At 36.6% G+C, this 136,066-nt stretch overlaps 5 protein-coding genes, 1 long non-coding RNA gene and 1 pseudogene across 6 annotated transcripts; 5 read left to right on the forward strand and 2 right to left on the reverse strand.

The window, feature by feature from the left end:
• Positions 1 to 3,258: 3,258 nt before the first annotated feature.
• Positions 3,259 to 5,496, reverse strand: LOC132609559 (uncharacterized). Its single transcript, XR_009570879.1, has 2 exons — positions 4,672 to 5,496; positions 3,259 to 4,518 (listed from the first exon to the last, which is right to left on the reverse strand). It is a non-coding gene; the product is annotated as an uncharacterized LOC132609559 (long non-coding RNA).
• Positions 5,497 to 31,861: 26,365 nt separating this feature from the next.
• On the forward strand, positions 31,862 to 43,216 carry LOC132609560 (extra-large guanine nucleotide-binding protein 3-like). Its single transcript, XM_060323607.1, has 9 exons — positions 31,862 to 32,135; positions 32,493 to 32,630; positions 33,630 to 33,734; positions 33,825 to 34,004; positions 34,601 to 34,727; positions 35,776 to 36,023; positions 37,467 to 37,639; positions 41,704 to 41,774; positions 41,874 to 43,216. The coding sequence occupies exons 1-9, from the start codon at positions 31,962 to 31,964 to the stop codon at positions 42,587 to 42,589; spliced, it is 1,932 nt and encodes a 643-aa protein (XP_060179590.1). The 5' UTR covers positions 31,862 to 31,961; the 3' UTR covers positions 42,590 to 43,216.
• Positions 43,217 to 58,404: 15,188 nt separating this feature from the next.
• LOC132612219 (uncharacterized) lies at positions 58,405 to 60,811 on the forward strand (annotated as a pseudogene).
• Positions 60,812 to 82,664: 21,853 nt separating this feature from the next.
• On the reverse strand, positions 82,665 to 83,845 carry LOC132612220 (vacuolar-processing enzyme-like). Its single transcript, XM_060326537.1, has 6 exons — positions 83,813 to 83,845; positions 83,522 to 83,693; positions 83,184 to 83,266; positions 82,929 to 83,065; positions 82,820 to 82,868; positions 82,665 to 82,730 (listed from the first exon to the last, which is right to left on the reverse strand). The coding sequence occupies exons 1-6, from the start codon at positions 83,843 to 83,845 to the stop codon at positions 82,665 to 82,667; spliced, it is 540 nt and encodes a 179-aa protein (XP_060182520.1).
• Positions 83,846 to 83,990: 145 nt separating this feature from the next.
• LOC132612221 (vacuolar-processing enzyme-like) lies at positions 83,991 to 86,042 on the forward strand. Its single transcript, XM_060326538.1, has 8 exons — positions 83,991 to 84,027; positions 84,399 to 84,559; positions 84,678 to 84,849; positions 85,104 to 85,186; positions 85,305 to 85,441; positions 85,486 to 85,534; positions 85,807 to 85,937; positions 85,982 to 86,042. Exons 1-8 carry the CDS (start codon positions 83,991 to 83,993, stop codon positions 86,040 to 86,042), a joined length of 831 nt encoding a protein of 276 aa, XP_060182521.1.
• A 6-nt stretch (positions 86,043 to 86,048) lies between these two features.
• On the forward strand, positions 86,049 to 105,905 carry LOC132609562 (protein JOKA2-like). Its single transcript, XM_060323609.1, has 4 exons — positions 86,049 to 86,290; positions 104,981 to 105,276; positions 105,357 to 105,507; positions 105,590 to 105,905. The coding sequence occupies exons 2-4, from the start codon at positions 105,047 to 105,049 to the stop codon at positions 105,626 to 105,628; spliced, it is 420 nt and encodes a 139-aa protein (XP_060179592.1). The 5' UTR covers positions 86,049 to 86,290; positions 104,981 to 105,046; the 3' UTR covers positions 105,629 to 105,905.
• Positions 105,746 to 120,421, forward strand: LOC132612222 (asparaginyl endopeptidase Rep2-like). Its single transcript, XM_060326539.1, has 5 exons — positions 105,746 to 105,842; positions 119,502 to 119,581; positions 119,700 to 119,871; positions 120,148 to 120,230; positions 120,311 to 120,421. The coding sequence occupies exons 1-5, from the start codon at positions 105,746 to 105,748 to the stop codon at positions 120,419 to 120,421; spliced, it is 543 nt and encodes a 180-aa protein (XP_060182522.1).
• The last annotated feature ends 15,645 nt before the right edge of the window (positions 120,422 to 136,066 follow it).

The following is a 136,066-nucleotide window of genomic DNA, read 5'->3' on the forward strand; positions in this document are numbered from 1 at the left end:
TATGTATTTCTTCATAGAATTTTCCATTCCATGGATTATGAAATGGTCAGTTGAGGTGGGTTATACCCCGCAAAATATGCCTTGCTTAAACAGGATTTTTTATACAAAATTCTGGAAAAAACTACTTCAAAAATCAAAGGATGGTACTATCCCAGGACAAGATTTAATAAATCAAATTAAAACTACTATTGCACATTATAAGGACTCCATTAATTCCATACAAAAGGAATTTCCCAGTCCTTTCGAGCATATTGCTCGAAAAATCCAAATGAAGAAAGGAGTAATTCCCCCAGAACAGCTTATAGCCACTTATATGGAGGAATTTAAATCAAATTTAATGCAGCATCTTAATATGGAAGCTATGTCAGACACATCAATGGCATCCGTTGGTCATACCACCGACAATGAAAATGAAGAAGAAGAAGAAGACTATAATACACAGGTCTTAGCAGGGGAATCCCAAAGTCCAGATAATACACAAGACTTCGAGAAATTTGCGTCTCAATTCCTTAGCCGATCGGAAGAATCTTCCAGCACCACAAAAGATAAGGGCAAGTCACCAATGAAGTGAATGGTGGGACCCGCCACTAGGCGGCTACTTTTATAAAGTGGGAATCTGCTTTTATAAAACAACTTTAATTATTGTAATAATTATGTTTTTGCACTTTGGCCACTTTCGGCCACTTTTTCCTTTACTTTCCGTTTTTCTTTTATTTGGTCCATTATGTTGTCGGCCATTTACTTTTTGTTGTTTTGCATCCATGATGGGCAGGCCTTGGAACCTCCAAGCATAAGCTCTCTCCCGTTCTCCCTCTTGTAAAAACCCTTGTCAAATAAATAAAAGTTTATTTGTATACATCTTCTTCTGCTGAGCACAACTTACATCCTTAAGGTAAAATTTTTATTTTTCTTTTGTTTATTTTATTAGACTACTAAGATCATGGTAATCATGCTTTAATGCATCATGATCAACGCCAAAACATGATGTTCAAGGTTAGGTAGAGACTGACGCAGGCGGACTGTTCAGACCAGGCGGTGGTCCTGTTGTTGGCCCGTTTTTATCCGAGGATGGCGTTTTAGGGCGTTTGGAAAATTAATTTGTTGATGTTTATTTATCAACTTATTTTTGATTTCATTTAAAATCATTGAAAAAGGTTCAGTTATAAACTGAAATTTGACTGGTTTTTCTTCATAGGTTCCTATAAAACCTTTATCATCCATCCATTGAATAGGAAATAATTTATGGATGAATGGAGTTCCTAAAATCATTTGGTTTGAAATATCTTTTACCAATACAAAGCTTTCAGGAATACAAATTTATCTTGGCAAATATAAGCTTTGGGTAATTTATAAGTAATACCCATCTTTTGGCCACTAGCAGACCGTAGACTATGAGTAGTTTTTTGAAAATATTTTGAAGGAATTAATCCTTCTTGAATGCAGCTTAAATCTGCCCCCCTATCAACTAGAGCAGTAAATTCTTTTTTGAAATTATAATCTATTAAAAGAGTAACTTTTATAAAAAACTTGAAAGAAGTGACAGCTTCTAATTTTATTAAGAAATTAGAACTGGGATTACTACTTTCCCCTTCTTCCGTAGTGACTGTTTCTACAGTGTTATCAACTGGTAAATCTTCCACCGTATTATAAACTGGTGTTTCTATAATTTGTTTTCCTTTCCCTTCTAGTTGAGAGACCCGATAATCAAGGGTGGTTTGGTGTCTCCTAAGGGTGGAAATTTCCTCTTTAAGGTTATGAACTTCTCTTTCTAAGTCTTGAGTAGTTGCCGGTGTGCTTATAATATTCCGGCGTTCTTGGAGTTTTTTTACTCCAGCCATGGTATAAGGTCCCGTAGGTTCTCTAATTTCTACAGCAGTTGGTTCTTCTTGGGACTGCTGTTTTGAACCTATCTGGTCTATAATTTGGAACCTAATATTTGGATCCTTAATATATTTAAGGAGATCAACTAGGTTATTACCATCTAAAACATGAATACTATTTTCAGTAAACTGGGAAACAAGTTTATAAAACTCATCATCATCTTTGTTTTTAACACATGGTTGCCCTATTTGGCATGGTTGACACTCATTTTCTGAGCTGGTTGTAGTATAATTTTCGCCATCTAATACCCTAATTTCTTCATCTGAAGAATGATTAGAGGAACTTTCATCTTCTTTACCAGAATCATCCTCTGGCTCTGGGTCTGAATTTAATAGGATCTTATATAAAGACTCTCTAAGGTCATCATCTATGTTAAGGGCTTTAATTTTGTCCTTAACCTTACAATTTTTATAAAAATGACCTACTCTCCCACACTTATAACAGGCTTTAGGATTTTTGGATTTGATAAAATCCTTTTTTTCTTTAAAAGACTTTTTACGCCTAGCTCTTTTTTGTAAGCGTTTTTCTTTCCATTGTTGAAAGTCTTTAAATTTTTTCTTATGCCTATGAGGCTTTTTTGAAGACTGTGGTATATCTAATCCAAACTGCCCACAAAATTCTCCTAATTGTTGTCTTTCATTAAGACCATGGCGCTTGATTTGCTGGTTAAGCTGTATTTCATTACATAAAGCTAACCCTTCTGTGAGGACCGCTCCCCCCGCAAAGGTATTTCATTACATAAAGCTAACCCTTCTGTGAGGGCAGCTCAATTGGTATGAGGCGCTTCCCTCTGTGGAAGACAAAAAGGTATGCGTCGCGGGTTCGATCCCTGCAGGATGCGTCCTGGGGGCATGCTGCTAGCATGGTGTGAGGGGAATGTCCCGTTGAAGCACGTTGAGCTAGATTTGCGTGCATACGTAGACAATACCTTTGCGGGGGGAGCGGTCCTCACACCTTCCTGCAGGCAAGTACCAATTAAATTTCCATAAGTATAAGAATCATAATTAATACTTCTATCCCCTTTCCTAAGGGCTTTTCTGACCCTTTCTGCAAAAAGAGGGGAAAGTCCATCTATAAATTTAGACTTCCAGTGGGAGTCAGCCATTACTCTCTGGTAATTCCATGACCCTGCAAAGAAAAACATCTTTATACCACCTAAATGAGGTTAGGGTCTTACATCTAAGGTTTTGAAGCATGGTACGAATAGATTCACTATTATCAGACCATCTTCCTGAAAAATGTTCAACAATATTAATGACCAGTGTATAAACTGCATTTGTGTCACGACCCGACTAGGGGGCCGCGACGAGCACCCGGTACTACTCCACCCGGGCACCCCCTTATCATGCATAACATAACATCTAGGTGAACCATAAATCATTTCATACATTTTAGCCATTAAACCAGCTAGTCCCATTGGACGATCGTCATTGATTAACATATCATAGGCATCTATGCCACGTCAAATATACAAGGCCGACGAGGCCAACAAAAGATATACAAAACATAGGCCGACATGGCCAAACATCTCTACCCACATACGCATGACTACGAGCCTCTAAGAGTATGACATGTCATGAGCGGGATAGGACCCCGCTATGCCCATAGTTATATACACAAAAGGATTAGTACCCAAAAACTATCGCTCCGAATGAAATGGAGCTCTACTATGCAAACTCAGAATAAGCAGCTACTAGTCACGTCTGTCTCCTGGTGCACCTGCGGGCATGACGCAGCGTCCACAAACAAAAGGACGTCAGTACGAAGAATGTACTGAGTATGTAAAGCATGATCATCATCAATATTGAAGCATAATAAATATCATATGGAAATAGCATAAGAGGGGAGACAGTAATATCATCGTCATCATGTCGCTTACTTGCATACATCGTCGTTCGTATTTCATAGTAATACTCATACCATACTTGTGCTCATGTTCGTATACCTGTTCTTATTCATATCCTTATACATAGTCTTATCACATTTGTATTCATTATATATATATATATATATATATATATATATATATATATATATATATATATATATATATATATATATATATTCATATTTATATTCATATACATAACATTTACATAGCATGCCCAACCTCATAGGATCGGTGTTTCATACATACTTGGCCAACCAAGGCTCAAGATCATACATACCTGGCCAACCAAAGCTCAAGGTTACATCTACCTGTCCCTACCAAGGCATCAGGGTTATCCGTACCATCTACAGAGGTGAGCGCGCGTTTCGTAATAATATATATACTTTATACATATTTATATACATATATCCTTACCCGGCATCATAAGCTCGGGGGTTCATTATAGCCCTTCATAGGCACACATACATACAATAGCCCGTAGGCACCTTTTACATCATTAACATTTTCATTAACTCTATATCATAGTCTTACTCGTCGCTTGAGGTGCGTAGTTCATTCGTAGTGCATATTAAGGATACTGAGCTTATGAGCTCGGAATGTGAAACAATTCTAGTCAACATACTCATATAGAGGGATTAGGAGTTTGGCCAAAGAACCATGCCTTATGAAAGAAGGGTTAGCCTCACATACCTTGTCGTCGAACTATCCTACACTTGTGCGTACTCCTTCAATGCTCAAGTTTCCACCTTCATTAACATTATAGCATTAGCCATTAGTCATGCACATTATCCACATTCTTCATTTTTACCTCCATTAACCATTTTTAGTATATTCTTCCATAACCCAAAGGTTTCAACTCTCCAATATGATAACAACCATGTAATTATCATGAATCTTACCTTAGATGATGTAGGAACAAGCCTTGGTTAATAATACTTCACTTTGAGCAAAACCCTAGTTTTTCTCCATTTGCATTTCTTGACTTGGATGGTATTTAATGGCTTGCTTACACTTGATTCACTTATTTATGTTGTTGGTGGCTTGTAATCCTTGAAAACTTATGGAATAAATGTAGAGAGATGATTCTAGAGAGAAGTGGTGCACTGTAGAAATGAAATAAAACAAGTCTTGGTCTTCATATTTAATGACTTGGAAAATCTGTCATCAGTGAACAGTGGTCGTCCATGGTGGTTTACGGTCCGTATCTCACTTTACGGACCGTCCCATGTGGTCGTCTTTAAGCTTAAGCAAGGCCAGAGACTTTGGCCTGCATGCATGGTGTGGTCGTCCATGGTGGTTTACGGGCCGTAAATCACTTTACGGACCGTCCCATGTGGTCGTCTTTAAGCTTAAGCAAGGCTAGAGACTTTGGCCTGCATGCATGGTGTGGTCGTCCATGGTGGTTTACGGGTCGTAAATCACTTTACGGTCCGTCCACCAGGTCGTATTATACCTCTTCCTCAGTTGGCAGAAAGTTGAAGCCTTTGCATGGCAATTTACGACTGCAGTTTACGGACCGTATTTCACTTTACGGTCCGTCCACCAGGTCGTGTTTTACCATTTCCCACTGACAGAAAGTTGAAGCCTTTGTATGCCATTTTACAACCTGGCTATTTACGGACCGTATTTCACTTTACGGTCTGTATTTGGACTTTACGCCCACTGGGCAGTTTGCCAACTTTCCATTTCCTTCATTTCTCAACTTTTCCTTCTAATCACCCACATCCCTTTGCTTACATTCCCCATGAAACATTATACACTCACACTCCTTGCACCCATCATTAGTTAATTTTCTTGCGTACCAACGGGAAATTTTCCGAGGTGTAACAATTTGCTACTGGTGCTTCACAACCAGGCTCATGCTTAACAACTCCTAAAATTGAATTGCGCTGTGTAGCAGTTAGATAATTGTCCCACCAACCTTTTAATTGGCCAGTGAAATCAGCTATGATCATATCTGCAATAACTCTTTCAGTATTTTTATGAACTTTGCAGATAGTGCTTTACATTAACATTCTATGAATAGTACAATAAATTTGACGTTCTGTATAACCATCAATATTCCATTCATATATTTCTTTACCACTATAACTGTTGGAAATAACATGTTCATGCTCCTCTAATAAAACATCTTGAGGAGTTGGTCGAGGATAATAATACATCCTCTGGGTGGGCTTAACAGCATAATATTCATCAATTTTATTAATATCTGATGCTATGCGAGCCTTATAATTGACATCAGACAAATATTTATCTTCCTCTGCTATTAGAGGAGTAAGCTTTAAATTTTTAAACTTTTCATCTAAAAGTTTTTCTAATTCTGATATAGGTTTTAATTTAAAATCATGAATTTCAGGAGGAGGCTGTATACTTGGAGTAGCAACAACTTCCTTCTGTTTCTCCTTATCAGAAGTAGATGGCTTATGAACACTAGCTAAAAGTTTATCAACTTTTTCATGTAATGAAAATATTTGTTCACCCAAAATATTCATGTAAATATTAGAATAATTTTGTTGCCTTATTACCATATTAATGTGTCTGGTAAATATAGGCAAGCCTTCATTTTCAAGTAATTTTGAAAATGCTGAAAAATGCAAAGTTTTATCATCTTTGCCTATTTGAAAAGATGGTTGCGGAGGAAATACTGTATGAATTATTTCTCCATTTGACAATTTATATTCTCTTTCTAAGACAGAGAGATAATTAGCAAAATATTTTGCCATAAACCAAGGTACAAAAGATATAATCTGGTTTGCCTTGGAAAGATCCTTATAAAACTCATTTTGGAAAACCATTGTCTCCCCTGGTTTAAAATTATCAAAAAACCATTTTCTAAATGATTCCCATTTGGGAGTATTAAATTCTTTATTAATCTGTAATCTTGCGGGTGATCCCCGACTAAAATCAATCTTGTTTCCTTGATCCATTAAAGATAGGAAAATCCATTTCTGACGCAGTCAATTCTGGGTCCTGGGTACCAGTAACAATATTATCCTGGTTAATTTTCAAATTACTAATTCTATTACTAATTCAAATTACAATAATTAAAGTTGCTTTATAAAAGCAGATTCCCACTTTATAAAAGTAGCCGCCTAGTGGCGGGTCCCACCATTCACTTCATTGGTGACTTGCCCTTGTCTTTTGTGGTGCTGGAAGATTCTTCCGATCGGCTAAGGAATTGAGCCGCAAATTTCTCGAAGTCTTGTGTATTATCTGGACTTTGGGATTCCCCTGCTAAGACCTGTGTATTATAGTCTTCTTTTTCTTCATTTTCATTGTCGGTGGTATGACCAACGGATGCCATTGATGTGTCGGACATAGCTTCCATATTAAGATGCTGCATTAAATTTGATTTAAATTCCTCCAAGGCTGTATACTTGGAGTAGCAACAACTTCCTTCTGTTTCTCCTTATCAGAAGTAGATGGCTTATGAAGACTAGCTAAAAGTTTATCAACTTTTTCATGTAATGAAAATATTTGTTCACACAAAATATTCATGTAAATATTAGAATAATTTTGTTGCCTTATGACCATATTAATGTGTCTGGTAAATATAGGCAAGCCTTCATTTTCAAGTAATTTTGAAAATGCTGAAAAATGCAAAGCTTTATCATCTTTGCCTATTTGAAAAGATGGTTGCGGAGGAAATACTGTATGAATGATTTCTACATTTGACAATTTATATTCTCTTTCTAAGACAGAGAGATAATTAGCAAAATATTTTGCCATAAACCAAGGTACAAAAGATATAATCTGGTTTTCCTTGGAAAGATCCTTATAAAACTCATTTTGGAAAACCATTGTCTCCTCTGGTTTAAAATTATCAAAAAACCATTTTCTAAATGATTCCCATTTGGGAGTATTAAATTCTTTATTAATCTGTAATCTTGCGGGTGAACCCCGACTAAAATCAATCTTGTTTCCTTGATCCATTAAAGATAGGAAAATCCATTTCTGACGCAGTCAATTCTGGGTCCTGGGTACCAGTAACAATATTATCCTGGTTAATTTTCAAATTACTAATTCTATTAGAATCAGTATCTCTTATTTGAGAAGTAGAAGCTCTTGATGGGGTCTGCACCATATAATCAACAGGAGATATATAAGATCTATTAGAAGACAGAGATCTAGGTATACTAGATCGAACACTATTATGTGCATCATCTTCTAAGGTTGCTGGTTCATGGAACCTTAGTCTAATTGTCCCATCTGGGGCTTGCTCAATTTATGATATTTCAGTAGAAATATTTTCTGGAGGTGCCGCTCCTTCAATGACCCACTCTTTTGGGAATTCTATTTCTTCCCACTTGATAGGTCTTCTAGTCATAATATTAGACTTACCAAAATTAGTTTCTATTAAAACAGTTTCATTTTTGAAATCCATAATTTTACACATAGGATTCATAGTATATAATGATTTATAATATATTCTATAACAGATGCATATTACCTCTGTACCTGACATATAATCATAGCCATGTAGTTTGATACTTAATATTAAAGCATCTAAAGAATTGTCATCTTGCAAGGATACCTGCAGGTTAGGATAAGCATTAAAATAAACTGGACCGTAGGCCAAACTTGTTTGGACTGTCCCTATGAGGGATTTTTTCCAGTTCCGATTTCTTCCATCTCTTAAAGCTGCTATAAAGCTTTCTGGTAAACCTCTTAAGGTTAAAGGTTTAAATGCGACCTGTACTAACCCAATATGCATAAATCTATGGGTTACCCTATAAGGGGCAAGATCACTGTCAGATAATAATCTAAAAGTGGCATGATCATTATCTACAGTCATAGTTTCTTCAGTAGTTTTAACTACTTGTTTGAGACCTAATTTCTCGAAAGTACCCATCTGATATATTAATCTGGGTTCTATTTTACGAATCGTCCATTTATTAAGGAGATCCAATTCTTGAGGTGTATCATATTCCTCTTTTTTACTGTTTTTAACAGTTCGTTTTCGATTTATAAAATTCATGGTATGAAATCATTGAATCATATCACCTATTACTACTGAAACACCATGGCTCTGATACCATAATGACAGCAGGACCGCGCCGCCACATGATGCCATCTAGGTAACATTAGTTTTACAAGGTTACCGACCCTGGCGATGGGGTTGTTCTTACCATAACAAGTCCAACAAACGCCCTAAAACGCCATCCTCGGCTAAACGGGCCAACAACAAGACCACCGCCTGGTCTGAACAATCCGCCTGGGTCAGTCTCTTCCTAACCTTGAACATCATGTATATATATTAAGTTATACATATATTTAATATATATATTAAGTTATACATATATATAGTATATATAATAAGTTATACATATATATATATAAGTATATATAGTATATAGTACATATATATAAGTATGTATAGTATATATATATATATATATTAAGTTATACATATATATAAGTATATGTAAGTTATACATATATATGTATACGAAAAACACTATTCTGTATTGCTGACTTGCTGTTAGGCTGTTAGTCAGTAAATATTTAAACTTTAATTATAAAGTTGTATAACATAAGAAAATATAGCTACAATAAACAAATAAATACTATAATATATATATATATAATACAAAAAACAAAAAAAAAAGATTTTAACCACTCCAAACCGGACCGGTTCCGGTTTGAGGTTTAAAACCGGTAAACTGGAACCGGCCGGTTCCTTAACCGGTTCCATAACCGGTTCCGGTTGGAACCGGTTTCCAGGCCTAGCTATATATAGTTTTGACACAAAAAGTTATCAATTGAAGCTGTGCGCTTCAAATTATTTATGAAAATGCATATATGAATATCTCTTGTCCATCATTTTCAGTTTTTCATAATGAGCTAAAGTTCAACGTGTCCCCTAAAAAGTGATAAACTTTGCGGTTTTTACATGAATTAAAGTGATGAGTGAATGAAACTAATATAAGAAAAAGCTCAATCACCACATCTTTCACTTGCTTTGACAATTTAAATTAGCATCCCTTTTTTAATAATGAGTTAAAAAGATCCAATCCATTCTAATTTAGGGTGTGTTTCTTCTGGAATCAAAGTGTGATATGCATTGTCTTGTGACTTTGTTGCATAATGTAATTTTTTATTTATTTAACTGGATACTATAAACATGTTTTCTACTTTTGCGCTATCAGGGAATTCGTTATCGAATCAATTGATATAATCCAGAAAAAAGCCAGATGTTGTGCCTCAATCAGCACTCATGATCAAGAATTCAGGTAAATTCACTCTGCGACAACTCCTTCAAAAATCTACGCCAAATGATGAAGAAAGTGATTTTGCCATTTCAAAATTGCAAGAGATTGTGATTCTCAATCAGGTTCTGAAAAGAATCCTGCTTTTACGTGTTGGGTCTTGTCTATCTTTGTTGTTTTATCATGACTTCTTTGTTCTTGTTATTTTTCATTTTCACATTGCTTTGATTTGCGTGTCTGTATCTGACTTTTTTCCCTTGTTTTCTTTTGATCCGATGGTCTTTCGGAAACAACCTCCCTACCTTCCAAGGTTGGGGTAAGGTCTGCGTATACTTTACCCTCCCCAGACCCCACACTGTGAGATCAAACTGGGTATGTTGTTGTTGTTGTTGTAATCAGGTTCTGAAAAATCATATACAAAATATAGGAGCTTTTTGGTTGAAAGACACTCCACATGTTTGTCTCATGCCTTGTGTTAGTACTTAGTATTAGTTCCAAATTGAGGTTACCCCTTAATCCCTTGGAATTCAATCACCTCGCTCTATGGCAGGTCTTGCAAAGCTTATGTTACAAGGGGAGCAATGAAAAAGACCAATAAATCACGAACCCTGCTCTCACTTCTCTCTCATTTTCTAGGTTTACACTGAGGTTTATTCTAAGGTACTATGTTTTTCCCCTTTGATTTTCTTGGTTTACTTGATATGATTTTTTTTTTTTAGGATTTTAATTTGATTTGCTCATGCATATTTGGAAAATAGACATCTTGGTGTATGATTTTTAATATGGCTAAAATCTTTTTCCCTCATCGATATCGAAGATATGCATTGCTGCTATGACAAAATGTTCGATGATATGCTTGACCCGAAAAAGAATTAGAGATAATATGGCTAATTAGATTTAGTGGGGGAGAGAATGTACCGAAGGAAACACACACCCCAACAAGGGTTATATGTCTTAAGGTACGAATTGATCATCTCATGACCCCTAAATTTGAAGGGTTTTCTATTAGCTACTTCGTTAAACTTCACTTTTGCACTCAAGTAACTATTTGCTTAAAGTAAATTTGGTTGTGAATTTTGGCCAATCCTTTTGATAACAAACATGGCTCTAGCACCTCCAAGGAAACAAATGGAGATGGGTTCACAAATGTTGTTAGGGACACAATGTTTGAGAAAGGATAGCGTAAACAAATAGGGACGAGCTTTAAAAGTCAAAGGATCTTTTGATGTTGTTCAGGTTTGTTTCATGTTATTTATGATATGATGGATTGTTCGTTGTTAATATTCTTTCTACTAAAAGCTCTTCTCGTGAAAATTGCAAATTTTCACTTGTAGCCAAGTGTAAAACCAACCATATAATACTTGACCAAAGATAAAAAGGGTTAAATAGAAGTACGAGACACAATTTTGTTTGTCGTGAGTTGCCTGCTGCCTATGAAATGTGCAATGTGTTGTTTATAATTTTCTCTGTTGACACCCAATTTTGTCCTGCCTTTCCTCCAAAATATCTATTTACGCTTCTAATATTTTTGGTAACTTAAGAAATAAGTATTTATATTTTTACTATAATTATTAGCTTTTATTAATACCGGCATTTCATTATTCTATTGTAGTCACTAGCTATTGTTATTTTTATTATTACTATTATTATTATTATTATTTTTATTTTGCTATTATTATTATTACCAGTATTATTATAATTCGCATTTCAGTATTTTTACCATCCTATGCACACGCATTGCGTTTATTTTCGCGCAATCAAATAATAGCGCTTATTTACTATTGAATTTCAAATATTATTGCACAGATATTACAACATCATTTTTTATCCGAGCGCCAATAGTTATATATTTTTATGTTAGGTAATATTTTAGCACACGTTAGAATGTAGTTAATTAAACTAGGTCTTTTATTTAAATTCAAAAGCCCAATTTATTTCTTTCATTCAGCCCATATTAATTCTGTCCATTTACAATCAGCCCATATTAATTCTGTCCATTTACAATCAGCCCATTCTTTTAATTCACCAAATCAATTAACCCACTATTTTCATCCGACCAGCCCACATTTTAATCCATTACCCGTTTCCATTCAGCCCACTACCGGCCTATCACCCGCTTACCCGACCCGGTCCATTCCAAAAAGAATGAAAACATAGGGTTCTATTCTTTTCCCTTCACAGCCGCACATCACCCCCTAAAACAAGAGTTCTCTTTCCTCTTTGAACAATAATCCATATCGCCATAGCAATGGCAGACTTCGAGCCACCCATTTTCGTGCAATGCTCATCTCTCTCACTCTTTCCATTTCGTCTCTTTCATCGACCAAAATAGCGAAATCACAGTCGCCTTTCGATCACCCCAGGCCGTGCATGGCCATATCGGAAAGGGAAATTAATGCCCTGTACCCTCCCCCCCCCCCCCCCGTCCGGATTCAACCATGAAAGAGGTTAAAGTTTTGTCTTCTTCTTCCTTTTCTGTTTGCATCCAAAAAACCTTAATGGGTTTTGTGTGTTCATGAACCCAAAATCTTTTATCAGTCCCTTTTCTTATTTTTCGGGTACGGGAATTTTAATTATATTTGTCCACTTCTTTCTTTTCTGACCAAGGATTTGAAATACGAAACGTTGATTTGGAGTGGAGCGTTTTTGACCTAAAGATCCCGCCCAAATCTTTGAACTCCGAAAACCTTAATCTAAACCCTATAAATATGGGCTTCTTAACTAGTGGAAAGAGGTTCAGCCGCACAAAATCCCCCTAAGAAAAAAAAAAGAGTCCTTTTTAGCGTCCTTGAATCTTCTGAAATATAAGTCTTTTTAGCCGCAGAAATCCCCTAGAAATTAAAGTTTGAAACCCCCTAAAACAAGAGTTCTCTAGCTGCTCAAATTTCCCTTTAAAAATATTAGTTGTTAATTTTCTGGATATCGTCTTAAAACACTAAATCCCTTTCTGTTTTTGTTCTTGGTATTTGTTCGAATCCGAGCACACGCGAATTCGGATTTGGTGTTGTTCGAGTGTAGATCGAAGACTTAAAATCCAGTTTGCTGCACCCGAAGAAGGTAGTTCTCTATTTTTTTATTTTTTTTATTTTAAACTTCGCATTCGCTGTTGCTCTGTGTTATTTTGGTTGTCATTCTGGGATCAGAATATGTTAGTTTAGTTAAGCTAATTTCGTTTGATAGATAAGTCGGTTTGCAGGTTTTCTGTGTTGATCTGTTGTATGGTTAAGTATGTTTACGTATGATAATTTGGTTTAGTTTGCTTAAGCATATGAACAACTTTTCTTTAGTCAATTAATTTCAGTCTGATAGCTCAGTAAGTGTTTATGTATTCATTCATGATTGTTGGCTTATGTTCAGTTTAGCTTAGCTTAGTAGCCTTACGCATATTCCTGTTTTAGTTAGCTTAGTTTCTTTTTAGTAGTTAAAATGCTTAGACATTCATGTGTAATGTGGTTTAGTTTCCAGGCTGGTAGTTAGCAGAATCTGTCTATTCATGCCTTAATTCAGTTCAGATGATTTTAGTCTTATTAGCATGTTTGTGTTCATATGTAGTTCATGTGAATATACTGAATGTTCATGCCTCTGTATGACTGAAATGCGCATACTATTTTCAGTTCCCTTTCCCTTAGTTTTAATGCTAATTTATGTTTTTCGAAGGATGATTAGTGTGTTCAGTACTTGTTTGCGCTGTTGTTTGATTAGTGTGAAGTATCGAAACTGCTTTGTTGTATGATGAAGGTTATGTGTGTGTTGGTTTGGTGGCTAACTGTTAAAATGATTTAGCTTCGGTTCTGATATGATTGGGTAAATATGGATGTGAGAACCTAGTTATAAATTAGGTGTTTAAGTTCAAAGTATTCGCTGTTTAAATATAGCTGCGCAAGTAGTCATTTTTCAGTTTCCTTGTTCTACACATAAGGGATTAATTTAGGGATTAATAATGGCTTACCTTAACTTAAAGTATTGTCGAGTTAGCTTTTTAATCTTGTTGTGATTTAATTCGAGTTAACAGTTATGTAGAGAGTTTATGTGTTGGTTAGTACAATTCTTTGGGTCATTGTTTGTTAGGATACATGAGGAATATATATAATTTCTACTTTTTTTATTAAGATGAAAAATGTGAAAAAAATAACTGTTTCAAGTACTAAAATCTGTTCTGGGAAAAGCAAAGGGAATGGCTATAAATCCAGTTTATTTTTCTTTAAAGAAGAAATAAGGGAAAGGATTTTTAATTTTGGAATTAGTATGATCACAACCTTTCAACTTCGCGATTCTGTATAAGCTATGTTTATCTTCTTCTCCCCTATTTGGTTTACTTAATATGTCATAAAGGAAAGATTCTATAGTTGTAGTAATTACAGTTCAAAAGTCAGCCACCATTTCATATGCTTAAAAAATGAAAAAGAAAAATGTCACTCCTACTTTCTTGTTCCCCTCTCTGTCATCAGCTTATCCCTGTGTTGAATTACCAGGTTTGGTATGAAGTCTTTATTTGTTTGGCATATTATTGTCAAATGCTTGAACGAATTCCCTCTTGACCCTCGAGTTTAGAAATCTTTGCCTAATGTGAAATTTGAATAAATGATGTTTTATTGAGTGCCTGAAGTTTGAAACAAGAAAGGAGGATTAGAAAATGTAGTTGAATTTAAAATTTGTTTGTGTGCGCGAAATCTGCAAGGCCTTTACTTGAATCAATAGCGTGAAGCTCATTCTTTAGAAACCTGTGTTAGATATTTTGAATGCCAGATATTTTGAATGCCTCTGTTTAGAAAATTGTTTCCATATCCTAACATATTATAAATAATTAAATACAGCATGTTGCTTGTTCTGTTTTGAGTGCGTTTTGCTAAGCCTTTGTTCCAACAGTGGATGTGACACTTTCACACTTGATGTTTGGTCTAAACATCTGATTATTTGTTGATTTTACAACCTGATTTCTGAATCTCTGAGGGTGGCATCTTATGTCTCCGGTTATTTCATAGAATTTGACCAAATGAATACAATTTACATTTTTATGTTTAAACCTTATTCATTTATCATTTACTAATCCTTTTCTTTTCATTTTTTTGCATGACTACTGCATACGAGTCCGAGGGACTCGTTCCTCTCCCGCATTCGGTGCTGGGTTAAAAGCCCAACATAATATTCTCGAGTCATTTTCTTATCAGGCCTATTCGCAGCAAAGAAAAGAAAAAATATTTGGGCCTTGGCCCATGCAAAAGCAGCAGATCGTGGCAGTCCCTGAAAATGGGCTGAGTCCATTTAATTACACTTGTTCCTTATTTTGTGCACTTAATTTTGTATTGCACAATTAATACTTTACTTTGTTTGTTTGTCTCCTTAGGTAAAATGAACCTTAGTAAATTAATGGGTAGTTAATTAGAAGGGGAAACTAGTAGTTAGCTCTGTAGGCTTCATTTTTTTTATGTATAATATCTATCCTAAATTATTTACGTTATCTTTAATATTTATCTTAAAAATTATTTGCATCATTTATAATATATACAATTACTAGAATCACTAATTTCCAATAATGAGAACATGTGCCTTGAACTAGAGAATTACTTTCCGTTTCTTTATCGCCTTTCCGTTTCTTTATCGCCTTAGAGATTTAACGTACCATGGATATGGAATATATGAATTTTGGTTTTGCAAGATGATTTAATTACATGTCATCCTAATCAAGCATAGTTAATAAAAGGGATAAAGAAAACTCATTAGCTATTTTGTTTATACTCCTAAAATATAAAATCAATTAATATCTCGTCACTTGAGTTATCTTAAATATTTATTAAAAAATTTTCAGGGGTTAGCTCGGTGGTAGTTGGCTTGAGCCTTGGGATTTGCTTCCTTTCAAGGTTTTAAGTTCGAAATCCATTGGGTGCAAACAATTTCTGAGGGCCATCAGACTGGGGTAAAATTCTGAATTACTCGTGGTGCACTTGCAGGAAATTCCTTGTCGAGGCATGTGCATCCCCGGGATTAGTCGGGGCTCAAAAGACTCGGACACCCGGTGTTTAATCAAAAAAAAAAAAATTATTAAAACACTGCATAAACACACATTTTCTTCTACTTATTTGCAACTTAGTATATTTTATGCAAATCTTACTTTAAATAGCATTATTATTTAAAGCATAGCAATATTTATAGTTTATTTTAAATAACATTTGAAGTCTCTTTTTTTGCAAATTATTCTACAAGTTCTATTTAAATAATATTATTATATTCTTTCTTCAAAACCTTAGCAACCTTTATAAATCTTATTTTAAAATAGCCTTTAAAGTTCTTCTTTTATACAAATTATTATATTTTCTGTAAATTTTATTTTAACTAACATTATTTTCTCTTAAAACTTTAGCGATAGTTGTAAGCCATTTTTCTAAAATTTAAACACTATATTTAGCCTTAATTAATTAATCTAAGTTTGGCCGGTAAACCGTAGTTAGCGGATTCTAAAGGATATCTAACCCCTTCCCTTTAGTATAATTAGAACCCTTACTTAGAATCATACTGATTAAGCAGATCATTAACGGAGATTTAGATAGCTTTACCTTAGTTAATAATTAGGTGTCCTAATTCACCTTTAAAATTAATTAGGTGGCGAGTTATTAAAATAAATAAAAATAGGAATCTCCAATATGTTTTACTCAATTTGGACCCGGTTTAAATGGAGTATAAAACTAAGGAGAATTTAGGCTATTTTAGACGAAGGAATAATGTTGGCACTCTTGGCTTACGGCGGTTAATTTTGCAGGTTCAGGATGATGAAGAGCCACAAGGTACAAGATATTACTATTTAGAGAAACATTTGAAAGAAAACTGCTTGCATAAACATATGGTTCTTTTACTGTTTGTGTTATTATCGTTATATATATCATATAGAATAGTTTATAATCTGCTTTATTGGATATCAATATTTACTTTACAAATTAGAAGATAGATTGGAATATTCTTAATGGAACATCCAACTCTGACATTTCATACAAGTGGTGCTAAGTCCTTTGGAAAGGTATGCTCGCAGTATCTCCTGGGCTTGCCCCTCCTCTTAATACAAACGCACACAAACACCATACCTGATGTGTAAAATAATGCATTCTCTTGTGTTCCTCTCCACATTCCTACATACATGAATAATTTTGTGTGCACGTGCACAGTTTTTTCCCCCCCTTTTTTCCCCTAGAAAATTTCAAGGTTTCCAACTGTAATGGTGTAATTGTATTCTTCTAAACAGCGTTCTATGTGTCTGCGAAACGTCGGTCGTGCACGAAGACAGATCTTATTTTTTAAGTGCTCAAAAAGATATCAAAGGCGATTTTCTAACTGAACTCTACAACAGCTATAGCAATTATACTTTATCTAGAGTATTTATATGAAATCTTATGGCTGGACATGTTGCTTATGTTCTCGGAGAATACACAAGGAACTATTGTTAAAATTATTTATCAAAATTATTTAGTTAGTAGCTACTGAAGTACATGGACTCAATATGCTTAGGAAAGGCAGAATATAAAGAGTTATGCCAGACTCTATTTGAGCTAAAATCCACCGCCGACACTCTCTGGTTATTCTTTCATTCTATTTGGCACAATAGTCTTTGGTGCTATGTTGAGTTTCCTGGGAGCCAAAACTTCTTTAGGATTAATAAAATATTATATTAGAGGAAACATTTATTCCTCTATTTTGTTGGAGCGCTTCCATCTTTAGCTTGTTTGGCTTTAATAACTCTTAGATGACCAACTTTTAACTCTTAGATGACCAACTTTTCTGAAAGGTGAACAAAATGGGAGCTCTCATATGGTATGTCTTATTAAATTGGAAAGCTCAATAGAGATGCTTAAGATAATCAACATACCAATGGGAAGCACTTTGGTTGGTCTGTTGTAGCAAATATGCTAATACCATTATGTGTGATAACTTAACTCATGAAGCGCTTCGCAGAATCTATATCCTGAACTTTGACGTATCTTCTAAACAGTCAAGTTGCCTTCGCACAATTGATGGATCCTTGAAAATGCCTCTCCTTTATTTCCATTCTAGGACAACTGACTCACTTTGTTATTTTTGTATTAGGTGATTTTTAGGAGTTTATCTTTACTTTGTGTCAATTGTTAAATGATACCTTTAAACAAAATTTAAATGTAAATGTTTCTTCCAAAAAGTAATCCACTTACAGCTTATGTAACTCAGTGTCCCCGCCTCCTGCTTATGTATTTATATATCGCTGGTACTTCAGGTTGATGAATAACTCTTTTTTCCCGCATGTCAATATCTAGTGGCCTAATTCATTGTCTTGTTTGTATAAAAATAATTACAGGAAGCAAGTCACTTCTTAATTCATTTTTGGCTGTCAAGGCATGCATTCTCAGAATAAATTACGTGAAAGTTTGAGTCATCCTATGATCCTGTACTTATAAATACTGATCACCTTTCCACCCGACAAGCAAGACTATGTAAAAGTTATTCGGATTGTGTCTAAACTACATTTCTTATTAGATTTATGAAGGCAACACTCTTGATCATTCTTCACCAAATTTTTAGGAAGTCAGTAAGGAGCAAAAGAGAGCTATTGCGTGGTTGATTATCAAAAATTGATGGTGACAGCTACGGTGACTTTAATTATTGAAAATGTTGATCTAATTGCAAGTCTTAGTTTACTTGTTCTGTAATGAATATCTTCTTGGTTTAAACTTTTTCTTGGTAACTATGTAGTTGCGCTTTTTGGAATATGAAGCCAACATGATAGGTAAAAAATGTAAAAAGATGGACAATAAATGCATTGTTGTATCATATGAGACTATACCTCAAGCTAAAGCATATAGTGACTTTTCGGCTTTCCTTATGAACAATATGCCTTTGTTCAAGAATTTGAGATGTCTCTAAGAATCCCAGAGTCTTTGCCTTCACTACGGAGATACAAGATTTTTATTGAGTCACCATTGACAGTTTCTTTGTCATTTATGGAAAGCTACAATCGATCTCACATATTATGTTGAAGAACCTTTTCGAAGGTCTGATTAACAAAAACAAGTCGGCCGTATGCCTGTGCCCGTATATATATATATACTTCTTCAACTATTACTATCATATAGAAGCACCGTGCACTTTTTCGTCGTCCGTTTGTGGGCCTCAAAAAAAATTGTGAGCCCACTTATTAAACACAAACCAATAAATATTAAAAAAAAAGTGTGGTCCCATATTAAATATACAAACCAACCAATATTAAAAAAAAGTAGAACCCACCATCTCCAAACTCACAGAAAAAAAAAGTGGACCTCATATTAACAAAATCAAGCAATATAAAAAAAAGTGCATCCCATATTAAAAAAACAAACAATGTAAAAAAAACGTGCAAACTTTGTATTCGTAGAAAACACTAATATAATAAATTTTTAGAAGCGGAGCACAAACTACAATGTTATATTAATCGTCAGCGGACCCCATATTAACAAAATCAAGCAATATAAAAAAAAGTGAATTTCATATTAAAAAACAAATAATGTCAAAAAAAACGTGCAGACTTTGTATTTGTAGCAAACACTAATATAATAAAGTTTTAAATACGGAGCACAAACTACAACGTTATATTAATCATGTTTTGAACATTAAAAAAAGTGAAACCCGCCATCTCCAAACTCATGAGGAAAAAAAGTGGACCCCATATTAACAAAATCAAGCAATATAAAAAAAAGTTAATCCCATATTAAAAAAACAGACAATGTAAAAAAAAAACGTGCAGACTTTGTATTCGTAGCAAACACTAATATAATATAGTTTTAAATATGGAGCACAAACGACAATGTTAATTGTGGGCCCATATATTAAACACAAACCAATCAATATAAAAAAAGTGTGGTCCCCATATTAAACACAAACCAATCAATATTAAAAAAAAGTAAAAAAAGTGTAACCACCATCTCCAAACTCATGAGAAAAAAAAGTAGACCCATATTAACAAAATCAAGCAATATAAAAAAAAGTAAATCTCATATTAAAAAAAAACAATGTCAAAAAAAATGTGCATACTTTGTATTCGTAGCAAACACTAATATAATAAAGTTTTAGATACGGAGCACAAACTACAATGTTATATTAATCGTGTTTTGAACATTAAAAAAAAGTAAAAAAAGTGGAACCCACTATCTCTAAACTCACGGGAAAAAAAGTGGACCCCATATTAACAAAATTAAGCAATATAAAAAAAAATGTGAATCCCGTATTAAAAAACAAACAATGTCAAAAAAAAAAGTGCACACTTTGTATTCATAGCAAACACTAATATAATAAAGTTTTAGATACGGAGCACAAACTATAAAAAAAGTGCGCTCCCCATAATAAACACAAACCAACCAATATTAAAGAAAAAAAAAGGTAAAAAAAGTGAAACCCACCATCTTCAAACTTACGGGGAAAAAAATGGACCACATATTAACAAAATTAAGCAATATAAAAAAAAAAGTGAATCCCAAATTAAAAAAAACAAACAATGTAAAAAAAACGTGCAGAATTTGTATTCGTCATAAACTACAATGTTATATTAATCGTGTTTTGAACATTAAAAAAAAGTAAAAAAAGTGGAACGCACTATCTCTAAACTCGCAGGAAAAAAAAAGTGGACCTCATATTAATAAAATCAAGCAATATAAAAAAAAATGAATCCCATATTTAAAAAACAAACAATGTCAAAAAAAAAACTGCAGACTTTGTATTCGTAGCAAACACTAATATAATAGAGTTTTAGATACGGAGCACAAACTACAATGATATATTTATCGTATTTTGAACATATTATATATATATATATATATGCATAAAAATAGTGCAAACTAATAATGTCCAAACGAATGGGGCCCATACTAAACAACACCACGCAATATAAAAAATGGATCCCATATTAACAAAATCAAGCTATATAAAAAAAAAGTGAACCCATATTAAAAAAAAAATGTCAATAAAAAAAGCAGACTTTGTATTCGTAGTAAACACTAATTTCCAAAGTATCTCATTAAGTCAATAATGATGGATTCATTGTCACGTGCGTATCAATAAATTAGTGGGAGCAAATGAAACTGTTTTTTTTTTCAAAAAGTTAAGTAGTTAAACTATACAGTTTTTTTTATATTAGCCTGAGATCTAATCTAGATATTAAACTGTTGTATTTGCTATTCCGCCATGTCATTTATTTGTTATGTTCACTAAAATAAATATATTTAAAATATTTAATAAGATAGAATAATGTGAAAAGAGATTAATGTCGTAAAAAAATATATCAAATAGAGATCAAATAATGAATAAGGTAAATTAATCAAATTATAATTCTAATCGACGTTTTCTTAAAAAAACATGCAAAAGACAACATGACAAGTACAATGAGCTAAACAGAGAATATTTACTAAAAATTAAAAAATAGTATTTCATCGTTTAAATAGAAAATTAATTTCTACTTTGTTTCATTTTAAACATGTAAAATTAATTTAATAATTTGAATTAGAATTATCTAAATCAAAATTTGATAAAAAATAATAAATATTTTATACCTTTAAATTAATCGAATTAAAATTGAAAGTATCAACTGATACTTAAATATTGCTATTATTTTATTTCAAAGAGCGAAAAATAGTTTCCTTTTAAACAAGTCTTCTCTTTTAAAAAATATTAATAAATTTACCAATTTTGTATTCGTAGCAAATATTAATATAATAAAATTTTAAGATACGAAACACAAACTATAATGTTATATTAATCGTGTTTTGAACATAATATATAGTATATATATATATATATATATATATATATATAGATACATTATAATCTAAAATATTGGGCATGTACGTAGCACGCGCGTAAGCCGTGTAGTATAATAAATGAGAGTTAAAGGGACGAACAGGGTACGAAGAAGGGCATTATGGAAATTTTAAATCTTTTCCAAGGGTAATCCTATAGACACGTGCACTACACATTTGCAAACACGTGTACTGCCCCTTTAATGCGCGTAGCCGCAAACAATGTCCAATTCTGGCTGCTCCAATTCTCTCTCCTTCAGTGCTCTCTACAGTTGTTCATAAATTTCTCCATTCTTCTGCTTTTCCATTTCTTCTTTGTTTTTATGTACAGAATTCATTTCGCTTTTTGATTTTACATTCCGATTGCTACTACTAATCTTCTAGCCTCTCTATTGAGTAAGTTTTCTCCCGGTTTCTTGCTTCGTGTTCTGTCTTTCCTCAGTCGTAGATTTCGCTTATTCTTGGTTCAATGTTGGGTCTACAGGATGTTCTTTTTATTATGGATATAGAAAAAGGGTGTTTTTAAATGCTGAAAGATTGTGATTTTAAATTGTGTTTGAAGGAAGATAATCCTCCTCATGGTGAATGATAAGTAGTAGATTTGCATTTCTGGGTCTCCATGAATATTTTCTATTGAAATTGTAGAAATATCATTCTAGCATGCAATGTGTTTGATTTAATTCACAAGAGAAAACCTTACATAGTGTGATAACCCATTATGTCATACCAGGATCCTCTAGCAAAAAGAGTAGAATTAGTGCAGGTAGCAAGTAAACCAACTATAGGTTCCAAAACAAGCAATGAAGTGAACGAAAAATATACTGGTGAAATGAAAAAAAATAGCCAACCAATATAGTCTTACTCACGAGGAAAAAACAAAGCTCCGTTTTTTTTTTCCTTCTAGAGACTTTAAACACTTGCATAAGTACCTCAAACTCTACAGTCCATACTTAGCTAAATTCCAGATTGATACCCATAATGTCATAGCAAAGATTCCTTTCATTGATGTGTGTGTATGTTTATTTAAAATTGAAAAGGAATAAAACATAGATTCTTTTTAATGAGTGATTTGATTAACAAAATAAAAGTTAGCTTCTTTTTAATGACTGATTGGATTAAAGCATAAAGCCAGTGTCAAATGCATATGATTAATTTCCCCTAGCTAAGTAGCCGCAACACCTATATTTTCTAATGGAATACACATCAACTCTAGCTGTTTTTAGGATGGGGGGTACATGTTATTTTCCAAAGTTAATTACTACTTAGCATTTATCTTGAAATAGCTTTGGAACATGTGATTCTGTTGTCCGTAGCTCTACTTTCTAATGTAAGGATTGAATCTCCAACTAATGTCAACATTTTCTACTTTAGGCAAAGCATATCTTACTGAAATTTGGAAGAGAATCATGATATCCAATTTGTGGTAACATGAATTTAGTAGCGTCTGCCTACACTTTTATTTGGTTTCTTCTATTATTGCTTCTAATTGTCCATATTAACTGATAAATGTATGATGTTCATTTGAAAGATATTTGTGCCCTCGGCTAGCTAAGAAGTGGAGTTTGGACCAAAATTATTATCACTACTCAAGACAGTTCATTAGGAATCTCCTATTCTGATGCAAAGTACTTTAGATTCATTTACCAATGGAGTATATCATTGTGCTTACATATATATGTATTAATGTAATTCTGGTTTTACAGTTCCGGGATGGCAGTATAAGAATTCTTGCAGCTAAAAAGCAAAAGTAACTTTGCTGCTGTACAGCTTCCTCAAGAGAAATGTCTTTGTGATGTGTATGACATCATAGCAAGGAAAGTTATTGAAGAGTACTATGTCGTTCTTTTCATGGTATTCACCCGTCTATAGATTTAAAGATAAAATTATGTTACTTATATCTCAGTGTACTTTTTCTGTTCAAAATACCGTATGTTGACAGAAAAATGGCAAATGAAAAAGCAGATTATACTTTATTTACAATATTTTGCTTTAGTTCCAAGAGTAAATCGGTCGGCATGGCCTGAGGAGTTACTTATTGAATGGTCATTCTAAGTTTGGAGTTGAAGATGGAGTTGTGTTTAAAAGTGAAAAAACATGAAAACTAAAATAGATTGGGGCATGTCTTGAAAGATATTTGTGAGCTAATTGTGCCTTTTGGTCTTTGCACAGGTATTGATCTTTCTTCAACCGCAAGCAGAAAGACATATTTTGGCATGCTTCTCTCATTTAAAATTGAATTGCTATCAGTTGATTAATTTTACTAAGCTTCCTTTTGTTTTGTGCTTGCTGCCATCCTATTCTTAGAGGATCATATTTTAAACTTATTGTAGTTTCATAATTATTATCTCTTTCTAAATTATCGAATTGTGAAGTATATTTAAGCAGGAATGTCGGGAGCGCGGGCATCACTATCTAGAAATATTATACATATTACGTTCCAAAGTTGCCGTAAGATGAAAGAATTAAAATTACAATTTTGCCCCTTGTTCGTCCATGTTCGTACCCCAACTGCCGTTTCTATAATAGTAGAGATATCACCAGTCTTTTTCTCTCTCTGCAACTTCAGTTTGTTTCTCTCTCTCTATATATAGCTTTCTATATCTTTCTTTTTTTGCACCTTCTTTCTTTTTCTTGTTCAGAAGAGTTAATTTTCCCAAAATATTTAGGCTTTACAATTAGCCCCTTTTAGAATATTTTCAGTCTTTTTGAGCTCAGTAAAAAAAAAGTGAAAGCAATTTTTAATAAGTTTCATATTCTGAACTTGCTAGTCACTTTCACAGGTAAAGTTACTCAACCCCTTTTCATTTTTCTTCTTCTTTTTAACTTAAAAGGTATAAACTTTCTTTATTTCACTTCTTTTCTTTACATTTTTGCATACCCCATTTTTCTTATATTATTTTTTTTAAATGTTTTTTATTACTTAGGGGGTAGGGGAAGGGGATTACAATGTGAGGATTCGAACTCTCACCAACAAGGTGAGATGAGAATTCAGGTAGCCAACCAACTGAGCTACTAGATCCCTACTATTAATTTGTTTACATGTACTTAGGTATGGTGTTTTTTTTTTTTGGAACTGTTGCAAAGTAGTTTAGGTTTGGTAACTAGAAACTAGTTTTGGTTAAGTTTGACTCTGTTTCAACACCTCATTTTTCAAAGTTGTTGATTCCCATTTGAAGATACCAAAGTTTTATTTTTATTTTTGGAGCCTAATAAGATGTGAAAATTTTAACCCCTTTTTATTTTTTCATCAAGATTCATATTCTGAGCTTGCTTGTCACTTTCACTGCTAAAGTTACTCAACCCCTTTTAGTTTTTTTTTTTAAAACTTAAAAGGTAAAAACTTTCTTCATTTCACTATTTTCTTGACATTTTTAGCATACGCCATTTTTGTTTATTAATTTGTGTATATGTTGCAAAGTAGTTTAGGGTTGGAACTGGTGATTAGTTTAAACACTTTAATGTTCAAAGTTGTTGAATCCCATCTTGAAGATACCAACTTTTTAATTTTAATTTTCATGAAAAGCTTTGATTTTTTTTTTCTTTAATATGTTTTTGTGGGTCTTGCCTAGTTGTTTGGCTAGTAAAACCTTGAAGTACTAAGTAGGCGTTTGGCCATAGAAACCAAAAACTTTTTCACTTTTTTTGGAATTTTGGAGTTGCAGTTGTGTTTGGCCATAGAAACCAAATAACCCGTTTTTGAAATTTTATGAAGTTGTATTTGGAATTTTCATGGCCAAACACTAATTTTTGAAAAAAGTGAAAAAAAATCCGGAAAAAAGTGAATAATTCTTATGGCCAAACGGGTAATTTTCAGTCTTTTGGAGCTTAATAAAAAAGTGAAAGCAATTTTTGACTCCTTTTTATTTTCTCATCAAGATTCATATTCTGAACTTGCTAGTCACTTTCACAGGTAAAGTTACTCAACCCCTTTTCATTTTTCTGCTTCTTTTTTAACTTAAATTAAATGTAAAAACTTTCTTCATTTCACCTCTCTTTTTGACATATTTTGCATACCCCATTTTTGTTTATTAATTTGTGTACATGTTGCAAATAGTTTAGGGTCGGAAGCTGGTGATTAGCTTTGGTTAAGTTTGATTATGAAACTTTAGATTTTTTCAGTCTTTTTGATCTTAAAAACAAGTGACAGCAATTTTCAAGATCCATTTTTTTTTTGGATAAATAATTTTCAAGATTCATATTCTCACTTGCTAGTCACTTTCACAGGTAAAGTTAATCAACCCCTTTTCATTTTTCTTCCTCTTTTTTAACTTAAAGGTATAAACTTTCTTCATTTTACACTTTTTTTGACATTTTTGCATACCCCATTTTCTTAATATTAATATGTGTACATGTTTTCTGTATGCTTGAGTTGAAACTATTGCAAAGTAGTTTATGGTTGGAACTGAGGACTTAGCTTTAGTTAAATTTTACACTTCAATGTTCAAAGTTGTTGAATCCCATTTGAAGTTACCAACTTTGGTTTTAATTTTCATGGAAAGATTTTATTTTTATTTTTGTTGAAGTAAGTTTATGTGAGCCTTGTCTGGTTGTTTGGCTAGTAAAACTTTGTGCTTGGATTGTTGAATTGTAAGATTTCAATGTCTTTAACTTTTGATCAATTGGTGTGATTGAACTTACCGAATTGAAGGTGTTTGGGGGGAGTGTGCCTATGTGAAAAGTTGGTTTTAAACTCTGTTTTTATTGATTTAACTCATTGGAGAGTAATTGTAATATTGTTATATTGTTGCGTTTGACTTAGATGTTTTTGTTTACTAGATGATGGTCGAATTGGCGGCGTTAAGAAGTGATAGATGTGTGAGAAATTGAGGCTGCAATTGAGAACAAAGCAGTAAAAAGATTGGACTCTTATTTTTATGTTTGAATAAAAGATGGAAGAGAATGGTGAAGAGAATTGGAGGAAAATGGTGAGGACGATGCTTCCTCCTGGAGTTCCAGTCCCTGAGGAGAATGCCATGGATTACTCAATAGCGTCAGAGTACACTGGTCCACCAATATCGTATGAGGTTCCTAGAGTAGAACCCGTTGATATGATTTCTGGTGCAATTCCCGAAGCATCTATTGCAGTACCTCTTTCAGAATCAAGAAGATCCGTCGGCCGGGACGTTACGCCAAGTCAAAGTCCAAGGATTTCAGGTAGTTCAGAATCCCAGGTGTCTGTACTGCAGAGCCCTGATTCTTCTTCAGGTTGCCCCTCAGCATCTCCTGGGTCAGAGCATAATCCCTCTGAGAATACTGCAAAGCACAATGAAGGGAGAAGAGCTCATATGGTCACCTTCAATACTATTAATAGATCCGAAAGAAAAGTGGTCGACATTGACTTGAGATTCCCTAAGTCCCTCTGTTTCTCCCAGGCACATTTTTCGAGGAAATGTCTTAAAGACACTTTTAGACTCCTCCCTCCATCTCCGGTGATCCCTCTGATCACCGGAAACCTCTTCTCTCTCATCTCTCTCATCTTTTCTCTCTTTCTTCTCTTTCCTTTTCTTTTTATTCTCTTTTGATTGCTAACAATGGATGATACCATTTACTTTGCAATAGGTTACAAGTCTTATGATATCACAAAAACCACTGGTATGACAGGAGAATGGTACGACTGGACTGAAAGAAGCAGAAATGCTATAACAAGAACAACTTTCAACAAGAAGACTATGGAATGGATCACTATGACTCTACGGGAAGCATCCAAGATGAAAGGGAATAGGGTGAGAAGATGGAAGAAAAAGGAAAACTTCTCAGAAGTCTTTTGTGCTAGGAACTTCAACAAGTATGGGAGATATATCAGTCTGATTAATGTAAGGGGTAGAAGGAGGTCGGTCATAATTATTCCTGAATTGACATTTAATTCAGGTTGGGTATTCATTGCGGAGAAAGTTGATAGATTCATCTGCAGTCACACAGACGGGAGAAAGATGGAAGAAAGCAGACTGGCTGATAGAAACATTCCTTATGCAGAAGTGATAAAGAGCAGTAAATGGACTAACAGGCAGGACAATGTCACAAAAGCAGATTCTACATTGAAGAAGGGAGAAAGAATTTGCATTAATGACAGCCCAACAAACCACAGTGTAACATTAAAGAGGAGCTTAGTAGGCCTGTTCGAATTTAAAGCAGGTGAGCCACCAACTTCATCAGAGATTAGAAGATGGGCTAGCAGCTTATGGAAGCAAAGCCACGGTTTGAATATATATGAAATGGGTAATGGGTCTTTTCTCTTCGAGTTTGCTTCAAGAGAGATTGCAGAGCAAGTTATTGTAGGAGAATGGGCTTGGAGAAATTTTAAGGTCAAGCTACAATGGTGGAACCCAAGAATAGGTGCAGTGGAGGAAAATAATAGGCCAAGCTCAATTTGGATCAGAATAGTAGGTTTACCCCTACATTTCTGGTCTCAGAAAATATTTAGAACTATTGGCGATCACTGTGGAGGCTGGATGGAGACAGAAGAAGAAACACAGCTAAGGAATCACCTTAAATGGGCTCGGATAAAAGTCAAGGGTGATGGGTCTGACATTCCCTAGGAGATGAGTATTGAAGATGATGAATTTTGCTATACCATGTAGATTTGGACTGAAGCACCAGTAATGGTGGCTACCGGAGCTGGAGATTCAAATCATTTTGCACATCAGTTAAAAAATAAATATCCAGTGGATAAAGAGGTGGGTAACTGCACCTTTGAACAGTTGACAGATGGAAGTGATGGGAGCCCATGTGAGAGCACAGGGGCAAGTGGACAGAGAGAGAAAGCTGGCAAAAAGCAGGTGGGCCTGGGGTTTTTGGGTGCAGTCCCTTAACAAAAATCAAGCCCAAACTTTCTCGTGGGCCAATCATCCAAAGCCCAAGACAATGTTTCATTTAAACCAACAGGAAAGACATGTGAGAGGCATGAGGAAGCTGTTAAAGGATTAAAAGAGATTCAAACACTGGCCTCAAAATTTCTACTGGCTTTCAATGAATGGGAAAGCACTGCTGCTCCCAACTCTTTAACTGAAACTCAGTTGAGAGAGGAGAATAAGTCACATTCCATGGAAATGGAGCAAAGAAGAGAGGAGAGAACTGATCCTGCTCCCTTACAAGAGAGTGAAGATGCCTCAGACAAAGGTGAGTGCCAAACAGAGGATTTCAACTTACAACTCCAACAAATTCATGATGCTGTACCTGTAGCAATGCATGTTCCAAATGATCAGGAAAGTAATGAAATCAAAACTACAAATTGGGTGAGAGGGGAAATTCTGGATATAAGCAGCAACTATGGAGTAACCATAGAAGGGCTAAGGGAGAAAACACAAGCCTTGCTCATGAAACTTGATGCAAGGAAGGCTGCAAGTGAAAAAGATCAAGAAAGGAGGAAGAAAATAATTGTCTCCCCAAAAAGCAGAGGAATAGGGAAAAATGAACTGACGAACCTACAATCCAGCCTAAATGAAGAGGTAGAGGGAGTTAGAAGTAGAGGGAGAGTACTTGCCTTGTCTTTCAGATGAATGTCAAAATAATCACTTGGAATGTGAGGGGACTTAACAAGATATCCAACAGAAATCTTGTTAAGACTGCTATGCAAAAATGGAAGGCAGATGTTTATTGCTTTCAAGAAACAAAGGTGAACAAGGAAGTGGAGGCTATTGCTAAACAAGTGTGGCCTTGCAGGTGGATGAAGTGTGGTTTCATTGAAGCTATTGGTAGTAGTGGTGGGATCCTGATTATGTGGGATAGCAGGGTTTGGAGCGGGAAACATATAGAATCTGGGCAATACTCTATTTCCTATAAATTTGAATCAGTCCAGAGTGCCTTCAGTTGGCACCTAACAGGGGTTTATGCTCCACATGCAAGAATGGAAAAGCTGGAATACTGGGAAGAAATTGCAGCTGTCAGAGAGTTTTGTGAAGGGCCTTGGGTAACCTGTGGAGACTTCAACACTGTCCGATTCATGGTGGAAAGAAGTGGCTGTAGCAGGATCACAAATGTGATGAATGATTTCTCCACCTGGATAGAAGAACTGGAACTGCATGATCCCCACTTAAATGGTGGGAGCTTTACTTGGTTTAGGGGAATTAATCACCGCAGTGCAGCGAGAATAGACAGATTCCTATATTCTATGGAATGGGAGGAAAGCTTCAAGAACATCAGACAGAGAATTCTGCCTAGAATTGTATCTGATCACAGTCCCATTGTCCTTGAATGCGGGAATTGGGAACAGAAGAAAGCAAGTTTCAAGTTTGAAAACTGGCGGCTAAAGGTGGAGGGATTTAATGAGTTGATCCAGAACTGGTGGAATGATTTCCTGGTAGAAGGGTGGTGCCCTGATTATATTTTTTGTTCAAAGTTAAAGATGCTCAAACAGAAACTCATGGACTGGAGCAAAACAACCTTTGGGGAACTCACAAACAGGAAGAACAGTCTTCTCAATGAACTAACTGAGATTGACTTGGCTCATGACCAAAGAGAGTTGTCTGAAGATGAGATGATGATAAGGGCAACAGTACTTGCTGAATTGGAAGAATTGGCTAAGAATGAGGAAAGCAGTTGGAGGCAGAAGTCTAGAATACAATGGCTAAAGCAGGGGGATAACAATACAAAGTTTTTTCCGAGAATGGCAACTGCTCACAGGAGATATAATAACATAGACAGATTGGTTGTAAGGGGGGAGGAAATAACAGAACCAGCAGAAATCAAAATGGAAATGATAGAGTTCTGCAAGAAACTTTACTCAGAAACTGAAGAATGGAGGTCATCTTTTGAACTTGTAGATTGCCCAAAGATTTCTACTGAAGAGAAAAACTGGCTTCAAAGGCCATTTACAGAAGCAGAAGTTTTGCAAATTGTAGACCACTGTGATGGTGACAAAGCACCTGGGCCTGATGGTTTCACTATGAGTTTTTTCAAAGCATGCTGGACAACAATAAAAGATGAACTGATGTTGACTATCCAAAACTTCCATCAGAATGAGTTTTTTGAGAAATCCCTTAATGCTACATTTATAGCTCTTATCCCTAAGAAGCATGGAGCAGAGGAACTAAAAGATTTTAGACCTATAAGTCTGATTGGGGGGGGGGGGGTGTACAAAATAATCTCCAAGTTGCTTACTGAGAGGCTGAAAACAGTGATGGATAAATTGGTGGATGTCCACCAAATGGCTTTCTTGAAAGGAAGACAAATTTTGGATGCAGCTTTGCTAGCAAATGAGCTGATGGACTCTAGGGTGAGGCAGAATACTCCAGGAATTCTATGTAAACTGGATATAGAGAAGGCTTATGACCATGTAAACTGGAGATATCTCTTGAAGATTCTCAATGATATGGGATTTGGCAACAAGTGATTGAATTGGATTAAATTCTGCATATCCAATGTTAAATTTTCACTTATCATCAATGGAAATACTGAAGGATTTTTTAATTCTCAAAGAGGACTGAGACAGGGAGATCCTCTCTCCCCCTTCCTCTTCATTTTAGCCATGGAGGGGCTCAATCACATGATCAAGAAAGCTAAGGCAAATGGTTGGATGAAGGGTTTCAAGGCTCTAACAAATAGGGGTCATGCCATGGAAGTAACTCATCTGCTGTATGCAGAGCATAGATGATGCTCTGGTCTTTTGTGAAGCTGAGGTATTACAAGTTAGGCATCTGAGGGTTATTCTTACCATTTTTGAAGGTATTTCTGGGTTGCATGTAAACTGGCACAAAAGCCATCTTTTTCCAGTGAATCAAGTTGAGAACCTACAGGAGATAGCTGAGAACTTAGGCTGCCAAGTGGGATCTCTGCCCACAAAATACCTGGGCCTGCCCTTGGGTGCTAAAAACAAAGAATTGGAAATTTAGTGTGAGGTGCTGGAAAAATGTGAAAGGAAGCTGGCTAGATGGAAGAGCTAGTATCTATCTTTGGGGGGCAGAATGACACTGATAAAATCTGTGATGGATGGTCTTCCTTCTTACATGATGAGCCTATTTCCAGTCCCAAAAAGCATTGAAAAGAAGTTTAACCAACTGAGAAGAAATTTCCTCTGGCATGGTAACAAAGAAAAGAAAGGTCATAATCTGGTGAATTGGGATGATGTGACTCTTAGTAAAACTCGAGGGGCGCAAATGTGTAAGTTGCATTGACGAGCCAATTGATGAGTCGAAGAGGTTCAAACTTGGCAATCATTCAAGAGTGTTATCACGTTTGCTTAGTCCCTTGGAAGTCAAGCTAATAATGAAAGCAGAAAAAGAATGTGCGGCTAATCAGCTCCGACCGGAGCAGTTGATTGTTAATGGATTTCCGTTGAAGCCTGATGAGATGGAAGAACTCTTCGGGTGCCCTTTACTGCCTCAAAAGTTGAAGCCTCGAAGTTATTGGTATGACAAGGAATCTGGACTTTGGGGAAAGGTAATTTTGTCTATTGAAATTTAGCTAATCATTCATGATACTCCCTCCGGTCCAAAATAATTGATGCTTTAGCCTTTAAGGTTGGTCCAAAATAATTGATGTTTGACAAAACTAAGAAGTATGTAATTCGTTTTTCAAATTTTCCCATGACACATTCCTAATTCCCATGATAATTATGTTAAGCTAAAAAGAAATGAAACTCATAATTGAGGGTATTTTAGTCAAAACCTCTCTTAACTTTTATGAGTAATTGAATTCCTTAATCCATATGAACAAGTTAATTATTATGGACTGGAAGGAGTAATTCCTATCGGGAAGTAAGAAAATTAATGCAACTTTGGCTTCTTAATTTAACAGGAAGGAGAAAAACCTGACAGAATTGTGAGCTCAAACCTGAATTTTACTGGGAAACTTAATTCGCATGCAAGCAATGGAACGACACAGGTCTATATTAATGGCCGAGAGATAACTAAACTGGAACCCAAAGTGTTGAAGGTATGTCGTTTGTACTCCAACTAAGTTTCCGCTCATTTCGGGGCAATAACTTGTCGTAGAACAATTACTGCGCGCTATTTATATGCCAAACTAATGGTTACCTTCTATTTACTAGCCACAGTTTGTCTTTTCACTTAAAAGATATCTCCTCTTTTTTGGTCAATTTTACCGCTTATTGTCATGCTGTTTCTTTTAGGGAAATGTTGACTGCACCAATGATTTTTTCTGACCCTATTACTGCTGCAATAATTTGTTTATGGTTTGTCCTTAAAAAATGTTGGGTAGCTTTACTGATATACTATGAAGTTAATAAAATCTACATCCAAGTAATCATTTATAGCTCTGAGATTACTGTTGAATTGTCATCTTCTTAAACTGTCGAACTATAAAGTGGTTTCCCTATTGTGATTGATCAGGAATCGGATACTTGTTTAAGTAGGCAGCAGTTATTCCTTTCTAGATTGCATTTATTGACGAGGAAATCTCTTATTACCTTGAAATTTTTGAAGGATGTATGATGATTGAGATTTTACCTAATTTAGCTGAAAACAAAAGCTCAATATGGAAATAAACTATGAAGAATAAACTGCATACATGGAATAGCAGAGTCCAATTATGCTGATATGAGATTTTTATTTGCGAAACTATGCACGTGTCTATGTCACGTTCAACTACTCCCTCCATTTCAATTTGTTTGTCTTACTTTCCTTTTACGGAATAGTTTGTCTAAAAAGAAGACTCTTTCCTAATTTGGTAACTCTTTAATTCCAACATCCCACATGACATGTTGAAGACCAAAAGATTAAATTACATTTTGGTACGTTAAACATATCTTTAGTTTAAGACCCCATGATTCAAGAGTCTTCAATACTTTCTTAAATTCCGTACCCAGTCAAACTAAGACTCATAAATTGAAGCGGATGTAGTATTAAAAATGGGACTTGCTTACATGTCTTCAATAGCTTCTCAGCAGTGAATTATTTTATCTTTAATTTTCAGCTTGCAAATGTGCAATGTCCTCGTGACACTCACTTTTGGGTATATGACGATGGACGCTATGAGGAAGAAGGACAAAGCAATATTCGGGGTAACATATGGGAAAAGGTAGCAAAAAGAAGTTGATTACGATGCACTTTTGACTCTATTTGTAGGGCTAGTCGGTTATCAAATATATCATATTTGTTTGTTATACAGGCATTAACGCGGTTTATCTGCTCCCTGTTGTCCCTGCCAGTGCCTACTGGTCAGTCCCATGGACAGAGGGATGAACCTAGCAATTATACTACTGTTACAAATTATATAGAGCAAAAAAGGGTTCAGAAGCTACTTTTACTTGGACTTGAAAGTTCCAGAACAAGCACTATTTTCAAACAGGTAGCCATATTGGATCTGTCTAAGTTATTTATTGCATAACGCTTGTTAGAGGAAATGCTTTTTCTTTATTAACTTTTTTTTTAATCTGAAGTCTGACGTGTCTCTACATATGTAAAAACTTTCTAAAATGTTTGTTCTTTAATCATTTGTGTAACGGAATACAGACAACTATGATCGACACATTTCATTTGCTGCAAGTAATTTTTTTGGCATCATATTGAAGATGGGCTTTTTCTGCTAGGGAATATTTTTTCTTACAAAAACATATGACAGAGTGTAAGAATAGAAAATTTTATCCAATTTATGCGGGTGAAATGAAACGCATGGGTTAGGATTGACTTTCCTTAAGTGGAGAAGGGTAGAGGGGGCAAATTCATTATCCACTACCTTTCAAGGTGGGGGTTAGGTCTGCGTACACTCTACCCTCCCCAGACCCCACATAGTGGGATTATACTGGGTTTGTTGTTGTTGTTGTTGTTTCAAACCGTGCGCCACTTGCCCTAGTGATTGATTGTACTTCCTTTCTTTCTTATTATTAATATACTACTCATTTTCAACAACCTTCTGAGCCGGCGAAATTTTTGTATGGGAACAAGTTCACTGTTGAAGAAGTTCAAGATATCAAGCTGATGATTCAAAGCAATATGTACAAGTGTCTGAGCATTCTTCTTGATGGAAGGGAGCGCTTTGAAGAGGAGGCTTTGTCAAGAATAGAGGCGGAAGGTTCTTTCAAATATATCTCTAAAATTTGTGATAAAGACTGCTCTGTTAATTTACAAAGTACTTACCCCACTAGTGATAGTTTGTATCCATAGTGGAATGCCTATCCTACTTAACAAATTTTGGAGGAAGAAGAAACAAAAGAACTGCAGAAATATTTTACTTCTCTAAAGTTCCACCCATAAACAAATAGTCGAAGTCTCTAAACAAATCTATTGGATTTTTATTTTTTTGATAAGGTAAACAAATCTATTGGATTTTTATTCAATTAGATTTGCGAGAAACGCAATTCATTGAAATAATAGATTCATCTCAGATGGCAAACCTTTTCGAAATTAAGAATTTTTTAGTTCAATATTTGTTGGAATTGACACTTTAGATCTAGATAGATCGTATCTTGTAAGTTGGAAATTCTTTCTTTTGTATTCTTTAATGACCAACAATCATTCCTAATTAAATAACGAGAATTAGTCAATTTATCTTTTGCCAGTCATTTTTTTCCACTGTAATATCTTTCCCTCAATTATTCTATTCCTGACTATGGGTAATCGGTAATAGCTAAGGTATTTTCATGTTGTCAAAGATTTGAACAATGAAAATAGATGGTGAATGCCTGCTCAAATTGATCAGGTGATGTAGGAACAAGGTTCAAGTCGTGAAATTGAGTTACATTGATGTGTGTGTTGTATATGTTAGGATTTTATTTCTAAGATTCAGAGTATGGTCATTTAGGTTCAAATTTTTGTGGTAATATAAAGTCTTGGAGAGGAATCTTTGCGGGAGTTATTTAATTGTTAATTTTCAGTTATTTTACTTGTCACCTTTGACCAATTTTAAAGACGTGAAGTCTCCTACGGTCTTATTAGATGGAGTTTAAATGCTGCATGCCACTTACTAAAAACATACTGCAGTTTTACTAATGTCAAAGATATCTTCGTTGGTACATTGATTAGAACCTTCATTATTTGGAATTGTATTAACCATATAGTTTCCATTTCCATTGATGATCCACAATGTCGCGGTCAAAGGAATTAATGACTGCAATTTATAGGCGGTGACGTGGAATCTGCTGAAAGTAACCAATGCATCTATTCCTTGAACCCGAGGTTGAAGCATTTCTCTGATTGGCTACTGGACATCGTTGCTACCGGAGATTTAGATGCATTTTTCCCTGCAGCAACACGTGAATATGCTCCTCTGGTTGAAGAGGTGTGGAAGGATCCTGCTATACAGGAAACATACAAGAGAAGAAATGAGCTTCATTTCCTTTCAGATGTAGCAGATTACTTCTTGAGCAAGGTACTTTTTGGGGCATACGAGTAGTCTTATTGAATCAAATTGTCAAAAGTCTCTCGAGCAATGTAGCTTTCTTAGATGCATAGGGGTATTGAGTTGATTTGGTTATCTAGTTGATTTGAGTTGTTGACCGTATGTTGTCAATATGCATTTGGCTCTCCTCTCCTGGTAACATATCTCTCGAAAAATCTATAGTGTTCTCATGGTTCATCTATATACTGTTACAAGGATTGAGATTGACTGCTATAAAGTTTTCTACTTGTTCACTTGGGGCCGTTTAGTTGCTGGTTAGGAACTGAATTATTCATATATTAAAACCAACATGCACCATGTTTGGTAGCATTTTAGTTGCTATGTATAAAATTCAGCCTACCAAGTACGGTGTTCGGTTACCAGCTTACAATCCCGTGTAACTAATACATGTATAAGCTATGAGGGAGTCGAGTATTATTTATGCATGATAGAAAATGGAATAACAACAACCCTCAGGGGTTGGCCTGGTGGTAATTGGCTTGAGCCTTGGGGTGCTCCCTTTCAAGGTCTCAAGTTCGAAACCCACTAGGTGCAAACAATTTCTGAGGGCCATCGGACTGGGGTAAAACCCTGAATTAACCGTGGTGCACTTGCGGGAAACTCCTTGCCGAGGGCCTGTGCACCCCCGGGATTAGTCGGGGCTCAAAGAGACCCGGACACCCGGTGCTTAATCAAAAAAAAAAGAAAATGGAATAACAACAACAACAACATATCCAGTGTAATCTCACAAGTGGGATCTGGGAAGGGTAGGATGTACGTAGACCTTACCTCTACCTTTGCGGGGTAGAGAGCCTGTTTCAGGTAGATCCTCAGCTCAAAAGAAATGTAACCAGTGCAGGAAAGTAGGAAAGGAAAAGAGACAGCACAATAGCAAATACGACAACACTCTGCTACCTACTAACCTTCTACCTCAATCATCGACCTTCAGGTCATGTCCTCCTCAGTCAACTGATGTTGTGCCATAACTTGTCTAATCACCTCCCCAGTTCTTCTTTGGCCTAGCTCTAGCGTTCCTAACAGAAAATGGAATAACTAATACATGAACAACTGAACCCTGCATAATTGAACCCATAACTAATTCTTGTATAACTGATCCCTACATTATTAATACATGCATAACTCTAATCAGCAACCAAACGACCCCTTATTTCCTTGTAAGTATGCTATGTCAAGAACATATTTGACTTTGTCCTGTTACTATCATAGGCAACTGCTGCCCAAGGGTTATCTCTCATAGTGAGTAATATAGAATCTATATCCTTTCTTGAGACAAGTTATTACAACTTAATTTTAGACCTATTTACTTGTTTTCTTGAGTACACTTGCTAATGAATCGATTTTTAATTTGATCAACGGTAACTACCACAGAAGATAGATAACAGATAGTAAATTGGTTTTTTTGTGGCCTTGTAGGCTGTTGAGCTATCAAGCAATGAGTATGAACCTTCAGAGCGAGATATACTGTATGCTGAAGGAGTTACACAACGTAATGGATTGGCTTTTATGGAGTTCTCCTTGGATGATCGTAGCCCAATGTCTGAAATCTATGGAGACAATCTGGAATCTTCTGCACCACCTCTGACTAGGTAACCATTCTCCTCCTACTAGGACAATTACATTTCGTGGTGTTAGCTGATAATTATCGTTTTAGTTTTAGATGTTGAGAATTCTCTAGATGTACTCTAGGTTGACACATATTTCTGATGGGCAATGCAACTGTTTTATTATGCATGCATGACACCCCATGACGATAAAAATGCATCTGAAAAAGGCTTTTTGGTGTAAACTGAAAGATGTTAACGAAGCTATTGCTGTGATAGATTTTATCTTCAGGCTTGAGGAGTAGCCTGAGTTGTAAATAGTTTTTGCACTCAGCAGCAATCTTGGTGAACAGTTGGAAACTAGACTTCAAGGGCTACAATTTGCAGTGCAAATTCTTTATACACAGGAAGTAGGGATCGTTTAATGTTAAGACCGTGTCTGACTCTGAGAGACTTTTTCCATGTTTTATTACAGTTAACCTTTCTACCACTCCAAACCCCTTCCCACACACCATACTATTGTTCACATATTTCAAAGACACTAGTACCCTCGTGTAGGTGTCGCATACCTTGCGGCTACCTAAGGCACTTCTTTAAAGTTTTTAATTGGCCCGAATGAACATCCAAAACGTACGGGGCTCTAAAAGAATGATAGCAGATGAAAAAGTTTCTGGAGTTACGCTTTTATAATATATAAGGGAGAAAAGTTACTTGAATGATTCCTGTATTCCTAGACCTTTGTTTTCCTGACATTCTGGTGTCTCATCGATATGAGCAATTTTGTGGATTGTTCAAACATGCTGGGAACTTGCCACACATGAACGTATGTGCTCATCCAAATAATCTACTTGATTCTAGCCTAGGTGACAGACTAATTTCATTTCCTGAGAGGTACCAGCTAATCAGAGTAAATGCCAATGGAATGAATGAAGGATGCAAGTGGGTGGAGATGTTTGAAGTTGTTCGTGTTGTAGTATTTTGTGTGGCCCTGAGTGACTATGATCAGATGTGGCTTGCTCCTGATATTAGAGGACTCATTTTACAGTACAACTGATATTAGCTCTTCTCCGTTTTTCCGGCAAGAGTAAAATAGTGTAGACATAACTTGATATCTGTAGATAGTGAAAAAAAAAAAGGGAGATGAGATTAAATTAGTTTAATAAAAAGATTTCACCATTTTCTTGTCATGGTCTCTTTTGATGATGGTGTTTAAAGTTATCCATCTGCAGTCTATAAGCTGTGCCATTTCATTGTATATTAATAGTAAAAACATTTTGGTATCAACTTCTGTCATTCTGTTGGAAGTCTCTAAGCTGTGTTTTTGCAACAATGAGAATTAGAAACACCTAAAATATAAAGCAAGTGAAGTAACAATGACTTCAAATTTGTCCAGCGACTTAGCTAAGAAGGAACTTGAATACTTCTCTGCCTAATGGAAGGGATTCTTTCATGTATTCCATATCAATTGAGAAAAGATACGATTATAAGGAATGATTAAAACAGAAAACCACATAGAATTGTTAGGATTACAAACAAAAACATTACTTCTGACAAAATTGCATTTTAATAAACTCCACTAAACTTATAGCTTTTATTTAAACAAATTCATAATTTTGACAAGCATACTTCAATTTTTATAAGAAATGGCTACTTAATTATGGTTAGTGACTATGGATATCAAACGAGGCAGAGGGGTTAGCAAAAAATTGCAGAAATATGACACTTTTTGGGGTGGTTTTAACAGTGTTCAGGAAAGCGGGCGCTTCACCGCTTCGCTTCGCTTAAAGCGGTGAAGCGAAGCTTTGTCGCTTCAGGTAAGTGGAGCGGAGGCTACCCAATAAAGCGGACGCTTCTGCGGCTGAAGCGGTGAAGCGTACGCTTTATGTTGTGGGCTGTTTTTTGAAAGGACAACTTTAATAAAATAATAAGTCCAGGTCAATTTCTTTCCTTTTTCTTCTTTCTTCTTCTTCTTTCAAGCTCTCTTCTTTGCTCTGTTTGTTTCTCCACATTTTCTCTGTTTTTTTCTCGAATTCTAGGGTTCTGCTCGGCTTTTCTTCTTTCTTTCTTTCTTCTTCTGTTTCTTCTTCTTCTTCTTTCAAGGTCTCTTTTTTGCTCTGTTTTTTCTTTCTCGAATTTTAGGGTTCTGCTCTGCTTTTCTTCTTCTTTGTTATTCTGCTCTGTTTTGCTGATTTTTTTTTTGCTCTGGTTTGCTGCTATATATGCTCTGTTTTCAGTTCTGCCTTTTTCTTTCTTTTCCAGTTCTGCTTTTTTCTTTCTATTCCAGTACTTTTTCTGCTTTGTTTTGCTGTGTTCTCTGCTGATTTTGTATCAATCGGACTGCAGTTATGTGTTTGTTTTGTGATAAGATAACTAAAGGAGGAATCTTTCGCCACAAACATCTTGTTGGTACTTATAGCGATGTTGCACGCTGTCTAAGATGTCCGGAGAATGTGAGGGAAGAAATAAAAACATATGTCGAAGGAAAAAAGGAACTAAAAGAAGTAGCTACAAGTCATTCCCTAATTGATGAAGTTGAAGAAGATGATAATGAAATTGAAGAAGATGATGAGCAATATGATGATGATGTGGAGTACAAGATTTTGACAATCTAGTAGAAGAATAAGAACTAGATGTCGAACTATTAGTAGCTTTGATTTTGTTTGTCCTATGGTCTGGAGGATTTTGTGATATCCACTTTAGTTTTTTATATCAATCGGACTGCAGTTATGTATTTGTTTTGTGATAAGATAACTAAAGGAGGAATCTTTCGCCACAAACAACATCTTGTTGGTACTTATAGCGATGTTGCACGATGTCTAAGATGTCCGGAGAATGTGAGGGAAGAAATAAAAACATATGTCGAAGGAAAAAAGGAACTAAAAGAAGTAGCTACAAGTCATTCCCTAATTGATGAAGTTGAAGAAGATGATAATGAAATTGAAGAAGATGATGAGCAATATGATGATGATGTGGAGTACAAGATTTTGACAATCTAGTAGAAGAATAAGAACTAGATGTCGAACTATTAGTAGCTTTGATTTTGTTTGTCCTATGGTCTGGAGGATTTTGTGATATCCACTTTAGTTTTTTATTTGAACTTTTAGTCTATGGATATCTACTTTAGTTTTGAATTTGAACTTTTGCTTATATATATATATTCTCTATTTATTTTGCTCTTTTTAAAAAAAAAATTGCGCTTCACCTTAATGAAGCGGGCGCTTCGCTTCACGCTTCGCTTAAAGCGTGAAGCGGGACCTTGTCGCTTTTTTCCGCTTCACGCTTTCCTGAACACTGGGTTTTAACTTTTTTGACCAGCGTAGGAAAGAGAGATTAGATTGACTTCCTAGATCATGGAACCAGCTAGGACCGGAATGACTATCAACCAAGCTTAAGTTAGCTCTAACCCCCGCTTGTTCTCTGAGAAGAATTTCAAGGTCAAGAGTAAAAGTGTTTCCCATGAAATAAGTGAGGGCCAACATTTAAATTTTGAAGTTCTGGCCATGGAGCAAGTCGTGACAAAAATTCAAGACCATCCACTTTGAAAGTTATTTGTATACTTCACCTAAGGATTAGAATTAAGTTTGAGCCTCAAATTGGATTGAGTTATAAGCATGAAATTACGTCTGTTGTCCCTAAAAAGGTTGGTCTTGAACTTTAACCTTGCGAAACTAGATCTTTTTTTACCTCAACTTAAGAAATCCACCAACATAAGTTCTACTTGTAATGTGCACATAATTTAGTTTTGCCTATGAGATAGGAGTTTAGACGTTTCAATATGTTCTAGGCAGTGTTGAGGAAAGTGGGCGCTTCACCGCTACGCTTCGCTTAAAGCGGTGAAGCGAAGCTTTGTCGCTTTAGGTAAGTGGAGCGGAGGCTACCCAATTAAGCGGATGCTTCTGAGAATGAAGCGGTGAAGCGCCTGAAGCGGTGAAGCAGATGAAGCGTACGCTTTATTTTGTGGGCTATTTTTTGAAAGGTCAACTTTAATAAAATAATAAGTCCAGGTCAAAATTTTAATAAAATAATACGTCCAGGTCAAAATTTTAATAAAATAATACGTCCAGGTCAATTTTAATAAAATAATTAGTCCAGTTATTTGAAATCCTCAGCGCCACTTTGAGAAATTTTATTTCGCACAATCAGCTAGGGTTTTGCAGCAGCTCTTCTTCTCCACTTTCAGGTAATTTCTTTCCTTCTTCTGCTTCTTCTTCTTCTTTCAAGCTCTCTTCTTTGCTCTTTTTTCTCTTCACATTTGCTCTGTTTTTTTCTTGAATTCTAGGGTTCTGCTCTGCTGTTCTTAGTCCGTTTTTATTTGCCTTAGTGATGGATGGATTGACACGGCAAATTCAAGGTGAGGTGCCATGGTGTATGCTTTTCGCGAACGACATAGTCCTGATTGACGAGACTCGTAGCGGAGTTAACGCTAAGCTGGAGTGTTGGAGACATACTCTGGAGTCAAAAGGGTTTACGCTGAGTAGGACCAAGACAGAGTACTTGGAGTGTAAGTTCAGTGAAGCAACTCAGGAGGCTGACTTGGAAGTAAGGCTTGGTACCCAGGCCATCCAGAAGAAAAGTAGTTTCAAGTACCTTGGGTCTATTGTGCAAGGCAGCGGGGAGATTGACGATGATGTCACACATCGTATTGGGGCAGGGTGGATGAAATGGAGGCTTGCTTCCGGAGTGCTATGTGACAAAAAGGTGCCACCAAAACTTAAGGGCAAGTTCTACAAAGTGGTGGTTAGACCGACTATGCTGTATGGGGTGGAGTGTTGGCCAGTTAAGATCTCTCACGTTCAAAAGATGAAATTTGCCGAGATGAGAATGTTGAGATGGATGTGTGGCCACACCAGGAGTGACAGGATTAGGAATGAGGATATTCGGGATAAGGTGGGGGTGGCCTCGGTGGAAGACAAGATGCGAGAAGCGAGAAGCGAGATTGAGATGGTTTGGGCATGTGAAGAGGAGAGATACATATGCCCCAGTGCGGAGGTGTGAGAGGTTGGCCATGGATGGTTTCAGACAAGGTAGGGGTAGGCCGAAGAAGTATTGGGGAGAGGTAATTAGACACGACATGGCGCAAGTTACAGCTTACCGAGGACATGACCTTAGATAGGAGGGTTTGGAGGACCCAAATTAGGGTAGAAGGCTAGTAGATAGTCTCGTTATATGTTCTTATTAGTAGTTGCATTATTGCAATATAATTTCTTATGCTTCGATTTCTGCTATTATCTGATATTTCCTGTGCTTTGGTTATCCTGTGTCATCTGCTCCGATTTCTGCTATTATCGGTTATTTTCTGTGCTCTGATTATCCTATATTATCTGTGTCGCTTGCATTATTTCATTTCCATATCGCTTTAAATCTCTTATCCGAATCTCTTAACCTTATCTAACCTTATCTGACTTCTTTTTATGCTTTTATTGAGCCGGGGGTCTTTCGGAAACAGCCGTCCTACCTTGGTAGGAGTCAGGTTTGCGTACACTCTACCCTCCCCAGACCCTACGATGTGGGATTTCACTGGGTTGTTGTTGTTGTTGCTCTGCTTTTCTTCTTTCTTTCTTTCTTCTTCTGTTTCTTCTACTTCTTTCAAGCTCTGTTTTTTTCTTCACATTTGTTCTGTTTTTTCTTTCTCGAATTCTAGGGTTGAAGAAGATGATGAACAATATGATGATGATGTGGGAGTACAAGATTTTGACAATCTTGTAGAAGAATAAGAACTAGATGTCGAACTATTAGTAGCTTTGATTTTGTTTGTCCTATGGTCTGGAGGATTTTGTGATATCCACTTTAGTTTTTTATTTGAACTTTTAGTCTATGGATATCTACTTTAGTTTTGAATTTGAACTTTTGCTTATATATATATATATATATTCTCTATTTATTTTGCTCTTTTTAAAAAAAATTGCGCTTCACCTCAATGAAGCGGGCGCTTCACTTCACGCTTCGCTTAAAGCGTGAAGCAGGACCTTGTCGCTTTTTTTTGCTTTACGCTTTCCTGAACACTGGTTCTAGGGGTTGAAGATAGTGCCATGTGTTGCCTACTGAGCATTTTTTTAAGTTGGATTGACTGATTATTTTTATTTTTAAAATAAAATAAAATTAATCATGATCAAGTTTAATTGTATTTTCCAACAATAATTTAACAACAAATATTTTTAGTTTAAAAAGTGTAGAATGTTATTTTGTGGATTATAAGAATGACTCTTTATAAAGTGGAGGAAAAAATTGTGAATAATTAAACAGTGCATACAATTTTTGCCTATACAAAAGAACTCATGTATGACCATTGTAAGTTGAATGAATACTATTAAGTCTTTCCTGTCTGTTATAAGTCATAACTTGTGATAATTGACCAACTCGTGCAATTTTTGCCTATGAGGCATAACTTGTGGTCAATTGAGCATGCTTGCTTGTTAAAAATTCATAAACAAAACTATTTTATGTCCACAAAGTGCAGGCCATTTTAAAAAAAAAAATTATTTAACCACAACAACATAGTTAGTGTAATCCAATAAATGGTATCTAGGGAGGATGGTGCGTACGCAACCTTACCCATACCTTGTGAAGGTAGAAAGACTGTTTCTGATAGACCCTCGGTTCAAGCAAAACATATCAAAATCAGTAAACAAGAAAAAACAATAGTAAAATATTTATTTAACGGCGCCAAAGATTAAAACCAACTGTTAATGTGTCTACTTTTATACATCACCCTAAACTTTTTCCATTTCTCAGCTGGACTAAGAGGGTGTTTGGCATAAGTCAAATGTTTATAAATCAAAGTGAGTATATGCCATAAGATGATCTCCCCAACTTATTATTTTTCAGCTTATAAACATTTTGGGCTCGTTTGGTATGAGGGATAAGAGATAATTAATTTCGGAATTAGATTTGAAATGAGTTTATCCCACGTTTGAATCCCGAGATTAGTTATTCCGGGATGATATTGTTATTTTTTGGGATATTTTAAAAAATATACATCTTTTTAAAAATATTTACAACACGTAGCCCAATATACAATATTATACAACATGTATTTACCTTATATAAAGTGTATAAAAGGTCTTTATACCCAAATATGAGCTAAATCGAGTGTTTATACACAAAGTACGAGCTACATTGTGTAATTTTTTTTAAAATAGACAGATAGCATAATTTTCCCTTAGTTTATCCCTGTGAAAGAATGAAATAACAATCTCGAAATAACTTATTCCCCAACAAAATGACCCCTTTTAGGGAAAATGAATAGGACAGCCGGACTAATTATTATAGTAGATTTTTTTTTCTTTTTCAAAACATGCACTTTTTGCTCAGTTAATTCCAATTGTGCCGTTTTTCTGTGGAATTATCAGAAATGTATAAATCGCATTCGGCCATTTAGTTACCACAAAGAGAAGCCGTCAAGCTAGGAAGATCTCTTTGTTAGTTTTTTTTTTCTTCAAATAATCGTAATTGCTGGGACGTTCAACTACAAAAGCCATCCATCTTATGAGAAGGTTGGTGGAGCAGTATAGGGAGAGGAAGAGGGACTTACACATGGTATTCATCGACCTAGAAAAGGATTATGACAAAGTTCCAAGACAGATCCTATGGAAATGCTTGGAGGCTAAAAGTGTACCTGTGGCGTACATTAGGGTGATCAAGGACATGCATAAGGGAGCCAAAACCAGGGTGAGGACAGTAGGAAGAGACTCAGAGCACTTTCCAGTTGTGATGGGGTTGCATCAAGGATCAGCTCTTAGTCCGTTTTTATTTGCCTTGGTGATGGATGGATTGACACGACAAATTCAAGGTGAGGTGCCATGGTGTATGCTTTTCGCGGACGACATAGCCCTGATTGACGAGACTCGTAGCGGAGTTAACGCTAAGCTAGAGTGTTGGAGACATACTCTGGAGTCTAAAGGGTTTACGCTGAGTAGGACCAAGACAGAGTACTTGGAGTGTAAGTTCAGTGAAGCACCTCAGGAGGCTATTGTGCTCAGGCCATCCAGAAGAAAAGTAGTTTCAAGTACCTTGGGTCTATTGTGCAAGGCAGCGGGGAGATTGATGATGATGTCACACATCGTATTGGGGCAGGGTGGATGAAATGGAGGCTTGCTTCCGGAGTGCTATGTGACAAGAAGGTGCCACCAAAACTTAAGGGCAAGTTCTACAAAGTGGTGGTTAGACCGACTATGCTGTATGGGGCGGAGTGTTGGCCAGTTAAGATCTCTCACGTTCAAAAGATGAAAGTTGCCGAGATGAGAATGTTGAGATGGATGTGTGGCCACACCAGGAGTGACGGATTAGGAATGAGGATATTTGGGATAAGGTGGGGGTGGCCTCGGTGGAAGACAAGATGCGAGAAGCGAGATTGAGATGGTTTGGGCATGTGAAGAGGAGAGATACAGATGCCCCAGTGCGGAGGTGTGAGAGGTTGGCCATGGATGGTTTCAGACGAGGTAGGGGTAGGCCGAAGAAGTATTAGGGAGAGGTAATTAGACACGACATGGTGCAATTACAGCTTACCGAGGACATGACCTTAGATAGAAGGGTTTGGAGGACCCAAATTAGGGTAGAAGGCTAGTAGATAGTCTCGTTATCCGTTCTTATTAGTAGTCGCATTATTGTAATATAATTTCTTATGCTCCGATTTCTGCTACTATCTGTTATTATATGTTATTTCCTGTGCTTTGGTTATCCTGTGTCATCTGCTCCGATTTATGCTATTATCTGTTATTTCCTGTGCTCTGATTATTTTGTGTTATCTGTGTCGCTTGCATTATTTCATTTCCATATCGCTTTAAATCTCTTATCCGAATCTCTTAACCTTATCTGACTTCTTTTTATGCTTTTATTGAGCCGAGGGTCTTTTGGAAACAGCCGTCCTACCTTGGTAGGAGTCAGGTCTGCGTACACTCTACCCTCCCCAGACCTCACGATGTGGGATTTCACTGGGTTGTTGTTGTTAATCGTGGTGTTCAGGTTAGCTTGTGTGCACGTCGACTAATTTTTGACAAACTCTTTTACTACCCTATCCTTAATATTATTTGTAATCCCTAAAATACCCTTACTGAAATAAACTGCTAACCTTCTCCCTAACGTCATTCTTTCATACACGCTTCTCTGAAATCCATCAACATCCGCATAGCCATTTTTTTTTGCAACAGTATTTATAAACACGATATACAACAGTATACACTTACTTTAGATAATGTATAAACTTGTATAAAAGGGCCATTTCGAGTCTCCAAATAGATATGGAGTGCTATTTTCCCATTATTAAATAAGTGAACACTTATTTTGTACTAGGGAGTATTTTTCAGCTTTATAACACTTTTAGTTTGACAACTTTTTTTTACTGTTCTATCCCTAATGTTATTTTATGATACCTAAAATACCCTTTCTGAAATAAAACCGCTAACCATAATCAAGAATCAACCAATTTCCAAGCTTTTTTTACGTCAAAAGCAGGTGAGAAAGCTTTCTAATTTCATCTTAATTATAAATCACTCTTCCTTATCATCTTTTTTTGTTCTGTTACACTGTTAGAAAGATCATCTTAATGTTTGTTTAATACTCTTTCTTTTAATATATTAGCTTGAGGTTTGGTTTATAAGGAGTTTGAGGCAATTCTTGAATAAACCTGAGAGTTCTTGTGGAAATCACCTTAAACCTTTATGTTAATTAAGACATACATTTTAATTTGTTTATCTTACTTTCCTTTTTAGTTTCTTTTAAAAAAGAATGACTCTTTTCTTTTTGGCAATTAGGACATATGTACTACAAAATGATGCATACGTTTCAATTTATTTATGGTACTTTCCTGTTAGTCCTTTTTTAAAAAGAATGACTTTCCTTTTTTTGACAATTTTTTAATTCTAACTTTTCACATGTCATGTATAAAATCACAAGATTAAAGGACATTTTGATACAGTCTTCTTGATCATCGGTTTTGTTCTGTTACACTGTGAGAAAGAACATCTTAGTGGGCGTTTGGACATAAGAATTGGGAACTTTGAATAAAAGTAGTATTTGCCTTCAAGTTGAAAATGGTATTTGGAAATTGGAGTTGTGTTGGGGCATGAATACAAATTGGATTTGTTTTAGATATTTGTGTGTGATTTGGAGTGTAAATTGTGAAAACAACTTTTTGGATTTCGAATTCCGAAAACTGTAACAATTCTATGTCCAAACAGTTTTCTGGAATATTCATTCCGGAATAATATTTCGGAAAAAAGTGAAAACTATCCATGGCCAAACGGGGCTTAATGTTTGTTTTCTTCTTTCGTTTTTTTTTTTTTGAAATATCTTAGCTTGGGGGTTTAGTTTATAAGGAGTTTGAGGCAACTTGAATTAATCTGAGATATTATGAGGAAATCACCTTAATCCTTTTTTGACATATGTACTATAGAATACTCCATGTGTTTCAATTTGTTTGTTTTTTTACTTGACACGGAAGTTTAAAAAGTAAAGAAGACTTTTGAATCTTTCTTGCTTTATCTTCTTTATAGATCACTCTTCTTTATCATCTTTTTTGTTCTGTTACACTGTTAGATCATCTTAATGTTTGTTTTCATCTTTTTTTTTTTTTGATTTTTAATATGTTAGCTTGGGGTTTAGTTCATAAGGAGTTTGAGGCAATTCTTGAATGAACCTGAGATATTATGAGGAAATCACCTTAATCCTTTATGTTAATTAAGACATATGTACTACACAATACTCCCTCTGTTTCAATTTCAATTTGTTTGTCTTACTTTCCTTTATAATCTGTTACATTGTGATTTCTACTGTTGGAATAAGTATCATTATATATGTATGTGTATAGCTTAATCAGACATTCTCTTCAGATTGTTTGTATTCTATCATGTCGGAAAATACTTCTGGACGGACTAATCAGGATTGAGTACTCCCCAATTGGCAAGTTGCACTCCATGGAAATACAGAGGAATATCACGGCCAAAGGAGATGGAGACCGACTCACTAATCTGCCGGAGCCGATTCTACTCCATATCCTCTCTATGTTGCCGGATGGAAAACAAGTTGTACGAACCAGCACATTATCTAAACAATGTAGATTTCTTTGGAAATTCATTCCACTATCACTCGATTTCCCCTTCCTTGAGTATCCCTATGATGATAACATAAACAGCAAGAAAATTCTTGCTTTTGTAGCTTCCACCAATAGAGAGCTTCACTATTGGAGGTCTTGTGAGAAAATCAAAGCATTTAGGGTTTTCCCCTATAAATACAGGGAGTATCTTGCTAAAGACGTGGATTTTTGGGTACATGTTGGCACTAAGATTGCTAATGTTGAAGAGTTTACACTTAAATTTTGCTGCATGTGTTATCCGGATTACGCGTATAAGTTTCCTCATTTTGTGTATAGGAATATATGTCGTTGAGGAAATTGGTTCTAGTTAATTGGCAGTTAACCCCTACTGGTAGTGTTAATTGGAGTAGTCTTGTTAATCTTTCAATAGGTGATGTGGCATTGCCGGAGGGCGTTATGGAAAAGGTATTATTAGGTTGCCCTAACTTGGAGTGCTTGGAACTAGATAAAGTTGGTGGCATTCGTCGTTTGGAAATTAACTCTGTGAAGCTGAAAAAATTGATTATAACAAACTACCAAACAGAAGTTGCTGAAGAAGTTGTCTATTGTCTCGAAATATTTTCCCCGTATGTTCAACATTTGAAACTTTTGGGGTTGTGCTGCGATGAGATACACTTTCAGCTGAGAAATATGGCTTCACTTGTTACTGCGGTCCTTTCTTTAAGTGTTGATTTTTATGAACTTGAAGGTGAAAAAGACAGATTGGAAAAGGAGTGTAGATATTTCCAGGAACTTCTTCACAGCGTTGCCCATGTCGAGAACCTTGAATTGGGTCCCTGGTGCATTGAGGTTGATTCATACTCTTGGCTATCCAAAATTTAGATTTTTTTTTCTTTTCTTTTCATTTTGCGACTTATTATTTGTTATCGAATCCATCAGTTTAGTAACATTAGCAATACCACTACTACCTGGGATAATATGATAACTGTGTTTTTAAGTACTGAAGAATAACTTTCTCATGGCCAATTTGGTTGGACAGTGGCAGTTCATTGAAGCAAGGCCTATTGAACAAAATATTTTATGATGAAAATTGTCACATGTGGAAAAACACAGTGCTATAGTTGAAGTTGTTTTTACGAATTATTCAACAATTTTCATGTCATTTATTAAGTATTTTCATTTCCTTGTTTTTGACATATTCTGGTTTATCTATTTGGTTTATAAGTGCCTGTCCATACTGGAGTTGAAAGGGTGGCTGTTTCCAACATCAAGCTGGAAATTCTTAAAACTTAACGCAGCCTTAGAACAGTTGGACTACCCTGGAATTTGCAGTTTTTTTACAGAGTTCATCACATCTTGAGACATTGGTCTTTGACTGGAACAATCACAAACGAAGAGTAAGTTTTCTTTAAACCTTTATACTCAAATGTTATCAATATCAAACAACTATTAGTGGTAGCCGAAGACGATATATATCAAAACAGTTCTGATTGTAAGTACTTTGGGAAAATAAAATTATAAAACATTCTTTTGAGGATTAAACCGGTTCATCAAAACATTCTTCTTGAGAACAATGTCTTTCGAGAGCATTGTAGCGATTGTGAACTCAGAGCAATGGGTTTAATGCCGGATGGGCGCAAATGTGTAAGTTTCAAAGGTGAGCCAATTGATGAGTCAAAGAGGCTCAAACTTGGCAAACGTTGCTTATTAAGTCCCTTGGCAGTCAAGCAAATAATGAAACAGAGAAAGAAAGTGCTGCTAATCATCTCCAACCAGAGCAGCTAATTGTTAATGGATTTTCTTTGAAGCATAGAAGTTACTGGTATGACAAGGAATCTGAACTTTGGGGAAAGGTAACTTTGTTTATTGGAGCTTAACTTATTCGTTGCAATCCCTATTGGGAAGTAAGAATGTTAATGCAGCATTGACTTCTTAATTTAACAGGAAGGAGAGAAACCTAACAGAATTTTGTGTTCAAATCTGAAGTTTACCAGGAACTTTGTCCTCATGCAAGCGATGGAAGCAGACAGATCTATGTTGATGGGCGAGAGATAACTCAAAGTGCTGAAGGTGTGTCCTTTGTACTACAACTAAGTTGCTATTCATAATACCAATATTTTAGGACAATAAAACCTTTACTAGATTATTGAAGTTTTCCTGTTTGTTAGCAATGAACGATATTTCCTTTTTTTTTAATCTGTCTCTTATTGTCATGCTGTATCTCTTATGGATTTCTACCACAACTGTTACTGAAGCATTGATTTTTTCCTGACCCTATTACCGCTGCACCCATTTGTAGCTGGCTTGTCCTCCATAAGTGTTGGGTAGGCTTACTGATATGCTATGAAGTTATTAAATAAGTAATTTGAGGAATTTGGATGTGCTTAAAGAGATCCTTTTCACATTAAAAACTTTGAGCGCTAACATGAATCTGCTGAAATACAAGGCATATTTTGTTGAACCTTCGCAGACCCCATTTTGTGGGATTTCACTGGGTATTATGTTGTTGTATTTTGTTGAAACTTCCAAAGTTACATGAGCTGCACACGCACCTCGGTGGTTACTGCAATTACACTTGGACCTGACTCAAGAATCTGTGCCAAGTGCCCAAAACAATATTTGTCAACAAACAAAGGGATGAACCTGGCAGACATACCACTGTTCCAAATTATTTAGAGCAAAAAAAGGTTTAGAAGCTACTTTTACTTGGACTTGATAGTTCTGGAAAAAGTATTATTTTCAAACAGGTAGTTGCGTTTGTTGGATCTGTCTAAGGTTTTTGCATCATATTGGTTGTTCTTTCTGATGCACAATGTTCCTTTTAACGAAAACATATGACAAAGTGTTATGAATAAAAAATGTAATCCGATCATACTCTGGTAACCTTTGATATAAACCATGCACGTATAAAATAATTTTATAGCTATTTTTATACGACTTTTTCTTTTTTGATAAGTGAGGATAAAATTTCATTGATGTAATCCAAGTAGGTACTATCAAGAACATTACAAATTATGTTCCAACATGTCAGCATTTGGTCTTATACGCCTATCTCAATTCTCAACACTATGTTCCTTTCGGCTTTAATAGAAACAACAGTTTTCCGAAAAACCTATCTTTGGACAGCTCGAAGGAATTGCCTCCACAGGAAAGCCATATTGAATTGCAATCCAGGAACCTTATTGGTATATTATGAATCAGAACCCAACAGTTTTTAACTCTCTGTGGACATTAATCTATCGGATAGAACAAGGAAGAAATCTGAAGATCCAAGTTTGAGACGAAATGAGTTCTTTGTCGCATGGTAATGTATCTAGGTGAATGACTGGCTGTGCACTTGTTTGTCTGACTTCAGTTCCTCTTCTCCTTCCTGTCTCTGCCTATGCTTCCTTCTCTGCCTTGTCGCATATTGCATTTTGCTGGTGACTTGAAAACAATGTAGAGGAAGTATAAAAGAAAAGAATTGTAGATATATTATATTTTACTGCTACAGAGTTTCATCCATGCTCAACTAATCAAAGTTGCTTAACAAAACTTATTGAATTTTTCTTCAATTAGATTTTCGAGAATTGAAGTGGAGTTACATTGATGTGTGTCTTGTATGTATTAGGATTTTATTTCTCAGGTTCAGAGTATAGTCATTTAGGTTCATGTTTTTGCACATAGACAATATGTCATCCTAAGGATGAAGCGTCTCTTTATGCATTTTTCGCTGCAGCAATACATTAATATATTCTCCAGGACGAAGAGGTCAGGAAGGAAACATACAAGAGAAGAGATGTATCAGGTCACATCAGGAGCACAGGAGTAGTCTTGAATCTGATTAAGACTAACCACTTCGGAATTAGACAATGGATACTGATTTGGCTTCTCTCCCGGCCTTGTACACTGTAGAGGTATCAAGCAATGAGTATGAACCGGTTGCCCAAGGGAATGCTTTTGGCTTTTATGGAGTTCCCCTTAGATGATGGTAGTTCATTTGAGACCTTTGGAGACAATCTGGAAACTCCTGCACCACCTTTTACTAGGTAACCAGTCTCCTCCTACTAGGCAGTTGCATTTTTATGCGCTAAGTGGTAATTAAGTTTTTTTTTTTTTTTAGTTTAGATTTTGAGAATTCTCTGGAGGTACTCTAGTTTGACACATAATTCCAATGGGCAGCATAAATTTTTCATTTTGCATGCATGTCACCTCATGATGATTAAAATATATCTGCAAAATCTTGTGAAGTCATTAAATAGACTGTTACAGTATTTCACTGGTGCGTTAGCCTAGAGTCGCAGTTAAAATTTCACAGGCATACATTGGGGGCTCTGTTGAGATGGCCCTAGAGTCGCAGTTAAAACTTAACAGGCATACATTGGGGGCTCTGTTGAGATGGCCTGGGATATAGATCCAGAAGATGAGGTGCGCCTTTTTGTTTCTGTAGGTAATCGTGGTAGTTATAAATTGCTATTAATATTCCTTAAAAAAATAAAGTGCTATTAATATTTTTGGAGCAATTTGGTCTATATCTGCTTCTGTGAATGAATATTTACAGTGGAAGTCCTTAGGAGGAAGTGGAACACAGTCCCAACATGTGTGCTGTGGTATTACTGAAGGAAGGGAACAGAAGGGTGCTTGAAGGAAAAGCAGAAGCAACTCCCGACTCAAAAATTAAGTGCTTGAATTTACTTGTTTTGGAGGGTAAACTGAAAGATTTTAATGAAGCTATTGTTGTGATAGATTTTACCTTCGGGAGTATCCTGAGATTTATATAGTTTTTGTACTCACCAGCAGAGTCTCGGTGCTTGACCAATTGTATTACTAAAATCATGTTATTGAAAATAAGAAAACATCATGCTAGTTAGGTACTTAAGTGGTCCAGAAAAGAACCATTGATCCCAGGAAAGAGGTCCACCCCTAATCCCCGCTGTAAAGAAATATGAAAATAGAATGATCTTGGGTGGGAAAGCTTCTGGAGTTGAACTTCTATAACTTATAAGTGAGAAAAGTCACTTGAAAGATTCCTCTATTCCTATAGCCTTCAATTTGTCCATGACATTCTGGTAGGAGAGCTTATCGGGCGGTTCGGTTTTGAACAGCCCTACGTTTTGCTTTCCCATTTTACTTAGTCTAGGTGACTTAGACTAATCAAATTCTAATAGGTTAGGACCGATAATTGTGACTATTTTGATGGTTCTTGAAAAGGATATGTGCTATGAGTTATCATTTCTTCACGCTTCCAACACCTAGGTACATGGTTTTTGTTCTTCCCGATAGGTACCGATTAATCAGAGTAAATGCCAATGGAATCAACGAAGGATACAAGTGGGTGGGGATGTTTGTGCTGAGTGACTATCTGATCAGACGTGGCTTGTTTCAAAGGACAACGGCAGTGGTACATATCAAAGAACTCTGAGAAACAATGGTCAGACATCCCTGTTTCAAAGAGACCCCATTTGTTTTAATCTTGAACAAGTATGATCTGTTTGAGAAGGTCGCTCGTGTACCATTGGACTCTTGCGAGTCGTTCACTGACTTCAGTCCAGTGCAGACTCACTATAGTAACCTGTCGCTGGCAAACCAAGCTTATTATTATGTTCCAATGATTCATTTTACAGTACAGCTCAGTTGTTAGCTCTTCTCCATTTATCCGGCAGGAGTAAAATAGTATAGACATATCTTGATATTTGTAGATATGCAAAGAAAAGGGAAAGTGAGTGCACATAAATTTTACTAATCAATTTTTTTTTCAAAATTTCCTTGTCATGGTCTTTTTGATGATGGTCATCTGGCACCCCAGTGTATGTTAATTGCATTTAAATCTGAAAAAAGAATATTTTTTATTACTCTTAGCTATAACTTTAACTAGCCAGCTGACAAGAAGGGAAATTGTCGTTGGGTGATTAATTCTCCAATACTTAATTGAGGTATTCCAAGCCAAAAGTAGCAAATCTCTTCATGTTCCAATCAAAGATGCCATAGGACAGTCTAGCTTATCTAGTAAAATAAACTCTGTTTTACAAGTTATTTTGATTTCTTAATGAAAAATTGTTAAATTATTGTGCATAAATAATTCTCAGAGTTTAAGGCTATCAGATTACTTAACAGGCTTAAAAGTTAAATTCATGTGATTTTAATTGCTGACCATGAAACAAGAACTTCTAAAATATTGTAAAACATACAAAATATGTGATATTCCACATACCCTGTGGCCTGTACTCTTCAAGTTCATTTGTACTCCATCTCAATACATACAAAATATGTGAGTGTCCACATAACCTTGGCCTTTGTTCTTCAAATCAAACAAGAGTTCCCTTTAACTGAAAGTTGTATTCCATGGAAATGCAGAAGAAAATCATGGCGACGGAAGACCGACTTAGCGATTTGCCCGAACCAATTCTAATTCTCATTCTCTCTAAGTTGTGGGATGACAATAAAGCAATTGTGAGAACCAGTGTGTTGTTGACACGATGGAGGTTTCTTTGGAAGTCTGTTCCAGTATCACTCCATTTCATGTTCCCCGAGAACCCCAACAACGATGAAGAAAGTCTTAATTTCGTGGATTCCATCAATAGGGAGCATCACTATTGGGGGTCTTGCGAGAAAATCCAAACATTCAAGGTAAGGAACTGTTGATTTGGTATTAATGATTAAGATTGAGATGTTGATTTGATATTGATGATTAAGATTGATAGCTTAATTTTAGGAATATATTGTATTGATGTAAATGATTAGGAATTGATTGTGTAATATTGTCTTTCCTTATTTAGTCTTAGAACTCATGTATAAGTGCCCATTCTTATGGATTGTATATTCATTCAGAAATACAAGAAGCCCTTTCTTCTTGCTAAAAATCTTCATGGTATCAGAGCCATTGCTGCCTTTTGAGGTGAGTTTTCTCCCTCGCAGCACTAGGGTTCCGTGCTTTATCAAAGAGGTCGAGTTTTTCTCTCTTTGTGGCTGTCCGCGCAAAAAACTCCTCCCGTTCAGTTCGTTTCTGGATTATTTTTCTCTGTTGGGGTTGCTGGAACATTCTGAGCCTATCCCTATCAGTTTTGTTTTTTTCCGATCACCGAAATTAGGATTCCGGCGTGGCAGCCAACTTTCCGGTGATTTTTTTTTTTTGAAATTTTTTTTTCCAGTTCTCGGGTCGTATGCCTATTCTAACCCTTCTCATCCAGATAATATGGATGACACTACTTCTGGAGAGACTTTATCTCAAGATGAAGTTCAACATCTTCGCCGTCTTCTGAACAAATTTGACTCTTCTAGTGTTGCTAGCCCCAATTCTGTGCAGTCAGGTATTGCTTTTAATGCTCAGCTTAATTGTTGGATTATTGATTATGGTGCGAATAGACACATGACAGGCTCTTCTAAAGGCCTTCAAAATTACTCTCCTAGTCCCAAAGGGGATTATGTCAGAATAGCCAATGGCTCCCTAGCCCCTGTCTCTGGAACAGGTTCAATGTTTTGTACTCTTGATATTACCTTATCATCCATTCTTCATGTGCCTGATTTTTCTATTAACCTATTATCTGTTAGCGCTATCACCAAAGAACTAAACTGTAGTGTCAAATTCTTCCCTGATTATTGTGTTTTTGAAGACCTTTATACAGGGAAAAAGATTGGCAGTGGTAGATTGCATGATGACTTATATTTGATCGATGGAACTCGAGACTCTGGTCAGGCCTTTTTTATAGGAAATAAGGATGTCAACCGAGAAATAATACAGTAGCATAAACGGTTGGGACACCCATCTTTTTTTGCTTTAAAAAAATTATACCCTGGTTTATTTTCTAGAATTGAGTTTGAATCTTTGTCTTGTGATGTATGTGAATATGCCAAGCACACTAAAAACTCTTATTCTATGAGTGACAATAAAAGCACAATTCCCTTTTCGCCTATTCATTCTGATGTCTGGGGTCCTACTCAAACACTTTCTTTATCTGGTAGTCGATGGTTTGTTACTTTTATCGATTGTTGCACTAGAATGACATGGGTATATCTGATAAAAGCCAAAAGTGAAGTTTTTTCCTGTTTTAAGTCATTTCATAAGATGATTTGTACTCAGTTTGAGGCTAAGATAAAAATATTTCGAACTGACAATGGCACAGAATAAATGGATAAAACTTTTGGAGCTTACTTGGAGTTTTTTGGGATAATCCATCAAACTAGTTGTCCTTATACTAGTGCACAAAATGGGGTTCCTGAAAGAAAAAATAGGCATTTGTTAGAAGTAGCAAGATCCCTTTTGTTTACCATGAATCTGCCAAAGCCTTATTGGGGGGATGCTATTCTAGTAGCTGTCTACCTCATCAATAGAATGCCACTTAAAACTCTTAATTTTCGGAGTCCTTTAGAAGCTTTAAAGGGTAAAAATGACTATACTGTTCCTCCAAAGATATTTGGGTGTGTTTGCTTTGTTTACACTAGGAACTCTGGGAAACTTGAACCTAGAGCTCTTAAATGTGTCTTTATTGGGTATTCTCCAACACAGAAAGGGTACAAATGTTATCACCCTCCTTCTAGGATATTCTTTGTCAGTATGGATGCTACCTTTCGGGAGTCTGAGCCCTATTTCAGTATTACACCATCACCTCTTCAGGGGGAGAATTATAAGGAAGAAGAGATGGTTTTTCCTAGTTCTATTGTTGAAACTATTGCCACAAGGGAAAGTGAAATTGGAGAAAGAATTCAGGGGGAGACTATTGAAACTACTGCCATAAGAGAAAGTGAAATTGGAGAAAGAATTCAGGGGGAGACTGTTGGGAGTTTGGATAGGCCTGATTTGATAACTTACTCAAGGAGAAATAGAGCAGAAGAAGTCATCATGCAACCTGCCGAAGCCGAACCTTCTTCTTCTGGTGAGTTATCTATACTTCCTAATGAGTTAGATTTGCCTATTGCTCATAGAAAAGGAGTCAGATATTGCACTAAACACCCTTTATCCAATTTCGTTTCCTATAATTCTTTATCTCCCTCCTATAGAGCCTTTGCCTTGTCTATTTCTTCTGTGTCTATTCCCCAGAATTGGAGGGAAGCTTTTACAGATTCTAAGTGGAAGCAAGCTATGATGGAAGAAATGAAGGCTTTATCAAAGAATGAGACTCGGGAACTTGTCGCATCACCACCAGACAAGAAGTTGGTTGGTTGCAAATGGGTCTTCACTGTAAAACATAAAGCTGATGGTTCCATTGAAAGGTTCAAAGCAAGATTGGTGGCTAAAGGTTTCACTCAGACTTTTGGAGTGGATTATCAAGAGACATTTGCTCCTGTTGCAAAAATGAATACTATTAGAATTCTTCTATCTTGTGCAGCTAATCTTGACTGGGACTTGCAACAGTTTGATGTGAAGAATGCATTTCTTCATGGAGACTTAGAAGAAGAGGTGTACATGGAGATTCCTCCTGGTTTTGGTACTAAACAAAGTCAAGGAAATGTATGCAGACTGAAGAAAGCCTTGTACGGATTAAAGCAATCTCCTAGAGATTGGCTTGACAAATTCTATAAAGCAATGATCTCCTTTGGTTACCAACAAAGCAATGCGGATCACACCCTCTTTATACGACATTTAAAGGGTAAACTCACTCTTCTCATAGTTTATGTTGATGACATAGTAATGACAGGAGATGACAAAAAGGAGATGACTCGATTGAAGAAGTTGTTGGCACAGGAATTTGAGATCAAGGATCTAGGAAAATTGCAGTACTTCTTGGGAATTGAAGTTGCTAGATCAAAAAGTGGAATCTTTATTTCTCAAAGAAAGTAAATTCTGGATCTCTTGAAAGAAACAGGTATGACAGGTTGCAAACCAGCAGAATCACCCATTGAAAGCAATCACAAACTACAAAGCGGAGTTGGAAAGTCAGTTGATAAAGAGAGATATCAGAGGCTGGTTGGAAGACTTATTTATCTCTCTCACACTGGATCAGACATAGCCTATTCAGTCAGCCTAGTGAGTCAGTTTATGCATGATCCTCGAGATCCTCATATGCAAGCTGTCTTTCACATTTTGCGGTATCTGAAGTCTGCTCCAAGAAAAGGTCTACTTTACTCCAGACATGATTGCCTCCAAATAGAAGCCTTTACCGATGCAGATTGGGCTGGATCTTTAGATGGCAGAAGGTCTACATCCGGTTACTGTGCACTCGTAGGTGGAAACTTGGTCACTTGGAGAAGCCAGAAACAAAGTGTAGTTGCTAGATCAAGTGCGGAGGCAGAATATAGAGCTATGGCCCAGGGTGTTTGCGAACTTTTGTGGTTACAAAAGTTACTAGAAGAATTGAGATTGTCTGAAAAAAGGAAACTTTCCTTGTATTGTGACAACAAGGCTGCAATCAGTATAGCTCGAAATCCAGTCCAGCACGTCGACACTTCATCAAAGAAAAAGTCACGGGTGGTGTCTTGAGTTTATTCCATGTGTCATCAGAAAAATAACTAGCTGATGTGTTTACTAAAGGCCTCAACAAACGGACTTTTCATACACTGGTTTGCAAGTTGGGCATGTGCGACATCTTTGCACCAACTTGAGGGGGAGTGTTGATTTCGTATTAATGATTAAGATTGAGATGTTGATTTGATATTGATGATTAAGATTGATAGCTTAATTTTAGGAATATATTGTATTGATGTAAATGATTAGGAATTGATTGTGTAATATCGTCTTTCCTTATTTAGTCTTAGAACTCATGTATAAGTACACATTCTTATGGATTGTATATTCATTCAGAAATACAAGAAGCCCTTTCTTCTTGCTAAAAATCTTCAGGAACTTTAGGTACAGCGAGCAGTATGTTAAAGATGTTGATTCATGGGTACATTTTGCAACTAAAATTGCTAATGTTGAAAGTTTTACACTTGATTTTTATTGTATATCAAGTTATGAGTTTCCTCAGTTTGCATATAAGAATACATAGTTGAGAAATTTGGTTTTAGGCGGCTGCAAACTGAACCTTTCTGGTAGTGTTAATTGGAGAAATCTCGTTTCTCTTTCAGTTGGATCCCTGATTTTGAATGAAAGTGTCATACACAGCGTATTATCTGGTTGCCCTAACTTAGAGTGCTTGGAATTAGATGAATTTTCGCGCATCCATCATTTGGAAATCAGCAATGTCAAGCTGAGAAAATTGACCATAAAAAACTACTACAATGAGAATCATGACCTTTGGCTTGAAATATTAGCCCCCTTTATTCAAACTTTGCAGCTTTTGGGACAATGCGGTGAGATACACCTGCCGCGTGGAAATATGCCTGCACTTGTCACTGCAGTCCTTTGTTTAGATATTGTTTTCAACGAGGAAGACAATAGTGAAGATGACGATGAAGGAGACTACAGCTTGGAGAAGCAGTATAGCAATATGAAGGAACTTCTCCACAGTGTTGCCCATGTCGAGAATCTTGAATTGAGTACCTGGTGCATTGAGGTTTATTCATACTCTTCACTATCCAAAATTCCTTTTTTTTTTTCTTTTTTGGAATTTTTTATTTGCTATTGAATCATCAGTTTAGGAACACTAGCATCCACTACTTAAGATAATCTGATAATAAAGAATTACATTATCATGAGTCATGGCCAACATGGTTGAACATGAGACTGAAACAAGACCTTTTGAACAGAACTGTCAATTATGAACTGTGAGAATAAAGAGTTTGCTATTGACAGAACAACATATAAAATTTGGATTGATTTACATTGATCATACTCTTTAAGTCATGTGAATGGGTTTCCCCATTCTTAAAGTCCATCTTTAAGGAGCTCTTTGTTATATACTGCATTTTGCATCCTCTGGATGATGTTGACTGAATTTCTACTTTTTCCTGGTTAAAAGAAAACTCCATCTTTGGATTTCCATACCAATCTTGAACACTTTTATGTGCAAAACACAGTCATAGTCCAAGCTGTTCATTTGTTAAGTATGTTGCATTTCCTTGTTATGACATATTTTGGTTTTATCTATTTGGTTTATAAGTGCATGTCCATACTGGAATCAGAAGGGTGGCAGCCTCCACCATCAAGCCAGAAATTTTTAAAACTTAATGCAGCCATAGTACCATTGGACTTCCCTTGATTTTGCAGCTTTCTACAGAGTTCATCAGATCTTGAGACATTGGTCATTGATAGGAAATCAAGAGTAAGTTTCCTTTATGCCTTAGTTGTTGTTACTTCATGTTATCAATATCAAATAACTACGAGTGGGAGATGAATACAATATATATCAACAGATTTCTGATCTTGAGTAATACATGAAAATAAGCATAATTTTTTTTTGGTTTTCTTTTTCAATTTAAACAATTTTTTGGTATATTTCGTAGATTATGATAAAAGGTTACAAAGAGGGGACTTGACTTGTTACCTCTTCAAGAAAAGGTAACAATTGAACTGGAAGATAAGATTGAGAAAGGTTAATCTTTGACAAAAGTATAGGAGATAAGCCTCTAATGTGCGAGTAAAATGAATGTTTCTATATAAGAGGAGGGATCTTATTTACAATGTGAAACCTAGGTAGCCTCAGTACTTAATGAGCTTACAACAATAGGTTCTAACTTGTGGAGATTTTCTCCCCTGTTCGGTGTTCCCATAAGAACTAAAAAGGAGAAAAAAGTGAGAAGAGTATTCTCAAGTAACATGTGAGCTCGCGGAAGGATCTAACTAGGAAGTTCATTTTGTTGCATGATTGGGGGTAAACTTTGGGCTTTCTTTCTAATTCTCAAGTAACTTGTCAAGCCGAAAATTTTCTTCTGTTCATCATAGCTATCCTTCTTCTGACACAAAAACACAATTTGAATTAGTATCAAAAGGAACTATTAAATAATTTCTTTTTTCCTTTACTTGTTGATGTAAAATCATCTTCCATTCAATAGAAAATTCTTTCAATTCAACGAAAGAAATTCTCATACATAGGTGACTTTATCCAGCTAAAGGATCAGCCACACCATTGGCTTCTCTTTAATAGTGTGTCACCTTTTTTCACTTTGAATCAATTCTCTAATCTCTTCAATGATAAGTTCACAGTGCTAAGACGGTTTTGCAACATACTTGACATTATTCAAAATAAGTAAAAAGTCGGCTTCCTCCCAAATGTTTATAATACCAATATACCATGTTCAATGTTTCTCTATTGGTTGTTCCATGGCCTTGTGGGACTGCATATGCCATTATAATATCACCGGAAGAGTTCCTCGCTATACCACCTGCTTCACATTGTCCTGGCCTGCAATGTAGCTGCATCGCCAAGTGGGACTGCAGATCAGGTTTGCACCATTTTACCGTAGTGCTTGTTGATTGAGGTGAGAATTTCTCGATATGCTCACAGAAATTGCTCCAGGGAATGCGTTGTTCAAATTCGTGAAATTTCATTTCATTGTTGCTTTGCAAGGATTTCTGACTCTACTTTTTAGTCTTGAAAGTTGATTGTTTTCTTTTTGCTAAATCTGCTGCAGCAATGTGCTTATTTTTTTATTTATTTGCAAAACGATGAGGAACTCTTTTGGCCCCTCACTTTATTTTCATCAAAGATAGTTCAACTTGAGTTGCTTTGGCAGTAATTTCATGTTGTCACTATCAAAATTGATTTTATGAGTAAGCCACTTCAACAATGAACTTTTTGTAATTGTATGGAAAAGAAGTTTATCAAGAGATAAAGGATAAGCTTCAATGAAGCGTTGGAACATATTTCTTTTCGTCGTTGTTTGTACCACTTGTAACATATGCTAAACACTTGACATATTCTGTGAATTTTAAAATTGATCACCTTTCTATTTTATCCGACTATCAACTCCTTGGATTTTTACGTCCATATGAGGAGAATAACTGGTTAATGTTTGTGGATCCTTTCGTGCAGTACCTGCTGCCATGTTATGTTAAGGAAGGACAAAGCACGATGTCTGAGACACATACAGTTAACTGTCCATTGCTACATCTGAAGACTATCAAGTTCATTAACTGATGCATTCCTCAACATTTGATGAGAATTCTCTGTAAAGGATATTAACTTTTTCTTTATAATCAGAATAAGAAACTGATGCGAAAAGTAAATTTACATAAGTATTATATAAAACGGAGGTTATCTATACCATACTTGTAAGATAGAGCAGGCACACCACTCCAGAGTCCCTAAGTTTCTATCCACTTCAAGTAAAGAGGAATTACAAGTTACAACAAGCCAACAGCTCGATGTTCAGCATATATAGCTATAAAGATGCAGCATGAAAAAATATAACTGCTTGGAACAAATCATATAATTCTTCATACATATAAGAAACTGCATTATCTAAGAAAAAGAAATAAGCAGCATTAGTCTAACAGCTAGCATCCTACCTCTGTATCGCAATTAGAAAGATACTATTAGCTTGATCATCATTTGTTTTCTATAAGGATAAAGTAACCAACTTTACACTAACATGAACTCAGATTTAGAAAATTCATTAAAGAGAAAATGGCCTCCAAAAATAAGATTACAACAATTGATTTAATTTGGAGATTCTTCTCCATTTTTTTTGTCACTTTCTCATGGATTTGTATGTGGATGTTACTGCTCATACAATTCCCAGTGAGTAAGCAGTTAGCCTTTCCTTTACAGGGAATGGAAGTGTGGATGAATCGACATCAAATATAGGATTGTCGTTGTACACAATTTGCCTCTCCCATGACTTTCCGAACCAACCAACCCGAATATGCCTTTGCAAGTCTCTATGCATTTTAGGAGCAGAGCATGTAGTAAAATCGAGCAACGAATCTTGGAAGAATTTCACATTTTCGGCATATTCGTATAATAAGAACAAAAATCCTCCGGCACAGTATCCTATCAAATGTACCTGTGACGGTTTCAACATGTCAAATATTACCTCATATTTTCTATTATTATATATGAGGAAATATAATTCATCATCTGCTAAATCTCAAGTATACCAGAACTAAATCACCATTCCTGACTCAGAAGGAAAAGTATCACATTAGGTAACTAAATGGCTCATATCACTGAATGGATTGGCATACTGAGTATGAAAAATCTGGAAAGGAGGTTTATCAATTGAAAAATGAGAATGTTTGCGAATTTTTTTGAAATTGCATTACAAAAAGACTGTTGGCATCTGTAAGTTTAACCATCCATGATGGATATTTCTTATCACATACTCAGGGCAGGTGCCAAAAGAGGTTATAATCAAGGAAGATGTAATATCACTAATGAGCAATGAATTTACTAAGTTGAAGATGAACAATTGAAAAATGGGAAAGTCTGCGAATTTTTTGAAATTGCATTACAAAAAGATTGCCGGCGTCTGTAAGTTTAACCATCCGTGATGGATATTTCTTTTCACATACTCAGAGCAGGTGCCAAAAGAGGTTATAATCAAGGAAGATGTTATATCACTATGAGCAATGAATATATCACTATGAGCAATGAATTTACTAAGTTCAAGATGAACATGTGTCAAAACCTTCAACTTAGCAAGGAACCTTTTTGTTGCTTGCGTATGCATCTTCTTCATCACAACTTTCTGCATATTATTGAGATATAAAGTAGATTATCAGCATGGAATAGAACCAGATAACTAATTCTGAACTTCCAGGGATTCTTTAAATGAATTACACAACCTTTTAACCTAAACAATAAGATGCAAATATGACATGCATTTAGAACTATTTGCTAATTGTTGAATAGTTTGTTCTGCATGCTCATCTTAAAATTTCAACCAGGAAAAATAAGAGATACCTACACAGTCAAAAGTAAGCACAACCTTTACTTTTGATCTGAACAATTATGTGACTTACAGGATAGTGGCACAACAAAGCAGATAGATAAACAAAGTTCATATTTTACATAAGATTCCAACAATTTATTTAGATAAAGCATCTGGCTATCGTAAGGCATATTTTTCAGTGAGCATTTGAATTTGAGTCACATTAGACAGGACAAACTGCTTATTGTACTACATAAATCAAATATCACTGGAAAGAAGAGTTAAATCAAATTGAAAGATTAAGTTACCACATTAAATAAAGTTTGTAGTCCCAAATATTCCACAGTTTTCTATTTACATTTGATCTTCATTTTTGTGATCATATTTGCAGACATTGGGAAAGGCTAGGTAATATCTACAACGTCTCAAGGTTGATTTAATGCCCTCTGATGAGGAGTAAGGAGGTAGAAGCTAGTACATCTATGCTTTCATACAATAGACAATAAAGCATGTCAAATCAGGTAAAATACCTCATATTTTGCTAGTCTATAGCGTAGACATCTGTAGATATGGATCTACTTATGCAAATAGAATTTGTTACACATACTCTGCTCTAACTGTACGGAATGACGCTAGATTAATGAGCCACATAGAAGTAATTATTAAACATAATTTCCAACTAAACAAAGAAGTGAAAAAAAATAGCAGAAGTATCAAAGTAATTTTGGACCCGTGCTGATCTAGTTTAGGTAGAAGCCAAATACACTACGAACGAACAACTCTCTATTAACGTATGCCTCTTCTAATTAAATACATCATGACTTCATTCCTCTTGTTGACTTCTTCCAAAATCTCATTTCTATTGGGTTGAGTTCTTGTGGTAGAAAAAATCAAAGAGTGTGACTTTGATTTTCAGAGTAGGCAATGTATCCTGGGGATGGATTTTTCTGTTAACGACTTGCACATTGTGGAGAAAATTACTAGCCTAAAGATAGTTTGTTGGAAGCCTCTTGCCTATTCGTTATGTGTTCTTTATTGAATTTTCTTTCATGGTTTCTCTCTTTAAATTGTTTATTAAATTTATCTAGCACAAATTACTCCATTGTATTTATTTTGAATATTCTTCAACAAATAGTAATTATTCCTTTTTAATGGAGTTTTCTTTATTGTGCAAGAAAAAAAATCTTCAAAAAGGATTACTAACCCATGATCCAACAAAGAAGGAGATGTCAAAATGCAGAAACAAAAATACATTCCAGAAAAAATACTGCATGTTCATAGATGAGAGTTCAATGGATCCCTTGAATTTTGACCTTTTGGATGTGCTCTTTCCTTTTGGATGTGCTCTTTGAAGAGAGAAATATTGATGTTTTGATTAGTCACCCAATCGAAGAAAAATTCCAACAAAGTGGGGGTTGCTACTGCTATGAAGAATTCAAAAGAGTTATTCACCAGAGAGAGAAAAATTGCTTTTCAAAGGAAAAAAAAAAACATATTTATACTTGAAAGTGTTTATCATGAATTTGATGTCTCTTGAGAAAAGCGTAATATATCTTTACATTGTGTATTGTGTGTGCTTAACAAAAGAAAATGTACATTAATTGTGTTTGGTGATTTCGCTAAACTTGAGACTATACATTCATAGTTCAATACAATTGAGAATACTTACATTATTACGAGGATACATTTGTTTCCTATGTCAATGTGCTTTAGCAGTACCATAAAGTATTTCTTTCTCGTTCAAGAAGATTGGAGAATGTGATATAGTCAACTTTAAAAGTTGCTTGGAAGAACTCAAAACAAACAAGCTAAAGTGTTTGATGAGTATTTAGAGAATGGTGAGAAATGTGGTAAAATATTAGAGTCAATTATTTATACTTGAGAAGAACTATATTTCGAGATTTATTTTAAATGATTCTTGCCTGAATTTTACTTTGATATAAGGTACTCTTTTTTGGTTTTTTTCCATATCTGAATTGACTTCACACGGAATACACAAAGATTATCCCTCTAATTTTGTAGTCAACTTAATACATAGTGGCCAGTTTCAATGCGCACTTCTCCACTTGTATTATTAACATATGTGTGTCTATAGATATAAAATTAAAAATGAGATAATTACGTTGTATATTAATTAAGGTAACACTGCTATCAAAATTGACCTACCTTTTTAAATCTTACAAAAAATGATGCCCCACATCGGTGGACATAGCGTGTTTATGTAGATTTAAAATAGCCTTGGGCTATCCCACCTTATAGCTAACTTTTGGGGTATGAGCAATGTCCAAGGCTGTTACAAATGTTATCGGAGCCACCCATCACCTTTTTTGTCAGTTGTGTCTTGGATGGTGATGCCGATACGACAGTGTTCGCTCGGGGCTAGTAATGTCTAGTGCACAGCTGTCGGGGACGACGAATGCAGAGCGCAGTGGTTTGTTATGTCCCACATCGGTGGACATGGTGTGCTTATATGGATTTGAAATACCCTTGGACTATCCTACCTTAATAGCTATCCTATCTTTTGGGGGTGTCAGTTACGTCCAAGGTTGTTATAGGGTCCTCTCTCTCGCTCTCTCTCCCGTGTCGTCTCTGCTACTACACATTGATCGCCGCCGGAGAAATCCTCCTCCTCTCTCCCGTTCTCTCTCCTTCGCGAACCCTAGATCTAGTTCGCCTCTCTCTCTCCTCCGCATCCTATTGCTACCGAAACCCTAGATCTATTCCGTCGAAGGTAGCTAGACCATATTAGCAGCCTCTATTTATCTTTTCCACTACTCTGTGAATAGGAGCAATCTCCGACCACCACTACGTCGCTGACAGACAATCATTGACGGTGAACGAGAACTATTGGTGGAGTTGGGTTTGGTCCAGATTATTTTGGTCGGAGATGGAGTAGCGGCGACGGCATTGTGGTTGCTGCACGACGAAGCTCTGATGATGAATTCCGGTAAGAAATCTCATGTCGCGCTATCGGTGGGAAAGTCACCGGAGGTGGTTGAGTCAGTGGTGGAGAGGTCGGCGCGGGGGTAGTGGATGTATAATAGTGTATAATATTGTATATGAGTGTATACACATCTCTTATACACTATTATACATGCTTATACGTCCATATACACAATGTAATTAGTCCAGATCTATGTTTTATACCTACTTATAAAATATTGTATAAATGTGTGTAAGTGCATATTTTCGTGTATAATACTGTATAAGTATATTTTTTAGTATATGTACCTAAAAATTATACACCTTCAAACACTTATATGCATAATGTATCTGTCTTTTGTATATAAGTGCATAACATTGTATAAAAGTATTTTTGGACTAAAGCTTCAATGTAAGTTTTGGGCTACTTTTTTGAAATATAAGTGAGTAACTTGTATGTTTCTGAAATTTCCCCATTAAAAATCCCCTTCACCATCAGGTTTTAGAACATCGAAGGTTAGTGAAATGTTTTTCAACTGTGGCCTCGCTTATTGTAGAAGCTCTTGCAAGTTTTAGCTGCCAGCTGAAGGAAGATGATGAAGATCCGTAAATTTTCAAAATTTAGTGGGTCGGGTGGGCGGGTTAAATTCTTTTAAATGGGTGATCAAATTTAATTGGAAGAAAAAATGCTACTTAGAAATATTTAGGTGCCATGTTGAAATATTTAGGTGGGGACATGGGATTTTGTGAGGACCCCACAGTATGGATGAGACCAGGCGACTGTGAGACCCCCCATGACATGCATGCTTGACATACTTGGGCATTGTATGACTTGGGTCGCAGACGGATCGCACAACTATGCCATCTTCACTCTGCAGAGCTACGGGTATCGAACCCGCGACCTCAAGCCTTTTGTTTCCACAAAGGGAACGCCTCTTACCAATTGAAAGTGGTATCAGAGCGGTTTGTCCTCGGAATGTCTACAGGCCGTGTCTAGTAGAGTCTTGTTTATCGGTGTGTTGTGCACCACATCTATAAACAGGAGGCTACAGGGCATTTAGGATGTTACTTTTCTTCGCTCCTAGATCGTGCGATAGAGCTGTGTTTATTAGGATGGGTTCCTTCCAACGAATTGCTGTGTTTACAGCGAGGCTCCAAAAGAGCGATAGCGTTAGTATTTTGGGAAATTTTTTCTGATCCTCTTCCTGCAGGTGATTGTAGACTGACGAAAGATGAAGAGGACATCTTCTGATAGTGGGGGTGCTAAGAAGGTCTCCAGGATATCTCCAGGACCGAGTAAGAGGAGCCTCAGCTATTCGATTGAGACTGATCCTTCGGAGGACCCAGCAACAGTTCCTCCAGAGTTTTTGGCCCCCCAGAGCAGAGGATCCCAAGGAGGGCAGTTACGATACAGATCCCTCGGAGGACCCGGCGACGATACCTCCAGAGTTTCTTACCTCTAGGGGGGAGGATAGTTATGATACAGACCCATCCGAGTATTCTTCTGGGACACCGGAGGAGGAGATTTCTGGGGCCGTGCCAGCTGCTCCTGTGGTGGAGCACTATGTTAGACAGGCCTCCCCGGTGAGTGTTACGGACTACTCCAGTCCCTTGTCCTAGTCGTCAGTAAACCAGGAATTGCCTGGTTACCTATACTCCTCTGATTCGGATGCGAGCAATGACGTAAGTCAGACGAGCGGATGGCAGATGGACGATGAGGAGGAGCGTACTTCACATGGAAGCTCCCCAGCTCAGACCCGAGACCGATTGGCTACAGGTATATGAGTTCTCCTTGGAATACAAAACATATATATGGAAGATACGTGGAGAGAATGCTTTATGCTAACACGGGCCTCAATATTCCTTAATCATAGTTTCGATTCCCCGTGATGAACAGAACTTGCATAGTACCTAGATATGTAAAGCTATGCCCAATTATGGTTATAAGAAGCCCACGCCGGAGAGCTAACAAGGAATAATGATTGATGGAACGATCACTAATCCAAGAAAGCTACAGACAAGTATACTGACATTAAGAAATGTGAGGGAAGGAAATAAGGAAAAAGTTGCGAGTTAAGAGATTAACTGAACCCGAAAAACAAGTTGTCATAAGTATAGTTGGACTTCGAAGGACGATAGATGGCAAAGCAATATCACGTATATACGTATTGGGATATTGATGAACTGGCCTTGGAAAGGAACATAACCATTATGCTCATTAGCAACAAAGTTATGTTTGGATAAACACTTAGAAGAGATGAACGCAAATTTACAAGCAGCTTGACCGACATACAGCCAGAAAAGAAAGAATTAGTTCGTGAAATTCATCAGCTAACTAGTCTTGGAGTCCGTTTGGCCGACTCTGGGGAACATTGGGGTTTCTGTCCGAGAAATTGCAGAACCATCTATTATGGAAGAAATAAAACGACGTCAGTACGAGGATCCTGTTCTGGTACAGTACAGAGATGCAGCCCGTGATAAACAGAAGACTCAGTTCGAGATTACACCCAACGGGATATTATTATTATATGGAGGTCGGATATATGTGCCTGACGTTGTAGGGCTGCGGCGACAGATTATGGGAGAGACACATTATGCTAGGTATTCTGTTCATCCTGGATCCACTAAAATGTACCATGATCTCAGATGTTTACATTGGTGAGATGGTATGAAAAGAGACATTTCAGAGTTCGTTGCTCAGTGCCCAAATTGCCAGCACGTTAAGATCAAGCATTAAAAGCCCGGTGGATTGCTACAGGAAATGGAAATTCCAACTTGGAAATGGGAAATAATTAATATGGATTTCATTACAGGTTTACCGCACACTCCACGCAGGTATGATTCTATATGGGTTATTATTGATAGGCTGACAAAATCAACCCATTTTCTTCCGGTCAAGACTACTTATTCGGTTGAGGATTATGCCAGATTGTATATCAAAGAGGTGCACAGTTTACAGCTAACTTCTGGAGATCGTTTCAGGACGGATTAGGGACCCAGGTAAGTCTTAGCACCGCATTTCATCCTCAGTCTGATGGACAGGCCGAGCGTACTATTCAAACGCTGGAAGATATGCTACGGGCCTGTGTTATTGATTTCAGAGGTAGCTGGGATGCTCATTTGCCGCTTATTGAATTTGCTTATAATAATAGTTATCATTACAGCATCCAGATGGCACCGTATGAAGCCTTATATGGTAGAAAATGCAGATCTCTGATTGGTTGGTTCGATGTGGGTGAAACTAACTTGATTGGGCCAGATATGATTCAGCAAGCAGTCGATAAGGTGAAACTCATTCGGGAGCGGTTATTAGCAGCCCAGAGTCGATAGAAATCATATGTAGATAAACGACGTTGACCTGTAGAGTTCCAAATTGGTGACTGGGTATTTCTGAAAGTGTCGCCTATGAAAGGTGTAATGAGATTCGGCAGAAAAGGAAAGCTCAGTCCGCGATATATTGGGCCTTATCAGATTATTCGAAAGATAGGCGAGGTCGCCTACGAGCTAGACTTACCATCTGATCTAGAGGCAGTACATACGGTATTTCATGTGTCAATGCTCCGTAAATGTATTGGTGATCCTTCCAGAATATTTCCCATAGAAGATATCCAGGTAACTGAGGAGCTGTCCTATGAAGAACAACCTGTAGCTATTTTGGATCGACAGGTGAGAAGATTGCGCACCAAAGATGTACCTTCTGTTAAGGTCTTGTGGCGAAACAATAACAGAGAAGAAATGACCTGGGAAGCGGAGGACGAGATGAAGAAAAAGTATCCTCACTTGTTTCCTATGCCTACAGGTAATCTAAATTCCGAAATTGATTACATTGATTGGTGAATGATTTTATATATGCTACCTATAGAAATAAACTCCCCCGAAATGCGTGCAAGACCCTATAAGGCTAATTTAACATTTGAGGACGAATGTTCTAAAGGGGGGGAGGATGTTATATCCCGTAATTTTGCACATTCGGATAAATTGAAATAATTGTGACTAGTAAGAGATAAAACAATATTTTGGTTTTAGCAAATATATATATTGTTCATGAGAAATATTGATGCGAAAATATCGAGGGAGGCTAAGGGCAAAATTGAAATTTTGAAAATTTATTTCATGAATTACAATATTAACCAACTAATTGGGCTCAAAAAAGGAGAAAAAGAGGCCCAAAATTAAGGGGTGGCCGGCCATGGGCCCAAGCCCATGTGCCCATTTAATTCAAGACTATTAAATAAGGAAAAGGGCCACAATTTCTTCATTTTCAAAGAAGCTTCAAGAAGAACAAAACTTGAGAGAAAAAGAAGGGGCCATTCGGCCATAAGAAGAGAGAAAGAAAAAATTTTAGCCCATCAAACTTTGATCCAAAAATCTTAATTTTCTAGTATTCCTACTAAGCTCAAGACCCTCTTCAACGTGGTACAATTATTTTAGCAAGAAAATCACTTTAGTGGCAAGTGAAGAATTTGAAGAAAAGGTAAAAATTCCATCTTTTCTTTTATGGAAGACTTATATATATATATATATATATATATTGTAGTATATGGAAATGAATGTAAAGTATGAAATTTGTGTGTTGTGGGTGTGTGGGTGTGTGGCCGTGTGTGTGGGTGTAGTGAAGGAAGAGAAATTAAATTCATTTAGTATGTTAATTTTGTTGTGGTGGCCTTGTGATGTAAATGGAAGAATAATGGTTCAAGATTGGCATGAAAATTTGGTTGTAAGTTGTTGTAGGAAATTTTATGATTTTATTATAGTTTTTATGTAATTATGGGAATGGAGTTGTTAAGGTGCAAATTGTTGTTGTTGTTGATGAAATTGGAAGATAAAAATGTGTTGTGAATGTTCGTGTCGAAGATTGGTTTTTGATGGGATTGTCGGAATATTGTGTAGATTGTTTGAAATGTCTTTGAATTATGTTTGAATAATCTTGAGCTAGTGAATGAATATGTAAGTGGCGATATTGGCTTGAAAATACGTAGTTGAATTGAATAATGATGAACTATGTAGAAAGGAAGGTTACTAGTGTTGGAATGTGTTTTAAATTGGGTTTTTGATGTTATTGGTATGGTTGTTGGTATTGTTCGTATGGTTGTTGATGAATTTGGCCGAGTTAAATTCTCGGGGATGTTGAATTTACAGGAGAGATGCTGCCGAAATTTCTGTAGACAAGTACTAGTTAGAATTGGATTTCTAAGTACTTGTAGCTAATATTTGGTAATTGATAATATTATTGTAGATATTGGAGAGCCCGAGACTTGATTCGGGATTTGATTAGCGAGCGATCGAGGTATGTAAAGCCTACCTTTCTTTCTTTTGGCATGACCTTTTTGGAATGAATAAATAACGTATAAGTATGCTCCTAAAGAAAATCCTATTCTTAGAGCCACTAGGATGGCTAACATCTTTGACCTCCATAAGCTATTCCATATGGCTGGATACATATTTTATGATGTTCAAAGATTCTATTTGTTATGTTCCGAATGTTGTTCGAAAGAAAAACGAGAAGACTAAAGCCTTTGATGAATACTTCGATATGAAAATATGGTCTTAAAGTCCCCATTTGATTTGATCCATAATGTTATCCGCAATTTTTCTAATATGAATATGTGATCCATAATGATGTTCGAAAGTCTTCTAATATGAATGATACTTGAATTTCCAAGTATGACTTATGAAATATTTTCAGAAGGTTCCGTGAAAGTTCGTAATTCTCTCATACTAATTCTGATTGACCCGAATCTTATTTTTGAGCCTTTAGATGTTTGTAAATATATTTGTCTATTGATTTTGAAATTTATTTATGTACTTATATGCATATGGTTTCCGCACTACTCCGCTCGTGCATACTACTATTACATCGTTCGCCGGATCCCGGGCCGGTTTTGTGATCGTGCGCACTATGTTACATTCGGCAGTATGATGTGTTACGGTTCCCGAGACCTCGCCATAGGGCCGGGTACCGCTTATATACAGCGTTATGATGTGATATGGCATATGATGTGTTCTGATGATATGATATGTTCTGATGATATGATATGTTCGGAGATTTGAAACCTTCTGGAGTATGATGTGTTGTGGCGCCAGCGTCGGAGGGGCGACCACGTTCCTGAGCCCTATGCATGATTTTTATTTGCATTATATATATTTTCGGCACAGGTTTTGATATATTAATTCTGTATCCATATTCTGTACTTTTCACTTCAGTTATGATTTGGATTACTGTACTTCATGCTTTGCATACTCAGTGCATATTTCGTACTGACCCCCTTTCTTCGGGGGCTGCGTTTCATGCCCGCAGGTACAGACGTTCGTTCAGGTGACCCGCCAGTGTAGGGTACTTATTCTGCTATTTGGAATACTCCTTTGATCCGAAGCTCATATTTTTGGTACATGTCATTTGTCATGCATATTTCTGTATATATGACAATTTGAGGGTACGGCGGGGCCCTGTCCCGTCATATGCTTCTGTTATGGTTTGTAGAGGCCTGTAGACATATATGTGGGTCATGGGTCATGTTTGTTCGATTATGTTTGTGATTTGTGCCTTAAGCGGTCCCGTTTGCTATTATGGCCAAAACGGCCCATATGTTTGTATATGTATGTATATCGGGGCGATGTGTATTCTGCCAGCCTACCGGTTTTGGTATGATATGTCTGTACAAGTGACCGCTTAAGATGATGTTTGTTTTCAGTATCTGTTCATAATAACGTATGCTAAATTTGAATAAGTCTTTGATATGTCGATCTGGTGAGTAAGTCTGTATGGGTGTCCAGTTAGGGCACTAGTCATGGCCCACGGGTCTGGGTCGTGACAAAAGCAGCTCAATTGGTAAGAGGCGTTCCCTTTGTGGAAACAAAAGGCTTGAGGTCGCGGGTTCGATACCCGTAGCTCTGCAGAGTGAAGATGGCATAGTTGTGCGATCCGTCTGCGACCCAAGTCATACAATGCCCAAGTATGTCAAGCATGCATGTCATGGGGGGTCTCACAGTCGCTTGGTCTCATCCATACTGTGGGGTCCTCACAAATGGTTTTCAAAAAATCGACTTAACCGATCGAACCGTACAGTAGCGAACCGATTTTTAGTGTTTTTTAATAAAACCAGCGGTTTTTACATAAATTTATAACTGTACCGAATAATTAGGTTGATTTTTAATTTTATAAAAATAAATTGAAAAAATACCGAACCGTATTGAATAAGTTTATATGTGCAAAATATATTCCATATATTAAATTTAAATATAATAAAATATTTAAAAAAAAATCCTTGGGTTCGGGATGATGAAAACGATTACAAGCTGGTAACATAATTAACCCCTAAAGTTCCAACACTGAAACTAATTATACTATTTCTATTGAAATTAAATTAGTTCATCTTGAGTAGCAACTAACTTGTAAGCTACAAGTTATTCTAACGATTTTGGATAGAAAGCTACAAAGTATTAGATATCTTTCTTCTCATATGATTTTAAGTTTATCTTATTGGATACTTAATCTTAGCAGAATCCGTTCTTGAGTCCCAGTTGATTGATTTTGCCCTCTCGTGCGGTCCAAATTATAATTTTGTCTTTGCTTAGCATTGTTTTACACTATCATAAAACAGTGAAATCAATCTTTACTCTTGTCATCTTTCATGTTTTCTTAATTCATCACCCTTTAAATAGTAAAAATGTCTAAAGAGTTTTTGCCAAAGTCCTATAGAAGTATGCATGATGTCGTGTCTTTGACTTTTACTAGTGATTATAACATGATGTTCTTTTTCTTAAAAAAAATACTCAATAATTAACCGAACCGTACCGATGCTGAAGAGAAACCGAGATGATGGGACGGTTTTGATAAGTCTAATTTTGATTCTACTAAATTAAATAATCGAAAAATTGATATGGTATAAATTTTATAAAATAATTGCCCGAACCGTTTAATATATGGAATATATTTTATACATATAAACTTATTCGGTACGGTTCGGTATTTTGTTAATTTATTTTTATAAAATTAAAAACCAACCTAATTATTCGGTACGGTTATAAATTTAAATATAATAAAATATTTAAAAAAAAAAAAAAAGATACCCCCGTAACAGTTCGATTCTGGTTTTGGATGCAATCTTGAAAAAGAGTTTTGGAAGATGCCGATCAATCCTCGTGGCTAATAATGAGGTCCAGAATCTTATCAGGTCTAGTACACAACGGCCCAAACGAAATAAAGGGCCTACTTTTATATCCGTAGGCCCAGTCTCTAACAAGTTTATAGCTAGGGTTAGGGTATCATTTTTTCTTTTTTCCATCGGCAACTTTGTAACCCCTTTTTCTCTGTTTTCTTCTCTCTAGAAATTTCTGCAAATGGAGTATGTTGTTTCTTTCTTTAGCAAGGTGAAATGCATGTTTTTTTATTTGATGTTGTAATTATTCTGAAATTTAGTAGCTGGATTCGTACCTCAGGATATAGCTTCTTATCAATTGTATCTTTATAAACCCGAATCCTCTAATTAAACATGGAGGAATATTATTCATCCTATCACGCCTCCCCGTATTGTATTCATCTGATAGTGGTAACTCATTGGTCGAACTAATTTTGTAGCTAGCGGCTCAGTTATTTGTGATTTTGCACTTCAGTAAATATTGGCCGGATTAATTCAAATTTGTGTCGTATAGAGTCTATTAACTCTTATTATCAGGAGTTTTCTTCATAAACCTGAAACCCCTAAATTTCATTCTTCATCTCATCACGCTTTTTATTCTGTAGGTCAGGGAAAGAAGTTTCAGCTTCCACAACTATAATGTTGGATAAAGAAATTAAGACAGAGAAGGATTGATGATTTTGCCCCCTTGATGGGGGTCAACCAGAGGGATCTGGTATCCTCATATGAAAGTGTAAGTTTGAGCTACATTTCATTAACATAATTAATTTTTCTAGTGTATCTTTATATAATAATTAATTAATTTCTTTACACATGAGTAAGAGAGGGATAGAAGATTTCATTAAGTAACTTGTATAAGTTTTGTCTAGTGACTTCAGTTTGCATTTATCTTGTGTACAAGTATTTTAGTAGCTTGTTTTCCTAGTGAAAATAATTTTCAAAAATTTTGATCAACCGAACATAATTTTCAAAAGTTTTGATCAACCGAACTTGAGAATTTTATACTCACAGACAAATGATGCAATCTTAAAAATCATCAATCCTTCTTTGGCTTAAAAATCATCGAACTTGGGGATTGTTGCATTCAAGGATTTCAACAATCCTTCATGATACCATCTGAGTATATGTTGTACATCATGATGGTATCACGAAGGGTTGTTGAAGAGTGTATCATTAAAGGATTATATTCCGATGGTATCATGTAGTAGTATATGTCATAAAGGATTGAGTGTCTTGAAGGAATTAACTGTCGATCCTTTATGATACCGTAGTATTTTTTTAAAAGAATGAATCAACCCTCTATGATACCCCTGTCAGTATATGATATATACTTTCTAGACAAAATCTGTCACTCTTTGGGCAGGTATGGGCATCACTGCAGCAGTCCTTCATGATACCATATCAGTATATTATTATACCATGATGGTATCATGGGGGACTGTTAAATAGTGTTTTCGTTGAAGGATTGCAACATTCCTGCATGATACCGTCTCAGTATGTTTTTATACCATTGTAGTATCATGTAGGATTGGAGACTGTTTTGCCCAAGGACTTCAGCAGTCCTTTAAGATACCATCATGGTAATACAACTTCACTATATGCTAGAATAATTATTTTTTGAGATATAAAAAAAATAGAATAAATTTAAAAGATAATAATATATCAGCTATCCTTTTTATTGATATTAATAAACGAAATAAAATGAGTCAAAAGGTGTGTAGAATTAGATTATGAAAAAGAACAAGAATTAAAGAAACAAATAATTTTAGAAAATTGAAATTAAAAAAGGAGAAAAAAGTAAATGAAAATCACAAGAAATAAAAAAAAAGCATAAATAAAAATAGCAAAAAAGATTAATGAAATTAGATTATGAAAATAATAATCAAAAAGAATAAATGAAATTAAAAAAGAAACAAGAAATAAAGAAATATATAAAAAATTGCTATAATTAATATGGAATCTTATTAAGGTGAAAAGAAAATAAAGAATAGTATGATTTGGTTTTAAAAAAATGAAAAAAAGAATAAAAAAATGAGAAATTAAAAGAAAAGTAAGAAAAGGAATAAAGAATAAAAAAGAAAGGCTTAATGCATATGCAGCCACCTAAAGTTGCTCCTTTTTTAAATTTTGGCACCTCAATTAAGTGTTGTTCTTATTGAACCCCTGAATTTGGCCTCAAGTGTGCCTATCAAAAACAATCCAACTTATATATTAATATATATATGGTGAGTTTCATTTTCTTTAGCCCTGCGTGTGAATGTCAATCGTATTCTAAGTGGAAAATTCAACCAATTAAAACTCCTCACGCATTTTAATAATATGTCAGACATTATGTTTTGGTTTTGGCATTTTAGTTTTCAGTTTTGATTCCTTATTTTTCAGTTTTAGTTTTTAATTTTTATTTTCCAGTTTTGGTTTTTTATTTTTTAGTTTCAGTTCTCAGTTTTTATTTCAGTTTTTTCCAATTATGATATTTTATTCTCCAGTTTTGTTATTTAATTGTGTAACACAGTCGCACACTTATTCCTATTTGATGTGTATAATAAAAATGGGTTGGGTGTTTTAACTGGTTGAATTTTTCACGTAGGATGCCATTGACAGGGCTAAAGAAAATGAAACTCACCATATATGTTATTATGTAAGTTGGATTGTGTTTGACAAATACACTTGAGGTCAAGTTCAAGGGTTTAATAGACTTAACACTTAGTTGAGGTGCCAAAATGAAAAAAGAAACAAGTTTAGGAGGCCGCATATGCATTAAGGCAAAAAGAAAAAACAAAAAAAGAGACAATTACCTAAAAAAACTATAAGGGGTATAAAGGATAAATAGTTTTGGGGGTATGAAAGTAAAGGGGCATGAAAGAGTAATTACAACATACCTACACACAAAATAATTACTCTTTCATAATGAGTTAGTTACATAGTATAAAATATTTGGCATTTAGTCCCTAGGACAACTGTATATAATCCCATATACACTGTACATATTGGATCATCAATTTTACAAGGAAATTTCCAAATCAGTCTCTCAATATTCTAACAAAAGGTAAAGACAAATCAAACAATAAACACAATTAGGATTACTCCATACCTGAAAATCACTCCATCTTCTAATGACGGTAACATTCACATACTGGACTGCAATAAAATGGTGGACAGTTATGGAAGCACTGAAGGTTCTGTACTGGGTTTCGTTGAATGTGGATGATAAGAGGCGGCGGAGATTAGAAATGAAGCTTCTCGTGTCTGCCATTGAACTGCTTTCTCCTAGAACGAACAAAACGAGACAAACCTTAGAAGAGAGAGAGAAACAACGTAGAGTGAGAGAGAGAAAGAGCGTAGAGTGAGAGAGCAATAAAGATAAAAGGGATAATAAACAAGAACTAGTTAGTAATATCTGAGAAGGGTAAAATGCACGCAGACCTTACTTTATGGGGGTAGAGAGGCTGTTTCCGATAGACCCTCAACTTAAAAGAAACATAATTATCCAAAACTACTCTTCCTTGCCCTTTTACTTTCATACCCTCAAAACTAATTAACATACCTAGTGTAATTCCACAAGCATAAATAGTTCTTATTTATATCTCTTTTGTATGAAAGTTTAGGGGGCGCATAAACGAAAAAAGAGACAATTACCTAAAAAAACTATAAGGGGTATAAAGGATAAATAGTTTTGAGGGTATGAAAGTAAAGGGGCATGGAAGAGTAATTATTTTGTGTGTAGGCTGTTTCCGATAGGCCCTTTACTTTCATACGCCCAAAACTACTCAACATACCTAGTGTAATTCCACAAACATAAATAGTTCTTATTTATTATCCCTTTTATCTTTAGCGATCTCTCACTCTACGCGCTCTCTCACTCTCTCTCTCTCTCACTCTCACTCTACGTTCTTTTTCACTCTTAGTTGTTTCTCTCTCTTACTCGACGCTCTTTCTCTCTCTCTCTTCTAGGGTTTGTCTCCTTTTGCTCCTTCTAGGAGAAAGCAGTTCAATGGCAGGCACGAGAATCTTCATTTCTAATCTCCGTCGCGTCTTATCATCCACATTTAAAGAAACCTAGTACAGAACCTTCCGTGCTTCCATAACTGTCCACCATTTTGTTCCGGTCCAGTATGTGGATGTTACCGTCATTAGAAGATGGAGTGGTTTTCAACTATGGAGCAATCCTGATTGTGTTTATTGTTTGATTGGTCTTTACCTTTTGTTAGAATATTGAAGAGACTGATAAGGAAATTTCCTTGTAAAATTGATGATCCAATATGTAGTGTATATAAGATTTTATACAATTGTCCTAGGGACTAAATGCTAAATATTTTGTACTATGTCTAACTCATTATGGATTATGTACAGCTCATAGAGAATCAAAAGTGTCACTTACTCTGTGACTACAGTGGTTGTGTTTGATGGGGTAGGATTAGACCGTGTTAGATGGAGAAATGAATGAGGGTTTGGATCAATGGATATACCAAGTTCTGGGAAGTGAGTGTGAGAGGTGGATGTTGTAGCTTCATCTGTCATGAAAGGGAATATTTCTTCATGGAAATGCACATCTCTGGAAACTAGAATTTGTTTTGTCTCTAGATCCAGAACTTTGTAACCTTTCTAGTTAGTAGGATGACCCAAGAAAACACATTTTCTTGCCCTTTCATCAAACTTTCCCCTTCCTTGGGACAAAGTAGATGCAAAACAGAGGCATCCAAATGATTTTTGAAAGTATAACATGGTTTTCTCCCAAAGAGGACCTGATAAGGACTGTTCCCTTTGAGAACTTTAGAAGGCATTCTATGGATCAAATGTGTAGCAGTCAAAATACATTCACCCCAATAGGATATGGGTACTTTAGATTGAAAAAATAATCCTCTAGCAAGTTCCAAGAGATGTCTATGTTTTCTCTCCACCCGCCCCATTTTGTTGTGGGGTGGCAGTGCAACTTCTTTGATGAAAAATTCCCTTTTCTTTTAAGAAAATTGCCTCAAGTGAACCTCTTCCTAACTCAAGAACATTATCAGATTCGATGCTTTTAACATGAACCTCAAACTGTCTTTCTACCATAGACAAAAATGTTTTGAAAATAGGAAAAGCATTACTCTTATTTGTTAATAAAAAGGTCCAAGTTCCTCTACTGTAGTCATCAGCTATAGTAAGAAAGTAATTATATCCATCATGAGTGGGTTGCTTATATGGCCCCCATGTGTCTGTGAATTAGCTCAAAAATTCTAATAGACTTTATATGACTGGTAGGAAAAGATGACCTGGTTTACTTAGCCTTTGTGCATATGTCACACACATATTCAAAGTTAACAGGAAAATGAATGAAATGGAACTCTTTCATTACTTAGAAGGGCAAATGCCCAAGCCTAACATGCCAAAGTTTTACATCTGAGACAGCATTGGCACAAATTGGTTTCAAAGAAAGGCTACATAAACTATTGGAATCACTTCCTTTTTGAATTGAAAATACAGTCTCATTGGTTAAACTCTTAATACTTGACACTCTTGGATGTAAGAGATATAGTCCCTCCTTCACTTCACGAAAATCTCGGACTCTCCTCAAGGAATAATCCTGCAATATAAACTCAGTGGATGTAAAAAATACTGGGCAAGTAAGTTGATTACATAACCTATTGACAGAGAGGAGATTGTACTTAAAATCTGGGACATAGAGTACATTCTTAAGAGTAAGATTGTGTAGAATGGGTACACTTTCTGTATGTGTGACAGTTATCCTAAAGGAATTAGGCAGATTGATCTTAACTGGAATGGGAAGTGCAATTAATGATGAAAAAGAAGATTTGGAATATTGAGAGACTGATTTGGACATTTTCTTGTAAAATTGATGATCCAATATGTACAGTGTATATGGGATTTTATACAATTGTCCTAGGGACTAAATGCTAAATATTCTGTACTATGTAACTAACTCATTATGGATTATGTACAGCTCATAGAGAATCAAAAGTGTCACTTACTCTATGTGACTATGTATACAATAACTATCCTATGCCTCATTAATATTTTGGGCTGCTGTGTGTGCAAGAGTTGGGCCTTCTTCCTTGTTGTTTTGCCAATTCGTTCAGCCCAGTAAGATGAGGAATATGATGGCCCAAAGTAAGATGTGATAGAATATAAGAGCAATAACAGGGGACGAGGAAGGCAGTTGCTGCTTAATGTTCTCTTGGTAAAGCTGGACATGATCCTGGTTATGAAGACAGACAAAGGTGAAACAAATCAGTCAGGAAAATTAGGAGGAGATGAACCTATCCATGGTAGCTCAACTGCAGAAAGTTTTAAGAGTGAAAATGAAGTAAAGGAGGCGGGAAATTTAAGAGCTAGGACAAAGGACAAGGGGGTATTATATGATGCAAAGTGGCTGAATATGATTTTTGATAACGTCTATAGATTCAGGGAAGCTGTAACCAGATATGCAATTGAAAGATGTAAAGGTATAGAGAAGGTTGTTAATCATAAAACAAGGGTTAGAGTGAAATGCAAGGCAAGCAACATCTGTCCATGGATATTGCAGGTTGCCACGGATCCAAGAATGACAATTTCATTATAAGGACCTAAAGCTCTATTTTCACCTTTCTGTTGGGCTAAATTGATTGCGAATATGCGAGCAGAGAAATTGTCTATTAATGAATTTTTTTTTATATGTATATATTTACTAGACTTGACAGAATATTAGCTTTCAGTTCATCATTTATGTGTGTGCTTGGATATAGTTTTTTACTTTTGGATTTCTATATTTATAGTTCTCAGTTATAGATTAATTATTCCTATGATTTGAGTTATACAACTTGTCCTAAATATGTGTCCCTGAGTGTACTTACAGATTTTTCTTAAAAAAAAAAAAAGAGAAAAAAGTTTATCAATTTTTCTTGCTTATATACCACAGTGACAATAAACACTAATTTTCATCCAAAAAAAAGTATAGGTCTTAAAAGAACCTCAAATGAGATCAAGAAATTGTCTTCCAGAGGCAATTTTTTCAAAATGTGGGCTTAGATGCAAACTGAAGTCACTAGACAAAACTTGTACATAAGAAAAATGCAGACGGAAGTCATGAAACAAAACTTGCACAAGGCTACTTAATGAAATCTTCTATCCCTCTCCTACTCATGTGTAATGAAATACTTAATTATCATATAAAGAAACACAAGAAAAATGAATTATGTTAATGAAATCTAGCTCAAACTTACACTTCCCATAAGTACTTAAGATTTGGCCCGTCCGGGTCATATCCTAGGAACAAATAAAGCTTCCGTTCCCGGATCCTTTTGTCTCTAAACTCCCTGACAGTGGTTATAAAAAACTGTTACGGGGATAATTTGATGGCATGAGCGGTAGCATCTTTGCAGGGGTTGCCAACTCTTTCCTTCACCTACATCGCCAAAATAACATTCAATGATGATAATTAACACATAAGAATATATATTAGAGGCTTCAGATAAAAGTATTTTAACTAATCACCTCCTCAAATTGTCTTCCCACTGTTATCGCCTTACGATCATGAGACTCGCTGGAAAACAAATTAATCATTATAAACTAACTAATCAAATAACTTTTATCTAGTCATTACCTGTGCTCCATCCAAGATATATTGAACAGATCCACCACGCATACGTCATAATCCGGTGGAGATGGACTCTCTGATGACCGTGGACAGTACCAGGGAAAGCTACCTTCATCTATGTCTGATGCTGTAACAACATAAATCTTCAGGTAAATCCATAAATAAATTAGCGCTATCACAGTAGATAAGCTGCAAAAGATGTGTGTTATAGAGGGAACTACCTGAAACTTAACAATTAAAATGAAAGTTTTGCAATCTTACGATCTCTTTGAAACTACCAGACGCTTTTTTCTGTTTTAGGACCTTAAATAATCGAGGGGCCTCAATGTCACTCCACGGCATCTCTGAACAAAGATAAAGTTAAGTATCACAATTAGACAAATTTTTTTTCCTGATGAATGGAACAAGGGGTTTAGGAACATCAAACAATCCGTCCTTAGTAGAGTCACATCTGATCACACACCTATTACGCCCGGTCTCATAGTTACTAGTAACTGTTTGTGGCAGGTCTGATCTTTGGATAAATATACAAGTGTTACCTTATCAAAAAAAAAATTACTATGACTAATTAAATAAGAAACAAGTTGAACTAAACTCACCGAGACGAGTTCCACCCTTTTTAGGAGTGTATCCACGACCAGAGAAGTATATGAATATATAGTCGTTGGGTTTACTATCCACGACTTTCCCACTGCCACCACATACACTACTTCTATTGCTAAGAAGCACTCTATATAAGTTGTCGGTTGTCATATTCTTGCCAGTATAGTCCTACCATAATATATTATCAAAATCAATAAAAAAACATTTATATTTTCATAAAAACATAGGCCAAACACTTCGACTCCACAAAGTAAGCACTTCCAAAAGAATACAATTTTGATTATTACCTTTGGGCACGCCAGCATAGACATCAATGCCATCAAGATGATTGATTTAAATACCGGGTCTCGGATTCCATGCATGCTGGGCTATGGAATCGTACATAAAAAAAATAATGTTCTCTTCTTTTAGACCACCTCTTTTCAATAGCTGGAAGGCATGGCACACATCTGCCAGTTCACCAAAATGAATTCAAAATCAGTTAGCACGTGTCTAGACACTAGTCAGTAACAAAGCACTGCCCCATACTATTTTTTTTCACTTTTTTCCCAAATCAGCGTTTGGCCATGAGAATTCCGAATACAATTTGAAGTTGTATTCCGGAATACCAAAAACTCAAAAAACTTGTTTTTAAAAAAAATTCACTTTTTTACAACTACAAAAATGCTGATTCCGGGAAAAAGTGAAAAAGATCCGGAATAAAGTGAATAATTCTTATGGCCAAATGGGGGCTAAAGCTACTAGTTAAATTAGTGGGGACAGTTTCCTTATTCCAAAAATTTTAAAAAAAAGAGTATGGGGCAGTGCTTTGTTACTGACTAGTGTCTAGGCACGTGCTAATTGATTTTGAATTCATTTTGGGTGAACTGGCAGATGTGTGCCATGCCTTCCAGCTATTGAAGAGAGGAGGTCTAAAAGAAGAGAACATTATTGTTTTTATGTACGATTCCATAGCCCAGCATGCATGGAATCTGAGACCCGGTATTTTAATCAATCATCCTGATGGCATTGATGTCTATGCTGGCGTGCCAAAGGTATTAATCAAAATTGTATTCTTTTGGAAGTGCTTACTTTGTGGAGTCGAGGTGTTTGACCTATGTTTTTATAAAAATATAAATGTTTTTGATTGATTTTGATAATATATTATGGTAGGACTATACTGGAAAGAATATGACAACCGGCAACTTCTATGGCGTGCTTCTTAGCAATAGAAGTAGTGTATGTAGTGGCAGTGGGAAAGTCGTGGATAGTAAACCCAACAACTATATATTCATATACTTCTCTGGTCATGGATATACTCCTAAAGAGGGTGGAACTCGTCTCGGTGAGTTTAGTTCAACTTGTTTCTTATTTAATTGGTCATAGTAATTTTTTTTTGATAAGGTAACACTTGTATATTTATCCAAAGATCAGACCTGCCACAAACAGTTACTAGTAATTATGAGACCGGGCGTAATAGGTGTGTGATCAGATGTGACTCTACTAAGGACGGATTGTTTGATGTTCCTAAACCCCTTGTTCCATTCATCAGGAAAAAAAATCTGTCTAATTGTGATACTTAACTTTATCTTTGTTCAGAGATGCCGTGGAGTGACATTGAGGCCCCTCGATTATTTAAGGTCCTAAAACAGAAAAACGCGTCTGGTAGTTTCAAAGAGATCGTAAGATTGCGAAACTTTCATTTTAATTGTTAAGTTTCAGGTAGTTCCCTCTATAACACACATCCTTTGCAGCTTATCTACTGTGATAGCGCTAATTTATTTATGGATTTACCTGAAGATTTATGTTGTTACAGCATCAGACATAGATGAAGGTAGCTTGCCCTGGTACTGTCCACGGTCATCAGAGAGTCCATCTCCACCGGATTATGACGTATGCGTGGGGAATCTGTTCAATATATCTTGGATGGAGCACAGGTAATAACTAGATAAAAGTTTATAATGATTAATTTGTTTTCCAGCGAATCTCATGATCGTAAAGCGGTAACAGTGGGAAGACAATTTGAGGAGGTGATTAATTAAAATACTTTTATCTGAAGCCTCTAATATATTCTTGTGTGTTGATTATCATTATTGAATGTTATTTTGGCGATGTAGGTGAAGGAAAGATTTGGCAACCCTTACAAAGATGCTACGCCTCATGCCATCAAATTATCCCTGCAGTAGTTTTTTACACCCACTGTTAGGGAGTTTGGAGATAAAAGGATCTGAGAACGGAAGCTTTTTATTTGTTGCTAGGATATGACCCGGATGGGCTAATTTCTTTATGGATTTACCTGAAGATTTATGTTGTTACAGCATCAGATATAGATGAAGGTAGCTTGCCCTGGTACTGTACACGGTCATCAGAGAGTCCACCGGATTATGACGTATGCGTGGTGGATCTGCTCAATATATCTTGGATGGAGTACAGGTAATAACTAGATAAAAGTTTATAATGATTAATTTGTTTTCCAGGGAGTCACATGATCGTAAGGCGATAATAGTAGGAAGACAATTTGAGGAGGTGATTAATTAAAATACTTTTATCTGAAGCCTCTAATATATTCTTATGTGTTAATTATCATCACTGAATGTTATTTTGGCGATGTAAGAGTTAGCAACCCCTGCAAAGATGCTACCGCTCATGTCATCAAATTATCCCCGCAACAGGTTTTTACACCCACTGTCAGGGAGTTTGGAGACAAAAGGATCCGGGAACGGAAGCTTTATTTGTTCCTAGGATATGACCCGGATGGGCCAAATCTTAAGTACTTATGGGCAAGTGTAAGTTTGAGCTAGATTTCATTAACATAATTCATTTTTCTTGTGTTTCTTTATATGATAATTAAGTATTTCATTACACATGTGAGTAGGAGAGGGATAGAAGATTTCATTAAGTAGCCTTGTACAAGTTTTGTTTCGTGACTTCCGTCTGCATTTTTCTTATGTACAAGTTTTGTCTAGTGACTTCAGTTAGCATCTAAGCCCACATTTTGAAAAAATTGCCTCTGGAAGACAATTTCTTGATCTCATTTGAGGTTCTTTTAAGACCTATATTTTTTTTTTTGGATGAAAATTAGTGTCTATTGTCACTGGTATATAAGCAAGAAAAATTGATAAACGTTTTTCTCCTTTTTTTTTTTTAGAAAAATCTGTAAGTACACTCAGGGACACATATTTAGGACAAGTTGTATAACTCAAAAACATAGGAATAATTAATCTATGACTGAGAACTATAAATATAGAAATCCAAAAGTAAAAAACTATATCCAAGCACACACATAAATGATGAACTGAAAGCTAATATTCTGTCAAGTTCTAGTAAATATATACATATAAGAAAAATTCATTAATAGACAATTTCTCTGCTCGCATATTCACAATCAATTTAGCCCAACAAAACGGTGAAAATAGAGCTTTAGGTCCTTATAATGAAATTGTCATTCTTGGATCCGTGGCAGCCTACAATATCCATGGACAGATGCTGCTTGCCTTGCATTTCACTCTAACCCTTGTTTTATCATTAACAACCTTCTCTATACCCTCACATCTTTCAATTGCATATCTGGTTCCCTGAATCTATAGATGTTATCAAAAATCATATTCAGCCGCCTTACACCACTTTGCATCATATAATACCCCCTTGTCCTTTGTCCTAGCTCTTAAATTTTCCCGCCTCCTTTACTTCATTTTCACTCTTAAAACTTTCTGCAACTGAGCTACCATGGATAGGTTCATCTCCTCCTAATTTTCCTGACTAGAATGGTAGCTACTATTATAGGCAAACTCAATAAGTGGAAAATGATCGTCCCAGCTACCTCTGAAGTCAATAATACAGGCTCGCAACATATCTTCTAGCGTCTGAATGGTACGCTCGGCCTGTCCGTCAGTCTGAGGGTGAAATGCTGTGCTAAGACTCACCTGTGTCCCCAATCCCTTCTGGAATGATCTCCAGAAGTTAGTTGTAAACTGAGCTCCTCTGTCTGAGATAATAGATGTGGGAACCCCATGAAGTCTCACTATCTCCTTAATGTATAACCTCGCATAGTCCTCAGCTGAATAAGTAGTTCTGACTGGAAGAAAATGGGTTGATTTTGTCAGCCTATCCACAATGACCCACATAGAGTCATACTTTCGTGGAGTGCGAGGTAAACCCGTAATGAAGTCCATATTAATTACTTCCCACTTCCAAGTTGGGATCTCTATCTCCTGTAATAACCCACCAGGCTTCTGATGCTCGACCTTGACCTGTTGACAATTCGGGCACTGAGCAACAAACTCCGCTATGTCCTTTTTCATGCCATCCCACCAATATAAACATCTGAGGTCACGATACATCTTCGTTGACCCTGGATGAACAGAATAATAGGCATAGTGTGCCTCTTTCATAACCTATTGCCGTAGCCCTGCAACCTCAGGTACACATAATCTACCTCCATACCGTAGCACTCCGTCAGGTGTAACCTCAAATGGGGTCTTCTCCTTTTGAAGAGTTGTATCTCTATACTGTGCCAGAACAGGATCCTCGTACTGGCGTCTCTTTACCTCTTCTATGATAGAGGATTCAACAACTTCTCGAACAGAAACTCCACCATCTCCAGAATCAGCCAAACAGACTCCAAGGTTAGCTAACCGGTGAATCTCACGGACCATCTCCTTCCTCTCTGGTTGTACCTCTGTTAAGCTACCCATAGATTTACGACTAAGAGCATCTGCTACAACATTTGCTTTCCCTGGATGGTATAAAATATCAACATCATAATCCTTTAGTAACTCTAGCCACCGTCTCTGTCGTAAGTTCAACTCCTTCTGCTTAAAGATATATTGGAGACTCTTGTGATCCGTATAAATATCAACATGAACACCATATAAATAATGTCTCCATATCTTCAAGGCATGAATTACCGCTGCTAACTCCAGATCATGAGTAGGATAATTCATTTCGTGCTTTCTGAGCTGTCGGGAAGCATAGGCTATAACCTTGCCATGCTGCATCAATACACAACCTAGTCCTACACCTGAAGCATCACAATAAATGACATAGCCATCTGGTCCCTGTGGAAGAGTTAGAACTGGAGCCGTAGTCAACTTGTCTTTCAGCAACTGGAAGTTTTGCTCACAAGCATCAGTCCACTGAAACTTCGCTGCCTTTTGAGTTAGCCTCGTTAAAGGCACTGAAATTAAGGAAAACTTTTCTACAAATCTCTTGTAATATCCTGCTAGCCCCAGAAAACTGCGTACCTCAATAGGTGTCGTAGGTCTAGGCCAAGTCTTTACAGCCTCAATTTTCTATGTATCTACCCGAATACCATCAGCTCCAATAATATGCCCCAAGAATGCTACTGAAGTCAACCAGAATTCACATTTAGAAAACTTAGCATACAACTTCTGGTGCTGGAGTACTCTAAGTACCATCCTCAAATGGTCTGCATGCTCCTCTTCTGAACGTGAATAGACCAGAATATCATCGATAAATACAATAATGAACATATCCAGGAATGGTTTGAATACTCGGTTCATCAAATCCATAAATACTGCTGGAGCATTGGTCAGCCCAAAAGACATCACTCTAAACTCATAATGCCCGTATCGGGTCCTGAATGCAGTCTTCAGAATATCTGCCTCCTTTACCCGCACCTGATGATAGCCTGACCATAAGTCTATCTTCGAAAAACACATAGCACCCTATAACTGGTCAAATAGATCATCAATCCTGGGGAGGGGATATCTATTCTTTATTGTTACTTTATTCAGCTGCCTATAATCAATACACATCCGCAGCGACCCATCTTTCTTTCTCACAAATAGTACCGGTGCTCCCCAAGGTGATGTGCTAGGCCTGATGAAGCCCTTTTCTAACAAGTCCCTCAGTTGCTCCTTTAACTCCTTCAGCTCTGCAGGTGCCATTCTATAAGGAGGAATAGATATGGGTTGAGTATTTGGCAATACGTCTATAGTATACTCTATCTCCCGTTCATGAGGAAGACCTGGAAGTTCATCTGGGAATACATCTGGAAATTCATTAACTATCGAGACTGACTGAAGAGTCGGTACCTCCGCTTTCATATCATGCACCCGAACCAGATGATAAATATAACCTTTTCTAACCATCTTCCTTGCCTTGAGGTATGAAATAAACTTACCCCTCGGCGATGCTGTATTCCCTATCCACTCTATAATCGGCTCTCCTGGGAACTGAAATCGAACTATCTTTCCTCTACAATCAACGTTAGCATAACAAGAAGCCAACCAATCCATGCCCATAATAACATCAAACTCAGTCATGTCTAATTCTATCAGATCTACCATGGTATGACGACTATATATAACCACCGAACAATTTCTAAATACTTGCTTTGCTATGACAAATCTCCTACCGGTGTAGCTACCTTAAATGGTTCTATCAACTCAGGTTCTATTCCGATTCTATTAGCAACAAAGGGAGATATATATGATAAGGTGGAGCCTGGATCTATCAATGTATATACGTCCCGAGAGAAAATCGATAATATACCTGTAACCACATTCGGTGACGTCTCCTGATCCTGCCTACTAGCCAAGGCATATATGCGGTTCGAAGGACTGCTAGAACTGGAAGCTCCGCCACGACCCATACCACGGCCTGCTGATGTCTGAATACCCTGTCCCATAGGGCGCATAGCTACAGAAGAAGATGAACCAGCAACCGACCCAGTAGGATGAGCCATACCACGTACACCATCTCTATAGGGACACTCCTTCATTATATGGCCTTAACGGCCGCAAGAAAAACAAGCACCTGTAACCCAACAACATTCCCCAGAATGGAGCCTACCACACCGAGAACACCGAGGCAAAGGTGGCCTTGACTGACTCGAACCCCTGTTCATCTGTGAACCTGAAGCCTTGGAGCTCTGACCGGCTCCTGAATACCCTGTGCTGTCAAATCTCCTACCTGTGAACTGTGGGGGTGCACTCCGTGCTGGCTGGGAAGAATATCTAATATACTGCTGAGGCTGCCTGCCTCGAAACTCACTAGGGTAACCAGCCGATCTAGCCCTCTTATGCTGGCCTCTGTCGTAGTCTCTATCTGGCTGACGTCCTCTGTGTCGATCCTCTACCCCCTGTGCATATGCCTGTACCCGAGAAATATCCATACCTGGCTGAAGAGCCACTGCCATACAGCCATCAGTCAAATAACGATCCAGTCCCATCACATAACGATGCACTCTATCAGCCATATCAGCTACAATAGTAGGCGCATATCTAGCCAACGAATCAAACTCAAGACTATACTCTCGAACGCTTCTGCCACTCTGCCTCAAATGTAAGAATCTATCAACTCTAGCTCGCCTCATCTCTGGAGGCAGGAAGTGGCCAAGAAAGGCCTCCACAATCTCATCCCATACTGCTGGAGGAGCACCCTCGCCCCTGGATAACTCTCAAGACTCATACCGATTAACAGCTACATCCCGCAACCGATACGAAGCCAACTCAAAAGACTCAGTCTCAGAAGCCTTGATTATCCTCAATGTACGCTGCATCTGCCGAATAAACTCCTGCGGATCATCCTCGGGCTTTGACCCGAAAAACTCTGGAGGATTACAACTTAAAGTCACGAGCCCTCAAACTATCAGATCTATCTGCATGGTCAACTCCTAGTCCATGCCTGCGAGCCTGCCCTGCCACTAATCTGGTCAGCAGCTGAACTGCATCTCTCATGGCCCTATCCTCCGCCCCTGGCTGAGGAGCTGGAGGCTCAGGTACTGGGGCCTCGGGAGCTGGCGGTGGGGCTGCCCCCTGAACTGGATCTGCTGCTGCTCTAAGTTCCTCTGGAGGTGGCGGTGTAGCAGAGCTCGCCGACTGGAGTACAATCTCGGGCATAGACTGGGCACGGGCCCTGGTAACTCTCCTGGTCTGACTAGTATCTCCTGCTACTGATTTGCCCTTCTGGGCAGCTGTCGCTTTCTTTGGAGGCATAGCTGTAAACACAATAATTTGTTAGGGAGGGATTATCCTGATAATATCGCTCTATCGCACGATCTAGAGTAAGAAGAAAAGGTAACATCCTAAATGTCCTGTAGCTTCCTGTTTATAGATGTGGTGCACAACACACCGATAAACAAGACTCTACTAGACACGGTCTGTAGACACTCCGAGGATGAACTGCTCTGATACCGCTTTTGTCACGACCCAACCCCATGGTCCATGACTAGTGCCCGAGCTGGACACTCTTATACGAACCTGTTATATATAGTCAAACTGAACTAAGGACGGAATGAAAACTTGTAAAAGCAACTAAAGATTCATAACGCCATATATCATAGTAAACCTGTCTCCTGAGGAGTCACAGCTGACCAAAGCATAACACAATACGCAAGCCGACAAGGCTGCCAGTATATACGGAAAGATCCAAAACAAACCATATCGACACAGCTGACCAAAGCCTATATACAACCCACATATGTCTACAGACCTCTAAGAGTATAAAAGTGAAATATGACGTGACAGGGCCCCGCTGTACCCCTGGATATGCAGAAGTCTATATCAAAAGATCTGTACCAAAATAATCTAGGCTCCGGAACAATGGAGCTCTCCAAAACAGCTGAGCAGAAATCCTAACCTGGAGGATCACCAAACCGAGTATCTGTACCTGTGGGCATGAAACGCAGCCCCCCGAAGAAAGGGGGTCAGTACGAGATATGTACTGAGTATATAAAACATGAAATACAATAAAGAAAATCATAACTGAATAGAAGATTACAAGAGGCAAGTATGATAATCAAGATACCAATGCACTTGTGCCTTACGAGATGAGAATCATGCATACCTATATCATATACCATATCCGGCCCATTATGGGACTCGGTGAATAAAATCATCACATACCATACCGACCCATCATGGGACTCGGTGCCATAATCATATCATATATATATATACATACGTACCCGACCCTCTAGTGAGGGACTCGGTGAACAATGCAGTGAAACTGTGCACGAAAACATACCCGGCGCGGGACTCGGTGAAAGATATATTAACGGCATGCACGAGCAGAGTAGTGAGCAACCATATGCAAACTAAATCATCATCTGAGACTCAATAGAATAAGTAGAATGAACTAACACTTGAATATCAAAGACAACAGTCATGTCAAGTACCCCTCGAATGTCACTATGGATTATATCAAATAGAACTTCAAGAATCATAGACACGTATCAAGACATAATGAAATAGGTTCTGGAAATCAAGAACATTAGCCATCCTAGTGTCTCTAAGAATAGGAGCTTCTTTGGTGTTATACATTCGTCATCTGTTTGTCTCACATAGATCATGCCAAAAAAAAAAAAGGGTTAGCTTTACAACCTTTGACGCTTAATCGTGATTCGATATGTATATGCTGCCCGAAGTACCTCAACCTATATTAAGACGTTAAGAACTATAGTTAAGCTACGGAAAAGCTTAAAACGTATTTCGAAGTTAGTAGCTGATTTCTAGAAAATTGGGTGGCATTTCCCTTATATTGTTCACTTCCCCCACATCCAAACCAACTATAGAAACGACCAAAATAACATCAATAACGACACGTCCAAGTTACCACATCAAGAACTAGTCAAACAGGATCCAAGAACACCCCAAAACAGCCCACACCGCATGCACAACACTTCAAATCAGTCCACACGTTGTACATTCAACAATAATCAACATAACGACCACGACATACTCAAGTTATTCCTAATGTTCTATAGCCACAACACATCACCAAAAATGCTCTTTACAATAACATGCTCCAAACAGCCCACTACTACAACAACACAATACATAATCATAATCACACTTAGTCCTTCAACTCAACAAGAACAGCCCCTAAATACAATACAATAATAACTACAACAACCTCAAATAGTAACATAATCACGTAAGGATTTCCCCCAAAGATCTCATCAAAACAGCCCACAACCTCATGAATATCTAATCCAATTCACGTCCCAACAATTTCATATAAACAACTACAACTTTAAATATCAAGATTCCTTTACTTGCAACACATAATCCATAACAACAATAACAACAATATAGCAAAATTCAAGAGTAACCGAGCAATCCATCACCACCCGTCCAACCCCTCAAAACGTAAGAACAACTTCCACAATCCAATAAAACAATATCCAACACTAGTCTACAAGTTTAAGCTAATGTTCATATGTTTTCATGGAACTAATACTTCTAACATCTACACAAGATCACACACATGAAGTAAGGAAGACTTCTTACCTTAGATGTCCAGGAGCAACTTCTCTCTTTAAAATCCTTGAAGAAGAACTAACTTGCTTCCAATGAATTCTTAAGGTGAAGAATAATTCTCAAAGGTAAATTATGGGTGCTGGTCACTTTAAATGCTTAGAACACCTCCTAGAGAGTTTTAAAAAAAAAAATTCAAAGCCAAGGCTGGCTGTGAGCTGCCATGGTTGGTTGTAGCTTTCTCTCTCAAAATGGAGTTTGTGAAGATGAATTATGATGATGAATATGTATTTTGAGGAGTCATCACATGAAATATATATGCAATCAGCCATGTTGACACATGTCCCGCTATGGCATGGACCAATCAAATTCGGCCATGTTGTAGTGGGGCGCACTGTACACTAATCAACTTAATTAATCATTAATCCCCACTTAATAATCTGATCATGGCTATTAATTAATCCCTAATCTTCACTAATGTTTCCATACGAATAGTAATTAACTAGCAGATCGTGCACTTATTAAAATTGAGATTAAAACGTTCTTGTCTCATACCTCAAAAATAATCTTGTCCTTGAACTTATGTCGATTAGCTTACGAATAATCCAACGCACAAAAATACGGGATATAACAAAGATTCTAAACATATCAAAAAAACTCGGAATTTGACGAAATTCGTTTCTTTAAGCCACAAATAACAATAAAGGCCTAATCATGCAATCAAATTACTTTTCAACCACCAATGCACAAAATGAGGGGTCAGTTCGGAATGCAATTTATTTGATAAGTGTTCTGAACCCGCCACCCACTTCAAATACTAACAAAAAATTTCAGAATGTCCAAATCATCATACGAACCTATTGAAAACTTGAAATCACGAATCCAAACTCATTTAATCAAAATATTGACTTTGATCAACTCTATTAACTTTAAGCCACTAATTTATATTCAAGTGCTCCAAAACTCTCCCGAGACGCCTATACTTGCAATTGATAAATCACCAAACGAACCTACAGAATGTCTCAAATAGGAGAAAGGTGTCTTAGAACTCAAACTGACTGGTTGAGGAGTCCGGAACCAAAATAACCCCATAAAAAAGACAACCGACCAAAATACCCCCCCCCCCCCCCCCCAAAAAAAAAACCTCATACAAAACTACCTTTTACTGCGTTAAAGGACTTAACCGTAACTGCGCGGTTAGGTCCTTTAACGCAGTAAAATAATGTATTAAAGATTTTTTTTTTGGTATAACACAGTAAAATATTGCGTTATAGCAACCATTAAAAAAATTGGTTAACTTTTTTTTTTTTTTTTTGCAAACTTAATGTTTTTTTTCATACTTTGATCAACGATTAGTCGTGTGTCAAGACTCTGAAATATCAATATTTTATATAGAACCTGATTTTTTTCTGCGTACAATAATGTAGGCTCAATACATCAAGGATACATACACGTTCGGATCGTCGCTTTAGAGGTTGAAAAGGTGCCCGAAGTAAGTTTTGTCTGAAAACTTTAGGTTTAAGTGTTCTATTTTTGTAAGGTTATTTTAGTCAACTTTATATGTCGAGAAGTGTAATTGACATTCACAGCTACACTACCCCGGGATTTTTACATTGAAATCTATTGCGTATCATCATATTATAAGTAAAGAAAACTGAAAATTTCATGCCAATTTGGGGGAAAATTAAAATTGAATGGGATAACAGGTGTTTTTTTTTCAAAATCGGCTCGGTTAAACCACCTTGTGGCTCTGTTTGTACGTAAAATACGCAAAATAAAAAAAATCGCGTAAAACGGACATCCGAGTGCAAAGTTATGACCATCTAAAGTTTGACCACTTTACAACTAGCTTTTCTCCCTATATTTTTTAAATACGTTTTTATCTAATTGAATTTTGTCATTTTACAATTTCAAGATAAATTAATTATTTTTTCATTTTATCCTTAGTAGTAATTGTTGTTGAAGACTACAAACACCTTAATAGAAAAAATATTTATGGAAGAAAGATCACATCTTAAAACATACATGCGGGTAAAATAATCAAAAACCCGTCCTAATTAATATTTTCTTAAGGAGTAAAAGAGAAACACGACAATTAATTTGATATAGAGGGAGTACATATATAGGTGAAAGATAAAATGGAATCATCTCTTCAATAAATAATAATGCCTCCATTTTATTTTAACAAGTTTTTGAGCATGCGCCACAGGCCTCTACATGTAATGACTCAACCTGGAGTCCGGAACGAAATGACCCAAAAAAGAAAAAATATTGCTCAGTTAAGTCCAATAACGCGGTATTTTACTGCATTATTCTGGATGTCTTTTTTTTTTTTTTTAATTGTCACACTTTTTCCTTACTTTGGCCATTGATTAATCATGCTTCGAGTTTCAGGAACTTCAATATTTTATATAGAATCCTACTTATTTTTGTGTGATTAATAAGGTAGGCTCAATACATCAAGTATAAGCAAAACTTCGGGTCGTCGTTTTAGTGGTTGAAAAGTGCTTGAAGTCTATTTTTGTTTGAAGACTTGTTGTCATTAGCTTAATGTTTTTTATTTTTAGAGTTTAGATTTTAGCGTGTTATTTTTTAATATGTAACATTATTTCGAATATATTGCGATTTTTTTAAAATAAGATTTATTATTAAGAAATGCATACACAAAAAAAATACTTAATATTTACTAAAACATGCACCATGCACGTGCTCGATTATTAGTGATGTTTGATGTGGCATGAACTTAAATAGTTATAAAAACAAGATAAAATTATCAAATAATGAGTATAGGGAGAAAAAGTAGTTGTAAATTGGTGAAACTTTAAACGGTCATAACTCTGCGCTCGGACGTCCGATTTGCGCGATTTTTTTTTATTTTGCGTATTTTTCCGAAATCTAGCTGCGCTTGACTGGCCCAATTTTTAGAAAAAAAACTCGTTTTTCCCATGCAATTTAAATTTTGCCCCAAATTGGCGCACAAATTTTATTCATCTTTAGTAAAAATCTAATGAAAAAAATATATTTGAAGATGGTAATTCCACGGTAGTGATGTTTTGAATGTCAATTTCAAGGCTCGAAATTCAATTTATGAAAACAAGTTAGATAACATTAGTGAACATTATATAAAATAAAAAGTGTCTACGTTGTAGCTTTCACCAACTTGGCTTGGTGGTTTAGCCATCTCTTTTTTACTTCTTTTTATCCAACCACCAGGGATCAAACCTATGCGGGTGCATGTTTTGGTAAATATTAAGTATATTTTTTGTGTATTTATGTCGTAATAATAAATCTTATTTTAAAAATATCGCAACATATTCGAAATAAAGTTACGCATTAAAAAATAACACACTTAAATCTAAACTCTAAAAATAAAAAACTTTAAGCTAATGATAACAAGTCTTCAAACAAAAATGGACTTCGAGCACTTTTCAGCCACTAAAGCGACGACCCGAAGTTTTGCTTATCCTTGATGTATTGAGCCTACCTTATTAATCACACAAAAATAAGTAGGGTTCTATATAAAATATTAAAGTTCCGGAAATTCGAAGCATGATTAATCAATGGCTAAAGTACGAAAAAAGTGTGACAATTAAAAAAAAAAAAGACATCCAAAATAATGCAGTAAAATACTACGTTAAAGGTACTTTGGTACTATTTTTTTTTTTTTAATATTTTGGTTCACAGTGTTTTTTTTTCGGGTCATTTCGTTCCGGACTCTAGGTTGAGTCATTACATGTAGAGGCCTGTGGCGCATGCTCAAAAACTTGTTAAAATAAAATGGAGGGATTATTATTTATTGAAGAGATGATTCCATTATATCTTTCACCTATATATATACTCCCTCTATATCAAATTAATTGTCGTGTTTCTCTTTTACTCTTTAAGAAAATATTAATTAGGACGGGTTTTTGATTATTTTACCTGCATGTATGTTTTAAGATGTTATCTTTCTTCCATAAATATTTTTTCTATTGAGGTGTTTGTAGTCTTCAACAACAATTACTACTAAGGCTAAAATGAAAAAGTAATTAATTTACCTTGAAATTGTAAAATGAAAAATAATTTAAAATAACTATTTTTAAAAATTACGATAAATAATTTGAGAAAGATATATATTACTATTATATATAAGAGCAAATGTGGGGACTTTTGTAGTCCTCACAATAATTTCCCAATTTTTTTAAAAAATTTTAATTAATTACTTTTAGGTCCTAATTTTATTTATTTAAGTCAATTTTTTTGTTTTTTGTTTTTAAGGTCTACTTTTCAAAAGTTATCGAACCTGGGGACTTTTGTAGTCCTCACAATAATTTCCAATTTTTTTTAAAACTTTTTAATTAATTACTTTTAGGTCCTAATCTTATTTATTTAAGTCAATTTTTTGTTTTTTGTTTTTAAGGTCTACTTTTGAAAAGCTATCGAACCTCCTACCTCATTTTTCATGTTCTTTGGTTTTCTGGTTGGTGCTCGATATCCGCATTTGAGCCCAATTAATCCAGATAATTCGCACTGTATCGCGCCTATTCGGGGGGAGCGCTTCCTCCAAAGATTTTTTCCATATCCATGTTCGAACCCCTAATCCCTAATTAAGAGAGGAGCAACTCCATCCGCTGCACAAGTTAAATTATGTATTTGTCTTAAAAGTTCATTAACTATGTATAGATTATTTATTTAGAACTAAATAACTTCAGAAAATTAGGATACATAAGTTATAAATGTCAAATTCTGGCTCCACATTTGATTTGAAGTAAATAATTTCATCAAAATGGAGGTTAAAATATTAAAGGAGTGGAATTAAAATTTTGCTTTCATATAACTACTCACTTGTGGGACTACAATGGGTATATGGTTGTTGTTGTTGTTGTTGTACACTTGTAAAAAAATATTGTATACAAGTAGTGACTTTGTAAGTTAACTGGATCCATATAAAAGTGACCTGGGGAGGATGTTTTCCAAACCTTTAACCCGTTTGTATTTAGTTCTTCACACAATTCAAGTAATATAACTAATAGTGAAAGTACAGTAACTCAACCAGTGTATGAGCTAAAATCACAGAGTTCAAATGAGCCTATAACTTATGCACTATACCCGCTTTTGACCGTGAAAGTTGCTTTTCGGATAACCATATATATAAGATACTAGTCGCAACAAGTCCGTGCTAAGCCTGAGTCCAACTCAAGGTAAAAACGTACTCCCTTGTCTCAATTTTTGAGAAGGCGTTTGATTGGGTTCGGAGTTTAAGAATAAAGAAATTGTTTAAAACTTGTAAACTAAAACAAGTTATCGATATTTGTGTAGCTAAAACTTATTTCAATAAGGGTAAAATGAAAAGTTTAAAGTTAAATTATACTAAAAGTAGAATGGTATCACTACTTTTGAGACTAACTAATTAAAAAACGTCGTGTCACGTAAATTGGGACTTAGGGAATAATACTTTTGATCAAAAAGGAATAATTTGTATCACGTTATTAAGTTTTTGCCAAATTAAATCTCTTATTTCTCCCGATTAAGATCAATCTCTTGCCGGACAAATTCCAAATTCGTTTTTCAATCTTGTATTTCTCTTTTGTGAATCCTGAAATGACGTAGCATAATGTCACGGGCCTAAAATCTAAGGCGTCGTGGGGCAGCCTTGATGGTCTCAATCACCACTCAATGCTTCAGCCCAACTCTCGGTCACTGGCGCAAAGCAGTGAATAAAACTAAGGCAAAACACACACAAGAAGCTGAAAAATAAGAGGAACACAGATTTGGGAGGCAAGTGCCCTTTTTGATATATTTTGTGAATGTATTTTTACAAGTATGCAAGGATGATCAGCTGCCCTCATGGCTTACACGTTTTATAGCTGAAAATATGTCCCTAAGGGATGATTTTACAAAGGGGAAAACGTCATCTAAAGTTGTCTAAACAAAAAGGGAAACATTGGGGGAAAACAATCAACTATCCCAAAGTGGCAAAACTGCAGGTTGCTTTTCGTTGGCAGCCCTTGTGCTTGTCTCTACTGGGCAGTGGGCACAGTTTTGACCATGGCTGTGCTGCCAAGGCATTAAATGTTTCCCATGGCTGGTCAAGCAACCTCCCACACCTGTTGACTCATTGGCACACGGTTTTTGGCAAGTGCTTGGCTGAATTGAAATTTCCCATCGTGCTAAGCGCGGGCTGTTTTGTGCGAGCAGTGGCGGGGCGGCACACTCTCCCTCAACTGTTTTGGCGACGACCGCGGCACCACATAACTGCAAAAACTTGTGAACCTTGTCTTTGAATTGCCACAAGTCCTCGTATGTTTCCCATGTTGCCTCCTCGGGTGGTTGTCCCTTCCAATGGACAAGGAATTAGGCACGCGAATTGCCCCAACCTTTGCCTCGGACCAATTAATGATCAATAATTGCCTCGATCTCTTTGTCCTTGGCAGCAGGTGTTTCAAAAATCCTAGCACAGCTGGCTTGAGCCCGACCCTCGTCTTCATTGTCTTCAAAATATGGCTTTAATTGACTAGCATGGAAGACGGGGTAAATCTTCAAATGGTGTGGCATGTCCAACCGATAAGAAATCTTGCCCACCTTGGCAACGATTTAAAAGGGACCCTCATAACGCCGAATCAAACTTTGATTCAAGCTCCTTAGTGACTTGAACTTCCTCGGGTTGAGCTTGACCATGACTTTGTCGCCAATTCTGTAATTTGTCGGACGACGTTTGCGATCAGTGAACTTCTTCATTTTTCGAGCAGCCTTGTCAAGATATGACCTGGCCATATCAACTTGTTCTTCCCAAGCCTTGGCCATGTGATATGCCCCTGGGTTTCGCAATTCTGCCCAAGCAGGCAGCGATTGCGATGTGTTGGGCTGCTACCCAGTGGCTAACTCGAATGGACTCCTCCCCGTCGCCTTGCTGCATTGCAAGTTGTGTGAAAACTGGGCAGTGTCAAGCAATTTGGCCCAATCCTATTGATTGGCACTAACAAAGTGCCGCAAATAGCACTCCAATAGCGCGTTGACCCTCTCAGTTTGGCCATCGGTTTGAGGGTGAAAACTGGTCGAGAAATGTAACTCGGACCCCAACAAACTGAACAGCTCCTTCCAAAATGCCCCCATGAATTGTGGATCTCGGTCACTTATGATGTGCCTCGGCACGCCCCAATGCTTGACGACGTCCCTTAAGAACAACCTTGCGGCTTCCTTGGCTTTGCAACTAGCCGTGGTGGGGCTGAAAGTTGCATACTTTGAGAATCGATCAACCACCACCATAATCGTGCCAAAACCCTATGAATTGGGCAGACACGTGATAAAATCCATGGTGACGTTGTCCCATGGTCTTTCTGCTACGGGCAGTGGCTCAAGTAGGCCCCCAGGTGCCTTGTTCTCCGTCTTGTCTTGTTGGCACACAAGACATGTGCGTACATAGACCTCAATGTCATCCCTCATGCGTGGCCAGTAGTACGACGACTCTAGCAATGCCAAGGTCACACCCCAACCCCCAATCCCACCCCTCCACCTCAACCTCAACCCCACCCCCACCCCCACTACCCACCCTCCACTCCAACCCCACCCAACCCCTCTACCTTAACCACACCTCCCCTCCACTCCAACCCCATCCCACCACCCACCGGAATCTCACCCCACACCACCCAACCCCACTCCCTACCACCCCATCTCCTACCACCAACCCAACCCCACTACCTCCCACCCCTCACCCCAACCACCCACCACCCACCCACCCCTCCACCCCAAACTACTCACCTACCCACCCCCACTCACCACCTACCACGACTATAAAATGTCTCCATCATTACTAGTGAACATATATGTTTCATTTTTTTTAATCAAATAATATTTTATTCTATTAAATCTGTATTTATTTTCTAATATTTAGTTACTTTTTTATTTGAATTGTATATTTATTATGTTTAAATAAATACGTTATGCACATTCAGACGTTGAAAAACAATAGTCTTAATCATTCAGTGTTCAGACCTAGAGATAACATCTTAATCATTCAGTGTTCAGACCTAGAGATAACATCTTAATCATTCAGATGTGCATTAAGATTCAGACATCTTAATCTTAATGAAAACAAATGAGGCCTTAGCTCGCCACGAGGTGCTTAATCGATCTTATCTTATGCTTTGGGCTTTGTTTGTCGATCCATACAGGTGGCATTGGCAACAACACTTGGGCCTTATAAGAAGATAATAAGACAGGCCCAATTGGGAATTCACCTTCGAAATATGAAAACAGTTGATGCTAATGGGCTCAAAGTAGGTCCAGATTATGTGCATCTCAGTACACAAGCACAGGTCCAGCTTGGACAGATGTTGGCTAATGCATATTTGAAGTTTGGTTCAGAAAAGGAATAGAAATCACTATACTTTTATTCAGGAGCTTAGATTCTGAATGTAATTTAGGTCAGCTGATATACCATTGGTATACATTTTGGGAAATTGTATTCTAGTCTGTGATAATGATAATATTGAAAAAGTTTGGTTGTTACTATTACTGCAAGAAGTCATTAAGGTCACTTGCATATTTAATGAGAAGATTTTTTATATAATTGCTAAGTTATCTAAATTTCATTAGGAAAAACAAGTAACAAATTCAATCCGACTTCCATAACAAGTCCACATTGGACATACAAGGACATTCACGAATTTATAAAGGGTAAAGGACAAAAATGGCCACCAGGGTGAAATTATTGATAGCCGATGGCCCAAGAATCTTAGCCTTTTCAAAATAATTTCATTTTCTAGCCATTTTCAACTAATTCCAGTATAGAAACTGTATCATTGTTGTATATGTATCCCTACTGTATATGTACAGAAAACGTATCATATGTATAGAAACTGTATCATTGTTGTATAGAATATGCATCCCTACAGCATATGTACAGAAAATATATCATTGTTGTATAATTTTTATATAATAAATACATAATCAACGCATACTCACTAATTATACACATATTATACAATTATTATACACATATTAGATATGTTTTCAACAGCAACAAGTTCCATTTCGACAACAATTTTTTTCAGGTAAGAAGAAAACCAACTAGCCCAAATAAATCCAAACGAGCGTAGAGCGAACTTCAATTAATCACAAGGGAAATAATTGAGCAAAACAGAGAAATAAAGAGGAGAAAAATAAGTGGAAAGAATCAAGCAAAACAAGAAGTAAAAAGGGGGAAAAATAAGTGCAAGAACCAGAGAGCGGCCGAAAATTCATAGAGGCACAACAATTAATAGTGAAAATGAAGGTGAGAAGTTAGACATTAAAAAAAGATTCAAAGTACAAATAAGGTGGCAATTTAAGCTCCTTCACTGCCGTGCCGCCTCAACCATCGAACAAGTTATCGGATGATCCTTATTGCTTCCAATCGGTAAAGCTAACTGTAGAAACTTATTCACCATATTGCTCTTGTTCTAGCTCCAATTTGCTTCGATTTGACCGTACGAAGCCTGGATAGATTGGAATTGCGCCGGCGAACTTCATCGGAGATGAGTTTTCTTCGCCGACTCTATTTCTCCCTTTTTTTTTCCTCTCCACTTTGGCGATGAGAATATTTGCTACCGCTTGTCTTTAGTTTGGGCTTGAGGGATGTTTCGGCCATTATCTTAAAATAGAGCCCTTTTGAGCTTTTTTTTTCTTTTTGGTGGTGGCCACATCATGTCTTTTTTCCATTTAAATGGATCTCTATATCATTTCTTTAAAATTTTGGATTAGATGTTCGGATTGCTTGACATGACCTTAGTATCAACCTCTGACAAATTCTTTTTTTCAAACCTATAAATCTACATCAAGGTACACGTGTAAATCCAAATTGAATTACATGTACAACGAGTTATTACTAAATTTTACATAAATACGATCGATATCCAAAGGAGTTCATAGAGACATATCAACGCTCTATATTTATTGTTGTAAAATTTCTAACAACATAAATAAGTTTTAAAAAATCAGGATAATTACTTCTTAAATGAAAAGAGATAAAACAAGTTTAATTTCATAAAGCGGCATTTCTTGTTAATTGGCGCCCTCCACCCCCAACGCCCACCCCAAGCTCACCCCTTACAACTCCCCTTCCCCCCTCCATTAGGGGTGTGCCTTACTCAAATTAAACAGAAAAATCAGACCAAATTTAAGTTAGATTAGTTTTTTTTTTGGTTTTATGATTTGATTTCAGATTGAGAAACTAAAAATTGTTCATAAAATTCATGTGATATTTCAAAAAGGAATTCTTGTCTAAATTCATTCCATTAATACTATTCAAATGAGTCTTATTAATAAAGTTGACCAAACTCTTAATTAGCCATTATGTGATTTAATGTTACAATTCATTGCCAATTAGCTTCATATACCCAACGTCTGATTTGTAGTATTATACTAACAGAACGTATGACTCCGGATTATCGTGTAGAATTTGTGTGTGTAATTTTCCTGACTGATTTGTTTCACCTTTGTCTATCTTCATAGCCAGGATCATGTCCAGCTTTACCAAGAGTACATTAAGCAGCAACTGCCTTCCTCGTCTCCTGTTATTGCTCTTATATTCTGTCACATCTTATTTTAAGATGTTCAGCTCCTGATGAACATCACTTCCATATTCAGCCGCTCCATCTTCTTCCTCTGCACCCACCAGAACTTTCAGATCTGGCACGTTATATCCTTCAACTGTTGCGTCTTCACCACTAGTAACTGTCAGATCCGACTGTCCAGCATGTACTAACTGACCACTACCATTAGAAGTCTCAATTATCTTGATATGAATGTGCATTCAAATCTTCACCTGCCCTACTGGAAGATTCTCCAAATAGCACATTTTTTTGTTTGGCCCACTTACCCTATTGAAATTGTTCTCAACAGACTCACAAGTCACATGAACCTCTCAAAGTTTAGTGCTTTCTTGTTCCTGCTATTGATTCACACCTTTCAACCCCAAGACACAAGATTGTAGACTGAAATTGTTGTGAAAGCGGACCAAATAAGAGCTCGGCTTCTTCAATTTCTCTACAGACAGAGAGCTCCCAGCGAAACTTTCACAAGTGACGTGGCCTATTGTCTTTCTCTTACCCTTTCTCATCTGCCTTTTAACTTTCTAATTCTTTTTAAATTTTGTTTTTCATAATTTTACTTATTTGATTGTATAGTAACTAATAAGAAAGTGATAGTTTAGGGACGTTCTGATCCATTATCTCTACTTTTATTGAACTAGAGCTTGAATTGGAATTTTGATACATGCTTTATTTATCTACACAGTATAAGAGGCAAGCAGGTTCAGTCGTGAGGCCCCGCCGTGTATATATAACTAAGGCTCTGCCCTATATGCAACATCTAGTTGTCAAGGTTCTGCTCGATATGCAACATCTAGCAGTCAGGGTCTTTCTCTTTGGTCCAACAAAGGGCTTTGTCCCAACTCCGAACTTCACTTTTGGGGTCCTGCTTAAAAGGAGCCATAATAACAGTGATGGGACCGGGACTATTTTCCATAAAGGTGTTTACTGTGATGGTTGTGGGGTTCATCCGATAACTGGCCCTAGGTTCATATCTAAAGTGTAAGGACCCTGTAATTGTACTTATTTGTTGTTTTTATCTGAGCTGACATTAAATGATATAACCATCCTATGTCATGCAGAAAGGAGAACTACGATCTCTGCAGCATATGTGTTGCTGAAATGGAAAATGATGCTGATTATATCAGAATGGATCGTCCCTTAGCTAACCAGTATCCCTTGTCCTTCAAGGGCTTACATGATCTTCAGATTAAACAACATTTACAGGATATGGTAGGAGTTACTTCCCTAAAATTCTCATAACATCTTCTTTCTATTTTACCTCTGTTAACTCCTTTATTTTTGTGTCACCTAGAATGCCAGGTTGCCTGCCGGTGCCCCAACTATCTCATAGCATCTTCTCTTTCTATTTTACCTCAGGTTTATAGTGTATTAATATGATGTACCCCGATTAATTTGGAGTTGAGGGTAGTTTCATTGAGTGGTTGATTCATATTGCCTTCTAGGGAAAATGATTGGTGATGACAAGGAGCTGTTAGATGCTGTCTGCAATGTCGGAAAACCATTGTTCCTATTTACTGTGATTAGTGAAACCTCTGTTTGCTCAAGTTTTTACATTTGAAGAATAAAACAGTCACGAGATCCTTGTTTGCATTATTCTCATTGTTGTTACACATCCGTAAGCCGACAAGGCAAAAATGGTTTTAGCGTGTAGCTTTTCATCCGTAAGCCCCTGATCTTACTTTTACATTACTGGATCTCATAAGGCATTATTCTGTTGCTCAAGTTTTTACATTTGAAGAATAAAACAGTCACAAGATCCTTGTTTGCATTATTCTGATGAGAAACATGTAACTAAATATAAGAGATGTCGCATAAGGAGATAACAAACAACGATATATGCAACATTCTATCTATTGCAATTGTTCATTGCCACATAAAGATGTACTCTACAGCTTGTCGACATATTTCTAGTGCAATGATAATTGTACAAAATGATAGTACTTCTCAGAAAACAAAGAGCACTAAGAATATAATTGAAAGTACCTGAAATTATTTATATATCTATTACACATGTGGATATATCTTTTCTGCAAATTAATTTGAGTTGGACAACCATCATGAGCCAAATGTATCCCACGATAATCTTCCAAAGCCAAGAGGAGAAACCATCAGCTGGCAATACCAAATTTAATGAATTTGTTTACATCATATGTGTTACTAACTCATGCAAGTTAGCATTTTCAATTATCTATGGATTACGTTATTTCTCTAATCCCAAGCAGTTGTCTAAACTGGCCTTACATATAAACTTTGAGCTCTAGAGCTATTGTATATGTTATGTTTTGGTTTTGCTTCTATCCTACTAATGTCATGCTCATTTGTATTTTTATTTTTTTTTGATTAAGCACCGGGTGTCCGGGTCTCTTTGAGCCCCGACTAATCCCGGGGGTGCACAGGCCCTCGGCAAGGAGTTTCCCGCAAGTGCACCACGGGTAATTCAGGGTTTTACCCCAGTCCGATGGCCCTCAGAAATTGTTTGCACCCAGTTAGTTTCGAACTTGAGACCTTGAAAGGGAGCAAACCCCAATGCTCAAGCCAATTACCACCAGGCCAACCCCTAAGGGTATGTCATGCTCATTTGTATTACAACCTACTGATGTATTTTTGGTAGTTTTTGCCTCTAATTTGCTGCATACATGGTTAAGAAATGGCATATTACAGTGGTTACTGGTCTATTGGGAATTACATGTTAGCTTGGTAGTGTTGGTTTACAAGATATATCATATTTTCTGTAGATGCACGACTAGAAAGAAAGAAAAATAAAAATAAGTTAGATTTAGCATATTATCAAACACCCCCGGTGCAGCAGAGGGCAAACCTGATATAGTACTAACATGCATGTGAAATCCAGCAAGAAAATAGAAAATGTCCAAAACAACATACCCAATTGCAGATACCAACCTAAATTCCATTATCGATAACAGAGTGCATTTGAATTTCAGAAAGAACATACAAAATCTCAGCAGAACTAAGCAAAACAAAATACATAACAGATAAATATGGAACTCAAATTGAGAAACCAAGCAAGAAGAGAAATATATTCAAACTGAACTCATAAAAAAGAGCAGACAATAGAAGCAAAGATGAAAGCAACCAAAACCAAAGCACAACCAGAACATTGAGCACATGATTAAAGGAAAAATGGGCAGAAGTAAATAACTTGGTTAAATAATAAAAAGTTTTGGTACATAGTCTCTCGCAGGATAATTGAAGAGAGCTGAAAGTGTCGTCTTCTCTTTTTTCTTCTCAAAATCTACTCTCTCTATATATATAAATATGATTCTCTGTTCCTTGACAGAACGACAATTACAGAAAAACCCTCTAGTTTCCACCCAAGAACTAAAGCAGAGAAATCTGAAAAGAGAAGAAAAACTTACCGCAACATCAAAGACAAACGCGAACTGAAAGAGATTAATTCCGTGATTATTCTCATTGATTGAGTTGGTAAATATACCATAGTTACAATGTCCTATTAGGATACAAACTATACTAACCTAAAATAGAAGATTTACAAAATATTCTTTTACTACATATTTACACTATTTATCACACCCCCGCAGTCGAAACGGGAGGTTTACGAACGCTGAGACTGTCCCGAAAATCTTCAAATAAGACCTGTGGCAGTCCTTTAGTGAAAATATCGGCGAGCTGATATCGGGACGGAACATGAAGGACACGGACGTGGCCGCGCGCCACCTTTTCACGAACAAAATGTATATCCATCTCAATGTGCTTGGTGCGCTGATGTTGGACTGGATTTCCTGACAGGTAAATGGCACTGACATTATCACAATAAACTAAAGTAGCCTTAGGGATCGGACAATGTAGTTCCAAGAGGAGGTTACGTATCCAGCATGATTCAGAGACAACGTTAGCAACCCCCCTATATTCTGCTTCCGCACTAGAGCGGGAAAGAGTAGGTTGGCGCTTAGATGACCAAGATATCAAATTATCTCCCAAAAACACGCAATAACCCGACGTCGAGCGTCTGGTGTCTGGACATCCCCCCCCCCCCCCCCCCCAATCAGCATCGGTGTATGAAACCAAATCAGTAACTGAAGATGAGTAGAGATGCAAACCATGATCAAGAGTACCCTGAATATACCGAATAATCCGCTTAATAGCAAGCATATGCGTATCTCGTGGAGCATGCATATGAAGACAAATCTGTTGTACGGCATAAGAAATATCCGGTCTGGTGAAGGTAAGATACTGAAGAGCACCTGCAAGGCTCCGGAAATGAGTGGGATCGTCACACAGATCGCCAGAAGAGGCACTGACCTTCGGTTTAGTGTCAACCGGAGTGGAAGAAGGCTTACACGAGGACATTCATGCACGTTCAATAATGTCCGTAGCATAACTTCGTTGTGATAGAAACATACCACCCTTGTGACGGGTCACCGCAATGCCAAGAAAATAGTTCAAAGGACCTAAGTCCTTCATAGCAAATTCTGAGCCAAGAAGGCCCATAATAGAACAGCGGAGAGCATCTGAAGAAGCAGTAAGAATAATATCATCCACATATAGTAAAATATAAGCCAAGTGGTGCCCTTTGCGATAGATGAACAAGGAGTGGTCAGACCTGCTATTAGCAAAACCAATGGAAGAAACAAAGTCAGCAAATCTTTTATACCAAGCTCTCGGTGCCTGTTTAAGCTCATATAAGGACTTGCGCAACAAACACACATAATCGGGACGAGATGGGTCTCTAAAACCCATAGGCTGATGCATATAAACCGTCTTCTTGAGCTTGCCATGAAGAAATGCATTTTTGACATCCAACTGATGAATGGGCAAATGTTTAGATAGAGCTAGACTTAAGACAGTGCGGATCGTTGCTGGCTTCACGACCGGACTGAAAGTCTCACCACAATCAATGCCAACCTGCTGTGTTTTGCCATCACCTACAAGACGGGCTTTATGCCTCTCAAAATCACCATTAGACTTTTCTTTATGAGTAAAAATCTACATAGACCGAATAACATTCACATTAGGTGGACGGGGTACCAACTCCCACGTCTTATTTTTAATAAGAGCATCATATTCATCATCCATGGCCAATTTCCAATTCGAGTCACATAGCGCATCCAACGGTTTACGAGGTATGGGGGACTTGGTGACCGCCGCATGTAGATTAAATGGGTGCTTGGGTTTGAAAATCCCGCGCTGACTACGAGTGACCATGCGTGTGTGGGTATTGGGTTGGACAGGTGGAGAAATGGTCGAGTTTTGCGGGGTGGTGGGAAACTGGTGGGGGAGAGGGGCGGACTGGTCCTGCGTAGAGGACGATGGAGGCTGCTGCCCAGGTGGGGAGGGGTCGGCGTGGTCTTGAGTCACGGGCAGCGACGGAGGGGGACAGGGCAGCGGTGAAGGGCTGGAGGCTATATGATGGATCAAGTAAGGAGAGAGGCCATCATCAAGGAAGTCATAAGAGGTGGGAGCCGGAGAATGGATTTTGGAAAACGGAAATTGAGTCTCATCAAATAAAACGTGACGACAAATAATGATTTTATTTGAGGATAAATCAAAACATTTGTAGCCACGATGGTTTGGTGGATATCCCAAAAAGACACATGGAGTTGACCGAGGGTGCAACTTGTGAATAGTAGTAGACGGAAAAAGGGGATAACATAAACACCCAAAGACTCGGAGATGAGAATAAGATGGTTTCCGTTGGTAAAGGACCTCTAAAGGTGATTTGTGACCCAATAGCTTACTTGGTAAAATATTAATGAGATACGTCGCCATTTGCAATGCATGATGCCAAAAAGACGGAGGAATGGAGGCATGAGCAAGAAGAGTCCGGATGACATTATTTAGTGAACGAATTTTTCTTTCTGCTTTCCCATTTTGAGAGGATGTATGTGGACACGAAAGACGAAAAGACATCCCATTGGATGCACAAAATTTTCCGAATTGACTATTAGTATATTCCCTCCCATTATCACATTGGACATTCTTGATAGGACGTTCAAATTGAGTAAGAATATGGGTTTTAAAATCCATGAATTTTGAGTAAACATCAGATTTTCTAGCCAAAGGGAAAGTCCACAAATAGTTGGTAAAATCATCCAAAAACAGAACATAATAACGATGGCCCATAGAACTCAAAATTGGAGAAGTCCACAAATCACTATGAATAATGTCAAATGGAAACAAAGTTTCGGAAATAGAACTAGCAAATGGCAACTTAACATGTTTACCAAGAACGCAAGAATGACAAATACTAGATGAACTAGAACTATTACATTCAATGCTTTTATTACGCCTAAGAAAATCCAAAATAGAAGCTCCCGGGTGGCCCAAATGATCATGCCAACGGGTAGAAGACAAGGCAGCAAAAGTCGACGGTGAATTGGTGGAAAATTTGAAGGTGGACAATGGATAGAGAGCACCCCTACTATTACATCTCATGAGAGCCATTCCCGTCCGGAAATCCTTCACAGAAAACCCATAAGGATCAAATTCAACACTCACATAGTTATCAGTAGTAAATTTACGAACCGATATCAAATTCTTTATGAGTTTTGGCGCATGAAGGACATTGTTTAACAATAAAGGAGGGTTCGGGGGAGGCAATTTAGCATGACCACAACCTCGAATTGGAATTGAATTACCATTACCAACAACAATGCCAGTATTACGATTGCTCAAATTAGAATAAGACGAGAGAGTACCTTTTATGGATGTCATATGGGACGTGGCGCCGGTATCCATATACCAATTCGAATCGGGTTGGTTCAACGTCATCGTGTGCATAGACGATTCAATATCCGTCGGAGTCCATTGCGTCGGTAGGCCCGCGGCTGCATATGCCTGCTGCTGTAGTCGCGAGCCCAAAATGACAGGCTGGGCCAGCGACCTCGGGCCAGACGAAGAAGATGGCGGCTGTGGCCGAGCCCACTGCATGGTAGGATATGGGCAAGGGGGAGCCCACTGAGGCATCCAACCCCACTGCCACAGTGAGGAGGGTTGTTGCCACTGCTGCTGGTCACCTGAGGGGCGTCCTCCACGGCGTCGGCTGCCACTGCCGCCGCCCGAACCACGGCCACAGCCGTTATTATTCCCGCCGCTAGAGCCGCGGTTTTTGTTGTTATTTTTGCCCCGATGATGGTGAGAACGACCAGAATTTTCCAGATGAGAAGAGTCATCAAAATCACGTTTGGAATTAGCCACCATAGCCGCGGGCGAGTCATCGTGCATTTCAGCCAACGCCTTTTCCTCAAGGCACAAACTTGACCGAGCTTCGGAGAATGGTGGAAGAGGCTTACTTTGGCGGATGTAGGTACCCAAATTCTTGTATGCCTCTGGGAGTCCAGCCACCAGTTGGAGAACGAGGTGGTTGTCGGTCACCGGAGCCCCCACACTCTTAAGTTGATCGGCCAAGGTCTTGAGACGTTGGCAATACGCCGAAGCGTTTGGAAAATCCCGCATCTTGACATGAGAGAAATCATGTTCCAAAGAAACGGCACGGGATTTTTTGTTGTCTTGAAAAAGATTAAGGAGGCGATCCCAGGCCTCCTTTGCCGATAGGTCTTCTTCGATGATTGTATGCAATAAGTCCGTGGAGATGGTTGCATATACCCATTGAAGTACCGTGGCATCCAAAGTGGACCACAACTCCTTTTCGTCATCGGTGGTAGGAGCCTTCTCCTTTCCGGTTGGCAGAATGTGGGAAAGGACACGGTGAGACCGGGCATGAAGTTTGAATAATTCGGCCCAAGCCGAATAATGATCTGTTTCCATCTCAAGAATGATTGGGATGTGATTCTTGATGTTGGAGACAGCCAAAGCAGGATGGAACTTGGTGTGTGCCATTGATGGAAGGCAAGAAAAATGGACGGAAATCGAAAAAGAAGAAGAAGAAGACGTCGGAAAAGTGGGTAGAGGACGTCGGAGAATTAGGGCAGCTGAAGAGAAGGAAAAGAAACCCTAGTATCTGATACCATGAAAGAGATTAATTCTGTGATTATTCTCATTGATTGAGTTGGTAAATATACCATAGTTACAATGTCCTATTAGGATACAAACTATACTAACCTAAAATAGAAGATTTACAAATATTCTTTTACTACATATTTACACTATTTATCACGAACCAAAGTAGGGAAATTTAAAACTATAATTAGAATTGAAGACCAGTAGTAGAGAAGGAGAAGCGCTAGAGAGAGAATAGATTTTCGGAGCAGATTCTAGAATATACAGATGTCAACAATGAAGAACAAAGCGCATTACATAGCACATGAAAGAGTTTATTACAGCTTTTCCTAAAGTAAATATTGTTATAAAATGAAAACTATAAAGTAAATGCATAGAAGAATATGTAGAGAGAATATGTAGAGAGATATCAGATTATATTCTCCTTTCAATTCTACATATGGCCTTTATTTATAGAGGAAAATAAGTAGCTTAATGACTAAGTAGCTTAATGGCTAAGCCATTTAGGTGACTAAGTAACTTAATGGACAAACATACTCATAACAAGTCCAATATAAATGGACATACATATAATTATTTACAACACTCCCCCTTGGATGTCCATTAATAGACGATGTGCCTCATTAAAACCTTATTAGGAAAAACCCTGTAGGAAAAAGCCTCAATGAAGGAAAAAGAGTACACATATCTAGTAATACGCTTTGAGAGCTGCCTCATTAAAAACCTTACCAAGAAACCCCAATGGGACAAAACTTGGTTAAGGAAAAAAGAGTACAACGCGTATTTCACTCCCCCTGACGAAGACCAAGATTCAGATGTCGGAGACTTCGCATTCCAATCTTGAATATCATCTTCTCAAGAGTTGAAGTTGGCAAAGATTTGGTGACCAAATCTGCAGGATTGTCACTTGAACAGATTTGTTGCACATCAATATCACCATTCTTCTGGAGATCATGTGTGAAAAATAACTTTGGTGGAATGTGCTTCGTTCTATCTCTTTTTATGAAACCTCCTTTTAATTGAGTTATGCATGTAGCATTATCTTCATATAATACTGTGGGTATTTTTGTATCACACTTCAAGCCACATCTTTCTCTGATGAAATATATCATTGATCTCAACCACATACATTCTCTACTTGCTTCATGAATAGCGATCATCTCAGCATGATTTGAAGAAGTAGCAACAATGGACTGTTTTGTCGATCGTCATGACAATGCAGTACCTCCACATATAAACAGATAGCTTGTTTGAGATCGAGCTTTATGTGGATCAGATAAATAACCTGCATCTGCATAACCAACAAGATTTCGTTCCAATGTCTTCGTGTAGGAGAAGAGTTATATCTTGCTAGCGAATTAACAGAGAACGCTAAGTCAGGTCTTGTAGCGTTAGCAAGATACATAAGTGCACCAATTGCACTAAGATATGGTACTTCAGGACCAAGAAGCTCTTCATTTTCTTCTTGAGGTCGGAACGGATCTTTACTCACTTCAAGTGAGCGAACAACCATTGGAGTACTTAAAGGATGCGCATTGTCCATGTAAAATCGTTTTAAAACTTTCTCAGTATAGGCAGATTGATGGATAAAGATCCCTTTTGCGAAATGTTTAATTTGCAGACCAAGACAAAGTTTTGTCTTTCAGAGATCTTTCATCTCAAATTCTTCCTTCAAATATTCAATCGCCTCTTGGAGCTCTTCTGGAGTTCCAATGAGATTTATGTCATCAACATAAACAGCAAGTATAATGAACCCTGATTTTGTTTTCTTAATAAAAACACATGGACAAATGGCATCATTTATATATCCTTCATTTATCAAGTACTCACTTAGGCGATTATGTACTCACTTAGGCGATTATATCACATGCGCCCTGATTGTTTTAAACCATATAATGATCTTTGTAATCTGATTGAATACATTTCCCGAGACTTTAAACCAAATGCTTCAGGCATTTTATATCCTTCAAGAATTTTCATACAAATCTCATCAAGTAAGCCACATAGGCTGTAACAGCATCCATCAGTATAAATAATGTGACATTTTCTAATGTTTGGACTGCTGATCCAATACACATTACGTTTACCAAGATGCATCATTTTACTTGGTAATTATTTCTATATCAACATACTTTAAGAGACGTAGTACTCAGATCCTCACAATTTTATACAATATTACGCGCCATATTGTATCAAAGATATCGTCGACAAGATATCATTTTGTATCGGTTCGCAATTCGACATAACTTACTGAGATCTCATCACTTCATCATTTTCAGGTACCTGAACCTCTCATAAGGTTTATGAAGTGTTGTGTCGTAGCTCTTCAAGAGCACATTGCCTCTTTATTATGATCATTTGCTCCTCTTTTTTTCAAGGCATTTGACTTGAATTATCTGAGGATCATACTGATGATAATTCACAACATATTTCTTAGCTTCTCATTCTCTCCCCCTTATTTTAGTGACATATGTCCCCATTTTCTTTGGGAAAATCCATCTGTGTGCATCATGGTACATCCATTAATCATGTACCGCACATCAAATGCTAAAATATGGAAATATCTAGTTCCTGACCCTGAACCAAATATGAGGGGAGAATTTATCAAAATTTATTGATCTGAAACATACAAGTGCTGTTGTATGCAATATATTATATCTTAGACCAACATCCGAAGCTTTGTTCTCATAAGCAATGGTTTAGCTATATAATGGAGGCATCCAACGCTAAACCAGCTTAAATATAAACCAGCATTATCAAGATGATTGTCTTGATTACATATTCTGAAAAATGTGCTTCCAACTCAATTATTTTGAGCAAGCAACTTTGTAAATGTCAAACTGCCAGTTGACAATAAACATACATGTGACCGTCTCATAGATGCATCTATTTTAAGACATCACATTGCAGGTGAAGGGGCCCACATTCACCTTTTATATTTTTCATAATTTTGGGGATTCAATCCCAACATTAGCTGGTGTAATCATCTCATCACGAGAACAAGCAACACAAACAAATTCTTGAAGAATTTTCTAGTTCTTCAATATATTTTTAATACTCAATTAGCACATCAGATTTAAATCAGGATGATCAAATTGGTCTTGTCAACTGATAAAATTATTTGTACCCGTAAACTTCAAGTTTACTATGACGAGTGCTATTTCTTTTAATAAACTTCTGGTTTACTACTACATGAAATTGTATATCAATAAACTTCTGGTTTATCGTGGTATATGATTTCATCATGCTCAGGTAACATTTCACATGAGTATTTCTTACCGTAGTAACTTGACGATATTTAATATTCCGATCATTTACAGTCTCAATATGATAACCATTTTTATTGTTAGTAAACTTCAGGTCTACTACAGTGTTCCGATCGTACCAATTATGATCTATGATGAATGGTATTATCATATATAACGTCTTCAAGAGACTTCAATTTATTTATCATAATCAGATATTATTTGGACACGGCTAGTGTCATGATACTTGCAAATAAATAATTAGCTCTTCCGGAGTCTTTGATCATTAATTTCTATTACCAAATATTTCTCAAATACTTTTGATACCATGAAAGTAAATTTTGACACTACTAGTGTCACGAAATAAATATTGAATTCTAAACTTCAATATTTTAAACATCTCCTTCAGGGAGATTAATCATTAACATCTGAACATTTTCTACCAAAGAGGTAACCACATAGTTATTAATTCCTTCAGAGGAAAATACATTAATTGTTATTTCCTTCGAGAAAATCAATAACAATTAACCATAATGTATTAATGTGGTTATAGCAGAACCGTTCTACTCTGCTCTCTTTTCCTTAGAATGATGCTTTGATAAAATTATTTAAGATGTTTCTGCGTACGACAGGTACGTGTTGCTATGTCTTAATTTCATACCACCAAAATAACATGTATATTCCTTGTATTTTATCTCTCCAGGAGACAGGTTGTGGTATTTATTCATTCACTTCAGGGAATGAAACCTGATTATTTAAGTGTGCTTGAAATACAACGCTCATCAATAGCTCGTTATTTTGCTCAAACACAAAAAAAACATTGCTTCAGAGAATTTCTCAGATATTTTGGTAATTCTTTCTGCTTCAGGAGTAAAGTTTCAGAGTTTTACTGCTTCGGGAGTAAAGCATATAATATTCAGAATATTTCTTCTCAATTATTCTACCTCTTCTGGAGATGGATCATGATATTTTCACAATCAAATGCACGTTTATATTTATAGACTTTACTACATATTGTCACATTCACTTCAGGGAATGAATCTATATTTATAGCTTATATCAAAAGTTCTCATTCTTCAAAAATGGAACACAATCATCTTAACGTGCAGGCCTTAAGCATATCAAATTGTGATAGCTTAGAATTTCTTTTAAGATATTGCTACTTCAGGAGCAAATCGAGGCATACATACAATTTATAGAATCTTTCTCTAACATATCTTTATGTAAACATTGAAGTAGATATAGTTATGTAAATAAAGTATTACACACACTTTATTACATATATTACTATGAAAATATTATCATTTCTAGTGATTTTAATGAAGACATGATATTACCACTTCTGATGGCTGTACACATGATAACATCACTTCTGATCGTGATGTTAATAGCATAATATTTCTTGATGTCTTATCACGTATTGCTATTCAGGAGCAATTAATGCTTTTGAAATTTTAATAGCGTGAAAGAGATTAAGACAACATACAAATCAAAATTCATAAATTGTTAAAGAATCATACCTGCGGGTAGCAGGTTGCCAACGAATCTTATATGCATATGCATATGTTAGTATCTTTTTCTTTAAATGGGAGGAGCATAGCAAATCATGACTTGTGATATCTTCTGGCATTATTTTTGTTCTCCGTAGCATTGTAACACTTTGATCTTTTCAAAATAAGTGCTCAAGATAGAGTCTCGTGCTGATAACGTGTTATAAAATGAAAACTATAAAGTAAATGCACAGAAGAAATATGTAGAGAGAATATGTAGAGAGATATCGGATTATATTCTCCTTCTTTCAATTCTACATATGGCCTCTATTTATAGAGGAAAATAAGTAGCTTAATGGCTAAGTAAGTTAATGGCTAAGTCATTGAGGTGGCTAAGTAACTTAATGGACAAACATACTCATAACAAGTCCAATATAAATGGACATACATATAATTATTTACAACAAATATCATAATTACATCTTTTTTTTTTGGGAATTTTGGAGTTGAGTTGGAGTTATGTTTGGCCGTAGTTCTTGAAATTGTAGTTTTTGGTGAAATTTAGTTGTAAAAAAGTGATTTTTTTTTTGAAAAATAAGTTTTTTGAGTTTTTGGTATTCCGGAATACAACTTCAAGTTGTATTCGGAATTTTTATGGCCAAACGCTAATTCCAAAAAAAAAAGTGAAAAAAAAATCGAAATAAAGTGAATAGTTCTTATGGATAAACGGGGGCTAAAGTTACCAGTTAAATTAGTAGGGACAGTTTCCTTATCCCAAAAAATTAAAAAAATAGTATGGGGCAGTGCTTTGTTACTGACTAGTGTCTAGGCACGTGCTAATTGATTTTGAATCCATTTTGGGTGAACAGGCAGATGTGTGCCATGCCTTCTAGCTATTGAAAAGAGGAGGTCTAAAAGAAGAGAACATTATTGTTTTTAAGGCAAAGGGGCAAATATACCCCTAAACTATCGGATATATAGCAAATATACCCTTCGTTAAAAAAAAGGAGGATTTATGCCCTCACCGTTAATGAAAAGGAGCATATATACCCCTAAACTTTGTGATATAGAGCAGAAATACCCCTCGTTACAAAATTGGTGTATATATACCTCTGTCGTTATAAAATGGTGCAAATATAACTGTCGTTTTAAAATGGTGCAAATATACCCTTTTCACTGACGGATTTTAAAAATATATATTTAGGTTATTTTTTAATTAAAAAATATCGCGTGACTTTAAAAAAAAGTCTACCCATTTTTTGTGTAGACATACTTTTCTAAGGCCACATAGTAGTTTTTTTTTATAGGTGGGGTCTGTTCATTTAAAAAAATATCTCCGTGACTTTAAAAAAAAAAAGTCTACCCATTTTTTTAAAAAAATAAGTCTACCCTTTTCACTGACAGATTTTTAAAAAAAAAATATTTAGGTTATTTTTTAATTAAAAAATATCAACGGAAAGCATCCCTATTAATCAGGTAACACTAGGTTAACACTGCTTCAGACCATAAAGACTTTTGAAGATTCATCTCAAAGGAAGGATAAAGCGAACCTCATCCAACGATATTTGTTGATAAACAGTAGTAAGACGAGAGAAAGAATCCAAAAAAGTCACAAAATCATTATAACCCGATAAAGAAAGAGTAGGGGCAGGCCCCCGTACATCAGAGTGAACTAACTCAACCAAATTTAAGACCTACTTCAACAACAGCAGCCTGACCCAAATCCTCCTCTTGCTCGACGAACCAACTTTAGGCCTTGATTCGTCCTCCGCAAGGAAGGAACGAGTCGGTCCCCTTTCCGTCTTTCGGTAGCATAAAGAAAATAGATTCAAATTGACAAACCACCAAAAGAGTGAGAAAAATGGGGCAAGTGTACATTAGGCCATGTGCAACAAACAAAGTACAAGGATAGCACCGTACATATATCTAATCCATTCATACGGGAAATGCCATCCTATTACTGTCCTATCCTGACTTTAAAAAAAAAGTCTACCCATTTTTTTTGTGTAGACATACTTTTCTAAGGCCACATAGTAAAAAAAAAATCTAATGGGTAAGGTCTGGTTCTTTTAAAAACACGGGTAGACTTATTTTTTTTAAAGTCACGGAGATATTTTTTTAAAACGAATAAACTCCACCTATCAAAAAACAAACTATGTGGCCTTAGAAAAGTATGTCTACACAAAAAAATGGGTAGACTTTTTTTAAAGTCACGCGATATTTTTTAATTAAAAAATAACCTAAATGTTTTTTTTAATATCCGTCAGTGAAAAGGGTATATTTGCACCATTTTAAAACGACAGGGGTATATTTGCATCATTTTATTACGGCAGGGGTATATATACACCAATTTTGTAACGAGGGGTATATCTGCTCTAAATCACAAAGTTTAGGGGTATATATTCCCCTTTTCAATAACGGTGAGGGCATAAATCTTCCTTTTTTTTAACGGAGGGTATATTTGCTCCATATTGGATAATTGAGGGGTATATTTGCCCCTTTGCCCTTGTTTTTATGTACAATTCCATAGCCCAACATGCATGGAATCCGAGACCCGGTATTTTAATCAATCATCCTGATGGCATTGATGTCTATGCTGGCGTGCCAAAGGTAATAATCAAAATTGTATTCTTTTGGAAGTGCTTACTTTGTGGAGTCGAGGTATTTGGCCTATGTTTTTATGAAAATACAAATGTTTTTGATTGATTTTGATAATATATTATGGTAGGACTATACTGGCAAGAATATGACAACCGATAACTTCAATGGGGTGCTTCTAGGCAATAGAAGTAGTGTACGTGGTGGCAGTGGGAAAGTCGTGGATAGTAAACCCAACGACTATATATTCATATACTTCTCTGGTCATGGATATACTCCTAAAGAGGGTAGAACTCGTCTCGGTGAGTTTAGTTCAACTTGTTTCTTATTTAATTGGTCATAATATATATTTTTTTTGATAAGGTAACACTTGTATATTTATCCAAAAATTATACCTACCACAAACAATTACAGGTCTCATAGTTACAAAGGAGTAACTATGAAACCGGGAGTAATAGGTGTGTGATCAGATGTGACTCTATTAAGGATTGATTGTTTGATGTTCCTAAACCCCTCATCCTATTCATCAGAAAAACTAAATTTGTCTAATTGTGATACTTAACTTTATCTTTGTTCAGAGATGTCGTGGAGTGACATTGAGGCCCCTCTATTATTTAAGGTCCTAAAACAGAAAAAAGCGTCTTGTAGTTTCAAAAAGATCGTAAGATTGCGAAACTTTCATTTTAATTGTTAAGTTTCAGGTAGATTAGTAGTTCCCTCTCTAACACACATATTTTGCAGCTTATCTACTGTGAAACGTGTGATAGCGCTAATTTCTTTATGGATTTACCCGAAGACCTGAAGACTTATGTTGTTACAGCATCAGACATAGATGAAGGAAGATTGCCCTAGTACTGTCTATGGTCATCAGAGAGTCCACCTCCACCGAATTATGACGTATGCGTGGGGGATCTGTTCAGTATATATTGGATGAAGCACAAGTAATAACTAGATAAAAGTTTATTTGATTAGTTAGTTTATAATGATTACTTAAATGATTAATTTGTTTTCCAGCGAGTCTCATGATCATAAGGCGATAACAGTGGGAAGACAATTTGAGGAGGTGATTAATTAAAATACTTTTATCTGAAGCCTCTTATATATTCTTGTGTGTTAATTATCATCATTGAATGTTATTTTGGCGATGTAGGTGAAGGAAAGAGTTCACAACCCCTACAAAGATGTTACCGCTCATGCCATCAAATTATCCTCGCAGCAGATTTTTACACCCACTATCAGGGAGTTTGGAGACAAAAGGATCCGGGAACGGAAGCTTTATTTGTTCCTAGGATATTACCCGGATGGGCCAAATCTTAAGTACTTATGGGCAAGTGTAAGTATGAGCTAGATTTCATTAACATAATTCATTTTTCTTGTGTTTCTTTATATGATAATTAAGTATTTCATTACACATGTGAGTAGGAGAGGGATAGAAGATTTCATTAAGTAGACTTGTACAAGTTTTGTTTCGTGACTTCTGTCTGCATTTTTCTTATGTACAAGTTTTGTCTAGTGATTTAAGTTTGCATCTAAGCCCACATTTTGAAAAAATTGCCTCTGGAAGACAATTTCTTGATCTCATTTGAGGTTCTTTTAAGACCAATATTTTTTTTTGGATGAAAATTAGTGTTTATTGTCATTGTGGTATATAAGCAAGAAAAATTGATAACTTTTTTCTCCTCCTTTTTTTTAGAAAAATCTGTAAGTACACTCAGGGACACATATTTAGGACAAGTTGTATAACTCAAAACATAGGAATAATTAATCTATAACTGAGAACTATAAATATAGAAATCCAAAAGTAAAACACTATATCCAAGCACACACATAAATGATGAACTGAAAGCTAATATTCTATCAAGTCTAGTAAATATATGCATATAAGAAAAATTCATTAATAGACAATTTCTCTGCTCGCATATTCACAATCAATTTAGCCCAACAGAAAGGTGAAAATAGAGCTTCCTCCCGCATGTGATAGGTCCTTATAATGAAATTGTCATTCTTGGATCCGTGGCAGCATACAATATACATGGACAGATGTCGTTGGCCTTGCATTTCACTCTAACCCTTATTTTATCATTAGGAACCTTCTCTATACCCACACATCTTTCAATTGCATATCTGGTTACAGCTTTCCTGAATCTATAAACATTATCAAAAATCATATTCAGCCGCCTTACACCACTTTGCATCGTATAACACCCCCTTGTCCTTTGTCATAGCTCTTAAATTTTTCGCCTCCTTTACTTCATTTTCACTCTTAAGACTTTCTGCAGCTAAGCTACCATGGATAGGTTCATCTCCTCCTAATTTTCCTAACTGATTTGTTTCACCTTTGTCTGTTTTCGTAGCCAGGATCATGTCCTTCTTTACCAAGAGAACATTAAGCAGCAACTGCCTTCCTTTGTCTCCTGTTATTGCTTTTATATTCTGTCACATCTTATTTGCATTTTCTTTGGGGACTTAGAATCAAATTTAATGTGTCTCACAACCGAGAAAAATTAAGGGGGTCATTTTGGTTTTGGGTCTGCGACCCCAACTATTTATCCGACCCCCTTTCCTTAGCGGTTCCAAATTCCTTATCTTTCTCATTCACTTTCTTCTTTTAGAAATAGATTTGAGCGTAGAATTTTATATTTTCTAAAAGTCGCAGCCCTATCCATTTATTCATTCGACCCAAATTTATTTTGTTCCGTTCCAAGAATTCTAACACGGTTTTATATTTTAAGATGTTCAACTCCTGATGAACATCACTTCCATATTCAGCCGCTCCATTTTCTTCCTCTGCACCCATCAGAACTTTCAGATCTGGCCCGTTATATCCTTCAACTGTTGCGTCTTCTTCCTTTTCACCACTAGAACTGTCAGATCCGACTGTCCAGCATGTACTAACTGACCACTACCATTAAAAGTCTCAATTATCTTGATATGAATGTGCATTCAAACCTTCACCTGCCCTACTGGAAGATTCTCCAAATAGCACAATTTTTTGTTTGGCCCACTTACCCTATTGAAATTGTTCTCAATAGACTCACAAGTCACATAGATATATATTTTCTTCAACCTCTCAAAGTTTAGTGCTTTCTTGTTCCTGATATTGATTCACACCTTTCAACCCCAAGACACAAGATTGTAGACTGAAATTGTTGTGAAAGCGAACCAAATAAGAGCTCGGCTTCTTCAATTTCTCTACAGACCAGAGAGCTCCCAATGAAACTTTCACAAGTGACGTGGCCTATTGTCTTTCTATTATCCTTTCTCATCTGCCTTTTAACTTTCTAATTCATTTTTTCTTTTTAAATTTTGTTTTTCATAATTTTACTAATTTGATTGTATAGTAACTAATAAGAAAGTGATAGTTTAGGGACGATCTGATCCATTATCTCTACCTTTATTGAACTAGAGCTTGAATTGGAATTTTGATACATGCTTTATTTATCTACACAGTATAAGAGGCGAGCAGGTTCAGTCGTGAGGCCCCATCGTGTATATATAGGTAAGGCTCTGCTCTATATGCAACATCTAGCTGTCAAAGTTCTGCTCTATATGCAACATCTAGCAGTCAGGGTCTTTCTTTTTGGTCCCACAAAGGCTTTGTCCCAACTCCGAACTTGACTTTTGGGGTCCCGCTTAAAAGGAGCCATAATAACAGTGATGGGACTGGGACTATTTTCCATAAAGGTGTTTGATACGTTCAAATTACACCTATTAATGGTATATAACGCGGACGTTGTCAAATATAGTAACCTAACAAGGTTGGGGTCGAATCCCACAGAGAACAATATGTAGGCGATTTAAGCAGATTAAGAATTATCACTAACAATAGCTATGCCCGAACGCATCAATGGTGGTTTTTGATAAGATTTTGATAAAATATGGAAATATAAATTCTAATCTAGAAAGCAGGTAAATTGATTAATGGCAACAAGAATGGAATAAAGGAAACTACTTCTCAAGTAACGATCCAATCTATTTCACGAATTATAAATAATAGCAAGTTTATGTTATTTAGCCTCGGATAATGACTCTAAATTAACTTCTTCCGAAGATTAACTAGACTACCCAATTGAAGATCCCTCAAGCAATTAGGAGCATTAAGAACACTCGAATATGGCTACAAGTGGTATTGCCTATTCCTAGGTCAACTTCCATTAGATGAGGGTTAACGCCCCAAATTTATGTTAATTATTCTATCCCAACTCCGTTCTTCCTCTTCCGAGTTTCAAACAAAGTAAATGGGCGAGTTCAAAGGCTAGCTAATCCCTTGAGAAACATTCATGAACAAGAATAATTAAAATAGCAAAAACTTACTTGATTAAGAACAATGCAAATGAATAAATAAGCATAACAAGAGTGTCAATCTTAATTGTCACCAAGAGATTTCCATCAACAAGGATTAAATAGAAGAGAGAACATTTTTGTAGGAACCCTAGCCTCCAACTTATGAAAACTGCCAAAGATATGTTTGGAAAACCCTAGTTTTCTTTTTATAGGACTTGGAATGGCAGAAATCGTTAAAGCCCATGTTCTGGTCGAACTGGGCTAAAAATCCTTCTGCGCGAACGCGCCAGTATTCTGCGCGAACGCGTGGAATCACGTTCGTGGTTCAGCGCGAACGCGTGAACTTTAAGCGCGAACGCGTGGGATACCTGCGCGAACGCGTAGAGTATTTTTCCACGAAATTTTCCAGAACCTCCAGTTATTTCCAGTGATCAACGTTTTGTGCTCTGTTTCCCTTGTTTTCCACACTTAGGCTCTAGGGACCTCGTATTACCTGAAACATAACAAAAACCACGTAAAATCACATAGACTCGCTTAAAAACAAGTAAAACTTATAGCCGAAAAGCATCAATTGTGGCGTAAAATCACGCCACATCAACACCCCCAACTTAAAGTATTTGCTTGTCCTCAAGCAAGCCATACAAAACAACGACTCATTCTAACACCTAGATATCATAGAATAACAACGTCTACATTGGTTTTGACTTTGAACTACCGGCATGCATGTTTTCCTTTAAACGACCACCACAACTCAAGAACACTACGACTAACGATGAAGCTTCAATGAATGACATTAAATTATCGAACATATTATGGTGCACACAAACGCTACTTTAGGCGGTCACTTTATTTTGTTCAATTCTCATCCTTATGCCCTCACATAGACCAAACAATGTCCCAACACACATATATACGACAAGAATGGGACGAAGATGAAAGAGAAGAGAAAAACACTCAACACTCACAAAGAATTCATATCTACAAATGCAAATACCATAGGCTTGCCCTTATTTTCTATGTTCTCATCCTAGGCTCGTTCGGTTGTGATCACATTAGGACTTGTTTCGGCTTGTAATGTAGGTTTAGGGACGGGTCGGATACTTTTTGGATATTAGTGACTCACCCTCCTTGAACACTACAACATCTTGTCACCTTAATTCGCCTCTTTTCTTTCCACCCCTTTATTTTCTTTCAGTTTTCGACCTCGATGTGGTTTTACTTCTAACCAACTTACAAATCTTTTTGCGTTACAATTTTCTGATTTTTTTTTTTACGTATATATATACATATATATACGTAACTACCACATCGAATCTCCACTAGCAAACTCCACCACCCCCAACTTATGTTTTCAACATGTACTTCACATTTAATTCACCCCCAACTTAGGCATTTTGCCTCATATAACTAGTAGCATCAAGGAGGGAACGGGTGCGAAGATGGATTAATTTCACAAAGGGTAAGGTTTCATAATTGGCTAGCCAAGAAAAAGGTCAAAAAGGCTCAAAAGGGAAACTAGGGGTATTTAACACTTTTGGTAAGGCTTATTTAGGCAAAGTGACTATTTCAACAAAGAAAGCCTAAGATCATCTCATAACCAAACTAACTTTCGGATTTCATACAAGACCAACCGGGCAAATTCTAGATTATACATGCATAAACAGAATCAAACTATCAGCTCACACACACATTGAAATAAGGACAATTATTTTTGCACTTGTGACCTCCTAAGTAGTCATTTATCACACACTATACCCCAATAATAATAATGTCATATAAAGAATCAATCATGTTAATCAATCCTGTTCTAAGTATGCGTTTTTTAAAATTTCGAGGGGTCCAAAATTTCCAACAAACCACAATACATGCCATTAGTTACCAAGTAGTACCAAATAAGACAAAATTACTCTACTCAACCTAAGTAACATCCTAAACATGCCAGTTTCCACAAAATAAAAACCCCCCTCAGGAAAAGAACTCTGGCAAAGAAAAGCCGAGGAGGTTCCTACCCCCAACTAAAAAACTTGCAGTGTCCTCACTGCATTACATCAACATAGATTTTTTTTTTTTAAACATACCTACTAGCACTGAGTGCTATGGTCATCTCTGCTCACCCTCGGAACTGGAGCTACTGGGCTCTGGCAGGAAAAAATCTTCCTCATTTTCCTCCTCTTCATGCCGTGCTCCGCATAAACTCCTCAGAATACTCATCATCTTGTTCAGAAATTTGCTTTGCTTCTTGGCGTGCTCTCTTGCCTTTTTCAGCCTCCTCTCTATCTTTCCCTGCTTTTCCTTTATATGTTTCATGTCCTCCACCACACCTGCTAATGTCGGACCACCAGGACCAGAGGGAGCTGTAGATGTGCCCTCTCCATGTGGGCCCGAAGGGAGGCTAGCCACTAGCTGCTGAATCTGATTGTCCACTCCATGGACCTGGGTGGAGATATACTGGAAATGCCTGGCTGCTTCTTGCAGTGGTGGAAAGATTGGTATACCCATGGGAGGAGTAGGTGCCCCACCAGTCGATTCTGATGCAGTAGAGGTGAACTGCCCAAATGACGGGGCTGCTACATCAATCCTTCTTTTCTTCTGCACATTCTCGGGCCCTCTCTTCTTCAATGGATGAATCGGCCCATTGGGGCCCTTTTCTTTGTCACCTGGCCTTGTGGGCACCCCATCAGTGGCGCACAAATAAGTGATCAACGACGGGAAGAATAGACTCTTAGTCCTTTCATGCACCACCTCCCGTATTTCTTGCATAATCAGCCTCCCCACATCAACAAGTAATCCTTCCATCACAGCACAAATTAATTTAGCCCTCTCAAGAGGCACCTCTGAATCATGTTTAGAAGGCAGCACCCGGGATGTCACAATATCTAGCCAAGTTTTGGCCTCAGCAGTGAATTCTGTGGAGTCAATCTTCCTTTGCATTATGGTCAACCACTTTGGTTGCTCCCCACCATGAAGGTGGGTCACAAACCATTGTTGCCTCATTTGTTCATACCTCTGTGCCATCTCACTGTTGTCACCATCCTGCAGATTGTAGTAGGCATTGATTCGAGAAGCATTACACAGGACATCTACACCTCTAACTTTGACAATTGCCCTATGTGTAATGTTTGCCTCTGCAGCATTTGCATAGAATTCCCGTACAAGGGTATAATTTGCCTTGATTGGTTCATCCGCAAAGCGTATCCATCCGCTCGTTACCAGCCTTTCATAGAATTCGGGCATCTTTTCTTCCAAATTTTCTGTGACGATGCCCCTTTCTTCGATGAAGCTCTTTCCCAGCAGTCTATCATAGAGCTTCGAACATTTTGCTGACTGAAAGGTGGTGGTGTCGTAGTATTCAATCAAGGGCACTTGGGCAGCATTGGATGATGAAGCCATTTTTCAAGTTTAAGTACCTACAAAATAAAGGCAATACATATGAACACCTACAATGATGTATAATGAGGATATTAGGTCAAGGAAATTGGCCACCCAAGTTTTGAGCAGCTCTGTCCGAGCATTATGTTTGTGCACTGGCTATTTTCCTTCAGCGCGATCGCGCAACAACTGGCGCGATCGCGTCATTTTAACCATTTTCTTCACCGCGATCGCGGTAAAACACGACGCGTTCGCACAATTTTGAGCCATTTTTCAGCGCGTTCGCGTCTATTATCCGCACGATCGCGCTAAGTCGTTTCAGATTCTCAGGAACATTTTCACAAACAGGTTATGGGCATCATTTTTGGGGCTTCAATTCAGTGATTTTAAGCACGTATTTTGCCCCATTTTTTTCTTTTCATATCAACACCCAACTCTCAACTCACATCACTCACAACAAACAACAATTTACATGACAAGAAATTCAACAATTTCATCACATTTTCATGCTTAAACAAGTGGAAGAAATTTTTTTTCTCTTTCACAATTTCTAACATGGAAAGATGATAAAAACAACCCTAGGAACAAGACAATGAAAGAATCACATACCTTGTGGTTGCAAGTAGAAGAATTTTTCCAAAAATTTGAAGTTGGGTTTGAGAGAGAATTTAGGGAAATGGGAGGAAAATGGGGGTTTATACCCCCTGGCCTTCTGTTTTGTAAACTGGAAAAACGCGCGTCTGCGCGTTCGCGTGCCTATACGGCGCGTTTGCGCAGAGTAATTTTATTTTTTTTAACGCGTTAGCGTCATTTTCTTGCGCGATCGCGCAGAGGTAATTCAGACCCCATTTTTCCAGAATCAGAAAATAAGTACAGAAACCAGTCTAACAAATTATAACTCATGTTTCAGCAGCAGCTACTGATTTGTGGCTATTCTGAAAACCCAACCTGCTCAAAACAATTCCAAAAATTTTAAAACTCTGCAGATTAGTCACAAATCATAAACTAAACTGTTCTAAAAAATCAAATTTCAAAAATGATTTAAAATTTTTAAAACGATGGGTTGCCTCCCACCAAGCGCTAAAGTTAACGTCGCGGCACGACGGTTACCAATTTTACCGCTTTTCTCACCATTTGGAGCTTATGAATTGGGCACCTAACTTGGAATCAAGTTTGTGATCACGAGCAGCGGGGGGGTGGTAAATATCTGATCACGCCAAGTAAAATATTGTTCATCCTACACTTCTTGGCTTTCAAGTGAGGAATGTCATTTTGCCTTGTTGGATTTTCAAATTGCAAAATATAAGGCACTTGAACTTTTTGAATTATGACATCCTCTTTTTCCCCCGGATTGGGGTCAACACCAACCATATTGTTCAGAACAATGGTTGACTCCAATTCATTTTTTTCTTTGGCATTCCCAATTAACTCATCTTCATGATTTACCCTTTCATCTTGAGCATTGGGGAGTTCATAATGATTTGCCCATGAAGGATTTTCTTCATCTGTCATCAAACCAAGTTGAAGACTAGTTTCCAAGTATTCTTCCAAGGCTTTTTGATTTTCATTACCCTCACCTAGCAGGCACTCCATCATGAGTTTGAACTCACCAATTTGGCCATGCTCACAATAAAAGTCATTACTAAACAAGTTTTCATGGAAAGATGCCATTTTTTTTTTATATAAAATAAGATAAAACACAGAAAACAACTACACAAATATTTACGGGTTCGGTTCAAAGCAAGTTAGCTTATTTCCTAGATTAGCTAAAATACGCCAATTGTTCCCCGGCAGCGGCGCCATTTTTTATAACGTCCAAATCCAGCCTATTAATTAGAATGGGCACGGTCGTATGCAAATATAATTTACCCAACTATGAGTCGGGGTCGAATCCCACAGAGAACAATATGTAGGCGATTAGGAAAAGTAGGAATTTTCACCAATAATAGCTAAAGTCAAACGATGGATAATATTTTGGTTGTGTTTGAGAAAGAATTATAGCTAATGCAAAAATGTAAACTAACCTAGAAAGCAAGTAAAATGATCAATGGCCACAAGCTTGGATACAAGGGAAACTACGCTCAAGTAACGATCCAATGTACTTCATGATTTACAAATAATGGTGAGTTTATATTACTTAGCCTCGGATAATGACTCTAAATTAGCTTCTTCCGAAGACTAACTAGACTACCTAATTGAATATCCCTAAAGCAATTAGGAGCATTAAGAACACCCGAATATGGCTACAAGTGGTGTCGCCTATCCCTAGGTCGATTTCCATTAGATGAGGGTTAACGCCCCTAATTCTTGTTAATTAATCTTTCCCAATCCCGAGTTTGCCTCTTCCAAGTTTAAACCGAAATAAATGGGCAAGTCTTAGGGTTAGCTACTTCCTTAAGAATCATTCAAAATGAGATTAATTAAAGAAACAAGAGCTCACTTCATTAGGAATAAAATCATTCAACACATAAGCAAAACAAGAGATTCAATCCAAACTTTAATCAAGAATACTTCCATAAACGAGATTCAAGTATTGAAATGAAATACTACACACATATATATTCAATACAAAACAAGAGTAGAAGAAATGGGTAAAGAATTTCTCATTGTGTGCCTCCAAATCTTCTCTTCCAAGGTGTTGGTGATGAACCCTAGCCTCCAAAGTTGTGAAAACTGCCAAAGATGTGTTTGGAAAACCCTAGTTTTCTTTTAATAGGACTTGGAATGGCAAAAATCGTTAAATCCCAAGTTCTGGTCGAACTGGGCTAAAATTCCTTCTGCGCGAACGCGCCAGTATTCTGCGCGAACGTGTGGACTTAATTTCCTAGAACCTCCAGTTATTTCCAGTGATCAACGTTTTGTGCTCTGTTTCGCTTGTTTTCCACACTTAGGCTCTAGGGACCTCGTATTACCTGAAACATGATAAAAACCACGTAAAATAACATATACTTGCTTAAAAACAAGTAAAACTTATAGCCGAAAAGCATCGATTGTGGCGTAAAATCACGCCACATCAGTGTTTACTGTGATGGTTGTGGGGTTCATCTGATAACTGGCCCTAGGTTCATATCAAAAGTGTAAGACCCTGTAATTGTACTTATTTGTTGTTTTTATCTGAGCTGACATTAAATGATATAACCATCCTATGTTCATGCAGAAAGGAGAACTACGATCTCTGCAACATATGTTTTGCTGAAATGGAAAATGATGCTAATTATATCAGAATGGATCGTTCCTTAGCTTACCAGTATCCCTTGTCCTTCAAGGGTTTACATGATCTTCAGACTCAATAAAATTTATAGGATATAGTAGGAGTCACTTCCCTAAAATTCTCATAACATCTTCTCTTTCTATTTTACCTCTGTTAACTCCTTTATTTTTGTGTCACCTAGACTTCCAAGTTGCCTGCCGGTGCCCCAACTATCCCACTAGTCTCTCGAGGCTATGGGTGTAAATCAGGTCAGCCAAAGCTGGACAGCCGCTTAATACATGATGTCACTATCCTGGATGGAACCATCATGTCCCCTTTAACTCAATTTACCAAGATCTGGAGAATGAAGAACAATGGTAATCTCATCTGGCCTTATGGAACTCTCTGTTGAATTAGAGGTGAGAAGTTCTACGAGAAATTAGTCTCTTGTGCTTGTAATTCCCTCTTGTTGACAGTTATTGAATTAAGTATCCAGAAAGTTCTTATGGTATGCTGTCATACGCATTGCAGATCACTACAGCTGGCTTGGCTGTTGGCTAGGAGCTTGATGTGGCAGTTGATTTTACTGCTCCTGAGCATCCTGATAGGTACATATCCTACTGGAGATTGGCTTCGTCTTCAGGGCAGAAAATTGGCTAGTGTGTATGGGTGCTTATCCAGGTCAGTGTGGTTTGGTTGCCTCAAAATCCTTGATGATGTTGATCTAATTCTTGATGTGAAGAATGACCCCTCCTTGTTCATGCAGGTCCATGCTATACTAGACCTGCCAAAAAAGGAGTTGGTTCACGAAGCTTTTCAGGATTTAAACTCGAATTAACCTCCTGCCAGCAGTGGTATGTCTGAACTTGATATTTTCAATGTGAATCCAGAACCTCAGAACGACCTTCCTAAACAAAGATATCTTGAGGAAGAAAGAGTGTGATTTGGAACAGTAAGTTGATGAAAGTTGTTGATCTCTGTGGTTTTGTAAATGCTAATTGTTTTGTTTCCATTCATTGTTCTACCAATTGCTATTAAGAGCATGAAAAATATGACCTTGTACTGGTACAACTATAATGGTTCAATTAGATTATTTAAAAAAAAAATGCAAATACATTCAGACCTATCTATAATCAGGGGCGGAGGCACGTGACACTAAGGGGTGTCACTGGACACCGCTTGGTTGAAAATATTTTTTATTTGTATATATGTAAGTAACCTGGCGAGCAAAAACATATATTGATATATATATATATATATATATATATATATGTGTGTGTGTGTGTGTGTGTGTGTGTGTGTGTGAGAGAGAGAGAGAGAGAGAGAGAGAGAGAGAGAGAGAGAGAGAGAGAGAGAGAGAGTAAATAAATAAATAAAATGACACTACTTGATGAAAGTGCGCTTCAGTTGGCGCTCTAGTTTAGGGCTTTAGTTTTACTATTGAGTTCGAGTGTTCGAATCTGGTCAGCCCTAATGACTTTTTAAATTCTTTTTAGCATTGTTTGGAAAATTTACATAACGCATCGGATCTTAATCCTTTGATGCCTACCCAAAAACGGAGTTTCTAAACCAAGTGAATCAACATACACCACGTTCATATGGCTGCCAAAAAATGAGCTTCTGAGTGACTGTTTTGTGAGTTGTATAAAAAAGGTATTTAACAATATTTTCAATGAGTTTATTATAGATATGTTTCAAAAAAATAAAAGCTCATCGAGGAGAGTTGTAATTTTATACTTGAATTGTGTTTTTCTAAATTATGATATCATTATAATGATTTATAAGTTATTGTCTTTGATTATCTTCTGAGTAGTTGCTTTGTGACTTGTTAAAAAAGAAGAAGTATTTAGTAATATTTTTGATGAGTTTGTTATGGATATGTTTCAAAAAATAGAAGCACATTGAGGAGATTTGTAATTTAATACTTGAATTGCATTTTTTTAAATTATGATGTCGTTATAGTAATTTATCTAGTTGTTGACTTCAGAAGTGGCTCAATGGGGATACTAGTGAAGCCTTCGCTTTAGGCCCCTAAAAATTTCAGGCTCCAATTTTTTTTAATTAATTGTAAAGTTCATGAATTTAATCCTCGCTTAGACAATATTGTAGTTTATAGAAAAATAGAAAAGAAAAAAATAAAAGAAAAATTGTCTACTTTTATTGTAAAAATATTTAGAATTTTACATTAGACTACTCACATCTTTATATTAGTAAATAAATTTTATACAACAATATCTTACAGATTGTATTGCAAACACATGGTTAACATCTTATTAACTTGAATTAATCCTTACTAATATAAATAATAGCAATACTATTATTATGTGGAATTAAAGACTTTATGTTGTTAACGATATACACTATAAACAAAAGTATGATAAAAAGTAGGTCTCCTATTAAAACTACCTTGGTTCATTTCTTTAAAAGTCGATACTGCTTGCAAAAAATCCTGCGTACGCCACTGTCTATAATAGTCATCCTCTAGAAAACATGTTTTTTGTGGAACCGATCTTTCATGTTTATTATATGTTCTCTATAGCAGCCAGAAAATATCGATAGTTGTTTTAGAGATGTTTGATTGTATTCAATTAGATAACTTCACAACCTAAACACAATCACATCAAGTTAACAAGAAAATCAAAGAGAATTTATCTTTCATAAGTTTTTAAATCCAATGAGTTAACTAACCAAATTCAAGCAAGCTAGATGATAGATCAAAAATCAAATTTTCACTTCTATTGATTTGCAGTATGAAGGTAGTATATATTTGACATGAGCTTGGATGGAGCAACATGGGTAATGATAAGGATTCATATATCCGATTCTAACTTGCTTGAGATTAAGCAGTGTAATCGTTATTGTCGTGAGTATTATATATTTGGTCGTGAGTATTATATATTTGGTCGTGAGTGGGTGAGCCAATTGAGTGATGAATTCTCTGTTGAATTAGAAGTGAGAAGTTCTACAAGAAATTAGTCTCTTGTGCTTGTAATTCCCTCTTGTTGACAGTCATTGAATTAAGTATCCAGAAAGTTCTTACGGTATGCTGTCATACGCATTGCAGATCACTACAACTGGCTTGGCTGTTGGCCAGGAGCTTGATGTGGCAGTTGATTTTACTGCTCCTGAGCATCCTGACAGGTACATATCCTACTAGAGATTGGCTTCGTCTTTAGGGCATAAATTTGGCCAGTGTGTATGGGTGCTTATCCAGGTCAATGTGGTTTGGTTGCCTCAAAATCCTTGATGATGTTGATCTAATTCTTGATGTGAAGAATGACCCCTCCTTGTTCATGCAGGTTAATGTTGTACTAGACCTGCCAAAAAAGGAGTTGGTTCACGAAGCTTTTCAGGGTTTAAACTCGAATTAACCTCCTGCCAGCGGTGGTATGTCTGAACCTGATGTTTTCAATGTGAATCCAGAACCTCAGAATGACCTTCCTGAACAAAGAAATCTTGAGGAAGAAAGAGTGTGATTTGGAACAGTAAGTTGACGAAAGTTGTTGATCTCTGTGGTTTTGCAAATGCTAATTGTTTTGTTTCCATTCATTGTTTTACCAATTGCTATTAAGAGCTTGAAAAAGATGACCTTGTACTGGTACAACTGTAATGGTTCAATTAGATTATTTTAAAAAAAAATGCAAATACAGTCAGACCAATCTATAATAGTCATCCTCTAGAAAACACGTTTTTTGTGGAATCGATCTTTCATGTTGTATTATATGTTCTCTATAGCAGCCAGAAAATATTGATAGTTGTTTTAGAGAGGTTTGATTGTATTCAATTAGATACTTCACAACCTAAACACAATCACATCAAGTTAACAAGAAAATCAAAGAGAATTTATCTTTCATAAGTTTTTAAATCCAATGAGTTAACTAACCAAATTCAAGCAAGCTAAATGATAGATCAAAAATCAAATTTTCACTTCTACTGATTTGGAGTATGAAGGTAGTATATATTTGACCTAAGCTTGGATGGAGCAACATGGGCAATGATAAGGATTCAGATATCCGATTCCAACTTGCTTGAGATTAAGAAGTGTAATCGTTATTGTCGTGAGTATTATATATTTGGCCGTGAGTGGGTGAGTCAATTGAGTTTTCATATAGAAGACACGGAGAAAGTTAAAACAATCTAATAATATACGCAGAACAGCAACTATAATATTACAAGAGGATCATTATTTAACGTGACTATTTTTACTCCTACAACACTAACACAACAATTGCTAGTCAGATATTCTTACATCTTATGTGGCAAAGCCTTCTCAGTGAGCTAACATCAAGAGATGCTGATCTATTAATGTTAAACAGGATCAACAATACAGCAGTTTTCTCCATGTGATCCTAATGACATTGCAAAAAGTAATTCTATCATTCCTTAATAAGAGATGCAGAGGCACCAATTAAAAAGAAGGGCCTATTTTCATTTTTGGCCCGTCGGTCAAAATAAATTACGGGCGCTAGCCCAATTATACAATGCAAATGTATATTATGTATATCTATGTATACTACATATATACAATATGTATATTTATTCTTGATATGCAAAAAACATATACATTTGTTAGCTATTATTTTTTAGCGGCCCTAAAAGAACCTCATACCTATTGGCAAAGTAGCTACACTCATGGTGGTTCTGCCAGTTAACGACATCTCTTTGCAAGAATTCTGAGTCTACTTGAGATCGAACTCCTACTAGAATTCTGAAATCCAAAAAGAAGAGTACATCTGATGCAATCCATATAGGATAATAATTGCACATGCGAGACGGTACATCAACTAACTTCTCTGTCATGGAAATAATTGCGCACTATAACTGTTACTACCAACGGAAGGATGGTTATTCAATTATTTAAGTCATGAGCGCTTATAACCAGTGAAGCTTGTACATATACAGAAAACCAGCCAATATTTTTTCAGTATAACTTCTATTCCTGAAAATGTACAGTTAATGATCAATGAAGCAACTAAGTTTCTTCATTACCAATTTCCACATTTTCTTTCCAAAGGTAACAAAAATACCACTAAATTAAAGGAATGAAATTAGAGGGCCAACTCCGCCTCAACTGCCCACAGCAAACTAACCTAAATTCTAGACTTTGTATGAAGACAAATCAGATTATAGTTTAAAGATATCGGTAGTAAAGTCAAACCAAAATAATAAACTTAATTGCAAGTATTATTACAATCTTATAAAACCGTAAAGACAACCGTATCTTAGATCAGATCTCACATGTATTCGTAGCATAACTAAATAGAAACCACCCAAGTTTCTTAAGACGAGCCTCATAGTGGCTCCTCTCGAAGCATAAGGTGTACTACATTAACTAATCTAGACATTAGCAGCTTGCCCAGAATTTTCCACAAGCGGTGCCTATAATTCAGCTGGTAAGATTGGGTCTAAGATTTTACTTCCTATTTCAAATTGTTATTTATCTTATATACGCATGATAATTTTATTGGAGAACATTTTTACACACACATATACAAGAAAAATGTTCTGTGATGATGTGTCAGATGACGCCCCTTTCTGGAGGGTGTTCTCCGCCACTGCTAGACGCAAGACAGGGCAACCTGCACTTGTTTTGAGATATTCCCAAATAGACAGATGCCTCTAGTTTAAGCTTCAGTCACATTACTTTTCATTGA

Source organism: Lycium barbarum, chromosome 9 (assembly GCF_019175385.1).
Source record: "Lycium barbarum isolate Lr01 chromosome 9, ASM1917538v2, whole genome shotgun sequence".
Taxonomy (NCBI): Eukaryota; Viridiplantae; Streptophyta; class Magnoliopsida; order Solanales; family Solanaceae; genus Lycium; species Lycium barbarum.

What these genes read in the sequence shown, in the direction of transcription:
- LOC132609560 (XM_060323607.1), top strand. Translation starts at nt 31,962, where the DNA reads ATGAAAGCAGAAAAAGAATGTGCGGCTAATCAGCTCCGACCGGAGCAG. An exon ending in GGGGTAACATATGGGAAAAG is followed by an intron (nt 33,735 to 33,824) that starts GTAGCAAAAAGA and finishes TTTGTTATACAG; the next exon opens with GCATTAACGCGGTTTATCTG. An exon ending in GTCAAGAATAGAGGCGGAAG is followed by an intron (nt 34,728 to 35,775) that starts GTTCTTTCAAAT and finishes TGCAATTTATAG; the next exon opens with GCGGTGACGTGGAATCTGCT.
- LOC132612220 (XM_060326537.1), bottom strand. Translation starts at nt 83,845, where the DNA reads ATGGCATTGATGTCTATGCTGGCGTGCCCAAAG. An exon ending in CTGGTAGTTTCAAAGAGATC is followed by an intron (nt 83,066 to 83,183) that starts GTAAGATTGCAA and finishes ATTTACCTGAAG; the next exon opens with ATTTATGTTGTTACAGCATC. An exon ending in TGGGAAGACAATTTGAGGAG is followed by an intron (nt 82,731 to 82,819) that starts GTGATTAGTTAA and finishes TTGGCGATGTAG; the next exon opens with GTGAAGGAAAGAGTTGGCAA.
- LOC132612221 (XM_060326538.1), top strand. Translation starts at nt 83,991, where the DNA reads ATGAATTCAAAATCAGTTAGCACGTGTCTAGACACTA. An exon ending in AGAGGGTGGAACTCGTCTCG is followed by an intron (nt 84,850 to 85,103) that starts GTGAGTTTAGTT and finishes ATCTTTGTTCAG; the next exon opens with AGATGCCGTGGAGTGACATT. An exon ending in ATATCTTGGATGGAGCACAG is followed by an intron (nt 85,442 to 85,485) that starts GTAATAACTAGA and finishes TTTGTTTTCCAG; the next exon opens with CGAATCTCATGATCGTAAAG.
- LOC132609562 (XM_060323609.1), top strand. Translation starts at nt 105,047, where the DNA reads ATGCAACATCTAGTTGTCAAGGTTCTGCTCGATATGCAACATCTAGCA. An exon ending in CCTAGGTTCATATCTAAAGT is followed by an intron (nt 105,277 to 105,356) that starts GTAAGGACCCTG and finishes TATGTCATGCAG; the next exon opens with AAAGGAGAACTACGATCTCT. An exon ending in AACAACATTTACAGGATATG is followed by an intron (nt 105,508 to 105,589) that starts GTAGGAGTTACT and finishes TGTGTCACCTAG; the next exon opens with AATGCCAGGTTGCCTGCCGG.
- LOC132612222 (XM_060326539.1), top strand. Translation starts at nt 105,746, where the DNA reads ATGATTGGTGATGACAAGGAGCTGTTAGATGCTGTCTGCAATGTCGGA. An exon ending in TGAAACCTCTGTTTGCTCAA is followed by an intron (nt 105,843 to 119,501) that starts GTTTTTACATTT and finishes ACAATTCCATAG; the next exon opens with CCCAACATGCATGGAATCCG. An exon ending in CTTGTAGTTTCAAAAAGATC is followed by an intron (nt 120,231 to 120,310) that starts GTAAGATTGCGA and finishes CATATTTTGCAG; the next exon opens with CTTATCTACTGTGAAACGTG.